At 49.9% G+C, this 121,896-nt stretch overlaps 3 protein-coding genes across 4 annotated transcripts; 2 read left to right on the forward strand and 1 right to left on the reverse strand.

Annotated features, from left to right (window-relative positions):
• Positions 1-1,800: 1,800 nt before the first annotated feature.
• AEN (apoptosis enhancing nuclease) lies at positions 1,801-4,699 on the forward strand. Its single transcript, XM_086757279.1, has 4 exons — positions 1,801-1,868; positions 2,308-2,984; positions 3,260-3,460; positions 3,837-4,699. Exons 2-4 carry the CDS (start codon positions 2,310-2,312, stop codon positions 4,038-4,040), a joined length of 1,080 nt encoding a protein of 359 aa, XP_086613405.1. The 5' UTR covers positions 1,801-1,868; positions 2,308-2,309; the 3' UTR covers positions 4,041-4,699.
• A 59,893-nt stretch (positions 4,700-64,592) lies between these two features.
• Positions 64,593-115,105, forward strand: ACAN (aggrecan). The gene is made up of 19 exons (XM_086757143.1): positions 64,593-64,687; positions 87,013-87,089; positions 87,639-88,010; positions 89,298-89,472; positions 90,033-90,160; positions 90,335-90,628; positions 92,384-92,896; positions 93,399-93,573; positions 93,998-94,125; positions 94,246-94,539; positions 94,702-94,902; positions 95,757-97,650; positions 97,891-99,497; positions 108,376-108,489; positions 111,188-111,346; positions 111,840-111,922; positions 112,262-112,406; positions 113,154-113,336; positions 114,791-115,105. Exons 2-19 carry the CDS (start codon positions 87,020-87,022, stop codon positions 114,877-114,879), a joined length of 6,624 nt encoding a protein of 2,207 aa, XP_086613269.1. The 5' UTR covers positions 64,593-64,687; positions 87,013-87,019; the 3' UTR covers positions 114,880-115,105.
• A 997-nt stretch (positions 115,106-116,102) lies between these two features.
• HAPLN3 (hyaluronan and proteoglycan link protein 3) lies at positions 116,103-120,980 on the reverse strand. Of its 2 annotated transcripts, none has more exons than XM_086757240.1 (5): positions 120,902-120,980; positions 119,036-119,195; positions 118,401-118,772; positions 117,151-117,453; positions 116,103-117,025 (listed from the first exon to the last, which is right to left on the reverse strand). In XM_086757240.1, exons 2-5 carry the CDS (start codon positions 119,160-119,162, stop codon positions 116,745-116,747), a joined length of 1,083 nt encoding a protein of 360 aa, XP_086613366.1. In that variant the 5' UTR covers positions 119,163-119,195; positions 120,902-120,980; the 3' UTR covers positions 116,103-116,744. The 2 variants fall into 2 exon arrangements, with proteins under 2 accessions (XP_086613366.1, XP_086613367.1); XM_086757241.1 differs by lacking the exon at positions 120,902-120,980 and adding an exon at positions 120,737-120,815.
• Positions 120,981-121,896: the final 916 nt, after the last annotated feature.

The raw sequence follows: 121,896 nt of genomic DNA on the forward strand, positions 1-121,896 counted from the left end.
CTGCTTGGCACAGGGCTTCTTCCGGAGGGAGACCCGTCCACTGTGGGAGAACTGATGACCCAGTGGGATCAGAGGAGGAGTACACCAATGGACCCATTCAAAACTGTTTTGACATTTTTTCTACCTCCATCCTCGCATCTAGGGTAGGGGAGAAAAGTGACACCACCTTTCTCTTGCAGCCTGGGCTATTGTGGCCTTGGGAAATCAGAAAAAGCTTTTCCCATCCTCCCCACTTGCCCATAATTTCTCCTGTTGAGGTTTCTTTGTAACCATGAGGGCACAGCTAAAACCTCACACTGATGAAGAGAATCGCCTGCCTCTTGCACAATGCATGGCCTGGGAGGGAAGGAGCCACAGCTGAGGGGAGATGGACGGGTTTGTTGTGGAGTGACCAGACCCACGAGCGCAACAGCAATATCTCCAGGGAGAAGCTATCAACCGAGCAGCAACGAATGGCTGAGGTGCTTGACTCTCCCGTTCCCACCGCAGAGCATCCGGAAAAGGAGCAGCCAGTGACGGCATCTCCTCGCCTGCCCGGAGCTGGTGGATAAATTCCACCAGCAATGCCAGCCCGTTTCCCTCACACCAGGGCTCGAGTTTGGTCATGCTTGTGCAGTGACAGTCAGCTCACGCCTCACTTGGGAGAAAAACAGAGCAAAGAGGCCCAGGAACCCCAAATGAACCATCCGCAGGAGCTGTAATGCACAGCTTCACCAAAACCACCAGAGAAGAGTGCAAATTTGTACACAGAGACCTGCCAGGGCTCCCTAGCGAGTTACTGTGGGACACCTGAACTGCTCTCATTAGGGGGGATTAATTAGCTGAACAGAAGGGACAAAAGCCATAGAGGCAAAACACAGAGAAACTGATCGAAGGAAGAGATTTACTAACCAGAAGGAAAACATGAAAGAAACAAGGAAAAAATAAATTGTAGGGTGCTCTAGATCTTTTCTTTCTAACCAGGCAGAAGGAGCTCACAGGTGGCAAAAAGGAGGAGCGATGGAGCATGAAAACTCTTGTCCTGCATCCTGGTGAGCCCCCTCGGTGGCAGTGAGAGGGGACACTCAGTGCAGGGCCCTGTGGGACAAGGACAGACTTGGTGCCTGGCTCCCTCTGGAAGACTAGTGATTTTGTTGTTGTATGGCTCATCCCACCACAACAAGTCACAGTCTGCCCTAGGGCGCACGGCCTCTCCAGCGATGCTAAATGCACAGGGACAAGCTGGTGGCCGGGGCTGCCTGTGGCCCTTCTCTGCTTCTGACCACCTGGGCCGTTGCTTTTGTGAGCCTTGAGAGGGAAGCAACGAGAGGCTGGTCTGAAACCCCATCTGCACCCCAGCCCCGGCCGGAGCTGACCCCCACGGGAGAGCCTGGAGGATGGAAACCCCACGCTGCGATGCCTCAGCCCAGGAGCAGTGAGTCCCTGGCTGGAAAAGGGTCCACAGGGTCAGCACTCCACAACTGCAGCATATTGGCGCTGGGCTTAGCTCCCAGCGTGCATCCCCACCCCAAACCCACCACCCAGAAGGGTCCCTTCCAACCAGGGCCAGAGGTGGGACAGGCTGGAAGCCCTGTGCAGCACCCAGGTCTGGGATGCAAGGACCAGATGTCCTGCTCCAGCGGCCCCATAACAGCACCACCCAACAGCGCTCCCAGCGCTATAACCGAGCCGCGTTATAGCGGGGCGGTGGCAGCCCCGCCCTGCCCCGCTGCGGCTGCGGACCCCGCCCTCGTATGCAAATGAAGCACCCCCCGGCAGCCAATGGGAAGAAACGGGGGCGTGGTCACGGCGGGACTTGCCCGGGCATGTGAGCGCGGCGGCTTCCGGGCGAGACACGTGGGAGCCGCGCCGGGTCCGGTCGGGCAGCGGTGGGTCCGGGGCGGCGGAAGGGTGTGGGGTGTCAGGAGCCTGGGGGAGGGCAATGGGGGGTGGGGGGGGGCTTGGGGTCGGGTAATGGGGCGGGTAGGGGCCTGGGGCCGGGAGCGAGGCACAGAGAGCCCGGGTAATGGGCAGACAGGGCCCTGGGGAGTGGATAATGGGGGGGGTCAGTGGGGCGGGCAGGGGGCTGCGGATCGGTAAGGGGGTGAGCAGGGTCGTGGGACCGGGAATGGGGCAGGCGGAGGCCAGGCAGTGACGAGGCGAGGGCGTGGGGACAGGGTGTGACAATGTGCCCATGCCCCCCCCCCATAGTTTATGCCTGTGCCTGCCCACACCGCGGGAGGGGTTGCTGTGGGGTACGTGGGTCCTTTTTGGCAGAGGGGCATGGGGGCTGCATGGCACTCATGCCCCTCGTGCCCACTCCAACAGGGATGCCTCCTGGCAAAGGGCAGATGACCCCGCTGCTGCCTGCCCCGAAAGTCTCCATGCCCACCCCACAGGGCACCCATGGCCCTGCTGCAGGGAGCTGCACTCAGCCCCCCGAGGGTCCCGCATCGCCGCAGGGTCGCAGCAAGAAGAAGAGCCGCAAGCACCAGCGGTTCATGGAGCGCCGGGCGCTGCTGGAGCAGAAGGGGCTGCTGAGCCCCCGCCACCACCCCGGCAGCCAGGGCCCCGTGGCAGGGCCGGAGGCACGCAGCACGCTCGCCAAGGCGAATGGCACCATGGCACCGCGCTGCAGGAAGGTCACCAAGCCCAAACAGGTCACCTCCCCATCCCTGTCCCCATCCGCCTCTCCAGACAGCATAGCCAGGCACCACTCCGTGCTGATGTCCCAAGGGAATGGCAGCTCCAAGGGGGTGCAGACGTCCTCCCCGCTCCTACGCCCGGGCAAGTACGTGGCCATCGACTGCGAGATGGTGGGCACTGGTCCTCAGGGCAGGCTGAGTGAGCTGGCGCGGTGCTCCGTGGTGAACTACGAGGGGGATGTCATCTACGACAAGTATGTCCGGCCCGAGCTCCCCATCGTGGACTACCGGACGCGGTGGAGCGGCATCACCAAGCAGCACATGAAGAGCGCAATTCCCTTCAAGGCTGCCCAGGCAGAGGTGAGGAAAAAGAGAGAGAGAAAAAAAAAAGACTATGTGTGATCTGCCAGACTCAAATTGGGATATTTGGTGCCTGTGCTGAGCTGCTCACACACAAGCACGGGACGGGGAGCCTCTGAAGCTGTGCAGTGATTTGCTTTTCTTGCTACTACTCCGTTCTGGGGCCCTAAAAACTAGAACTGAAGGAACTGGATTTAACACAAAATGGTTTAATTTATGCTTAATTGGTGTTTCTTTTGCTGCGCCGCCTGTCTAACCCTTTCTGACGCTTCTAGATCCTGAAGATCTTGAAAGACAAGATTGTGGTAGGACACGCCATTCACAATGACTTCCAAGCCCTGAAGTACTTCCACCCGAAAGACAGGACCCGAGACACCAGCCAGATCCCCATGCTGAAACAGAGGGCAGGGCTGCCCGGCAGGGCCAGCGTCTCACTCAAGAATTTGGCCAGGCACCTGCTGCAGAAAAAGATTCAGGTAAGCACCAGGAACCATGAGATGTGGAGCAGTTCCTGGGTGTGCTACGAGCCTTTGTAGTCAGCCTGGTCCTTCCATCTCCATGGGTGCTCTCTGTGAGATGGAGGTGAACCTTGTTCATCCTGTGCTCCTGACTATGATAGAGCTGGGGGAGGCCAGGACCTCCCAAGCTGACCATTAAGCATCTCGGTAAAGCAGAGACAGGACCCATGCCTGCTAGAAAGTGCTCAGGAGATGCCTGCATCTCCTCAGCTACATCAAACCTTTGCCATCTCAAAAACCCCCAGCACTTGTGTTCTGAGCAAGCAGACAACATGACCTGTGGGACTTTTTGCTGTCCCCTGATATCTAACGAGGCTTTTTCCCCTTTGCTCAGGTTGGCTGCAAAGGGCACTCATCGGTGGAGGATGCTCAGACGGCCATGGAGCTGTACAGACTGGTGGAGGTGCAGTGGGAGATGGAGCTGGCCCGTAGCCTGCCCCCTCGGCCCCCCAGCCCCATCACAGACCCCGCTGCGGACAGCAGCCAGTACATGGATGACCAGTACTGGCCCACAGACCTGATGGCAAGCGGCCTGTGATGGGGGACAGCGTCTCCTCCACGTGTTTCGGGCCATCCTGGTGCCTTCAGCTATTAAAGATGGAGGCGGCTGCTGACCTCCCTCCCTGGGGCTCGTGTCCCATGGGCTCTGCCCGGCACCCACTCCTGCCGCGGGCAGCAGCGCGGGGGAGTTGGACACCCCCGCCCCACTCAGGGATGGAGAAATGGTGACACTTGGATGGAGAGATCGAGCAGTCTCTCAAAAATGCTGTCTGCAGCCTCTTGCTGTCTCACAGAAATAAGTGCTGTGGCTGCATATGTTCATCTGTCACTTGGTGCTCGGGAGTGAGCTGGGGGCCAGTGCCAGCCTGGAGGAGCCCCCGTGGGTGTGCGATGGCTGCAGCGGTGAGCTGGGGCTGCCAGGACACCTCCCATGCCCTCTGGGAAGGGGATATCCCCGTGGTGGGCAAGACTTCCCATGGGAGGACTGAGGTGTCTCACTGATGCCTGAAGGCTGCGGACCATCCAGGGCCAGTTAAACAACCAGTTTCCTCAATTTCTTTGCACAGTGGAGCCTGAAAAGAAAAGTCTGGGTCTAATGGTGTCCAGCCTGGACAGGAGCACAGGACACACTTTGTTTTAGATGGACTAATTCACATAATTGTCCGATTCTGAATTAAAAGTTGTTCTTGCTAAACCGTTGTGCGTGTGCTGTGTGATCAGATCTGGCAGCTCTCCCGGAGGGCGAGGGCAGGGATGAGGTTGGCAAAGGGCTGCTTGGGTACTGTCCCATCCCCCAGGGGTACCACCCACCTGCAACCAGGAAAGGTGCTTTGAGTGGCCTGACGGTGTATGGAGTAAACAGTTCCTTGGGGGTACGGGCTGGTCCCTCCGCTCTGGGGACATCCCTGTGAGGGCAGGAGGAGCAGGGGATGGGCTCAGCCAGAGCCCTGTGGTCCAGCGCTGCCGGCTGCTTTGAGAAGACCCAGTGCAAGAGAGAGCAGCCCGCTTTGTCACCCTCCAGCAGCTGGGCTGTCCCAGCTTGGGGAGCTCCTCGTGTTAAGGAGAGGCGCTGCTGGGATTTGCCCACCCACAAATCAGCATCCCCACGCGCCGGGTCTGGGAGCGAGAGCTGTGCCTGCTCTGCAGGGTGGGAATGAAGCTGAGCTGCGGCGTGGGCTGTGGTGACAGCGTGAGGACAGGCTGATGCTCACCTGCGGTGGCTCTGCCCACAGGCTGCTGCGTCGTGGGTGACGCACCTGGGTATCCCAGCTGGGTGTGCGAGCACCGGAGTGGGGTTTGGGGCTTGACATGGGGAGTCGCACAAGTCCCCAGGGAACCAAACAGCCACGGTTATAGAAAATTGTTTTTTTTTTTTTTTTTTTTTTTTTTGCCGGGTGCCTCAAGGGTGAGGCCATCCCTTTAGCAGAGGGGTCTCCCAGTTTGACTGCCCAGGCTGTGAGATGGGAGGAGGCTGGAGGGCTGCCAGTCAGCACCCCAGGGGCTTTCGGGAGCCCGGCCGCAGCATGGTGCGGGTACGGCAGCCAGCGCTGATGTGGAGTCCATGTCCCCCGCAGCCAGGCGAGACAGGTCCCAGGCTTTTCCTGGCATCCAGGGAGAAGCAGAGCTCAGCCCCAGCCTTGGGAAGCAGCCAAGGGAGCTGGTGACGCAGGCACACCTGACGCATTACAAGACTTCGTCTTGCGCTTCCCATCTTAACTCCTCCCTGCCCGGCAGAGGAAGACTGGGACAGCTCAGAAACAGCTTCGAAACACGTCAGTCGTGTCTAAAAAGCTCTGCCCTCCCAGTGGCCCGAGAGCAACCGTCCTTCAGCAGAAATAGTAACAACCCGGGCTGTGCCGTGAGCTCATGGTCTAGGCACTCTCCACCAGACCTGGCAGGAAATGTGGCCCCACAGTAGGTCTTTAAATCCTGCTCGTGACAGTTTGTCCCAGGCCTGTTCCTGATGCATCCAGCTGTAAAACGCAGCCGGCACCACCCTTAGTGATGCGATGCCATGCGTTATCAGCAGGGCCTGGCGGGGTACGGGAGAGACCTGAACCCCATGGGAGAACCCGGGGGGTGCAGGAGGAGCACAGCTGGCACAGGTTTTTCTCTGTTTCCTCTTCTCTGCCATTTCCACCTCTCCCAGGGTGGCAGGAGGGAAGCAAAGCTGCAGGAAAGGTGAAAGCTCAGCAGGTCAGCAGACCCACTGACAGAAGATGGTGGTGTCCCGAAGCCGACACAGCAGCACTGCCTTCTGCTCCCAGGAAAGCAGACCCAGAGAAAGGGCACAGCGGAGGGAAGCTTCACTCATGGCCTTATGACCTGACCCTTATAACTGCGTCCCCTCAGGGGGTACATGGCTTCGTGGGGAGTTTGAATGGGGCACCTAACAGCCCCAGGCTTGTTGTCGCCCCCCCAGCCCACCCTATCTCACCACCCCACGGCACTGACTTGCCCTAAGGCACGCGGTGGCTCGATGCAAGACATGGGTGTGCTGGGGTGAGGCTGGAGAAAGCTGCAAAAGGAGGTGGAAGGCCATGAGGCTTTATCAGCCCATGACTCAGCCTGCCTTGCTGTCAGCTAGCGGAGAGGGGAAGGCATAATTAACGAAAAAAAAAAATTAATTTCAAAGTCTTTACTATCCAAACAATTTAGTGAGACCCTCTTCCAAAAGCAAGCCTGGGCTGGGCTCCAGACAAGGGACAGGTGTCTCCAAGCACTTATCCCCTGTGATCCAGGGCAGCTTTTTCCTTGCCTGCCCTCCTAGCTGCACAGCTCCGGGCTTGCACGTTGACGTGGCAAAGTCTAGGCTCATCCCCATCATCCCCACGCTGATTTAACTCCCCTGCTGAAATACTCCCCCTGCTTTGGGGGCAAATTTGAAGGCAGCAGCAACACAGCCAAAGGCTGGCTGCCCTTTGGTGCTCACATGTCCTACAAGCTTTGCTTCTATGCCGTGATCTCCAGCTCTTGGGGAAGCTGAGAAACAAATTTGGGGGATCAATTCCTATTTACATGAGGTTTGAAGGGCTGGGAAAAAGCTCAGGTTGTACTCTTGCAGCCCTCAAGCCCCCCAAAGCAAGGTTGCTGAGGAGCAAGCCCCACCATGGATGATGAGGGGTGGTGGCAACCCACTCCCTGCTGACAAAGCGATGTTTGCTCTGAATAATCCAAATGGCGACTTTCATCCCGTTTGGACCCGGTGAACCCTTCAGGAGCTAATCAAGATTTTCACAGGTGTTCGTGAATATTCACTTACATGCCAGGGAGTCGCTACGGCTCGGAGCAGCCGACCGTCGCCCTGGTTCACCGCCCGAGCAGCCTGCCGGTGCTTGTGCTGGGAGGCTGAGCATCTTTAGGCAGGGTGAGCATCTTTAGGTGGGAGAAGGAGAGCGAGGCTGGCTCACCATTTACGCCAAATTTCGTGATGATTGAAGAATCTGCAGAAAACTCAGCCGTTGTCTCAACGACCCTGAATAATGATTAACCCAAACCCACGAATCCAGCAATGGGCTTTTTTATCAGAGGGAAAACATTGTCAAATGAGTTTTTTTCCAGCCAGCTGCGAAAGCAGGTAACTGATAAGCCCGTCATTGGAGTGGGGCTGAGCCAATGGGAGCCGATGGCGACGGCTTTTACTTCTGTCTAGCAACAGCTTCTCCTTGAGCAGCAGACAGCGATTCAATGCTTTCCCTTGCTTTTATTCAGCTCCCCCTTTCCTGCCCTCCTGCTACAAAGAGATTTTCATGGGGGACACTCAGAAACTGAGTTTTGTGTGGGTTAGCCACAGTCTTCTGCGTGTTTTTGGTGTCTATTCCTATCCCGCAGCTGTAGAAGTGGATGCGTGCACCCATCCTGCCCACATCCCGGGCTCTGCTCATGCCCTGCCTTGCCCATGCAGCCGGGGCTCTGCTTTTGCTGCGTGGACATCAGACACCCGCAGGGTGCTTGAAATAGCGCCGAGGCAGAACAGCAGCTGTACCAGGAGACCCTTTGCCAGGGATGCATCCAACCCTCCTGCATCACCAGCACCAGCACCATCCCTGGCTGCCGGGGGCTGTTTACATGGGAACCACGACTGGGAGTGGCATCCCCTCATCAAACACTTGGTTTGCTTTGATGCTGGCTCTGGTTATCACGGTACATGTGGTTGAAGCGCCCCGAATGTCTTGGGGTGGAGCAATGCCGGTACCTAATAACAGCCTGGAGCAAGCCCTTACCCTGGGGCATTCTGTCCCCTTTCCATGGGGACACAGAGGAATGATTCACCCTGTTTGTGGGCAGAGAGCGGAGCCTTCGCTCGGACACCTCGCCAGAGACCTAACTGGTCGCAGCAAAGGGAAGAATCAGCCTCCCTGTGCTCCCCACCCCATCGCTACCCCCACCCACCATCACCCTTCTCCTCTCCACCCCAAGTGTGAATTAGAAGCCAGAAAACGCACAGCTGGCTCTAAATTAAAATCCCTGGAGCCTTAATAACCTGCTTGGCCGGCAGAAGCGCATAGGTGTGATGTGGAAATGAATAGGCACATCTGGCAGCCGCTTAGCACTTCAGCTGCGGGAGGGGTGTGCGTGTGCCTGTGCGCGTGTGCACGCGTGTGCGTGTGTGAACCGCCGGCACAACCTCCCGGATTGGCTGCAAAACCCCTTCCCGACCAATGCTGGGGACCAGGGTGGCCTAGCAACAGCCTTTTCCTGATGAAAAACAAGCCACTTAAGCATCGTGACTGTCTGCGGATGAGAAGAAAAGGCACCTTTCCCTGCACGCCCCATCCTCCCCAGGGAGCCGACCCCAAGGGTGGCTGCAAAGGCTGTACTGGACAGGCTGGGGTGGCCCAACTCCAGTACCCCTTGGTCCCCAAGCCACAGGTGCTTTGGGTGCATGGGAAGGGTGTGTTGCAGGCATGACACAAGGGAGAAAGGCACTCCCACTAAGCCGTGATTCCGTCTCCCTGTGCAGGCAGCCTGGATGCCAGGGTCACCGCTGGCCCGGCAAGGGGACCCCTGCTGCAGGCACCCCACAGCCCTGCACCCATGGGGTGAGCTGGGGGCTGGATGCCAAGTGGCCAGTGGGGGCTGTGAGCTGCTGAAGATGTCACTTTTAGGGCAGAAGGGGCTTGTGGGGTGCAGTGCCAGGGGCATGTGGGGTGCTCCCCAGCATCGCTGGGTACAGGAGGGGCCGAGGGGCTGGTCACCACTGTGGTCCTTCTCCTGCTCAGAGATGTCACCTTCCCATGCCCCTGCCCCGGGGTCTCCCCTCCCTTTCCCAGGGAAAGGGCTCTGAGGACAGTGATGTTCGGCACGTGAGTGATACCCATGCCTTACCAATAGCCTCCCTGCAAGTCAGCTCACAAAATAACTGCTGAGCTTACGGTCAGGGGACCAGGGACTGGACCTGGGGTCGGTGGGCACGGGAACACCTTGCAGGAGGCAAGCTGGGAGCTTGGGATGATGGCAGGGGGTATGGAGGCACAGCATTGCTTTTGGGCTGCAGAAACGCTTCTTCCTTGGGGAACAGCAGGATGCAGGTCAGCTCCCTCCTGGCAATGCGTGTGATTCCCAGTGAGGCAATGTGGGGAGAGCACCCAGCTCAGCCCACCCAGCACTGGGAGCAGCAGCAGTGTGACATGACCTTTCCTCCATCCCCAATCGCTGCATCATCCCAGAGAGCTTTAATCTCTGCACCAAACCCGTGGTCTTTCAGCCTGCTTTTCCCCTACCAGCTCACCCTGGGGCTGCTGGGGAGATGTTAGAGCACCTATGGTGGTTTTTACATTTTCTAATTGAAAAGGGAGGATTTGGCTCAGCTACAAGCACAACCCTTGCCTCCAGCTCAGACCTGCCCCGAGCTGCCTGCTACTCTCCGCTCCCACAAGCCCAGAGCCCCTCGCAAAGCGTTAGGAATAACACTTTTTTTTTCTTTTTTTTCTTTTTCTTTTTTTTTCCCCAGACAAGAAAAGAAAATACCATCATCTTTCCAATGCCACCTGACCAGGGCAGAGCAGCAAGTGTGGTACACCCCGGACCAACATCTCTGCCACAATGGACAAAGTGTGGCAAAGGCTTCTCTGGGGGGATCCTGATGGAGAAAATTTTAAAATAACCAGAGTGGAGGGAAAGCACAAAACGTGACTCTCTACACCTCGGGGCTGACCCCCTGGCGACCCCCTCCCCATTTTCACTCCGTTTCTCCCATTCCAGGTCTGTGGTCCCGCTCTTCACTAGATGGTGCCCTCGGGCTGCTGCTCTCGGAGTTGTCCCCTCGCCGGCTGGGGATGGCCCTGCCCCGGGCTCCCAGGGTGGATTTTAGGGAAGTCACAAGCACAAGAGGAGCATGAAAGCCACTTGTATCGCACAATTAAATCCCTGCGTGTTTAGGGCTTTCAGGATTCAGGTCCAGTAACACGCTGCAAGCACTGACCTTTTTCCCATGTCCCCTGCCTATCCGAATCCCTCAGTATTTTATATTTCTGCCACTGTAAAGGTAGCTTACATCCACAAAACAGGGAGAGAAGATGGGATGGGCAAAGGGGCAATACCATAGGGAATGCCTTTGAGTAAAACAGCAACCGACAATCCAGAGCCGTCACCAAAAAAAAATGCACACGGCCATAGTTCTGCAACGCTGGTGCAGGGGGGAAAGAAGAGGAAGACAAGCTAAGACACGTCAGTGGGGGGTGAATTACCAGGAGGTTATTCATTCATTTAAAAATGCAAATCAATGGGCATAAAGCAGCATTAGTTGCCTCTGTTAGGAAGGAGCCCTAACAGGAGGATGTGATGGGACAGGTACCCAGGGCGCCCGCAGGAGCGCCGGTGGACCCAGGGCAGGAATAGCTGGGGCTGCTGCAGGTCAGAAACCACTCCCGCCTCTACAAAATGGGGATCTCAGCTGTGAGGGGCAACTTCCAGGGGCCAAGTCACACAAGGCCACTCTGTGGTGGCACCGTAGGACAAACCAGTGTCCTTAATTTTCTAGTCTCCTAAAATAGCAGAATGATGGAGAAGATCATAGCCAGAGCTACACAGAGCAGCGTTTGTTGTCATTTTAAGATGGCATTAATATGCAGTTCTGGGTGAAAAAGTTGCTCCAAAAACTGTTTCTTATTGCTGCTCGTTTCTGCCTTGCCCCGGGCAAACCCTGAGTCCTGCTTGTGCATGGGGACTCACGCTGCTGTGGGTCCTGCAGAGCTGTCCAGACGTCGGGGTCTGAGCCACAAAAGCCAGGGACTGCTCCTAATTTTTATTATAATTTGGGCGTTTTGGGTTTTTTTGTTTTGTTTTTTTTTTGTTGTTTTTTAATACTGGGCAGATCATGCTGGAAATAACATGGGATAAATTATATCTGCCTTCAGCATCATCAGCCCAAACGTCCTGGAGGAAGACACATCGCTGATGAGCCTCAAGGAGCCAAGGTCAGCAGGAGGCAGGAATGGGCCTCCTGGCCTCGGGCATCATTGGCTCCAATAAAAAGATGTAAAAGGAGGCAAATGGTACTCAGAGGCCTCCACAGCATCGCCCATTTTGGGGACGAATCTTAGAGAATGAGCACATGAACACAACTGCCTATAGAGCCTTTATTTTTGTGTAAAACTTTTACCTTTGTGAAAAATATATGCCTTTACAAAGGCATCGGTTTTGTAGCACATGCTACACCGAACATGAACTGCTGCTTGTCCTGGGTAGTGGGAAATGCTCGGCACAGGCAGGCTCTGCCTCTTCCCAAAGCTCCTCTGTTGGCGCCAGGCAAGCGCCGAGTCCCCCGGGAGGGGATGGGGGCAGTGGGTGTAGGCAGAGAGAAAAGATGAAGCAGCTGATGGGGAATGGGTTTAAGGGGAGGGAGTTTTCCCTTGGACTTGCCTCCACCATCTCAGGCTGCCTCCTCCAAGAGACCCATCTCACCTCCCGACAGCTCCGGGCATGGGAACAGCAAGAACCTACTGGGCTTTGCTGGGCTCTACCAAGGGGTTTTGGGCACACGCTCCCCCCCTCACCAGGAGCTGGCACCAGGTATGAAGGCAGAGGGACAGACAGCCATCCCCCAGCCCCGCAACAGTCTTCGCAGGCAGGATCAGGATCAACCCCAGCTGTCTGCATCCCTCGAGGCTGGAAAACGCCCGTGCCAGGACAGAGACACTATGCGAGTGTGCGTCTTTCTGGCCTGTCTCTCCATCCCCGGGAGCGGGGCTGACCGGCCCGGCAGATCCCGATAACGGGCCGTTTTCAGCGAGAGCCTTATGAAACCGCCTTTCACGGGCAGCACAGAGGACAGTTGTTCCCAGGGCCAAACCTCCCTCTCCCCTGCTCCCGCTACGGGATGCTCGGCTGCTCAAAACCCACGGAGCCCGTGGTGAAGGAGGAGACGGAGATGTGGGAAGGGGGATTTACGGCTTGCTGCAAGGCAAGCCGGGCGGCGGGAGGAGCCGTGCCGAGGCAGGAGTTTTGAGGGAGAGGGCGGCATCAAGGCAGGGCTGTAGCCGGCTGACGCCAGCCCCGCTTTGCGGCCTGAGACCCTTCCAAGGCGCCGGCCGAGGTACAGATGTTCCCATTGTGCATCTTGGGAGCCTTCTCGGAAAACTCCAGCAGCTTCGTTCCTCAAGCCGCCTTTTTAGCTCCAGCTTTTGGGTTTGTTTCTTTTTTAAATCACATATAGAAGTTTGGAAGAGAGCCTTCTCACTGCTGCATTTCTTCGTCTCACGTCAACCCCCCCAGCGTTTTAACAGCTCCCTTCCCACTTCGTGTGTTGTGTGTCCTCCCCCCTCCCTGAACAATCGTCACCGTCCCAGGGGTTTGGCACTATTCAGCCCCAGTGCAAAGAAACTGCTGCCAACTGCAGCCTGTTTTGTATGGCAGGGGCTGGTTAGCAGCGTACAGCAGACGGGCGGAAGGGCTGGCTGTGCACTGGGGGTTCTGCAAACTGGTTCTGCCACGGTGCTGCCAGGCATCCGATGCTGGAAGCGCACATGACCCCATCGCTGCTCCCTGACTTAGTTTTCCCACCACATGAACAAGCAGCATCACAGTGGGGAGAAGAGAGGTTTGAAAACCACTTTGAGATCCTCAGTTATTCAGGCTTTTTATTTCCCCTCTTGCTTCCTATAAGCGAAAGCAGCCAAGCAGGGACAAGAAGTGAGAGATGCGAGAGGGGTGTCAGATCAGGCCTCATGCGCAGCGGGAGATGAAGCTTTGAAAAACTGAGGTGAGGATAGAACTAAAAAATGAGTAAAGGATTTTGGGAAGAATCAGCCTATCAGAGCAGGATCAGGGCCAGGAACCAGAGCTGCAAGGTGTCTGCCTCTGCCTGTAGCTCCGTTGTTGGCCAGCTTTGTGGTGTGCTTTGTCCCTGCAGGGAGAAGAACTGACCAAAGCCTTGGGCTGAACCTAGGTGTGAGGGACCCTGTTTTGGGACCTGCTCTGCTCCCACGTCTCACCCTGTCCTTCCTTAGAAATCGTTTTGGCCGAGCCACGGAGCACTGCTGGATCCCCATGGCTGAGGTTCCCATTTAGCCTCCAGGCCCAAACACAACCGGAGGGCAAGGAGAAAGCCCTGCAGAGCTCTCAAACCCTCCTCCTGGCCTGAATCCTCCCTCAAGGACAGCATCTTTAAGGTTAGCGGTGGATCCAGGTGTGATCTAGTTAGGAAGCACAGTTTAGGAGAGGGGAAATTACCCCATCTCTCCTGGCCAGCACTACCAGCTTATGGAGAAAAGGGCAATAAATGAGAATCAACTTCCAAAGAAAAACAAAAAAGCAACACCGCTTAGAGCCAGAACGCAACTGAAAGGGCACATTTAACAGGAAAGCTGTTTACAGCCCACTAGCAGCAAGAAAAGCCATGGCTTTTAAAGGCAGAGGGCATCTGCATCTGTCTTTGAAAACAATCAGGAAAGGAAATCTGAGAAGCAAACACAGCTCTCTGAGGAATTAAAGAAAAGGCAGCAGCTGATGGAAGTCGCTCTCCAATGACGAGGGCATCCAGCGTAGGGATCACGTCGGGAGGCAGGGTGACAGGCAGGGCTGGTAGCGGGAGGGCAGACAGGGCTCCCAGGAGCCCTTTGCTGGCGACAGACTGCCTTGGGAAACGCCAGGCCAGGGGGTTTTAATCTCCTCTCGCAGACAGGCTCTTCCTTATCGGCTTCCTCCTCCAGGCACAAGGCCCCCAGGGCTGGTGAGCCAGCACGTCCCCCCACTCCCTTGGTGGCAAGAGGAAGAGGGCAGCTCAGGGCCGGCATCAAGGTGGTGGTGATTTTGCACTGCTTTGCTTCCTATGTTCCCTAAAAAAACATGGAGCAAAACCGTGGCCAGCTCCCAGCCAGCCCCCTGCAGCCAAGCTCCCCATCCCCAATCCCACTGGGACACCAAGCCGTAAGCACAGCCCAGACCAGTGTCCACCGCTCCCCAGCATAGGAACTGGGGTCAAACAGAGGCTCTTCCATAGCCTGCAAGTTCCACTTAAATCACCCAAAGCATAACCTCCGCCCCACCACATCCCTCTTTGAGGTCTCCATGCCCACCAGGAGCAGCAGCCCTCCACCTCCCCCTTCTGATGTGCACCCTGCACGCAGAGCGTGGGCACGGCGAGGTGCCGGGAAAAGGGATTTCAAAGGCTGCCGCGCTAGACAGGGAGTCACTTAGGCAGGAGAGGAGGGCAGGGAGAGCCCCACGCAGCAGCTTTGAGATGTCAGATCTGAGAAAGCGAGAAGCACCTGTAGGATTAAGGAGCTGAGCGGGAGCTTTGAGAGCACCCTTGGCCCCTAAATGATGAAAAGGAGCCGTCTCCCTTCCTCCAACACCGACATCCCTTTTGAAGTCTTGGCTCATATCCTAAAAAGCTAACAGTTTTAAAGAGAAACACAGAGAGAAGGAAGCATGCAAAGAGCAGGTGAGCATGCACACCCTACTGCTGTTCATTAAAAGTAGCTAATAATCTCATTTTTTTTCCAGCTCAGATAAAGCGCTGGGTATAAGGAGATAAGAGGCTTACGTACCCAGGAGGCTCAATTAATGTTCTTAGTGCACACAGCCCCAGGTAGAACGCATTGCTGACCCTAGGCTGCAGCTACCAACTGTTTAAGGAATAGCTTTCTTTTAAGTCCTTATAATCCAAAGGCTTTTATTTTTAGGTGTTCCCAGTACTCACCCCAGCAGCACTTCAACGCAGTTTTCCCTGACTCTCCGGGTACTGCTGGCTGTACAGCAGCAGCCTAACAAAAATTATTTCTCCTCTCCCTCCCCCATCACCTAAACCCTTACACAAAAGGACGAGGCCCCTGATGAACCCAAGGGATGCGCTGGGGTGAAACTCCCAAGGAGTTTCTCTGCCTTTTGGGGGTGGCTCTTAAGCTGCACCCTGAGCAAACACCCTATGCTGGGGTGTCAGCAGGTCCTGCAGATACTCAGTGGTTTTTTTCCTTGCTTACTGCCTGCAGCAGCAGGGTTTGGGTCTGTCCCTTTTCCAGGGCTGATCACAGGAGCAAGGTGTTCTTCACCACTGAAGCCAGAAGGACAGTTGTAGGAAAAAAAAAAAAAAAAGATTGCTCTTGAGCTGCGTGGGAGAGTGCTGTGCCATAGAAGCGCAGGCGATAACATGGGTACAGCAACAGTGCTGAGAGCTATAGATGCCCAGAGGCACATCTGGGGCACAGCTGCTGGGAGCAGGTTAACCGTCGATCAAAGGAATAGCGAGGATCGGCAGAGCTGGGCAGGGCTGTGGTCATGGCTGAGGTTTGCAGTGTGCCAGCCTGTGCCCCTGGGGTCTTTCTCCTGCTCTTACTCTCTGCATCGTTCGGTGCCAGGGCATCCTCAACATTGACAGGGTGAGGCAAAGGGGCTAAGCAGAGGATGCTGTGCCGACGTGGTCAGGAAGCACAGCAGTGGTGAGCGGGCATTTCCCCTGCCTCCGTGGGACAGGGGCACAGCTGAAGACTTGCCAGCAGCTGCAGCCCACCCCTCATCCCTACTGGCATTGCCCCGAGCACTGCCCATGCCCTGGCCACCTAAGGCAAGCATCTGCCTGCCTCTTCCCTTTGCTTGGGTTGGGGCTGTCACCTGGCCCAGCCTTCCAGGCTTCGGTCCCTTCTGGCTCCCAGATTCATCCTGTGTGTTTGATCGCTGTTTCCCAAGGCACCTTCCCCTCCTGCCCCGCTCCTCTCCGCCAGCTCAGCCCTCCTCCGGGACGGCGCGGTGCCTGCGAAGGACAATGTGGGCCGAGCTCTGCTGGCTGTCATGGCAGGGAGGCTTCAACAGCATCCGCACTAAACAGGCTGGAGAAGATTAAGTGCTCTCTCTGCTCCTGAAAGGCCCATTTAATTCACTTTCACCGTCTCTTCCCCCTCCCCCAGACCTCTCTGGCATCCAAGACACAGGGACTTTTATTACGCCACTGAAAACCTTGAAGGGGACTGATCTTTTTTTTTTTTTTTTTTTGCCTTTTCCACCTCTTAGAGAAACGTCTCCTCTGATGGGCCACCAAGCTTACGTGCCTGCTGTCACACACAGGCAGCTCTGGCCCCAGGACAGCCTGCCAGTGGGTTTGCTCAGCCAGCGTACGTTTTCGGGCTGAGATGGCCCCAAGAGCAAGGTTTAAAGCCTGGCAGTGGGGAGGGCTGTGGGAAAGGATCTGTTATCAGCCAGGGGCAAAGATTGTCTCTTGCTACTTGGTCCCCATCAGTGTTTTGGAGGGACCGGGTCGTAGCCCCGAGGTGCTGGCAGGGTGGCAATAAGACAGGCAGGAGGCTGCAGCTGCACGGGGATGGGGCCGGCCTGGCCTTGGCCTCTCCTCCTCTGTTTCTTTCTGCGCTGGGCTATCAGCTTGCTTCTCGCCAGCCCTCGGCACCAGGCGCCTGTGGCAGGACACAGCTGCTTGATGAAATAGCTGAAATTCCAGAAATGTCTGAAATTAATTCAGTTTCCTCGGTTTGTGCTGGGGATGCTGAAACCCACTTCGCTCTGGCTTTGTCCTACTGGAAATGAGTTTTCCTGTGCATCATGCAGGGGCCAGCCATGCAACTGGGCTGGGGTTTGGGGCTTTATTTTTGTTTTTCTTTTTTTCTTAGGGAGGAAAAGCAGGCTGTGGGGAATGAGAGGTATCATGGGCTTTGAGTGCACGTGCCTTCCTCTGGCTCTGCATGGGCCAAGCTCCCCCCGGTGTAAGAGCCCCGGAGGCAGCAGGAGCAGAGGCCGGACCACTTTGGCCAGCAAAGCAGCAGCCACAGCCCAGCACCAGGCAACTGGCCAGCTGCAAGTCTCCGAATTTAACTGGGAAGGAGTTGGATTCCCCACTGGAGCAGACAGCTGCAAATCGTCCTGGCTGTTAGATACTCAACTGAAGCCTCTCTGGACCTGCCTTGTCAAAACAAACTGGGAATCAGAAGCTTTCTCTGAAGAGATGCACAAGCAGGAAAATGTGTATCTGCCTGTTTGGTGAGCTCCCCATCCCAGGGAGGCTTCCTTCTGTTTGCTGCCCTTTACCAGAAGGGCTTTGAATTAATCCTGCACCCCGTGCCTGACTTTTAGATATTGCTTTGTGTCCAGTGCCCCTCCAGCCCTCTCATGAGAGATACAAATGCTCTGCTATGACTGTTACAGTAGCTCTGCACTGCTGTGATGGCAGCTTCTTCCACGCAGGAGAGCATCCGTACGTACACACTGTCGCCATCCCCTCCCAGCCCTTTTCTCAGCCCTTTGGGTTAAGCCACGATTGTGTCCTTGCAGAAGTCCATGGCAAAACTCCAGCTGAGCCGAAAGGTTTCAAGTTTCTTATTAGGAAATCTTGCTGAAGGTATAGTAATAAAAAACCCAGTACTTCTGAAAGAAAATCTAATGCCTAGCAAGAATATATTTTCTCCTAAAGATGCACCAGTAATGAGAAAACTCTCAGTCAATAAACAGCAAGAGAAATGCTAAGCTGCTAGAAATTAGGCGGGGCTGTCTCCAATTAGCTAGTTACCATGTGAATGCAGCACATCTGGATTTTCTTTTGTTGCTCTGACATTTCTTTTCCAATAGACAGAAATGTCCAACATGTCTTTTTTTCTCTGAGGCAGTCCCGCCTTTCCCAGCAGTCAGTCCCCTGGCAGTTGTGCTTCCCTACTGTAAGTGGCTGAGGTGCCAGCCTGTGCCGCCGGGCTCTGGAGAGACAGTCATTTTCCCCAGGGAAGGTCTGGCAGGTGAATTTGAGCTGCATATGAAGAGCAACAGGCTTTGAAAATCTGCACCAGAAAGGGACGTGTGCGCATGCTGCTGCAAACCTTCACCGTGCCAAAATACAGCCGCCTCCCTGTCTCTCGCCAGCTGGAGTGTGCTGCTTTGGGTTGAGAGCAGCCCAGACACGCTGGTGCTGTGGTAGGGCAACGTCAATGCATCACCCTGAAGCAAATCTTGCAGCTTTCTGATGATGGAGGCATATGGGATGTGTTCTGCTCTCCGTTGTACGGGGAAAGCAAAGGTGTGAGTATGGCAGAGTGGAATGAGGTTTTCTGATCAAGACAACTGCAGGCTCTGAAGATCAAGAACTCTTCCATAAGGTCCATGCCTTGATCACTCAAAGGCTCCTGTAGACCCCTGGCTCTGCCATGGAGGTTGCAAAAGGGGCACTTCCCATCCGCCACCCCACAAGCTCTTGGGGGAAGATTCAGGCTATAAATAAGGGCAGAACTTCAGAACAGCCTGGCACACCCATCATGTCGACTATCTTCCCTTCACGCAATAGAAATGGGGAGAAACCTGTTAGCCAGCGTGTTACTAAAGACTTTTGCCTTTTTCCCTTGTCCACTGCTTGAAAAGAAAACACAGCTTTCTGCAAAGTGAGTGTTTATTTGAAAGAAGTTCTTGAACTCCTTCCCTCCCTAGGTGTCGGACTGTGGGACGTCTATGGTGTCAAAGCTGCATTGCTTGCTCTGATGAGAGACAGGTCAAATTTCTTTCTCAGTCTCTTACTCCAAACACCCTCTCCAATATTTGTTTTAAAAAAAATAATCACTCTTTCCACGTCCATTCTGCCAATAATTTCTCTTACTGGAATCTCTTGTAGTTCAAGTGCCGTCAAAAGAAGAAAAATTGCCCAAATAATTTTATTCCCTGGAGTTATCACACACTGGCTGCTCCATCCAGGATGTGCCCACAGTAGGGCAAAGCTAGAGTCGCCAGCAATAATCACTATTATGGTGCTGCTAAAAGCCTTAAAAGGCATGGTGGTTATGGGCAGGAAAACCTGCAGCTAGCAACCAGGTCCAGTTTATGCAAACACAACCTGACTCACAAAAGCCGTAGTCAGACGAAGAGCTGAGAGCTCCTTCTGTCATCCCAGGACTCTTGCTAGCGTTCGCCAGGATGAGCCGTAGCCCAGGCTGTACGCTGTACCAAAGCACGCTGTGTGCGTCCCAGCAATGCGAGCCCCTCTGTTTCCTTCCCTGAGGCCAGCCCGAGCTTGTGCGCACACCACAGACTCCTCTCACCACTTAACCAGCTGCAGGACAACAAGCAGGGCTCAAACCCAAACAGCGTTGACCACCATTAGGAAAGCAGGAGAAGGAGAGCCCTGAAGGATTGCTCCTCAAGGAGCATGCTCATTTTAGAAGCCTCAGGACACACAGAGAGGATGCTTCTGTTTCCAGATCTGTCCCATCACGTCAGGGCTGAGGAAAGCAGGGGTACCTATGGCTTTCCCTGGACACAGTCCTTCAAGCCCACACCCCACAGTTCATGCTGTCTGTGGCAAAACCAACCCTCCCAGTGCTCAGGCCGTTGAGAAACAAGCTATATCAGATCATGCTTTACAAAGAGATAAAACCCAGAGATTGCTGGAGAAGACGAACCTGAGTTTCCTTTAGTAGCATAGTACATGCTGATGTTCTCCTGAGCAGCACCCCTGCCTAGGGACACTGGGCGATATATCCAGCGGTCATTACGTGAAGGAGAGTTAATGCAGGATATGTGCTTGTGTCCTGGCCAGGCTGTTTCTCCTGCTTGAGATCAAGTACAATCTATTTCTGGCCCTGTCTTTTTGGGGAAGCAGAGGGAAAACAGGTCTCCAAGACCAACATTTCAGAAGAGTATGTTCAGTTCACATGGCAGAGATGCAACTGCCTGGTGCCTGCAGCCTGTGTCTGCAGAAGGGACAGTCTTGCTGGGCTCCCTTTCTCCAGGCATCCTTGGCACCTTGCATATTATCCTTGCAGCAAGGCACAATATCCTGGCTGTACCTTTTGTCCCTCCTCTTTTGCACATCTCTTTACCTTCCCCTCATCCGAGGGCAGAGCTCTTGGCTGGGATATCAGGGAAGGCAGCTGCCAGCAGGAGCAGCAAGACTTCTGCACCACCATGTGCAAAGAGCCAGCGGTCTGGGAGTGGGATATTTGGGCAAGTGTTCGGTGGATAAACGTTTCAAAGCCATTAGTTGAGCAGAGGAGGAGTTCAGTTTTGACATCTTAGAGCACTTATCTCTGCTTTTTGTCCTGCTGCTTCACTGCTTGTCTGTCCCACCCCAGGCAGCCAGGAGAGGCATGAAGTGCCAACCTCTGTGCGTGCATCCAGCCATCAGAAGCTGTCAGCCGGTCGCAGAGGTGTGTGGTTTACTCTGTCAGCAGGGGTAGAAGGTGATGCTGAAGGCAGCGTTGCACCCACGGCAGAGCCTCGCACGTACCGGCCTCCCGTGCCCTGGGGGCAGACGGTCTTGGCAGGGTCTGTGGTGTTTCCCCATGTGCTGCGTCATGCCAGAGGCTTCCAGTTCACGTACACGTGGGGACAGCTACTGGGACTCTAAAACATACCGCTGCCATCTTTCTCCCCAGACATCCTGGCTCCGTCCTCCGCAGGTTACCATGGGAGCTACAAAGCTCTGCCAAAATTCGCACCTTATAAGAACCTCTGAGTGGAAATTCCAAATCTGTGCAATTTCCACACTTTCAGCAGCAACCTCTTCATCCTTCCCCTCGTTTTCCCAGGACTTCATTATCCTATAGGTCCAAGGATTGGACAACCCCCCCCCATTTCAACATCCATGCCCTGCAGCCCTGCGCTGCGCCTGCCCTGACACTCAATGGAGCCATTGATGGCAGTCCCGGTTTGCTTTGGCCTCCAGTTCAGCTCCTCAGAAACCCTGAAAAAGAAAAAAACAGCATTTCCCCCTACGTATATTGAGGAACAAAGCATTTCAGGAGGGGTACACAGCCCTGGCCCTGCCTGAGAGATGCAGAACCCAGATGAGGATTTAACTCCATCTCCTACCTGCTTCTCCTTAGCTCTGCCCAGAGACATAGAGCAATGACTTTCCTGAAGCAGACATCGCTTTCTCCATGCTGTGGGTACAAAGACCTCACAGCTACTTATCTCCAGCCCAAGCCCTCCACAACTTGTTGGCCAGCTTAAGGGCTGGTCTGATTCAGGTACTTTCGGTATGCGTAGTGGGACACCCCCGTGCCGCCTCCTTCTTGCCCCCAGTGTGCCCTGGGGTAAAGGCACATCCAGCTGGTTCACAGGCTGATGCTTTTGGCTTTATGCTAACGGAAAGTTTTCCTCCACATGGTAATTTTTTTTTCCTCCAGCCAGTTGCAACTAAAATCCAGTCCTCAACTTAGTAAGGACAGAGCAAAGGTCTCTGTATATGACTTGCGGGTTCTGGCTGGTAAATCGTAACATCATATATGGTTGTTGACTTTTCAGGTTTACAAATCACACATTTTGTAGACCAGCTGGTGGGAGGTATTTTCTTTAAGCTCTTTGAAAGCCCCAGTGAAGAACAGTGAACATTTCTTATCCCCAAGCTGCATACTTATTTTATCCTTAAATGTTCTTAGTAACTATTCACAGATTAAGTCTCTAATTTTCTTTAGGAGTAAACGCTGGGGTAGATTATAGATAGCAAGGGCTATCAGCAGAGGCAGGAGAGCACAGCTGAGATCCTTTTTTAATCAGTACAGGGTGATGCAGAGAATTGAACAAGCCGCGTGTTGTAAGATGAAAATTATACGGACAAACATTTTTATGAATTACGTGAAGATTTATATCTACATATAATACATCTGTAAAAATGCACATACAAACACACACACATGGAGAAAACGAGCTTAGCTAATGGTTGTGCCTGGCACTTACAGTGCCTTCGTCACATAAGGAGCTCACACGGTTTATCAAGCTGTATGAGAGCACTTTTCCCTCACCATTGAAAAATGGGGATAGTTTCAATGATTCATAGCAACAACTTGAAAGAGAAAGCACAGTGTCCCAGCAAAGCTGCTGGCTAATTTGGGAGGCAGGTTTATTGGAGGCTGGCTAGCGCAGTGGAGTTAATGCACTTTTCCTTCGGTACGCTTTGGTGACCACAGGCTGCCAGAGACTCCGTCTTCCCTGTCAGTCCAGAGGCAGCCTTTCGTTGTGTGTTTGGTCTTTCCATAAGATCTGGCTCGTGCTGACAGCTTCTTACTAGCTTGCGAGAGAGATCAGCAGCATCTGTCCATTCCAGTGGATGCTCCTTGGACCAGCCTGCCTGCTGGAGTGATGGGCAGCCTGAAGCAGTGTGACCGGCAGGTAAAAGTGACCTCGACACTCTCTAGGAGACCAAGAAACTTCTTGCCTTGTGGACAAACATCCCACAAATTAGCTTCAACCAGGTCATGCTTGGAATGTCTGTAAATGCCTTATGGATCCACCTGCCAGCTTGAAATTTATTCATCCCATGTACCTACAGTGTGGTGGAATGCAGTCATCCCAGTCCTGCCCAGGGCCTCACTGTGCTTGGTTCTTAAGCAATCATCAAAAAACAGATTTTGTTCCAAATTGTGCCACTCCTCATGAAGCCTGTTGGTTGACAAAGTTTTGGTGCCTGGAGGTTCAATTTAAGCTGCTTTCACCTTGGTGCACCATCAAAGGGACCAGTGCTGGTTTTCCATGACTGCTCATGGCCCAGCAGAATGTCTTCTAGCAAATGAGCAGATGAGAGGCAACATCTAGCAGAGCTAGCTGACAGAAGTGGAGAGAGGCATGGGAAAGAGCAAGCACTACCATGCATGGACCAGGGTTCCCCTAGCCTACTCCGTCCCAGTGAGCACCCATCAATCAGATAGTGAATTGTATGTTACCTACAGAACGAGAAGATACCATTGGTTCTGACTTCATCCTTACTGTAGCCCTCTCTTCAATTCTAACAGTTGTTCTTTTTTTCATGGTTCCCGTTTTCCTTCCCTTCCTGTCTCTTCTCCCTGTGCCTGCTCCAAGCCACCTCTTCTTAATTGCCTGCATGTATTTTTTAAAATGAAAGGGCTATACAAACAGAACCCCATGAGTGCCAGGCTAAATTCCTAAAACAAGCTTTCTCTTCCGGGAGGAGACCCAAACACATTCACTCATTGATTGGGCCGCTAGCTGATACTCAGCTCACCCCCCTCCTCCTGTATTTCATATAGATTTTCTTTTTTTATTAAACATCTCTAAAAAGACCAACAGATTGCCTGTGAATGACCACACAGTAGAATCCTACAAAGCTCCCATTCATGGCCAAGAAACTTGTACAATCCCAGTGGTGCAACAGAAAGACAGCTCTTTATAAACCAACCTGAGTTAAAAGGTCAATGGCCATAAACTCCCCCTGCCTGCTTTCCTGCAGGGTTTGGGTTTTTAATAGTCGTCAGTACTTTCTTACTATCATAAGGAACAGGTCTTTTGAAGGGGGGTAAGGGTTGTTTTTTGAGGACTGCAGGGAAAGAGCTGTATCATGCTGGGAGATGTGCCCCAGGACCCCCTCCACTGAAGTTGCCTTTATCAAGTGGAGCTCTTGGCTGGACAGACTAATCCTGGCTTGGTTTGTTTTATGCTGCTGGACTTGGAAAGCAGGAGGGTGCTTTGGCTTGAACATGGTCTGAAGGTGAAAGAACCTCCTACAGAAGATGACTATGAACGTGATCTCTGAGAGAAGGCAGGCAGTGGAGTTATGTGGTCAAGGGTCCTAAAATCAGGCCCTATTTTATGACCAAGGACAGATATGTTTCCACAACACCAAAAGTCTCAGGACTTTGAGCATCATCCTCTCCACTTGATCGTTTGACCTTCCTGCCATGAAAAAGCTGCTCTGGTTGCCTGAACCTCTTTTAGCCTCCTGTTGCTTAACTGTAATGTTCAGACGACACATAGGCTCTTTAATTTGCACTAACAAGAAGTCACATAAAAATGTCTGCAACAAGGGAAAAAAAAAACAATAAGAAAACGGTTCATCATGGACAGAACATCCAGGTGGTCTGCGCCTGTGTGGTTGGTGAACATCTACACATCTCTCCACAATGGCAGAGCTATGATAGCAATTAGGTGCTTCCTAGAGACCCAAGTGGAAAGGCAAGTAGAGAAATTTAGCTTTGCTACATCTCTGTGAACACAAGCACTGCCTTCTCCAAGCAGGTTCCTCAGCCAGAAGGTTATGAAGAGCCTGTGGACACCATTCATTAAAGCACGTGGTGGATTCCCAGAGGAGAAAGCATATGAGTAGTCTGCGCTCTGCTAAGTCAGGACCAGTGACCCCTGTTAGCAGACATCCTTCAAGGATTTGTCCAAGTAGGAACAACTTTTGCCACCATCTTGGACTTACAGGAATTGACCTGGATGCTTTCATATCTTTGAGCAATAGCTGTAAAATGTAACTGATTCTAAAAATGCTAAGTAATTTTTATAGGAGACAACAAACTCCCTTTCCTAAAAATCCACAAAACCAAAGGAGACAGAGTCCTACCTTGCAATAAATAAGTCATGGGACCGTAAATAAGAGGACTTGCAGCTGCAGTGTTTTTGAGTTGCACAGATATTTACTGTCTCGGAGACACGGTTTTATTCAGGAATTATCACAGAAGGACTGCAGCGCCCTGTGACATTAGGGATGAGCGGGTCTGGATGAAGGCAGGTGTGTGCTCATACAAGTGTATGTTCAAGTGAACTTCAAAGGCACCAGTACACAAACATACACACTCAGCGTAGTGGGAATAAAAGGTTATTTAAGTTCTTTCTTTAAAAAATATCATTCTTCAATTATTTTAGCATGTTTAAGATGTTTAAGCCCTCATTAATATCCTGTAAATCTCCCTTTCACACACACTGGAAAGACTTTCAATGAAGGACTCATATTAATGGATTTAGAGGTAATCTTGTTTTTTAGCAAATAAAACAAAGGTTTCACTAATTAAAAATGTTACAACATTTAGACTGGTCTTTTCTTTCCACTGCTTTAATTAAAAGGCATCTTGGGGGAAGGTTTCAAGAGCTGGATCCAAGTTTTATTTAATAATCCTAATACCGAAGCCAAAAAAGGAACAAGCTGTTCTTGAAATAATTTTGCCTGCGAGACGGAGAGAGTGGGAAAGGCTTGGCTTAGCCATGAGCCACTAGTTCAGGTGGTCAGATCCGAGCAAACCTTTCATGCGAACAACAAGGGGGTACGTGAAGCAGAGACGGCATTGCTCCATCTCTGTTCCCACGGAGAGCAGGGTTAAAGTAGTCACGCTTTTGAGTTCAAAAAGGAGGAATACGCTTCTTAGGTCCCTGAAGTGCAACCACAGCCGTGGCAGCTCTAGCTCCACATTGTTGGCCAGGCACCCTGTCAGCTCTCAGTCACCTCTGCAGAAGGTTATCTCACACAAGAGCTGCATCCTTTCCAGCTGGCCTCGCAGCATGCCGACAGAGGGATGCCAGTGTTTGTTTTGTGTGCTCATTTGTACACACCACCCTTGGGAGGCGGTTGAGGTACAAGCTAGAGGAGCAGAGCTGAGATTGGGTGATCCCTGTGTTTTTGCCTAGAAAAAGCGTGTTACCTGTTATTCAGGTTAGCTGTCTGCAGGAGATGGCGTGAGCGCTCCCTCCAGAGCCCGTGCCAGCTCTCACATGCGCTGGGCTTGAATCAATGTCTTGGTGGAAAATAGGCATGTTTTCTTTGCTGGAACACCAAATAGGAGAGGTTCTGCTTCCTCCTCTTTTCCTTCCCTCACCCAAATTCCTGCTGATGAGCACCTCTTTTGTGCTGAAAATGATTGTGTAGTGAAATGATCGAGGTTTGTAAGAAAGCTTATGTTTATTCTCAATGATTTTTTTCAAACACAGATTCTTGACCCAGTTAGACATGAGCAGGCACAACAGAGTAGGGTGGCAAGCTGCCTCACAGCAGAGAGGAAGAAGTAGCGGGAGGCTGGCAAGATGTGAACTTAAATTGGCTTTGCCATTAGGAAAATTGCAGTGGCACCACACCCTGCACCTCCTCTCCCTTCTCCTCCTAATAACAGTGCTTGAACAAAAGACCAGATCCCAGCCTGCTTTGCAGTGGACACCCTACAGCACAGTGCCACTCTCTGCTAGACCTCAAAGCCCGCTACCTTGCCTTTGAGATGCTGGGAGGCATTGGGTCGATGCTAAATGGTGGGGAGGCAGAGCGGTCCTGGTATCCACACAGCGCACTGATGAAGAGCAGCACCCTAAGGCTCACAGCTATTGTCCCTTTCAGAGAATGGGAAAGGGCCAGGGGCTTGCTTTTCCCCAGGGAAGGAAGGAAGTTGAACTAGATGATTGTAGGTTCTTTCCCACTGAAATATTCTATTCTCTTGTGTTTTGTTCTGTTCTACTCTATTCTAATCTACTCTACTGCACTCTTCTCTATTCTATTCTATTCTATTCTATTCTATTCTATTCTATTCTATTCTAGTCCATTCTATCATCTAAGCCCATTTCCTTTGACTAGTGCAGGGAATAGCTGGAGCTCTGGCTCCCGCCTCGTTCCAGTGAGCAAGAATGGGTGAAGCGAGGTGGTGAAGATGAAGGCTTCTCTGGCACTGACCTGAACAGATACCCATGGACCATGGGACAGAGACTGCTCTTCCACCTCTCAGCACTGTATGCCTCGTCACCCCCCGGGTGGAGGAGGCCTGAAGGGCTATTTTGTCCTTGGGAGCATTTTACAGCCTTCACCTCAGCCATGAAAACATAAAAGATGAGATGGTGGGAGTCTGAACCTTAGATTCAGCAGGGGACCTTGTTGCTAACTAGCATAGAGGGTCTCTAGGTTCACTCACTCGTCCTTCCTAGACTATAAAAGCTATTTTCAAAGCCTGGCCTCATGTGTCTTTATTGGTGTCGAGCAATGACACCACTTCCCAGCTCAGTCACTTGCATCCATCCTACACATCTGTTAAAGGACCAGCAGCAACTGTTAAAGGGTGCATGAGACATCAGCCATTTCTGGAAAATGTTAACATTTTCCTGCTTGATATGCTCAGGACTTTTCCACAAGATTTCTGGGAGGGGTTTGCAAAGAGGAACTTGTTGTCAACCACAGCTCATGACTAATGTAATATGAAAAGCGTCTGTTTGGCAGGATTTTAGGCAAGTGACTGTTTCAGGAATGAGGGTATTATTTTATGTGCAAGGTTATATTTAGAATTTGTAGACTGCAGAGTCGCAAGAAAATAATTGCATCAAGGAAATCTGGTGGAATCATAAACCATGAGAATGCAAAGCCTGAATCATTTGAGCCCACAGGAGCCTGGGATTTATTCCACCAGAGCTCACAGCAGCTTATCCATTTGTTGGTGTTTGGGGTATTTCCTTAGCTTTAATGGAGTTTATGCTTCCGTGTGGATATATTTACTAAGGGAATAAGTGCAGCATGTGAGAATGACTGAAGCTGTAAAATGGTTTCTAGACCCTTAGAAAACAGACTTCAAACTGTCTCATTTTGAACTATACCTCCTCCTCCTGGCATGGGTGCATCCAAAACCTCTGCAGATATGAATCCTCAGGAATTTGACTATTGTTCAAATGTGGCTTTCCACATGATGATTCACACCCTCCTCATTTCGGGCATCCTGGTGTTCAAGAGATGATGTGTCCCTTGCTCCTAAGTATCACTCTAGAATACAAAATGCCCCAAGACAATACGGCAAAGCATTGGGCTGTGACATCCTCATCCCTGCCCCAGCAAGATCCTCTTGCGTCAGCTAAAAGTCTCCTGGAGGGCTGTGGAGGATTTCACGGCTTCTAGATATTGCATTGCTTATACGTATGAGGTTGGAGGTGGGAGGATTGCATTCAGTGACTCTTCCGTTTCCATACGGCAGGACCCTAGAGGTACCAGCTGGATGTTTTGAAAAGAGGGGAGATTTTCCAGCTCAGGTGAGAGAGGAACATGCAACAAACTCTCCGACCCTTACCTCCCTCTCTCAGCTCCAGACCCCTTCTCCTCACCCCTCTCCATACATGTGCACACTGCTTCCCCTCCGCCCTGTGGGGCAGACAGTCCAGGATGCCTTCTCACCCCAACTCAGAAAATTCCACCACATCTCCCTTCAGCCAAGCTGGCATCCCTCTCCTGACTCAGCCCTCCCCGGAAACAACACCCGGCTTTACGACTCTCACAAGTAGGCTGTAGTGACCTTTTTTGGACATGTACAAAATCTGACTGTATCTATGAAGCAGTGCTGACACTAGAGGACACAAGAAAGCTGAGAGATAATTCCTTCCAAACCCTTGTGCTGTGCTATCTCAAAAATGGTCTGTTCTAGTGGTTTCACACGTAGTCTTTAGGACTCTTCAACAGGTTGCAGTTGGCTAAGTCGAAGCCTGTCTGCGTTTTTAAATTAAATATTTTATTGAGTGTTCACTCTGTCTGGCTGCACAGTGCGATGGGGCAGGGATGATCCTGGCAGTCACTGACGTTGCTTTTCCTAACAATAAAGGCATGTGTTTATTGAGGGCAAGTAGGACACGAATGGTGCCAAGGTTTGGCTCAGGTGAATTATTCTGCAATAAAATCATAATGCCTCCTCTTTACTTCTGCATCTGAGCTGAAGAGCATAATGGGTTTCAGTTACTTTTATTTGGGCACTGAAGACAAGACCCTTGTCACAGCATCCCAAGGGACAGTCGAACGCAAACTGTCCATGCCTCCCAACCTCCCTCCAACTGAAGGGCATGTACGATACCTAAGAAAAGTCTCTTTCTTCACAAGTCAATACACTGCCATAGTGTCCTCAGCGAGCAGGAAGGAGAGATGGGGCAAAAGAGGGTTTCAGAGAAAGAGATGAGAGTGGTGGTGACATTTATTTCAAGACCTTCTTGATGAAAGGTTCCCCACGCTGTGAGGACTCATTCATGCCATTTCAGAGCTGGCGTGCAACCAGGGCTTAATCCGGTGCAAAATGAAATCGGGCATTATGAAGAAATGGATGGTTGTAATTGAAATAATAACATAAATATAATTGAAATATAAATATATGTATGCACACACACACGCACACTGTATAAAACCTCCATGGAAACAATAACCTTTTAGCTCTGCGAGCCAACTAACCTATTCCTGTAACCGCCTCTAATCTGTATGTTTGCACCTGGGGTTCTTTAAGGAAACGCAGAGTTGTAATTAACTGGGGGTGTGGAGAAGTCAGATGAGTGGGATATTCACACTGCAAGACCAGAGTGTGAATTTGCACCGGGTCACAAGCATAAAGAGAGCAGACGTGCCAGCTTCGTCCCGAGAGATCATTTTACGTGCTCTCCATCATCAAATAGCCACACATTGCAACTCACAAATTTCCTCCAGTGACCGTAAAACTTCTCAAAAAACTTTACTTCTGAGTTATTCATTCAGAAAGTTACTCTGTGACATTAAAAAAAGACCCTTGGATTTCGCTAGACTTCTGCACAGCTTTAGCAGCCGCGAAGCTGGTACCAAGCTGCCATGAGACGTTACAGTACCTACATTGTTGGTGGGAACCTTAGGGAAAGAGGTTTCTGGACATGCCCTAGCGTCCACTTTCAGGTGATAACTTCTTGGCTAATAAACACATTTAAATCACAAAATATGAATTTCCCTTATTGCTCATGACGGAGTGGCTGCCAAGCATCGGCAATTAGGATTATGTCTGGAGAGGGAAGGGGCTTAGCCAGCGCCTTTGGATGTTCAGCGCAGGAGTCTTGGCTCCCGGCTGAGACCGCTCTCATGTCTGGCTGGAAGGGCTGGCTGGTTGTGACGCTGAGGTGAAGCTTTAAACTGGGCCTAGCTTCATCTGGCTAAGGCCAAGGCCAAGCAGTTCCTTCTTTTTCCACATTGATAGTACTATTTCTTGCTTGTTTTTTTCTTGGGGCTGAAATTTGTCTATGGACTCTGCATCCAAACCGGCAATGTCAAAGGTGCTCAGGAGGCTCCACGGACAAAATTGAGTAATTTATAAATCGAGGTCTCCAATCAGTCTAACACAGCCCATGAATGGGCTCTTGTCTGTCCTCTCTTGGACACTGCAGACCACAAAGTGGCTTTTGAAAGGAGATGACACTTCCATTGTTTGTTAGAAAGATGCTTTGTAAACCATCAAGACACATCATAGCTACTTTGAGCTAACATCATGGTGTGGCTAGTGGGGCAAGCATAGAGAATTTGAGAGGCCGAGTTACAGAGCTGAGAATAATGTGGAGACTTCATTTTGTCAAGGCAGATATTGCCATTGGGTGGAGGTGTCTGGTGTGTGCTCTTGTCAGCGACAACTCTGAAAATGCCAAAAAATTGTCATCAGTGATTAAGCTCCCTCACGCAGGGAGGCTTTGGGAATAGCAGTCAATGGCTTTATAATTAGCAAAAATTACTGAGAAAAGAGTCATTTGGATGCTTCTTTTTTCTCATCAAAGACTTTCTGTCTCTAAGTCCCCTTCTGAGCTGGTCTGCCTCCCAGCCCAGCCTTCTTGTGATGACAAGGGACAACAGACGACCTCAGATCACACAAGGCAGGATGGATTCACACTTGCCAATGCGTGAATCATATCATGACTAAAGAAACCCCGCTGGACCCTGTTCCTCTGAATGCCAGTCAGCATTTGCATCACACCTGATCCTGGCTGGGTGGTCAGTCCTGAGCATGGTGTTCCCTGCTGGGGCTCACCCCTGCCAGCTAAAGCAGTTGATCATTCAATAGACTTGGAGTTGGCTAGCAGACTCATAAGCCTGTGCTCCAGAAACTCTTTGATCCTCCCAGCCTGCAGCCCAAAGATCTAAACATAAAAACCAGGACCACATCAGGACCTTCAGCTCTAAGCTGATCCTGCTGGACTGACCATGGCTTCTGCGCCTGGTGCCATTAAATCCTCTTTTCCAGCTGGTTTGTATGCGTGCAGCCGGAGGAACAGGAGCCTGGCAATGTTTAGAAGCAGGGCTGCTGGCGTTTTAGGCACAAATTACACTCAGGAAATACAGCTAGTGTGGTTTGCATGCTTAGCTCCCCACCATACGGGTAGGAAGGCTTGGCCGGCACATCCTGGCTGATACACAGAGCGTGCAGAAGCCTGAACCTTTCCTTCTGGAGCTGATGAGCCCAGCTGAGCCCCAGGGAACTGTGACAGATTCACATCACAGCTGGACGAGGCCCCAGGAGGACGCGTAACGCCCCTTCCACAGGCAGATTGCATACATTAGTGAAGGAATTTCTCAGGAAAACCCATTCTTAGAGAGAGCTGGCTTCTATTTAACAAACACCACATGAAACAAGCTGTCATGAGACTGCTGTCTCCTATGACGTGGTGAAGACCTTTTCTTTCTTGAAGGAGTTCTCTTGGATGTACAGATTTTATCTGTTCTCCCCTTCCAGAAAAAGATGCACAGTCTTTGTATCTGCAGCTATATTCTTCTTCCCAGAGGGTTGGACCGTGTGATGAGGGTCCTAGGGAATGGGTGTGAGGGCACTGTGCTCGGTGGTCGTGTGCTGACCCTGGACGATATGGTGACAGCCAGCCATGGGACGCTGAAGTCACTGGTCAGTGTATGAAGCACGTGCTCGAGCACCCATGAGTTGCTCTTGGTTGTTTGGATGTGACTCTGTTGACCTCAGTGGGAGCTGTGACACACAGGGGAGCAAAGCAAACCCTTGGGAGAGGGATGCAATGTCCCAGTTGCCATCTGCCGTGGGCAAGCGGCAGATACTGCTTCTGCTGCATTCAACAGTTGTTCTTTTAAAACATGCTACCAAAAACAGCAAAGATCTTGACAGCAGAGGCCCCTCAGTGGAAAGCGCTGCCTGCTCGCTGCTCTGGGGTGACACCTGGGAGATGTCCCCAGGGACATCAGTTGAGCCTAGGGCTCCCACCGGAGCCAGCCCTCAGCTTCCCTGAGCCCCACAGCCTCCGGCGAGCCCTGAGCCACGTCCTGCCGACAGACCGGAGCTTCTTAAGCCTGGAAGACTGGAAGTGTTGTTCCAAGCATAAGGCAGCAGTGTTTTAAGCCGCCGGTCCCCAGGCTCTCTCTCGCGAGCTCTGTGATTACGTCATGTCTCCAGTGAGGTCAGCGTGCAGCTATCGAGATGGAGTTTCAGTCGCTCCCGGGCTCGCAGGCGCACTCTCGCCCGTGCAGGATGTGGCCAGGCCATCACCGGGAGGGTGCAATGGGATCGTCCCTCCTCAGTAGCCCTTTCTTTGGGGACCGGCTTCCCCCCACACGCCCGTGCAAGCCCCGTGGTGGGAAGAAAGAGGTGCTTTGTTTCTTGCCTACCGTTAATAGAAAGGGCTGGAAGTGTAACCAGAAATGACAACTCGAGTGAAATGCGATGCCTCCGGAGAGGCCCAGAAGGCAGCAAAGTGGTGCCTTCCAGCCACGCCAGAGACCCCTTTCTCCCCCTCGCCAAAGAAGCAGTTGGCTTGGGAAATCTTGTTTTCACAAACGTATATTTTTCCCTCTAAAAACAATAAATGGTGTTATTGATGGGCAAAGCTGAGGTCCAATGTGGCCACACACTGTGAGGTTTGGCTGGCTTCCTCTGCCGTCGCCACGCTCTTCATTTCCCAAGGAGACTTTGGATACTTCCCTCTGCTGCGAGGGCCACACATACAGACAGAACAACCCATCAGACGATCCTGTATATGCCGCCTCGTCCCATCCAAAACATGGGAGATGCAGAGGGGCCCAGGACCATGAGACCCTGGCCCCTGTGCCCCCAACTCCTTCTGTCACTGCTGACCTGCAGGAGCAGAGCCTGCTTGAAGCCTCAAGGTCCTGTCCAAGCCAACCAACCCATTTCTCAATGCCAAGTTTCTGTTGTCAAGGCTGGAAATTCATGTGCGCACAAAAATGACCATCCTCAGGTGGAGAAACAGCTCTGAGCAGTGGCCGCTCTTTCAGCCTCACCTACTACATGGGCTGGGCTGATTTAGGGCCAACCTTACCTCTCAGGTACAAGTGATTTGGGAGCTTTGTTGAGCACAGATGCTCAGGCACGGGTTCAGTCTCGTCTGGACAAGGTCTAAACAAGGAAGGAAATATTGCTTAGCATCTGGCTTGGACAACGCTCAATTCTGAAGAGCTGTCCTCACAGTTTTACCCCTACACTGTCTCTAACCAGTAGTTTCCAAAAATAAAAAAGGTCAGACCATAGACAGATGTTAGACAAGAAAAATTAGAGCAAATAAATAGTATCTGGCTTTGTATCAGGAATCTGAACTATGAACAAAACCCCAAAAATGACTGGTCACCATCAAAGCAAACATAGGAGAAGAAAGCGGAAACTGGCCAAGCCCTTGATCTCTCCCGCACATCTGCAACACCAAGCTGTTTTGCTGATTTACATCCCCTCCTGCCTCTCCCAGCTCCCACACATCATGTCCAGCTTCCCATCTCGAGCTCTCTGCGTGCACAGGCACACTCATGCACGTTCATGCTCACACGCACCCATCCTCTCCAGCCTGCACCGCTCGTTTCAGTCAGTGTCCCGGCTGCCGTGGCATGGATGCTGCTGATTCACATGTCGTCACCGACGGCTGCCCTCCCACAGTGTCCCCATCCCTTGGATCTGCCGCGCCGCACGTCGCTGGCACATAGCAGGGCCAGCAGCCTTTACTGGCGTGAAGTAGGGTACTGGGGCAAGTGCCTGCTGCATACCAATGAGTGGAAACCAGCCCGTGAGCAGATGCAGAGCAAAGGTTCCCTATTCTCTTTTCTTGGCTACCGGCACATGTGGGGCAGAGGGGATGTGGGAGAGGAGGGAAGGAGCAACGCGAGGCAGAGACAGCGGTAGGAGCCCTGTCGCACTTTGGGACGAATGCTAAGCAGACCCCACCGGGCGGGAGTGCCCAGATGAATGGGATCCTTTCACATCAGCCTGACAGAGGAGGGATTTCATAGTTCTCGGAGCAGCACAGAGCTGCCTTAATCCAGCAGATACAATGCCCTGCTCATACAGCTCAGGAAACAAAATAAATATGTTCTTGCAAAGACATCACAATGAAGCTTTTAAGGACTCAGCACAAGAAGGCTCTACCTGCTTCTTGTGTCTCCTTGCGTGTGTGGGAGCTAAAAGCCAGGCTTTTAATTTTCTCGCTCTCTTTACTTTTCTTAACATTTCCCTCCATCGCTGAACCTGGCCCTGGGGTGGAGGAGGCAAAGAACATTTCCATATAGGCTCTCCTCTAAAAATAAACTGAAAGCCTCAAGAACAGGTTGGTGACTTCAACCCACTTAAGGCATATATGGTTCATTTTTCACATCTGTGATGGTTTAGGTTCCCAGCAGATTATCCTTGTTGTGCTGGGAGGTGACATATTAATTTGTCTGCTAGGAACTAATGAAGGCTTTTTCAAACTTGGCAGCTGAAATTTCCCCTGGGAAGGGCTCCCAGGAGATGAGCTCATAATACCCAGAGGTTACGACAGAATTATACCATGTATATGGGATCTGTGACCACTGTGTTCAGCCACCTGTACTGTCGTCGTTGTGGAGGACCAGGTATGTGGCGTTACTTGGGCAGCCTTTGACCCCTATCTGGAATGAATTTCAGAGTGTGAGACTCTCTTGTCACACATCAGCTTGGGAAGCTGCTGGCTTGTTCTCCACACGGCAGGTACCAAACAGCAGTATAAAACTACCAAATCCACTCCTGAGATAAAGAGCTTGGGTCAAGCTGATCAAAGCATGCAGACATGAGAAATGCACAGAGGCTACGGTTTTAAGACTTTTCCACCAGACCTCCCTGCATACACCCAGGTCATAAAATGTCACCAGGCAAATCCTGCAGTGGCAGAAATTGTTCTTCCTACCAATGCAGGGGTTCAGGAGAACCTTTTGGAGACAAAGCTTTGCCTTCCAAAAGTCTAGCAGCCAGCTGTCCCACTGCAAGACTTGCGGCTACATTTTGCTTTCCCAAGGCATTGAGCTCTGTCAAAAACCGGTGCCTGTGCCCACCACTGAAACAGAAACATGTTCTTCCAAAAACTAGCTGTGGCCCTTGCTGTTAGATGTGTGTTAGCTCCCATGCTCTACAGCCTGTCTGGCTGCAGAGTAAAATGCCCGTTTTTCTGTCAGCTTCCCTTGCCCCTCTGTGTGCGAGTGCCACCGTTCCCGTGCCAGGGCTGCCAAGATGAGGCGGTGGGTTGGCTGGGATAACGGCAGCTCTCTGATTCCTCAGGCCAGTGACCTACCAGAAGTGCTAGACTGTGTCAAGCGATGTGTGAGTCACCGCTCACAGCTTCTGCTCAGCGGTGAAGCAGAAATCCACAATTCTGGCAAAATTCAGGCCTTTTCATTATTCTCCCTAGCAGCCTTACCAAGCTGGCATTTTTAGCGTCCAAACCAAAGTTTAACAGAGCTGCCAAGGGCTGTCATCCCAAGTTTCTGCTTCTAATTTCCTTGCAGTGGAGATGCTGAGACGGCTGAGAATATTTCATTTTACCACCTGGCTGCCAAAAAGCTGGGTCTGCATTTTGGGTGATGTCACATTTCCTGAGCTTTGGAGAATGGTTGTCTCTCCTTTCTCTTTTGGCGCAAAATGAGCTTGATCATTCAAAAAAAGAAATCCCTCATGAGCTGCCAAGGAAATACCAATGAGAGAGACAGGAACAAAAGGACAACTATAAAATCGGAGGAGACAAAAGTATTCAATAAATCTGGTCTTTTTTTTCCCACCCAGACTGCAGCATCCGTGTCAACTGATGACAATAATAATTTGGTGACGTTCGAAGAAGTCAGAACAAATCTGCTCTTCCTTAACAGCCCTGTGCTTAAGCCACCCACCCCAGTGGGTTTGTGGTTAGTCTGGCTAAGGTCTATGCCCTCTTTGACACAAGCTGTAGCTCCCATACAGCTCTTCCTAGCAGGATTCGTCTCAGAGATGTCAAGAAGATGACTAATAACTGGATGTTCTCTCAAGCTCGGTGATTGAATTCATTTGTGTGGCCAAAGACCCCATTAATAGTCTGTACACTTAGTATACATAGCTACTTTTTAAATATAGAGGCATTGTCCAGAGGTATTTCTATCAATCAGCCCTGTTTAGTCCCAAACCACTTGGGCTCAGACATCTCAATGTCCTGAACCTAAATGTGGATAAAGTGTGAGGCAGCGCTCCAAAGGGTGAGACAGAAGGGAAATCACCACGCCAAGCAGCTTTAATGGAAAAAACATTTGAAGTTGCCACAGTTCAATATTTCTTTTTTAAACCTGGGTAACCCCAAAAGTGCAATGTCTGGGTTAAACCAGAGGTGGGGGTTAGGTGCTCAGGGTTACACCAGAGGTGGGGGTTAGGTGCTCATGCAGAAGGAATAGATGTCAGTCATGGGGCAAACACCAGACTGGGTCATTGGAGCATCTCACTATGAGAAAAGGCTGGAGACTCATTTGCTAGGAATTCCCACAGGAGCAGCTGTCTCTACTTTGAGTCGTTATTTGTCAGGGCATGGCCTTTTCTACACTTTGCTAGCGGAGTGACCCCAACTTCTTTGAGAACTTTTGCTACTCCAAAGCACCTACCAATGAGCCTCTCTTCAATGATTTTTAGGATAAGAAGTATCTGATGGCTATTTCCAGCTTGCTCCTTACACTGTGCCGTTTAGAAGCTGAATTGCACCAAGTTTTGATCTTGGTTTGGGCTTGTTTTTGTTCTTGAGAGTGTTGGTTTTGGGTCTTTTTTTCCTTCCTGAATGGAGAACAGGAAAACAGTTTAAAAGAGGAATGACAAAAAATAGCACCTGTATGGCAAGGACATGTGAGCAGATGATCAGTAAGGCTTAAAGAATATGGAGGTTTGCAAATATTTTCACCCAGAAACAACGTTCCACCAACCATAAATAGCAGCAATTCAAACAGAGGGCTCAAGCGCACAAATAAACGCATGAATCACTGTTTTTATTCTTTAGTCATATTAGTTACTAAATACTTGGGAACTCCAGCTCTTCCACTCTCCTAACTGGGCTGGGAAGAGCAAAAGTGTAGGGCCAAGTGCTGACTCAGAGCAGCGAAGAAAAGCATGTAGGCGACAGAAGAGCTTTTGAGAGCCATTCTCCCTTCAGTCTGGCTTGTTCCTGCTGAAGCTCTTCTGAGGCTTTTGTTGAGGACTCACGTCTTTAGAAATGTGGTTTGGTTTGCTCAAAAGCAAACCAAAACTTTCCAGCTAAAGGAGAGCCTGAGGGTCTACGGCTCTGGGGTGATCCTGCCGGCTGGTGTGAAAAAGGATGCAGCGGGAATCCAATCCCAGCCATGGAACTGAACTCCTAAAGCCTTAGACCTGCAGATCCTGGCACATGCGCGGTGGAGGAGTCAGGGACTATCCTTTCGTCCGATTGCAAAGGCAGCTAGTGAAGTTAGCGCAGGTCCCAGTCCAGCAAGCAGGCTTCTGGAGCATCTCCCGACATGCCAGGGATGGCAGCCACTAGACGAGCTTGTATTCCCACGTTTAGCCCCTGCAGAGAAACACTGTTGGTGGTTTTGGCAACAATGAAAACACATAAAAAAAAAAAAAGAGTTCCTGGGAGAGGAAATGGGGAGAAATGAAAGAGAAGAGCCTGAGATTGCATCTCTGTCTCCTAAGGGACAAAGAGAAATAGGCGTTGCTAATTAATGAGTGGTTTTCAACATTATGTAAACCGTTTTAAAAACTCTCATTTTTAACAAGAGCTGCCCTGATGTGCCAGGGATGTTTGAGCCCTTTCAGGTTTCAGCTGCCTCGCTCGCACCTCGGCCCCGCCGAGCCCGCCCGGCTGCTCCTGCAGAAGCGGGGCATTCATGCCGCTGGAGTGTTAATGATTTCACCCTCCATAAACCGGGGCTGCTCAACCGCGCGCTCGGCAGGACACACACCGAGATGAAATGCTCGCTTTGAAAGCCAGGAGGAGGTGACAGGACTGAAGTTTCTTCCTGGGACAGTTTCACCTCCATCCCGGGAGAGTTCCCTATGGTTGTCTGATTCCCATCGCTGTGGAGGCATCTAGCCCTCCTAGCCTCGCTGATATTGATATATTTTAGCATACACAGCTGGCCGGGGGGCTCACAGAGGCTGTTAATGCCTGCCCTAGAGTATTACTCAAAGCCACCCCTCTTTGGGCTCCTGCTTTGACAAAGGGGCAGGGGAACTCTGTATGTGCTTCAGCTCCACTGGCGCTGAGGTACAGAAGACCTTCTCTTGTTGCAGAGCTCTCCAGCCCAGGCACATGGGGTTAAATTATTCCCCAAGCACTCTGTTGACAAATTTTACAGGAGGCTGGGAAAGTAATGAAAGTAGTCTGCTCTGCAGGTTTATTTGAAAAATGCTATAAAACCCCTTGAATAATTTTCACACTGAGGTGATCTGACCAGCCCGACGTGGAATACTTAAGCGGGTAACAGCCCTGGACCTGCCTGTGTAACCCAGTTGGACATGACGGTCTGCCCTTCGTTGCCTTTGCGTGCTCGAGCCATGCCTGGGAAGGGAGTGAAAGGCTGCTGGATCTGGACTGCTCCCACTTGCATCCAGCTGTGGGATCCAGCTTGCCACTGCTGGTGCATTGAGGTGCTCTGTGATCCACCCCCTGCCCCAGCTGGAAGCATGGGACACACAGAAAGAACCTGAACCAGGGCTGTTCCTGCACTGGGAAGTTCTCAGGTGGTGATGTAGGGTAGCACAGCATCTTCCCAAGGTAAAGGCAAGGGGCAAGGAAAATACAGGATTTTGCTTCTATTTTCAAGGAAAAAAAAAAGAAAAAAGTGATGCAACCATTCAGATGTGGTAAATTAAACGCAATCCTGTCTCTGCACTAAAGCATCATAGGGAGACAGCTCTTTAGATGACACTCCACAGGTTCTTCTCCCTGCAGTTTGGGCATTTGCAGCTCAAAGGAACTACATATCCCAGTATGCAATGGTCCCTCTTCTTCTGAATGGCCTGAGGGAAGTGTGGATATTACTGGATTAAAGTGGTTTTACTAGTAAGACTGCACGCCAGTACAGATGTTTCTATAGCTTTTATCCTCGCTCCATCTGCTTGGCTCTGGGAGTCAGTATTTCCCTCCCTGACACACTAATGCTTTCTGCATAGGTGTTAACAGCAGGAAGATCCAAACCTGCCAGCTCCGCCAGGCGAAGCGGCTTTACACGCTCTCACGCAACAGTAACATACATCGGGAAAAACCAAAGGAAAACAACTGCCTGCTGGCGCTGTCCTGCTGTCCTGGGTGGGGAAACCCCTGTTCACCAGCCCAAGTGATGACACAAGAGGGCAATGGGGCAGGAGAAGATGGAGGTGAATGGTTTTACTTTGAGCACAGATCTCAAAGGTTGCTTCGATGAGGGGCCTTGCTGCACAAGTTCAGCCACCCGTCTCAGGAGCAGGTGGGGTGGTCCTCTGCCAGCAGGTCCATCGTGGATGCACTGGGGCAGCAAGGAGTGGGACTGAGAACTGCGGGAGGGCAAGGGTCTTCTCAAAGTAGGGGATGGAGAGGCACAGCAAGTCTTCATCTTCTGGAAGAGCTGTGGTCCACAGAAGATAGAAAAGCAGGAGAGGAACAACATGGTCTCCATAAAACTACGTGGTGCTTTTGGAGAGATGAAGGGATTTCATTCATGGTGCAGCTAAGGTCAGAGTTTGGACCAGTCTTTGAATGAGACAGCAACTCATGTCGTGCTTCAGGAGGGCCCAGCAATTCTTCTCCCAGTGAGCAGAGCTCTTTCTCCCTCTTCTGTAGCAAGAAAAGCCAGTGCCTCTGCCTTCCCATTTCAGGACCTCTGTCCCCCAGTAAGGTGAGGAGCAGCTTCAGGAGCATGAGTGAAATCCCTTCGCTGCTGGCATCATGAACAGGACGTGTCACTTAAACATGGGAAGACAGGAAGAGGACACACACCACAGACTTTCTGAGCAAACCGAGAACTCCATCCTGTGCCTGACGAAGGCCCTCCAGCCACCTTTGCACAAGCCACCCGCTCCCCTCCACCCGACTGACCATCTGCCAGCCTTCCTGCCCGTCCCTCCCGTCCTGTCCTTCCTGCCTGCCCAGCCAGCAAGGGAAAGCAAACAGCTTCTGTTTATTTGCTTTCCTCCATCTGCTAGTGCTTAGTATGAGCCCATTCCTTCACTTTTCCCCTTTTTTCCACCTTTCACCTTGCTGAAGGAGCTGATCTCCATGGGACAGCCACTCACACTGCCTCACAGCAGGTGTCCACACTGAGGCATAGTCCTTGGTCAAAATGAGAAAATAAAAAATAATTAGGAAAAAAAACCCAAAATCTTTCATTTCCCTTCACTAGCTTTGGATATTTGTCAAAGGAAGACAAGCCCAAAATATTGACTTCATGTGAAAATTGTCTTGTCTATTCCTGTCCTTCCAAGGCTTTATTTTAAATTACACCTGTCATCCTAAATGAATTAAAAATAGACCTTTCCACAGGGGGAAAGTTGAAAAAAAAACCTAATTCTTGTGAATATGCCAGCTCTGCTGGCTTTTCCCATTCCCTCCCTGTCCTACTCTGCTGTGCGGGACAGCCACACAGTTGCATGCAGAGCAGCCCCCCGCCAGACACTGCAAAGCTCTGTGGGATTTTGGGGCTGGGAGGTGGTAGGGAAACATTGCCACTCACTTTCACGGCTCCTCCAACACACAAGGTCACTGTTACAAGGCAGCTGCAGCTGAGCACAGGGCAATCACCATGCTTGCCTTGCTGTATAACTTTCTGTGGACCACTTAGCATAAGCATGAAAATCTCACATAAATCCATAAACCAGAATCTTTTCTAATTAAGCGCTCTGCTCTTAATTTTTCTGGGACGATACGGCTGGAAAACAGCTGGAGGTGCAGTGGGGGTTGAAGGTCCATCCTTTTTTCTTTCTGTCTACCCAAGTCACATTCTCTGTCTGCAACATCAGATTAAGCTGTCCCCCTTGCAAGACTTGAGCAGGTTCCCAAGAGGGACTCACAGCAAAGCCACGCTCAGTACGACAGGTACTTCTGTGACAGATGTCAGCTCCCTGGCTGGATGCTCTTGGTACCCTGCACGTGAGTCCCACATCATGTATTTCATTAATACTCCCTGAAAGCTTCACCCATGGGAAGCTGAGAGCGCATTCGTCACATCTGGAGACGGCAAAACCCACCCCAGCACATGGAGAGCTGGGAGACGCTGGCAGCGTTTCTGAGTTGTACTTCTGCCCTGCACAGGCAGTTCCCAAAGCCCAGCAAATAGCCAAAACCTCCTAAAACTCACTTTTCGGTAGTGGGTGGAGATGGGAGGAGCTCTCCCACCCCCGCAGTGAGTTATCCCAGGTGAGTCTCAGCTATACGGCTCTGCTGCCAAATAAAAAAGATCACTGCTTACACATAGCATTCATATGTTCCTCCGCCCTGCTTTTGGCTCCTTCCCACTCGTCTTCGCAAGCTGCAGGCTGAAAAGGGCCATTCAGGGCGGCGTGCCGATGCAGACGCAGCCCCAGCCCCTCTGCCAGCTCCTTGCTCCAGACTGAGCACAACGGATTGTCAGCAGCAGAAAAATCTTTCTTGGCCTGCATTAACATTTTCACTTCTTACACTTCGGCTATGTTCCCCTGGGCTGTGCTTTATTCTCCTTTCCTGTTCTCATGCTAATTGTCGCAATAGAGACGATAGCAGCAACCAGGCAGCAGAGCCGGTGTAAACTCCGGCTGAATTCTGTAAATCCACCTAACCCTGGGGAAACGGTGCCTTCTTGCCATGACCCCACTTCTGAGAAAACATTAAACTGACATAGACAGCTCTTGGAACAGGTTTCCCAGAGGCATGGTGGATGCCCCATCCCTGGAAACATCCAAGGCCAGGTTGGACGGGGCTCTGAGCAACCCGATCTGTTTGGAGATGTCCCTGCTCCTTGCAGGGGGGATGGACTGGATGGCCTTTAAAGGTCCTTTCCAACCCAAACCATTCTGTGATTCTATGGTTTCTGCTGCTGGAACACAGTTGCACCTGGTTTGCTATCAACAAGTGCAAAAGGAAAAATAAACACTAACATGGGTTTCCCTATAGTGGATCAAACAGGTCTTTGCTTTCTTCAGTGATTAGATGGACAAACATATCCATCGGCAGTCTGAAATGGCAGATGCTGTGGGCATCAGCAAAACACTCCTTTCCTGCTGCCGGCTGGACGCGTAACCACTGAAATCCCTTACCGTGTGACAAATTGCGTGAAAGTTAAGGGGGAAAATATGCCAACAGGAAAATTGTCTTTTCTTTTTCTCTTTTTCCTAAATCGTGAAATTGAAATGCAAATAGCTGTTTGCTGTGCTGCAGATTTGTAAAGGTGTGTTTCCAGTGTGCAGGGTGTTTCCAGAAATACCCGACAGCCCCATGCAGCATCCAGGGCCGGGAGGAAGGGGCAGCTTCCTCGCAGAGCTTGCAGAAAGCTCAGTAAGAATCATTCCTACTGCCGTCCCAGATTTTATTGTTATGCCTGTCAAATCTTAACCAAAAATAACATCCTTTCTGCTTAATCTCATCACTGTCTTTTTCTGATTAGATATATTCCCTCTGTCTGTATAGATAATTGGACAAGCTGAGGCAGGAGTACAGCAAGAGAGGAAAGCACCACAAGTAAAGAAATAGTATTTGCACATTTTACTAAGAATAATAAGGTTGAAAGCTAAAAACAAACAAAAAAATTATTTTACCCTCTTTTGGAGACATAGTCTTTACCTTTAAGGATAAAGATTTCCATCTGCTAAAGAAATTCCCCAGGAAAGTCAGTGAGTTTCCTTTCGAGGAGAGGCTTGAATCCCATGCTGATCTTTTATTACAACAATTTCATTTCTTCTCAAGTGATGCCGGAGTCCACATTATTTTACCTGATGGATATTTACACAGGAGGGTGCGTATTTCTCATTACAGCTCGACAGAGACATCACTTTCTTCCTAAAATAGGCCCCAGCCAACACCAGCTCCATTTTCCTGAATTCAGGGATGCAGAGCAAACTCAGATCCAGGCATACAATTTATTTGGGTTTTTTTTTTTCTTGTTGGAAGCTGAATTTCTTGCTTTCTATAATATAGCAAATGTGTCCTAGTGATCAGATCTGCAGATGGGAGAGACCTGTGTGGCTCCACTTAGTCACTGGAGTGTGATTTGCCTTTCACAACCATTTCACACCGCACTTCTGGTTACTTATAGGCATGTATGGACACGCTTCCAGTGTCTCTATAATCGCTGTGGAGCAGAGGAAATTTGAAATCTCTTCACTGTATACCAAGTTGCTGAAGACACTCTTAGCTCCAGTGGAAGAGCTGGGTTGACAAGGGTGGATTAGATAGCCTCTGCTCATCAGTGCAGGTTCAGACTGGGCAGATGTGGGACAGAAATTTCTCATTGATCAATATTCTCAAAGGTAGTGGAACCTGCTGGCAGAAGCACTGGGAAAACTCTGGAGCACGTAGGGTGATCTTGATCCTTTTACCAAATCACCAAGCCAAGGAACAACAAACTCCACAGCTGCTGAGTTTTTAAGCATGCTATCACTGGGATCAAAACTGGGATTCCCTAACTCACACGACCAAAACCACTACCAAATCGTAATGGCTTTTGGACATAGCCAGTATGAAAGCAGAGAGGGACCACTGCTCTAGAGAAAAGATGTTTTCTTCTCTCAAGCACTTACACTGGCTATGCAGTAGACAACTATTCCCCCCAAAAGGCACTAAGGGCTGTTTGCTGTGATTTAGGGTCATATTTGTTGTACACAAACACTCCTCCAGCCATTGGGAGCTTGCAAAAATATTTGTGAGTCCGATGACGGTACACATGGTAGCACAAAGACCTACCTGTGAAGGAAATGTCCAAGGAGAAGCACGTTATTATTATTGTCCTGTTTTTGAAAACATGCCTCATACAATCAGGAGGCCGGACTCTGGTGGCCAATCACCAAACATAGATGCCAAGTAAACAAAGGACATGGTACACAAATAACCCACGGGCTGGCTGGGATGACTCAAAAGCTCCTTACAAACATGTAGGAGAACACGCTGGGGACCTGCTCCCATGCCAGGGTGATGAACAGAGGCCCCCACCAACTCCACCCCAAGCAGCATCTTCTCTCCAGGTGGGTTGAGACAAGCTAGGGAGAAGCTGAAGGCTGCGCTGGGGATGTGCAAGCTCTTGTTTGGGAGTAATGGCAAGTTGCAGGGAGGCCCTGCAATAAACCAGCCTGCGGGAAGGACATGATGCTCTTTGCTCCCACAGCACCACGCAGAGCTAAGCATTCCCCTGAGGACTGCTCCTCTGATAAATCCACCCCAGTCCAGCTTATCTCTCCAAAACATCTCTGGAGCAAAGATCCCTGCTATCCGCCGTGCTGTAACTAGACCTTGTCCTAGTGAGCTTGGCAGAACAGCCCCCCGGGAGCAAATCCAGTCTACGTTTCTCTCCCTGACATCCGTCACAACGCTCCAAGATCTACCCAATTTAGAGATCTTACAAACCTTTCTTCTCCCTCTGCATTTGCTACGTGTGTTTGCTTTGGCCGCCTCGCCCCAACCTCCTTTTCGTTTCTAATTTTTGTATTCAATCACTTTACACACAGCAATTGGCTCCGCTCAGAGCACACACAGGTCTTTGCTTGTTCCCCGGCTGGAGCCATAGACTACGCAGTGTTCTGAGCTGCAAAGAGAGGGAAAATGGAGATGGAGAAGACTGAGTTACAGACCCAGGCAGACGTAGGATATGGCAATGGAGGGAACCAGTTCACGGGGACACTGGCCCGAAGGGATCATGGAGCTGGGCTGAGCTCTGCTTTTCTCAGACAGCTTTTTGTTGTCCATTCCAAAGAACATCGTGTATTTTAAAAACCCCAACAAATCACAACTGCCAGCCAGAATACAAAGTACCATGTTGTTCATGGTGGGGTTTTTCATTTGAGACTGGTTTTGACTGTTTTTTTTCCTGCAAGGAAAAAAGTCACTGTTGTTTATTGCCACTTGAGGTGCGTGCGTAAGCTGGTGTCGGCGTGCTCTGGTGAAATGAGACATTGGTGGTTGGGTTTGTTTGCTCTTCTTCAGGAAATGTGGCTCACCTGTGGTGGCCTCGTCCTGGCTCTCTCTCCTACCTCGTCATGTAAATGCCAAGGTTGTGATGGTGTCTGTCCTAAAAGCTGTAGCAAAACTTGGCATAAGGAATGTGCCCAAGACAATATGGAGGATCAGGGTGAAGCTGGGCACAGAGTACACTCACCTATAAAGCCACCAAGGTCCGTAGGACTTGGCTAAAAACCTTTCAATCTCATGGCTAAATTGGTTTCTCAAGATCTCTTTTCAATTATGTTTTGACAAGTAATTACAATTTATCTCTATTATTTTTACAGCACTAGAGAGTCCCATTAGGAAATAAAACATCGCCAACCAAAGACACACATTGCTTGAGGATGCTGCCCAAAACCAGACCAAAATCCACCTAGATCACTCAGGAAAGGCTCAGAAATGAGCTTTCTCTGCTCTTAGAGAACTTCCCAATCTTCTCCTTTGCTCATCATCTTTCTAAATCTTGTGTCACAAGCAAAATCATTCATCACGAGCATCAAGAAAGTGGATGTCTTTTGAGAGGGAGAAGACCACAATTACCTGTGACTGTGGTAGCCTGGCACTGGAGGAGTTAAACTCCACTGGAGGGGCTGGAATTCACAAAGGTGTGCAAACGGCAGCCAGCCCCTCAGAAGTGCTGGGTTTGCCCAGGGCCTGCTAAATTCCTGCCTCTCCCCAGGCAGTTGACATCTCCATCCCCACCGGCTAGCTGGCTGCCTTCCCTCACCTGCGGAGCTGGGAGAGAGAAACGAAAATAAAGATGACTGTGAGGCTGGAGAAAACACTGCTGCTGCCGCTGCAATGGTGGTTCCTGGCAAAGGAGGGATGGCCACGTCACGGGACGCTTCTTGGCTTCAACCCTACAAACAGCTCCCACCGCCGGCAGCCTGCGAGGAGAAGGATGGAAAAGTACCAGCGAGTGCTCGCTCCCAGCCCTCCTCCTGCGGGGCGCTTTGCAGACACCCCGCACACACGCTCACTCCCGTGCTGCGGTATTTGACACGGGGCTGTGGGGAGGGTGATGCTTTCGGAGGGCACGGGCCTCGGGGGTCACAGACACTGCAGTGGAAGCAGGGAGAGCACAAGGGAGACAAGATCCAGCGACCTGGTCCTTTCACAGGCAGCATCAGAATTGGGTCTACGGCTCAACCATAGTTGATCTGGTACCCAAGAAGGACAATTAAAGGGTTGCTTGGACAGTCCCAAGATTTCCCAGCCTGTCCAGGGAAGGAGTTAAATCTAATAGGCAACTTTTACCCAACTCCAAGCCCAAGCACCAACAGATGCCCCAGAGATGACAGAACGGCTGCTCTAAGAGCTGTCTATCTATTTTGCAGTCATGATTTAAAAACGAGAGGTGAGCAATTTATAATGAAGCAGTGTCACCAGCTGGCATGTGAAAAGCATTTCCTCTCTGTCAACGAGCAGGAGAGAAACTGGAGGAAATTATGCGAAACCAAATTTCATCTGCCTTGATTCATAAAACATTTCCCCAGCTCAGCAGCTGAGCAGCTTCAGGAGGGTTTTCAGGATAAGGGCTTGGAGCGTGTCGCCTGACCCAGCAGCAGCAAGTGCCTTGAGCCCTGTTTGTGGCACGGCATGGATCGGTACCCAAGTTAAGACCCATCCTGGCATCAGAAAGCATGCCAGGACAGCACACGTGTATGAATATCAGCAGTGGAGGCATACCTGTATTTTCTTAAGCTCATGCTATGTAAGATAAGAAAATTCAGATCTGATGTTTGTGGGCTTCGTGCAGCCATGCAGAGGAAGAGAAACAGCTTTTCTCCACCTCTGAATCTGATTTGCCCATTATCTCCCAGCTCCTGCCCTCCAGCGCAGCGAGTAATTGGAAATACAGATCTCTTTATAATTCTCCTCCATAAGCACATGAGTCAGAGCTGCTGCCTTCATTTTCAGGTAATCACAGCAGTGAATGCAGCCTCACTAGCTCCTTGCCTTTTAGCATCCTTAGAGGGGGTCATTGGAGTTTTAATGCTCTGGATCTGGATCTGGATCTGGATCAGCTCTCTCAGATCATTATTTATGGCCATTTCTCCCAATCTGACATGGGTTTCACAAGTTCTTTGGTAAGTGGGATGAAAGAGCGCCTAATTCCAAAGGAGTTTCTGGAGGTGCCACTGTCCTCCAGTCTTCACAGAAGTCCTCACACCCTCAGCCACCTCTCAAAGCTTTCGGCTTTGCTCACTGGGGAGGACCAGCCGGTGTCTTCATGGGATGCAGTGGGTGGCTGTGGCCCAGTTCTTCTCACGGGCCAAGTGCAAGGCTGAGCTTAGACCACACAGATAAGAGTTTACCTCCAGACAACAGTTTAACTCCTGCTTAATTCCATTAAAAGGTTTAGCGGCAGATATCCGTTGAGTTCTACTGGGAAAAATACAAAAGCAGCAGGCACAGGCTGTTGCCTGTTGGTTTAGGGAGGGGGACAGGGAGAAAACAGCTGTCCAACCAAGCCAGGGAGCGTGCAGCAAAGCGCAGGGCCCTCGCTGAGCCTTGCGAAACAAGGGCGCTCTGTGCGCAGAGAGCTGCAGGACTTCCAGTTCTTCCAGAAGTCCAGGTCCTGAGTCGCTGCTCCCTGCCAGATGCCTGTGGTCATCAGCTCCAGGGCACTGGCGGCCAGGACAAGATGACCAGAGCCGCCTCTTCTCTCCTCAAATCGCAGAGTTATGCAAATTGCTCACTGGCTTAACAAACTGCTTAAAATTAAACACAGGTCTCTTTTACCTGAAGGCTGCAATGCCATCTGTGCTACCACTAAGACCAAGAGTGTATGTTAAATTCCTCCCCTCTTTATCCATGGCCTGAAAGAAAGTCATGGTCAACAGGCAGAGCATCCTCACTAATTCAGCTTGTACCCCAGGCCCACATGGTCCCTGGTATTTATGTTTAGCACCCAGAAATCAGCTCCATGCACCCCTGTGCCATTTAGCAGATGAATCTTAACCTTCTCCCAGAGGACTTCCTCCTGTTGTCATCGGCAAGCATCCTGGTGTATGTCCTCTTTGTACCTTCAAAGCCTAAGCATGAGTGCTGTGCTAGGACCACTTCTTGCATTCCCGTAATGTCTCTGCTGCCTTCCCCTCACAGGCACTGTTTAAGGAATCTGCCCAAGATCCCCCTAGAGTTCTGGTTAAGAGCATCAGAAGCTTTGGCCATTTTCACCCAAAAGCCATGAAGTATACCTTATTGCTTTAATGTCTGTTCCTGACTTTTCTGAAGGTTGGGGCTTACCCTCTCTCCAGTCAGAACAGCTCAAGATGCCTATTATATCAGGCCCACTGCTGTTTTTAGGAAGAATCACCACCAGTTGCTGGAACAATGCCTAGCAGCTGGAGCAGGGCCTGGAGAAAAGACATCCTCCATAAAATCCCTCTCTACACCTGATTAGAGCTCAGCAGGCTTTTCTACTGAGATATTCATGCGATCCTTGGCCTCAAAGAGGAGCATTTCAATAGCCTGAAGTGGCTTGGTTAGTGAACTAAGCACTGAACCGGGAACAAGATTCCTACTTTTCAGCCCAGAGGCTGCGTGCAGCTTTGGTCCCATCTTCTAAAGCTGTTGAGTCAGTTTTTCATGACTTTCTATAAAGGGGCTGCCCTTGGGCACGTCTGTGCTGCCAGCAGCACAGCAAAGCACAGTTATCCCAGGTAGCTTTAAAAGAGTTAGCACCGGTGCTGGAAGGAGCCTAGCGCTAGATGTATGCTTTTCTGCGCTGCGGATTCAGCCCGCTCCTTGGCAATGAGCCAGAAGTCGGGCTCACGCCGATGAGCTGAGTGGTCACACTCCAGAAAGTAATCTCTTAGAATCTCTTTTTTTCTCATATTTTTTCTCACCGATGGAGATTTTCGGTCCCACTGGGTCCTGTTGCTTGCAGAGGTCTCTGACGTCTTAAGTGAAATACGGAGGCAGCCGCAGGCCCTGCAGTTGGGATCCATGAGTCTCCAACGGCAGCAGGTTGGCAGCTCCTCAGAATACATCGCTAGCGCTCCCCCCCAGCACAGAAAATTAAGTCTGAGTGTGTTTGAGGTCAGCCTGCCCTGAGCTGTGTCAAGCGTCTCATTGAGGTCTCAGCTCCTATTAACCAGCTCCTTCGTTCCCCTGCAGCTCATGGTCATGCCTAGAAAGGAAACCTCTTTCTCCATCTTTACATCCTGAAGTTCCCTCAGCAGCAGCTTGCTGCAGCACAGACCGAGGCTTTGTGGAGATGTTGGATACAAGTTGGGGAGGCAGAAATATTGTCGTCCAGGGAGCCAGAAGCTGTTATACCAGACCAGTTCCTTCTTCATCCAACCTCGTAAATCTCTCATGTCATCTCTCTTTTCCTATATTGAAAAGTGACCATTTATTCTCAATCCACCCCATCTCTCTCAGCTGGTTTCTAATCCCAGCTCTCTAACATTGATCTTGGGGCAGACGTTTGACATCAACTCTCTCCAGGCTTGCTGCTTCAAGAGAACTTAAAATAATTGTTTTGTTGTTTCAGATTGTATGCTTATATTCCCTTGCTAAGTGTTTTTCAAATGAGCTTCCTGCTCACGGCTGGGTTTCTGAAGGGGTCCTCGAGTAACTCCTTGTCATGTAGCAAGGGGCTAGCTTTCCTCCTGTGCTCAAGCTGTTTTTCTGGTTCAAGTTATGCAAGCAAGATAAAATGAAGGTGCCTTTGTTTGTTTTGAGGCTGTCAGAGAGGGCAAGACTGGGAGTGGTTGGCAGGGCCAGCAGCAGGGAGGTGATGCTCTCAGCATTTGCTTGAATAAATGGGAAGGAGTGTGATGGACTCTTACTCTGAGTGTGCCTGTGGCTAGGGACTACCAGCCTTTTGCTGGTCCAGTGACCGTGTACCTGGCTCAGGTACCTGTGGAGGCAGGGATGCCACCTGAGACCAGTACCGTGGTTTGTGGGGTATGTGGGGAGGACCCCCAGCATGTGGAGCAACACCGAGCCCAGGCAGTGGGAAGGGAGCATGCTTTGGGTCACTTTGCTTCTAAATGTCGCTTTCCCATAGCTTTCACTGCCCTGTTTCGCTCTGGTGCACAGTCTCCTCTGCTTGTGGTGTGCCACACACTACATGGCTGTGGCGAAGGCGCCAGACCATTGGTTTTCTTAAACCAAAGACATGCCAGTAGCTTATTCACCCACCTCAGCAGAGAAAGAATTAATGTCACAAACCAACCTCAGCCCTAACAGACATGGAAAATTGGCAGGGAAGACAGCAGCGTAATTACAGTTGCCGAGGGAGCATGGAAGGGAGCTGCCCAGAGGCGCACATCAAAGGAAAATCCCTGCTGACCCGGCGGGCTCTGCCATCAGCCCTGCTTTCCTCCTCCATCTTTTGTCTCCTACCCTGAGGGTACCAGGAGCCAGAGCTTGCCTGCCAGCCCTCCACCTCCGCACCCAGACTGGAAGGTAAACAGTGTGGCTTTAAATGAAGGAAGAGTGGCAACGAAGAGACCAATGCCGCCTGAGTGTCTCACGGGCTGCCGGGGATGTGTGCTGTCCTTCCTCGCACCCCAGCCTCCTCCCCGCAAGCTGAGCAGTGTTGAATAGAGAAGCCTGTTTGGGGACAACCAGGGCAGTGGCTTTTCCAGGGTTGGCATGTGTCAGGGGACAAAGATGAGAGCCACACACAGGGCAAATGGAAAAATCCAACCAGCTCACTTTGCTAACAGCTAACAGAGGGTTATTCTTGGCCACCCTCCGCCTGTACCAAGGAGAGATGCTGTAAACACTGTCCCAGAGCATTCCCTGCCTCCCAGTACTGCTTCCCAATTAATCCAGATCCTGAGTTTCCGGCAATAAGCTTAGTAATGGGCAGAAATACTCACCTACTTAATCTAACTCCCAAGAGCCAGGTGCTCCTTGGCCAGCAGAGGTTAGAGGTGCGCTGTGCTCCTCGGGTCCGTTCTCAGACCCAGAAGTACTAGTGACAGACGGGGTCCACCGGGCAGATCCTGCCACCCTAAGCCCAAGTATCTTTCCACTCACTTTTCTCCTTGCCACAATCTGGATTTTATCTGGGTTTTGGTCCTCTGCCTTCTTCCCTCCCCCTCGACTTCCTTTGTCTCCAGCAGCTGATTCAGACACAGCCTGGAAACTCAACCTCCTCGGCTCCTCCATACAAGCAGCACCCAGCACCGAGGGAGGACGTTTGGCTGCCTCTTTCCACATGGCACATGTAAAGACAGAAAGGACGTGTGCTGGAAGGCAGGAATATGCACAGAGAGATGGCCTTCTGGATTGGAGATAGGACAGAAACTTCAGGAGAGCCGGAGGGATATTCCAGCAGAGAATGTTGGGTAGGGAAAGGTGCAGAGTCCAAGAGGAGAAGACATCCAAGGAGATGAGCTCCCAAGAAAAAGGGGTGGGCACAACTTCAATGTAGTGCTGAGTGACTTGCTTGCTTTGCTTCACCTCCATAGTCCTCCATGCTCAACACCGCTAACATTGTGTCCTCTGGCCAAGCACCGCTGTAAGGCCAGGGCAACACGGTACGGCAGATGAGGTGACACATAAAGAATTGAGGATCTGTTCAATTGCTGAATTATCTGGGTGCTACCAGCCCACTTGCAGAGCAGTTAAATATACTGATGCCCCCGTCGAGAATGAGGAGACCAGGTCATGTCACTTTGCCTTCAAAGTCAGGGGCATTGCTGTGGATATAACCCAGGAGTCCTGACTGCCGGTCCCTAAGCTAACCACCAGGCAATGCTCCTCCCTAACGTCTAATAGCAACTGCCACAAATATGCTTCACTCATCTCCTAAGCACAGGAGGAAATAAATGGCCACAGTATATTCGTGCCTTCTGTAGAGCTGCTGTTCAGTTCTGGCGTTGCCCTCAGGTAACCTGGGAGAGAGCCGCTCTTGTAAGACACCCTAGACACTGCTGGCCACAGGGTGATGTAAGCTTTAGAAACGAAGCAAGCAGCAACAATAAGGAAGACAAACCAGCCAGCAGTAGGCACTTTGTTTTCATAGAGGAGAGCAGGATTTGCAAGCAGGAGAATCTGAATGTTGCTACCCCTGCCTGGGAACAAGCGTACAGGGCCACTGTCGGGCTAGGTGTAGGTGGCTAAATACATGTAAAGCAGAGGTTTTTAACATGGCCCTGGGAAAGGCTGAGAACTTAACTTCTCTACTTTTAAAGTGGGAATATTGGTACTTCTGTGTGTGACAAGTTAAAGTAACACCTCAATGTGGGTGGAGAGCTCAGACAGCTCAAGTTCAGGCGCTGTGAAGTAAGGTAGCAACACGGGTCTCATGGACACGTCAATCCTCTACTCCCTGTATCAGTTTCCCTCAAACTAGAGTAGAATAGAAACTCAAGATCTTCATTTTCAAGGATCTCGCTGAGCCCAAGAAATCAAAAAATCACAACAAATGTGAAAAACCTCAGCTAAACAAGGTCGTACCTCACTCACGTAACTCTCTTTGGAGGGAAACACACACACACATACAGCAAGGGAAACTCCAGACTCTAGGGAATGCAGAGCCCACAGTGATGCCTTTCATGGAAACATCCAGAGACAAAGGGGTCTATGGTGGGCTTGTCACTAGAGCATGGACAAGGCTGAGCAACTTTAATCTGTCCTGGGGATTTTTGCATTAAAAGAACTGCTGTTCTCTGTGGAGTGGGATCAGTAGATGCAAGAAGGAGGCAAAAGCTCTTGTAGCATGTTGGAGAGGTCTTCAAGACAGAGGGACTGGCTGTTTTAACTCACTGACACAGGGCAGAAATTGGGTGGACATAGCTGAAGAAGACACCAAGAAGCTTGATGCCAGAGGATTAAGCAAGTCAGGCTCTTGGTCCTTGCCCTCCTCCCTGGCAGGAACAGTGTCTTACCCCCGCGCTCCACACCTGACCACCCAGGCTGGCAGCCTGCAGCACTCGCGGGGTCTGGGGGAGGGAGGCAGGGAGCATTGTGGCCCACAGCAGCTTAGTTTAATCCCAGACCCTGATGCACATGCTGCCCTCCTGAACAGTTTCTTTCTTGCAGCTTGAACACTCAACATTGTCGTTCCCTGCCATTTTGCAGGCAAGGTCCTTCTCCTGGTTCCTAGTGTTAACACAGGTTTCCCTTGTTCTGTCCCTTGAAATTTCCAGTAAAGAGCCTTTAATACAATCTCTCTGTGGCTGCCCTAATTATGTGTGAAATATTTTTTTCCCCCATAAACCAAAGAAAACAAATCAACACAGTAAGATCCTTTCTCTCAGGCTGCTTGGCAGGTCTCACGGTCTTCAGAAAAGTTACCCAAGGTCCACACAGTCTCTGCTGTCTTTTCACAACAGCTACTTTTGGGTTCCTGTAAAAGGATCCAACAAAGGAAAGGGTAAAACAAATCACAAAGCCCCGAAAGCCTATTTTCCCACCTGAACAGTTCCAAGCAAAAGGACACGCTGGCTGCTGAACAGCAGAATGTGTGTGCCAGGGCTTTCTGAAGGATGGAGAGATTTGGGGTAGGGTGGATCCTTTAAAGGATCCTAAATCGAGGATCCTTTAAAGGCAGGGATGGGTCAGTCAGTCCTTTATTCTCACAAAGGCCAAGATGCATTTACAGCATCCGGGAAGAGAAAGGGGATTTATTTTGTTTTCTGAAAGTGAGGGGCTGTTTAACCTCCTCCCTGCACCAGTGCATCTCAACACCTTGCTGCACCATCCCTGGGAAGCACCCAGGTGTGCGCACACAGCCCTGAGAAAGCACCTCAGCCGTAACCTACAGACCCCGTGCCCTTCCCAGTGCTCCTCTGCCCGCAGTCCAAGGCTCTCTGCTCCTAACTCTGTCCTGCCCCACAGCAGCCCTGCTCCAGCCTGGCTCTCCCCAGGGCTGCATCGCCAGCACTCCAGAGCCCCCACAGCCCTCAGCACCCAGTGCGAAGTTTTCCTTGTTCTGCTTAATTCTGCTGGGGTTCAGGGCTTGCCCCTTTTGCAGCCCTCAGCTGCTGCTCAGTTCCAGTTTCCCTTGCAGTGGCTCTTGCTTTTTCTTGCCACCCAGGCCGTGTAACCAGCCTTTTCTAATAGTGCTTGAGAAAAAGGGTCCAGAAAGTGAATGACCTTCAAAATGAAGCATGGCTGTCACTCCTTCCACACAGGGAAGTAGTCTTACATCTTTTTTCCAAAACCAATACCAAGCACTTACCACTGAAGTGAACGTTATCCCCATATTTAGGAGTTATTTGAAACACCACAAAGAAAGAAGGAAGAAGAGAAGGCGGTCAAGCTTATATGCTATGGGAACAGCTAGTCTTGAGCTTGTAACTACACCAGGTCTGTTACTCGCTCGTCTGAAGGGTTGTTATGTCAGGTTCAGGCTCCTAGCCCATTCTTTCTGAGGCAGCGGGTCCCCTCCTGGGGACAGTGACATTACTCTTGCAGCCTGCAATCAGCACCCTTACGTCAAGGCTCAGCTTCTTGCCCGCTCTCACCCGTTTCAGGGCTGTGCGATTCATGTCACCGTTAACTCACTCCTCTGAGGAAGCGGTGTTTTGACATGGTGACTGCGCCAGAGTAGCATTATCCCTTTGCAGACACCAGAACTCTTCCCCCAATGCCCTCGGGCAACGGTGTGACCCTATGAAAGCCAATTCACTCACGCACTTTGCTGAAGCAGAAACACCACAGCATCAAAGCAATGCTTGCTGTCTGCTTCTCTGAAGAACAGTACAAATCTCACCCAGATCTCAAAGGGGCAGGTTAGGGCTGTGAGTGGAGCCATCCCACCTTCGCCTTCCCCAGCCTCGCAGGGCAGCTCCGGACGGGGGCTCCTGCAGCAGCCCCAGCCCCGGGTGTCCCAGGCTGAGCCCCCAGCAGCTGCCCCAGCCCTGAACACAGAAGTTTTGTTTCTAAAAATGCCGCAGCTGGCAGGGACCTTCCTACTTGACAAATATTGACACTGAGATCTCTGCATCCCAGCCGAGGAATAATATTTTCAGGGAGCCCTTGATCTGCAGAGCTTCTCCGTTGAACATGGGGGATTTGAATTTTAATCCTTTGCTTTTCTCTCTGCCTCACCAATGCCTCAGGTGGACCTGTCCAGCCCTGACCCAGTGTCAAGCACCAGCAACCTCTTGGGAGCCCACAGAAACACCTCCTGGAGGTGCAGCTGCCACTGTGCAGGCCAACACGGGATGTTTCACAAAAAAGTACAGATGCCAGGAAGCAGCAGTTGTCAAAGAGAGACTTGTTAAGAGCTCTGAGCCCAGTCCCAGATGGATTTTTAAGAAAGCAACAGCAATCGGTAAAGTCGAAGCATACAAACTTCTGGGAAGGTGTCCTGAGGACTTCTCCCTTGCATCCTTACTTGGTCCAGTATTTGGCAGTGAGTACGGATTTAATCCCAGCACGGATGCAAAAACCTAGGGCAGTTAAGATGTTCTCTCCTAACACAAGCACAAGCCAAAGCAAGTTTTTCTTACCAGCCACTCCACCTATGTCTCAACCCAGCCTCAAACACCTATTGTTTATCTCATCAGCCTAGGACCTCAGCAGAGGGCACAGAGAGATGTCAACGTGCAGCGAAGGGCTCAGCTGCGAGGAGCTAAGGAAAAGGAGGAGGTTGTCTGGAGGTGAGTTTGGTGGTGGAGAACCATACGAGGATCTCTCTAACTCTGGATGCTCCTCAGAGACCGTCTCCAGTGCTGGGCGAAAGATGGGAGGGTCACAACCTGCTCTCCAACCACAGGTTTTTAATGGAAGGTTTGATCTGCCCCCCTGAGTACTCAGAGCTAAAAGATGAGGCAAGTTATATCTTCCACTGACAGAAAAAGATGAGGTGTGCTATTAGGAGTGACCCTGAGGATATTTCTGAGCTTTCTGAATTAAAACTCCAGCTCCGCCTACACACCCTACGATCCAGACAGAGAAATGTCCTCTCTTCCATGGCAAACAAAAAGATGCATTTGCTGAAGACTGAAAAACAAGGAGTGAAACACTGAAACCAGAGGATGAGGTTTCATAGATAAACAAACCAAGAAAGAGAAAGACTAATAATAAACGTAGGAGAAGTGGAAGGAACAAGCTGCCAACTCACTGTCAGCCTGGGGCTGGATAATTTATGAAGATCTCCATGTGTCGTGCCTGGAGAAGGCCCTTACACTCTTCTCCTTCTGCACAAGTCTGCTACTGAGCTCTGACCCCTTGAGCAGGAAAAGAGAAGGGGGCAGATAGCAACAGCCAGCAGTGATCCCAAATCCACACCTGATATATGTGGGTCTGTATAAATATTACTGTCAAATTGTGGAGCTTTTAGTAGGATTTTGGTTTTGAGATTGACTTTTTTTACATTTTCTTGTTCACCAGCATGAAACCTGTTTCACTTGGAAGTTAGGAACTGAGGTATGAATGGGAAAGGGAAAATGGATACTCTGGGGCAGGACTGAGAGGGTTAAAAGACTCAGGGGGATTCTTGCGTTAATAGGATGTCAGAAAACGCTGACCCACAAAAGATGATTGTACATCTCTTGCTGAAGGACTGAAAACCCATTTAACTACAGTAAGAAAACCCCACTGCCTGTTGTGAATGTTCTTGGACTTTTTGCTTAAAAAATGACCTCTGGGCTGTTGCACGCCAGCGAAGCCGAGTCAGTCTGAAATCCCCTTATTTATCAGCTGAAACTTCTCAGCCTGGAGGATTCCTGGAAAGCAGAAAGCTCTTTGCAACAGAGTGCCTTGGCCTGGTCCTTGACAGGGACTTTGAAGCTGTCATCACAATGGCCATGACCTTCTCAGTGGGGGATACAGAAGATGCTCCTAGGAGAAAGCCTTTCCCCCTCCAGAAGTAAGTGACTCTGGGTGAGGAGCACCTCATTCACCTCTCGTCACTGGGGTGCAGAGGTTCATTCCTCCTGTTTCTCAGCAATACTGGCCACAGGACAAGCCGTACCCAGAGCTGCCAAGCAGCCTCTTCCACAGTAGCAGGCTATTGTTTCTGCTAAGATTCCTTTTCACTGCCAACAAATCCACTGAAATATTTCTTTGTGGATGGGCGTTGGTGTGCTCATGTCAAAAGGCTGTCCAGTCACCTCTCCCACCTTCAAAGCAGCCGAAGAGTCTCACACGGCCCACCAAGGTGAGAAAAGCTTTTTGAAGAAGGCAGATGGAGCTACATCTGCTGCCAGACCCTATTTGCTGCCTGTTTTTTGCACTCCTGCATCCCCTCTCCATCTCTTCCTCACCAAGCTCAGGTGAGCAAACACCTTTCAGCAGAACAAACCAAATGCCACAAAAACCCCATTCAACAAAAAAAAAAGCAAATTAAGTAAAAGAAGAAACTCTCTGTGGAATTTCCCCCAAGCAGCCAGTTTCCCTGGGAGTCAGGGAGACCTCCGGGCTTCCCCGCTGCCACATCGGCATGCGGGGAGAGGCGGCCGACCCCACTTTGGAGCCCGGCAAGCGGTTGAGTGTGCACCGCGTACGTCACCTCTGCAGCCAAAGCAAAAGGGTGCGAGACCGTAAATATTCAGCCCAGCAAACCTGCCAGGCTTGACGTAATCTCTCCGCCAGCTTCCAAGGTCAACAGCGACCTGTTTATACTGCACGGGGCGAGAAGAGGCATTCTGGGAGCAGAGCAAACAGAGGAGGTGTCCTATGCCTGTACAAAAGGTGCTGTATTCCCGTGTTGCTCCATCCCAGGCTGAGAGGAACGTAAAATTAGCACTGTTTTCATTCATTCATTGTATAAATAATCTGCCAGGTGCCCACTCCCACGTTTCCTCGCAGAGCCTGCAGGTCTCCATCAGGGAGGCTGGGAGGGGGGTGAAGTTAGGTTCAGTCCAAGCAGCTGACTAACAAGGTGAGGTGAGGGCATACATGTGTGCAAAAAGGGGAAAAAAAAAGGAGAAAGGCAGAGCCAGAGGTTGTGTTCGAGGGCAAGCAGTGTCCAAGGGGAGCATGCATGGGCAGGGAGGAGCACGCAGCATCGTCCTGGCCAAGGGAGCAGTCCACAGCGTGCCTCCTGGACAAAAGCTATTTCACCATCACCCGGGGATGGTCAGGAAGGCCGGACACGTACTGCACACTCTGAGCACGGAGCTGCACTGCGGCAGGGACAGCAGGTCCCTTGTGCGGCATGGATGGAACCGGACAGGCCGTGCAGTCACGTCTCGGCTGATTAACAGCCCCATGCAGCCCTGTCACCCCAGGCTGCAGCCTGCCCTGTGCCCACTCCCCTCGCCAAGATGATGCCAGTCCTTCCCTACACCCCAAAAGCCCTGCTAAAGGCAGAAGGGATTTTCCCGGGGGTGCCCTCTGCGACCTCAGAAGGATGAGCAGGCCCAGGGTGCCAGCCATCCCCTCCACGTGCCAAGCCCCAGCCCAAATGGCAGCGTAAGCCCTAACATCGTATGTTCTTGAGCTAGTGGAACTCTTCACACCCCACTGACAGTCATCTGAGGATGGGGATGAGATGATGGGCAGCCAAGACAAGCATGAGAGGCCCCATCTAGGCAGCCTGCACTGCCCAGCACCAAATCTATGACCGGAGGTGTCCATCCCCACTCCCTCTGTACAGCCCTGTTGAGCAATCGGAAAGACACCGAGAGCACAGGAGAGAAGCTAAAAGGAGAAAATATTTTGTAAAAATCCACTGCCAAACAAATGCTGATCTATGCGCACCATCCCACCCACCAGCCTGGGCTTCTATTTTTATCAAGTGATGAACAAGTCACAATATCGGGGTGGGGGCGAGCCCCACTGTTTATGTCTGCCGGCATGGGGACGGCCGCTGCGAGCAGAAGGCAGCTCATTCAGCGGGAGCCAGAGCGTCCGGGTCGCTGCAGGTTGAATAGGTACATTGTCCGGCACAGGAGGTTCAGGAAGGGCACCGTTTCCAATCTGGGATGCAAGCAGGGCTGGGAGAAGTTGTGTGTGTATATGGGGTTTGCTTTTTAAATATGGGGTGAGTTTTCCACCCACACCAACAAGGCTGATATTCACTGTGCAATAAAGCAGCACAGGTGCTGTCTTTTTGGGGAGGCTCCTCCATGCCCTTTTTACCCCCAGATGTTGACTCATTTCTTTTCAGTCCCCTCCCATGCTCTCAGGGCAATGTCTCAGTGGGCATAGCCTCTCCTGGGAGCTTTTAGAGCCTTCCTAATTTTTTACTGGAGAGGTTTTGGCAGTGTCTCCTCCCATCCCTCCAGTGCGACCCCAAAGTAAGACCATACAGTCTCCCCCAGGACCCAGCGACATGGGCTATTCAGGGACGTGGACACTTCTACATCAAACCATGCTTTCCCCATCCTGGGATCTTGGCTTGGAGAAATACAGGACCCATACATGAGGGTCAAAGCTGATGTTGAGGCATCCTGACAGCGGCATTTGGGCAACAGCTACTCAGGTTTTGCCCATGACATACTGGAGGCAATTCTTGCTGGTGCACACAGTGGTGCCTCAGCACCAGCTCTGGAGGGTTTTCCTCCCGGTGCAGGAGGTTCACCTCCAGGACACCGAAGGCCATCCCTTGGGGAAACCAGAGGAATCTGCTCTTGAGCTTTCTGCTCAACCTGAAAGCTAGAAAAGACACAGCGTCAAGCACCTGAGCAGAAACACAGAAAATGGGGCCATTCCAGCCCTTTCCCCACCCTCTCAATTAGAGATTCGTTTCTCTCATCAGTCAGGGCATGAAGCGTGCTCGCTTTGACAGTGCTCGTCTGGCTGCGGGAGGCATGGAGGCTGACAGCCTGCTGCCTCTGCTCCCTATTTCCCAGCCACCACTGCTCGGGGGCGAGTTCTGGACTGGCAGGTAGGTGGGAGCTGGCTTTTTTGCTTTTTTGCTTTTTCCCACCTGGATCAAAGCACAGCAGAGCTTTCTAAGTGGCAGCCTCAGCCTCACAGAGCATCACTGCCCATCACTGCTTCAGAAAAAAGAACTGAGTGCAGGCAAACCTGCCCCCTCCTGCGCTGCTGCAGCAGATCAAGGTCTTTGTCAGCTTTGGAAGAGAGAATAGAGCTGGGAACGGAGCTGTTCTGGCTCTGACACCGGCTTCACTCATAACCTTGAGCAAGTCATTTCACCTCTGTGTGCCGCAGTTCTGCGCGGGGCTAGGGCTTCGGCAGCACCACGTGGCAGCGAGATCTCAGATATTGTTATCTAAAGGGACCTGTGACACCTGGTCAAGAAACATCTTCTGTAAAGTGTTTTGAACTCCTCAGACACTGACTGTAAAAGCATGAACAGTACTTTTTGGGTACAAGCTCCTGGGTTGCCCCAAGATCTTCAGTGCCTTCTGTGCCTGAAGACACACCCCACCCAGCCACCTCAGCACAGAGTAGCTGGGATCCCATACTTCCTTCTCATGCCCCTGCAGTTTGGGGATTTTTTAATATCTGATTAGCTTTTAATAGAACACAATAATTCTAGAAATGATAAGTGTTCTAGGGACAGAAAACCTTCCTTTTCATCCCAAGAGTAAGAGAAGGGTTTGAGCTGAGAGCCATGAGATGGCTGACCTGACAGCTGCAGGGAAGGAGCAGTAGTTCCCAACAGTGAGTAGTTTGGTTTACGCAATTTTTGAAGGCAGTTTGAGGGTTTTTATCTTTATTTTACTGTTTGCTCTATTCCTTATTTTTTTTTTTTCCCTCTCTGTCTTTCGGCTGGAAAGACACCCAAGCCTGTCTTTCATTGCTTTTGGAAAACTGCAAGCAACTATCACCTCAACTGATACAACCTTTTTCTGTCTGGTATTTTTATTCCTTTTCTGCCTATTTTCATTCAGTGACTGCTTCCACCATGCAAATTCTGGATATTCAGTAGTTTTCAAGGCAAAGCTATTATTCGCTCTTCCTTGGCCACAGGGTTTGCTCTCTGTTCAAATATTTGCACTCCCTGAAGGCTGAACTTCATGGGGAACAGACACAAGCCTCCTTTGAACATTATAATGACGTGTAAAAATCTTACCTAACTGTAAGCACTTTTGCAATGTATTACCTGTATTTCAAGAGCTCTGAATTGTTGCTTCCCTGCTTTAAACAAAAAAAAACAAAAGCTACCTATGTGACTTTTTTTGACCTGGCTTCTCCTCAGCTTAAAAAACAAACAAACACAAGAGCAGTTCATGAATCACAATTTCTCTCAACATATTTAGCTGTTTTTCCAATCATTCCTGATGCAGACAAAAAACTGGGACAGCCAGCAGGTACTGAGCAGTCTCTACCCCTTTACTGAAGTTGCTAAGAAACCACTTTGTGCAGAGCATCACATTTTCCTAGCTGGTCAACTCCGAAGTGGAATTTTCTCTGTTCCCTGGCTTAAGCTCACCAAAAGTTTAGATGGGATTTTCTTCGCCAAACCACAGTGGCAGCAGAGGGTACACAGGGCTCACAGTTATTCCACAGCAAAACAACTGAACATATACATTTCCCAAAAGGTCTTTATGTTACGGAGGAGAAAGGGCTGAGGTCAGGCATGAGATGTTTCAGAGTCTCTCACGTACATGAGTTGGAACAAAATCAGTCAGGTCATATTTTACAGCTCCTGTCTACGTGCTTTTTATCCCCAGCTGGAAATATCGAGTCCTGCCTATGGCATGAGCCATCATGTCCCATCTGAAGCGTGTTTTGCCTGTTTCCTCTCACAGATGCATCTACACTGAGCTGCCCACTGCAGAGTGGAGACGCCCCAGCCAGCGAGGAGGGGAGGCAGGCGATGCTCTGGCTCAGCCCGCGCCATTCTGTCTGCCCTGAGCTGCCCAGCAGCGGGAGGTGGTGGCAACCCCTGGGATGGATCTGGTGCCCTTTGAGTTGGCGGGTAGGTCTGCACTTGACCTCCACAGATGGAGGATTGATTTTGATGTGGACAGGAAGCATTCATACACTGAGGTGGGGGAAATAAAGTTCAAGAATTTCAGATGGGGCTGTAAATGGACTGGTTTTTCTAATGTTTGTGGAGTTTTCCCTCACTGCCCTTTTGACGTTTAGCATAAGGGCGCCTGGAAAATTTTCACATTAACATCCGGCACTTCACTGCTGAAAAAAAAGGGGAGATGATCCAAGGGGGAGATTCACAACCTAAATCTGGTCGTGAATCTCTAAGATGGAATAAGGTACCCATGGGAAGAAGTGTGTCTCCATGCTTTGTGATCTGGGAGCATTACCCGTCAGGATGATGGATGCACAGCTCTCACGAGAGGGCACGAACGCTGCGAAGGGGTTATAAGCCTCCGGTTTAAAAGTGAAAGTCAAGGAAGCAAGCCTTGAAATGAGGCATGGGATCAAAAAAATTCATGGAGGGAGGAAAAACTATTATATCATAAAACATAAAGCAGTGTGGATATTAAAGATCATATTAAAAGAGAGAGAGGCTGAGGGCAGGCAGGTGGCTTGGGTGCAAGGAGGGCACAGAGCAGACCTGACATCCCCCAGCTGCCCCAGGCAGAATCAGGGCACCAAAACCATCACAGATCTTTAAACTCCCAAGCACACCAGATGAAAGGTGTGCATACTGTATGACAGAGGAAAAATCCTCTTTGTGGGCCTCCCAGTTTTGAATTTTACCTTTACTTTAGACTGGTGATGTTCTCCTTCACATTAGGGGAAACAGCTTTCTCCTTAAACCCAGAGGGTTTCCCACCTTTTAAAAACTCTTTAAAAAACTAAGGGCTTCAAAAACTTTTCCAGAGTAACAGTAATGCAGAAAGAAGGCTGTTGAGACTTGATACAATTTGACCTGTAAAATCATTCACCTCAGTGTCTCCTGCTCTTCTCTCTCTGGCGACCCAAGCCACAGCCTGCATGAAGGCTTTCCTTCAGGCTGGAGATTGAGCCTCCTGCGGTGGAGATGTGCTGGCAGAGGGACTTTCATGGAGGAGCTGTGAGTAGTTGCTACCCGGTGAGCACCGCACAGCTGCATTTCTTCACTCAGGGTCACCCCACCTCGATCTCTTGAGATCTCTGAGCAGCTGAAGTGGTGATGAACAGAAAGGTGAAAAGACTGAGCCAAGGTATGGACAGTCTTAGCTTGAGGTGGGGCCTTCTTGCAAGCCTGAGGAACCTCAAACCCAAGACCTCTCCTCACCCTCAAGTCTCACCACTGAATTTTCGACCAGAAGAGGTTTTCCTCAACTATGAAAGTCTCAGCAGTTTCCCTTCTCCCCAGTGCCATTTAGCCCCTTCACAATCCATGGTGTGAGCCTGCAGCAACAGACCAATTCCCTCTTCCCTGAGCACAGCCTTTTCTCCCACTCAAAGGTACCATAATTCCCCACTGAAAAAAAAAAAAATTAAAAGTACCAAAACACCTTTTACAGCCTTTTCAGCACTTTCTCACAGCACCAGGCCTGCCAAGGATTTAGTTATGGGATCCTCCCCAAAGTTTTGGAGAGGTTGCTTCAGTCTCCACCATCCCTAGGTGCTTACAGACTCTGTACTTCTCCCCAGCTCACTGCAGACAGCTTTTAGACAAGTTCACTCCCAACAGCCTCCTCTCTCCACCTTTATATCACTTATCAGTTATTAACAGTCCAGGTGCCTTCCATTTCCTAATGCTGAGCATCCCTCCCCTCCCTCTGCACCAGGCTCCACTGCCATCACTGCCTCCCCCTCTGCAGATGGTGGGGCCATGCAAGAGAATTCCCTAAACTGTCCTGTTTGGGCTTCCCAGTAAATCTCCTCATTCCTCCTCAGACTGCAGTGATATTGACTGCATTGCAGACACACATACTTTGCTCAGGTTCCTTAATTAGCTTCATCTTATTTTAGTTTGCATAAACCACATTCTCTTTTTATTGCATAAACTATTTCTTTCCTCTCAACCACTTGTGGTGCTCCAGCCAGTTTGCTTCCAAACCAGAGGGCTAAATTTAATCCCCCACTCCCCATTCAGCTTTCTCCATTTACAGTATTTTTTTTTTTTGGTCATGTTTTTTTTTCCCCTTTCTTTTCTTTTCTTTTCTTTTTTTTTTTTTCCTTCTTTCCAAGAGGCTGGGCTTCCTTTTCTGTCCATAAGCCCTCCTATTTCCCCCTGCCCCCTGGATGCCTGCCTACCTTTACTCTAAAATCCAGAGGAGGATCCAATACACTTAGTTTGCCAGCTCTTCAAGAGGTATCTAAGGAGGCTGACAGGAGTTTGATGGTCTCTCTTGCAGCCAGTGGCAGCTAACGTGGTCTGAAACCCTCTCTCTCCTTTTTGCCATTCACACACAGTACTTACTCTTCAAGCCTGCTGCTGCTGCCACTGCCTGAAAGGACCTGAAATACCACACAGGGAATTTTGATTTCTTCTGGGGAACCGAAGAAGAAAATTTAAAAAAAAAAAAAAAAAGACAGCAAAACTCATCTGGAGATTGTGAAGAAGACGTACAGTAATAGGAAGAAGTGGCAAGCTCTTTCCTCCTTGAACGCCAAAAAGCACCTCATTTCTCTGCCAGGTGTATGGGACTTAGATTCTGGAAGCACTGCACTGAATTGTTAGAGGTAAGGTGTTGCACTTTCCTCCCTCCTCTCTCTTTGGTATCTTTTCCTTAACTTTCCTACTTCTTTCCTCAATGCTCTCCTAAAGATGCAGGCTCTCCATCAGTGGATTGGCTGTTTCCCTGGTGAGCAGCCAGCAGAGAAATGTGAGAAAAGTTGTAAACTGCTTGAGCCCGTTTCTCTACAGAGTTTCCCTTCCGCAAGCAACGCTTGCTGTCGAGGGGAGCCTGTGCCTGGCGTGCCTCTCGGCACAATGGTCCTCACCCACAATCCATCCCTTACGGGGATCAAACCTACGGCCAGAGGCAACAACTATGTGTTAAGTTTGTTAGTCAGCTTGGGGAAGGGAGGGAATGCAAACCGTCCATCTTAAGAAATATATAGCCAAAACCGTGAGGCAGAGAGAGGGTTATTCCCGTTCTCCTTCCCCAAAAGACCCTCCAACCCACTGGTGATTTTTTTGTGATGGATTTCAGCTACTGCTCGAGCCCTAGTGATGTTTCTGATCCTGCTTCTGAGTGTTGGGGAAGGAGGCTGCCGTCGTGCCGATTTGTTGCCGGTGTCCTAAACAGCCGCGGGTTTTCTAGTGATTATTGCTTCCATCGGCATCATTGCTTTGCTGTACAGAATGCAGAGGCTGATCTCTGAGCTAGAGGGGTATCAGGCTCCGTAGGGGCTGACAAGTGCAGGAAGAGAATGAAAAGAGCCTGGATGCCAGAGGGTTTGACAGCGCGCTCCCCTTGCCTGAGGATGGCAGGGACTGGTGCTTGGCAGAGTCTGCTGGGTTATTTCCAGTTAGCTGCTCTGGGCGTTACTCCGTACCTGCCTTTTTCCAAATCCATTTGCGGATGGAGCATATTTTTAGCAATAGTTTGCAAAGAGCTGAGCTCTTCTGCAGCAGCAGACAGAGAAAAAAAAAAAGGTTTTCTTTTTCAGAATCGCTATCAGAAATTTCTTTTTCATTCATTTACTACTTTTTAAGACTTTTCACTTAAATCGTGTGCTAAGTAGCAGTCTACCCTCTGCATGTAGCAGAAAGTATGCTTTTTAACCTCTCCCTTTTGAGCTGTTTAGCCAAAAAAAAACCCCTTCAGTTTGAAAAGCTTTCCTAACTTTCTAAAATAACTTTGCCAGGTGTGGAAAGAGGGGAACATACCACAACGAAATAGTTGGGAGAGAGGAATTTTTTAGCATTCCTCACTATTTTGGTTTTCATCTAAAGGACACCGGCCGGGCAGAGGGGCAGGTGGTTTGGGGACTGAGTCTGGTGGTTCTGCAGATCCTGCAAAGGAGGGCAATCCTGCGCACCGTTGGAAGCAGAACTATTTCTTTCTTTGCTTTGGTTGTTTGACGTTATATTTTCCTGCTGGCTTCAGAGACTGTATCTGCTTGATAGGTCAAAGGGGAGATGTTGCCCCTTTCTGAGATGTTTCAAATTGCTGCCAGGGTGCAGAAAAATGAGGCATCACCTCTCACCACAGCCGGATGGGGCAGAGGGTGAGGGCTGGAGATGTACCTGTGCTGGCTGAGCGCTCTCAGCTGCCTGAACGGTCTTTGAGGGAAAACTCCATCTGTTCCACCTGAACTGCTGTTTAATGTTTCCTGTAATCACCTCCATGTACAGTAGCAGAGTTTGACAGCAGCACGAGGGCTGGAGGATGGATGAGTGAAGAGAGATGAGATAGGAAATTGAGGGGGTGAAAGAGAGGGAGGGAAAAACTTACTAAAGAAAATAAGATATTAAATAAAGTTCAGGAGACTTAGCACTGTCAGAGCAAACAGCAGCTCATCACCATAAAATACTACTTAATTAGTGAGGAACAGTAAGGGGTTTAGAGGAGAAGAGGATGGATGGTATCACTTAAAAGATAGAAACAAACGAATGGATGTGTAAATTAAAAGAGAGACTAGATTGTTGTTCAGTGCTCTGGTGTCACCCAGGGATGTGCATAATGATCAGAAACCCTGGCAACTCCAAAACGTACTCCATTATTCGTCTTTTCTACCCTCTTCTCTCTCTGGGGCAGATCCTCTGCAAACGTTCTGTTGCACAGATCCAGTGACTTCATTGCCTTCCCATGTGGGAACGTGGGCTGGTGGAGGGCCAACTGGTCCCATTTAAAAAAATCAACGGGACCTTTCTTAGCTGCCTGAGACATCTTTTCCACTGCCACCCTCCTCCGTCTCCTTGCTTCCCCCTTTCCCTGGCCAGTAGTGGGACGGCTGCTCTACCACAAGACAACCTTCCCGGAGCCACTTTTTTCCTCCTCCTCCTCCTCCTCCTCCTCCTCCTCCTCCTTCTCCTCCTCCTCTTCTTGCCCCCCCAAACCCATGGCAGGCTCCACGTGTGAAACAAGCTGGGCTGTGTGTGCTGCTCTCAGGCAGCTTCCCAGCAGCAGCAACAAAAGCCGTGTTCATAGCGGGTCTGGACCACATACGGAGCCAGCGCGCGACGGCTGCCGAGCGGCCCAGAGCAGCCAGGGCTGTTTAAAGAGTGAAAGAGAGAGAGAGAGCGACGGCAAAGAGAGGGAGCTGTTATATATTTAAAAAAAAAAAAAAATAACTTGAGCCCAGCGCAACAACGGAAACCTTACAGTTTACTTTTCAAAACTCAGTGCTTCCTTGTGAGAGGGCAGAACAGCTGGGCCTGTGTGCAGGGCGCGGGGCTGCGGGCTCTGCCTGCGCGCACAAGGGCGAGTGTGTGCGCGCCGCCTCCCCTTCCCTCCCCGCTCAATGGACTCACAGTATAAATCTCAAGAAGCTTTTTGTTGGCCTGATGAATAGGTGGGGGGTTTTGTCGTGCTACCCGCACAGCCTTTTTTGAGATGCTTTGCACCGACATTTTTTTTTCCCTCCGTGTGCTTTTTGTTGGGCTTTCCCTTTTTTAATAAAAATTTCCATTTCTCCCTTGCATGATATTGCCCCTCCCCAGTGATTGCTCCATACAGAGCAGAGAGCAGAAGGTTGGGGGGAATGATGAGAAATACCAGAATCATTCCACCTGGGTGGAACGAGCCTCCATGTGCTTTAGCTGTTGAAATGCCGTGAGGTGTTAAGTAGCGGCCCTGTGGACCACCTCGCTCCGATTTCCTTCCCCTGACTTTACAAGCCCAACCTCTGTGCCGTCAGCTTTAGTGACCTAACGCTCCCCATGGCTTCAGCCTGTTGACCGAGGCGGCTGGAGCCATGATGAAAGGCTAAGGGAGATGATGTGACTTGGGCATGTCGGCCACGCACCCAAGTCCAGAAGCCACCAGGTCTCCATTCCCACTGCATAAGCGGCACAGGAGCAGCCTGGGAGCCGGCTTTGCCTGTGGGTTTCCATGGCTCTGCCATTCCCTGAGGCTGGCTGAGAAGGAAACCTTGCTGTGCTTGTGAGCTGGAGGGGAGGACAGAAAGGGCTCTGATGAGAAAAGGGAGCGAGAGATGAATGCAGGGGAATGGGAAACCTCTGACAAGCATAATGGTCTGGGTTTTCACCTTTGTAGTTGCTCTTTATGTCAACCAAGGCATGGCAAGTCATGGCTTTTCTCCAAACCCCAGTGCAAGCCAGAAGACACCTGGGGCACTTGAAGTGGAGGGAACTTTGGGGGAGACCCAAAATTAACTCAGATGAGGAGTTCTGCCTTGCTGCTCCGTTCCCCCCAGGTTGTCACCATGTCCTGAGAGTGTGGAGGCTTGTGATAGAAAGGAGCAGTGATTGCTGCGAAGAACTTGGGCGATGGAATATTCCGGGAAGGACAAGCCGGTGCTGTTTGACCTGGCAGCCGTACTCGCTACTACAGTTAGTGAGGCACCACATGAACCTTGAACAGGGGCATAGTCCTGGTTCCCACCATGTTAGGGAGCCAGAGATCTGCTGAAGCACCTTGATGCTGCACAAGGTGGAAGGAGCTGAACCCAGCCTTGCTCCAGGCCCAGCTGTGGGTAAGGCACATCCCGGAAGAAAGGCACTCGCTTCAACAGAGGCCACATCAACATGAGACAAAAGAGTTTCTGCTAGAGCAACCACATTGTGTAGTAGGGATGAAGCGATCAGGACAGGAAATTTCTTCTGGCAGCGTGGTGCTCATGAGTTAGGCCTGAGAGGAGTAAAGCCATGCCCAATAAACCTAGCTTACATTAGCGGGAGAATATGGAATGTAAATACTCATGCTTGAAGGCATAAGGTAACCACTAAATGCCTAGTGTTAAAAAGAAACTTCCTCCTCAGCAATTTATTCCCTATTTTTCGATGATGAGAACTTCGCTCTGAAGCTGGTGATATAGGTCTTGTCCAAGACAGGATACTGGCCTGGACACACCATCGGTTTCATCTGGTCTGGCAATTTCTATCTGCCTTTGGCTTCTCAAATGCCCTTGGTTAGCACTGGGCAGAGGGCTCAGACCCTTTATTAGCAGTAGTGTAGAAAACCACCAAAGGACAGAAGGAATTGTGATGGTTGCACGAGATACAGATTTGTCCTAATAGGCGAGAAATTTAAATAGGAATAATTTGACAGGAAAAAAAGATCCATAGGGAAAACTAACAAGAAATAACAAAGGAACATCTCCTAACTGAGTTTAGATCACAGACTGGAGGAAAAAGATGTGTAAAAAAAAATGCAGAGGCAAAAAAATGCAGCAACTGATAAACAGGTGAAAGTTATGGTGCTGATCACTTCCAGCTGGAGCCCCCATCCATCAGTCACACCTCCAGCGGGAATGCAGACGCTGTGCAGGCAATCAAATAACCTGTAATCCACAGTAAAATCTGCTGGTCCTGCTGGGATCCCACGCAGGGTCAGGGATAAATCGCCACCACAACCCTGGAAATCCCCGGACACCACAGGATTTGCCCAGGGCGGGGGCAGATTCAGTAGTTTTGCTGGCACAAATCTCTTGATTTCAGAAGATTACTCCAGCTTACTGTGGTACAGCACTGTAGATCTGAGTGTAATTAACATTACATCATTTGTACCAGAGTTTCAAGACTGAAATAATCATGTAGGTCACATATTGGAAATTACGGGATGGCTTTCATATAAATGATTAACAGTCACTATTACTTACCCCAGAAAAATGGTTTCTATGGTCTTTGGTGTATAAATAATACCCTGTACCTCCATAGCGCTTGACTTCAAAGCAATACTTTAGTGCTGTACCATAACGAATACCCTCCCATTCTGTAATAACCGGTCTGCAAATGATGTCTTTTCCTCTGCTGTAAATTATACTGTGCAGTTACTGCCACTGCTGCTATTGCATTCAGTCTGGTTGGTAAATAATACTCTTTCCCTACCATTGTATCTGGGGTTTAAATAATACCCTGTCTGCATACGGCAGTTGGCGTGTAAGCGTCACCCTAATGCTGCTCGGTGCTTTGGAGTGCACAGAACATCCTGCTGCTGCAGAACAAATTGCAGCCTTCCTCTCCGTAGTATTTGCCCTCTAAATATTACCCTGCTGGTTTATATAGCACTTATTGTATAAATAATACCCTGCTGTCTCGCAGTAATTGGTATGTAAGTGATACAATCAGACTGCGGGGTACTTAATCCGCTAATACCGCCTGCTACACTGGCATTAGGTGACACGGCCAGGCTGTGCAGTGGAGGATGCTGGGCTCCCACCTCAGCCCTTTATTGATGTTACTTGCGCCTTCTCTCAAATACCAGGGTGCTCAGCAGCCACAGAGCTGGAGCTGTCCTGCAGCCATCACCACATGTCAGCAGGGAAAGGGGGTCACCCCTTTGCTCGGTCAGATATCTCACAGGATCTTGACCCTTCCTGGTGTCCTCCAAGATCACAAGCCATTTTGCCAAAGACAGAGCAAAAAGTCCCTTCAAGATTCCCAGATTCCCTGCAGTTTGCCTCCTAAAACAACCCCTTGATGCTAGCTAACAGCAGAGATCACCTTCCAGTCTCAATGTACGGTTTCCTGACCATTACAGGACAGCACAAAATTATTTAGCACTACTGGTAATGTTGAGTCATGTTTAGCAGAGAACAGAAGAGTCTTCATTGCTCTTATTGCTCAGCTCTGAATCTGTCCAGCATTTTTTAAATGCTCCAGACCAACCCCAGCATGCCCCTGAGACTGCAGCACTCTGTGGTGTTGTACCCATTTCATCTGTGCAATTATTCCTGTGTCGGTACACCGATAGGCGTGTGCATCCTCCTTTACACCTTTCTGAAGTATGTAAATGCTGGTTTGGGCCATTCTGTTGCTGTAGCCAGACAGGGTTACAGGCGTGAAGATCTGAGAGCCAATCAAGATTGTCATTTCAGTTCATGTTCAATGCTGTGCTTCCAGCTCTCACTAATATTCCCAAAGGAACTCTGAGTTAGCTAGCCCAGGCACCATCGCCACTCCAACCAAGACTGCACTGAGTTCAGTGTGGGCTGCAAAATCTTCCTGAGAAGCAAGATGAGTTCTTGGGTTAGTTGTCTTTTGCTGGACATCACCCTGCCACGGCATGGTGCTTAGCCGGGTGGTGGCCAGCTCCATTTTGTCTACAGTATGTAGTGGCGTTCCTCTTGAAGAAATTAGGGAAAGTGCCCCTCAGTTTTCATCTACATTTGCCATTAGGGAAACTACGTATTCTACCCTAGAGACCCTGTTTCAAAGAGTCAACAGTTTTCTGTCCTTTCTCCTGCTAGCCCCACCAGACATTCTCTTTTAGTCAAGGTAAGGTTTGTAGGCAGAGGTGATATCTCCAAGAGCAGCTGGAAAATAAGTATTCTTCAGCTAACACAAGCCTCTTTTCCAGCTTCTCAATCCACACAGGCCACTTCACTTCTGTTCTGGTTTTGTCCAGTTTCATACAGTCGCTACTGGCTTCCTAGTTTGAATAAGCACATTGGACCAACATAAACCCACAAATATTATGCTCATCCCTTTCTTTCCGGGGTGCTAAGGCCCCCTGCTCCTCCCATGTCATCCATGGCAGCTCAGCTGCTCATGTGTTGTTGGACAGAGAGTATTTTGGCAGCTTCAGAATCAGTCCAGTGTCAAAGGCAAGAAGACTGGGTTTGCTTATGCTTGAAATGCAAACACCTCTCTCACGCTGCAGTCTCAGATTAATGCTGAAGCTTTACTCGTGCCTCCATTGGTGAAAGTGAAGACACTCAAATGCGCTGGTTGGCACCTTCTCTTCAGTCCTGGCACAATTTATTTCCAATTTCTTCTATTCTTCAACTGGATTGCTCTGTTCTGCATCTGCAAATACAGCTGACTGTTTTTCTGTAGATCTGCAGTGCTTCATGCATCAGAGATCTCTCTCTCATCTGCACTGTTGGTGTAATTAAACAATAATATTTTGAAACTAATTGGGTGTCAGGGTCATCAGACACTCAGATAGCTGATTGGATTTATCTCCCTTATAAAATTATGTCATTTTCCAGAAGTTGCTTTAGGGACCAAAGACCACTTCTTGCAGAAGCAGCAGAGTGCCTGAAGACACAGGGAAGCACATCTGCAAATTCCATTAGGTGCCTCCCTCATCTATTTGCATCTTGAAATTCTGAAATGCCATGGACAATTTGGCAGGCTATCAGAGTTCTACTAAACAATTTTGACATTCCCAGAAATCTCACAGCATCCACGTGAAAGTGTGCTGTATCTATTGCTGTTGTGTCAAAACTTGTAATAGAGATCTTTTAAAACTCACTTTAGAAGCCATCCGTTAATTTTGTTAAGAACCAAGCCCTTGTTTCTCTTGCTCTCCAAAATACTTGCTTATACGTTTCATTCTCCTCTGTGACATCTTTACAGTAAGAAGGAGATTGCATTGAGTTTTTCAAAGAGCAAGCACAGAGCACACAGCCCAAGGGAAGAGGATGTCCAACATGGCTTTTGAACACCCTCAATGCTGCACAGCAGGCTTGAGAGGATGGACAAGCCTGGGGTCTTCATGGACCAATCTTTGAGGGCCAGAATGCACATCACCCATAGCCCCTCACCTTTCCAGTGTACTTCCATTAAAAATCATTAACTTAAACCATGACTCATTCAACCATCTTTGCAGGAATGCTCATCCTAAATGTTAGAGAATATTTTTGTTTTGAACATCTAGTCAACTAGTTTTACTGAATATTTCACCCATTGTGTGGTTTATTTAAATTATGTGGATCAATGTGCACTGGTGGCTTTTCAGTTGGAGCTATGGAATTACTCTGATCTGCAGACTGCTCCACGACAGTACCCAGACATTAGGTATGATTAGATCCAGTTCTCATACTGTGTGTAAAAGCCAAACAGGATTTTCCTTGCTGTGTTGTCTTATGGAATTAATTCTTCTAAAAGCAGAGTGCTCTGTACAAACTTCTGGGACTTTGGACTTCCTTTTGAGAGCTCTCGCTGCTGTCTGTTTGGGACTTGCAAGCAGTTACTTGTCTAGACTGAGTTTTAATTCCAGAACTCGGGCTTAATGTTCCTAACCTCAGAGGTAAATGGCATCTTTTCTACTGATTCCAGTGGTAACTGGATCTGGCCACCAGATAATTTACCTGCCCATCTTATTGGAAGAATTACAAGATATTTTGGTTTAAATGGATCATAATTATTACTTGCCTTTGAATTCGTCTTTTATGCCAATAGTATAAAAAATTTTTTTACTTTTATACAAATTCTCTTTGTGAGTTGCTCTTGATTTTGAGTTAAAATACCAGTGTAGCGTGCTCCAGAATCCATTTTAAAGCCCACATCTCCTCCATCAATGCTGGAGCGTATTTGCTAGTTTGAAACACTTTGCTAGGCAGTTATTTTGCCTATAAGGGGAATCTGTGTTGGTGCCTTTCTGATCAGTGGGGGCACTGGTTTTAAGGTATTCCACATACCTCTGGAAAAAAAAAAGTTTTTCTATTGGCCTTACAGAATGCTTCATCAAACAGTGGGCAACGTTTTGGCTTTCTGCCCTCAACCACATATCATGTATAGGAATTTATGTGCCTCTCAGAAAAAAAAATTGTATTCCCTTGTAATTGCTGTTTTGGTTTCTTCCATACCTCACTTTCTCTTTTTGAAGGTGTGACATACGGACTTTGCTTAGCAAACTGTAGATTTGGGCTTAACAGCAGTGGCTCTCCAAAAGTCTGTGGCTTATGCAAAGGTTAAATTTCTTTCCCTTCGCAGTCTACACCTTGCAGAATGCTTTTATATTTCATGTAAGAATTTTGCTTTTGTTCAGGATTCCCGTGGTCTCCCCAAATTCACATTTGTGCTCTCTAGGCTTGGTCAGCAGCGTACTTTCTAGATGGCAAGATGTTTAAGGCAGGGAGTATTGTCTGCCTGTGCTGGGATAATTCAGTGGAGCCCTGAGATCTGAGCCATTATGAAAAGATTATTGATATGCATTCGTTGACCTTAGACTGAATCTAATTTTAGAGAGGCTAATTGCCTCCATCTTGCTCTCTCTTTCAATGTCACACCATCACAGCTGTTTCCTAAGTAACACCATACCTATGCCCATTTGTAAATTCATGTATATGTAGAGAGAAAGTTCTATATACACATACACATTTAGGTCAAGGAGTTTGGTTTTTTTTTTTTTTTTTAAAAAAAGTGTATTGTTTCTATTCTTCAGACTGATTTCACCATGTGTTTGAAGGGAACAGACTTTTCAGTGTGGGCAGAGATTTGTGAAGACACTGAGATCTCCTCTGGAAAAAAGCAAAAGGCTATGATTCAGTTTTGGATTGAACAATAGGTCTCATATGATTAAGAATTTATCCTTTTTCATTTGTTGCTAGTCTCAGAAAGTGTTTGTTTGAAGGGTTTTCTTGGGAAGTTTTGGACTGATCCAAAATGGAAATATCAGCCAGAACTAAGGGAACAGAAACCCTTCTGCCAATTCTTCCCTTTCGCAATGTGAGGGGTCCCGTTATCTTTCCTGCTGGGTGGGAGAATATAGCACTCAGAGACCAACATCCACCTTCATGGAGGAGCCAGTGGTAGAAGAGAACAATTTCTTAGGTGTTTTTTTTATCACCTTGCCTCTTCCCTTCCAACTCCTTACCATTCTCATAAAGTAGGGCTTAAAGCTGTTGAGATCTCTGATGGATGGTCTTCCCTGTGGCAAACCCAAAACAAGCTTTTTTGGCTGTGAACTGTTTTGTCGTTATCTTCTTTCTTGTCTTGTTTTGTTTTGTGCTGGACAATTTGGCTTGGTCCAAAAGCATCACTATAGTAGAAAAAAACAAGAGGAAGATTTATTTTCTGCCTGGAGTCCCTGTTGGTTTCTTCCCAAGAAGAAAAGAACAGGCTGAACCAAAGGCAGGAATTACTGTTTGGATCAAGTGACTTGACAAGTGAATAGGAGCAGTGGATGAGTGTCCGTGCCCAACAGGACAGCCCCTAGCAAGGAGAGCTTAGCATCCCTTGGTGTTCCCAACATGGTGAAATCCCCTCGGAACTGGTGCAGGACAGGGCAGATGACTGCGCTTTGAGGTACCTCCATCCCCCACAAGGAATGGAGCAATATTAAAATAAACAGGGACCTTATTGACTGAGCCAGTTAAATTGAATTAAATACACACTGTGTGTCTTGGCTGAGAGGGAAGAGGGCACTGAATGCCAGAACGGTCTCCTGGTATATGAACAGTTTCAGCACACAGAAAAGGAAGGAATTGTACAAGGATGCAGGGCTACTAGGTGCCATGAGATGGCACCAACTTGGGGAGCGGCTGAGGATGAATATAAAGGAAAAACCTGGAAGAAGAGATAGCTTGATGAGATTTTAAAAGAGCCTTAAACTGCCCCTGCTCAGCACCCACCTGCTGCGTGACTTGGTCCCCAGAAGGGAGGCTGATGGGAAGCGCATTTGCCATGGTCCACATAATCTTCCATCACTGCTAAAGCTGTCAGGAGGGGGACAAAGTGGGCTGGGGAAGCTAGACTAGGAGGAAATGAGAGGAGACAGCAATCCATTCTCCTGCTGTCATGCATGAGGCAGTTTCAGGGGGTGCAATGCCCAGCCATTGATTAAATTTCCCTAGAACCAGAGATGGGAGTGAAAAGCTGCTTCTCTTTCTTAATCCTTCCTGTACCATTCAATCTCCTAGATTAGCACAAGCTGCCATGACTGTTTTGTGCTCAGTCTAGTTGTTAGGGGTTTGCTGGCAGAGGAAACTGAGAAGTAGGAGAGTCTTCCTCAACATAGCCAAGGCAGCAAAACCCTCATCATGGTCTGAATGTGAAGTCTGTGGTCTCTGTTTATACTGTGTTCCCTCTCCATAAACTGCTAGGCAAAACCAGTACGGTGCCTCCAGAACTGAGGTTCATCATATGAGTCCCAGACAGCGGACAACTTTGATGAAAACCTGCTCCAATGTTTTGGTAACGAGCTGCCTTCAGACACCGAGATGCGTGAGATCCTTCATCAGCAGTAGCAAAACCCACACTTGCATTATGGCTGGGGGTTCACATTGCTGCCAGAAAAAAAAAATGTGTGAAGTCCTAGTGACTACAGGCTTGGGAGGAAAAGCTCTTTTGCTCTTAGGAGACACTGTCTACTTGCCTGCACAAGGAGTGCAGGTGAACATTGATATGCATGTGCCTTTCTAAGGCACTCCAAATAGTTTGAGCATCTGGAAACAAGAGAAAATAGAAATCCCTTGCTTCTCCACTGAAAGTGCCACTGATCTGCTCAGTAGGAAAAGATGGTTCTCCATCTTCTGGGGTTATGAAGAAAAAGAATGCCAAGAGATTGGTAGATTTCAAATCTTGCAGATTATTTATGGCAAGTAGTAACATTCACTTGGACAACTGGCACTATCTTCTGAACAGCACAGGGCAGGATGTCTCCCCCGTTTCCAGCCAGTAATCAGAAAGGCTCAGGCCATCTCCCATGCCATTTGCCCTTTTGTCTTCCAGGTCATCCCAAAGGGAGGATCTAGTCAAGATTACACCTTCCTAGCAAAACTAAACTGTGCATGTCTTGAATTTATGAGACAGGAAATCTACTTGGGAGGAAAGCTAGGGCTGAAACAGCCTCATTTAAGTAAATCTAAGCACAGTGTTTACATAATGTCTGGAATTAATGCAGAGAAAACTTTCAGGTGCCAACTTTGGAAAGAGAAAACGGGGAGCAAAAAGAGGCAGATACTGAGACTGTGATGAAGCTGGAAGCTCTTCCTCCAGGTTGAATGGAAGGTTGCTTTTTACTGCTGTTAACCACCAGCAGCATGTTATACTGTGTAATCCAAAGACCAGATAGGATGTGATTGCTCACCTGTCTCTTCTGTGTTCGAGCTGTGACAGTGTGAGGATGTTTAGTATTACCAGCTCTGTGTATTCCCAGCATGGATGGTCTCACCAAAGATCATGGTGCCGCGTGATGCATGTAGCACTTCAGTAGAAGGTGTCCTTAGCAAGAGGTTGCTGCAGCCTTTGTATCTTGTAAAAGGCACCTGTTCACCTGAAGAGATGTGAATACAAGCCAAGGCTGTGCACAATATTGCACATGATTGATACAAACATGTCATTAGCATGACGCAAACGTGTGGTTATTACAGAGACCCTACAGCCATGCACATGGTCTCGTGGCTCCCACCGTGAATCTCCTAACTTTGTTCACTTTCCAAGCCCACCTCACCTGGAGCACAGCAAGAGGAAAAATCTTTACCATTGTGAAGCTGACAGAGACCAGCTTGATGTCTTTTCCAGTCCTGCTCAGTGCCTTGTTAGATGAACTTTCATATCACATTTCTTAGGAGCACATACGCTGCATCCAAGGCAACTTTGGGTAGCAGAGTATTAGTGGATATCAGATTTGGGCAGTAGCTAGCGAAGTCAGTGAAGACTTAGGTCTCCGTGCCTATGGATTGTGTATTAAAACATGGTTTCAAAGGCATTACGGATTTCTGAAAAACAGCCTTCTGAAGGGCTGAGCTGGGTAAGAGCAGAAGGGAAGCAAGGCAGAAGAAGTCTACACATCTCTCGCCAGCGTAGAAGCACTGCAGAGATTTGCTTCTCTGCAGTCACGTTTGCATCTTGTTCTGTGGCCAGAGAGGGATGTTTTCTCATTTTTAAGGCAGCTGCTTTGCACAAATGAGGTTTCAACCTCCTCATGAAACAAGTGAGAAGTCAAATTCTGCACTGGTAAAAATCCCCAGTGCAGCCTGTGCATCATTCTCACACTCCAGCAGATTAACGGGCCATCTCCCAGCTGGGGCAAGTAGCTCCTGTCTGTGAGCTTTACCCGTCCCACACCAGTGCTCTCAGCATCAGCAGAGGACCTGCCTGCGTGTTTAGCTGATGTCTGCCGGGAGAAGGTAGTTATGTGGTGATCTAGAGAGGCCTTACCAAGTTAATGGAAGGAGGGTTTTCCAGTCTTCTCTTTCTCCTGCTCTGTACTGGGCTTAAATAGCTCCAATCCTAAGTGCACAGAAACAACAGCTTTTGCATTTCGCAGTGGGCTTTACAGTCAGACAGTGCATTTGAATTGAAAAAGTTGTTACTTGAAGAGCTTGTTCTTGATGTCCATCTTCACACTCAACATCCAGGGAGGATCTCGTTTCTCTTCTTTGGTGTTTTGATGGGTTTCCTTCCTACATCTAGGGGAGCTTTGCTCAAGGCTGACAGCAGCTCCAAGTGTAGACTGTAACTTTCTTTCCCTGGGAAATAATTGTTTACCTGCCTTTTGCTACCAAAGAAGGGTGATGGGTGATTGTCATTTCTAGTGACAGCGTATCTTGGAGGAAAGTGATTTCCAAGTTCCATTGCTTGTAGATTGAATTCTTCCATCCTATCCCAAGTGAAGGGATAGATCCTAATTACATCTGACTGCTGTGCATAAAAAAAACAAGGTATAAGGAGGCTTTATGAAGGCCATAGTCACCATCCCATCTCTAAAAGTTAGATGTCTAACAGTGCTCCAGGTTCCCTTACTAGCCAGAGAGAAATGGCTGAACCAGTCTTTAAATGTTCTCAACCAAGACATCTATTTCAGAAGGAGATGAATAGCCCTTTAGAAGTTTCTTTTTCTCCCCTTGGAGTAGAGAGGATTCTGAGTGCGAGCTTCAGCTCGTCTCAAAGGCTCATTGTTCCCTTGAATTTAGAGGCTCTAGGGGTTGTTTGAATATGGCTCTTGCTTTCCATATTGAGCAGACTCTCAGGGCCATGGCAGCTCAGGACTTGGTGCTGATCCCACACCTTGCATGAAAGGCTCCAGCTGTCATCTGCTCGCACTAACGGACATTTTGCAACTTTACTGTCCCTGAAGGGTAGGAAAATTGATGGTGTGTGTGTTGCCAGTGACAGACAGTTCTGGTTTTCCTGTAACAGAGCTAGTTTTGGGGTGGCCAGTGGTATGGGTTTCTGCTGTTCTGGAGCCTGTCTGTTTAGCTTGCTTCTGATCTCTTCGGGGAAAAAAAAAAAGAGAAAAAAAGAAAGAAAAGGAGAAATGCTGCCGAACCTAATGGAGATGTAATATAAAAACAATCTAAATCAGGGGAGAATGAGAATGATCCTGTGGTAGATGCCAGAAAAGAGATAAATGCTTATAAAGCTTTTTGTGTTCAGTAGGACTTTTATTCCAGACCACACATACGAGCTTGGATCTCTAGCTGAACCTAGCATCTGACTCTTTAGATTTTGCTAAGATTTCCTGTGGCATCTTGCTTACTGAAAGCATGTCCATACATCCTTGGGTATTTTGGCTTTTCCTGCACTGTATGTGCAATATAATTATATAAATAGTCACATTGTAACAGACTGCAACTTATTTATTGAAAGAAAAGTGATAAAGACAGTGAAAATGGAATAACACAGAACCAAAAATCACAGGTCGAGGTAATTTTGGTTCTTTATGGAGGAGGACAGAGGGGAGATCTGTACCACAGGTTATTGACAAGGGGACACTGATGCCATCACCAGGGTGTGTTAGCAGAGCTGGGTCTGACTGTGTTCACGTCTGCAGTAGCAAGGGGTGCTTGAGGACAGGAACCAGCTGAGGCTCGAGGTGAAACCTGACATTATTCCTAGTCTTCAACAAATGTTCTCTGCTCTGTGCTTTATGCTCTAAGTATGCACCAGTGCTGACAGTTTGCCATCTCCTGTAGCAATCCAGGCAGCCAACACGGCAGAACTGTCAGCATGTGGAGGACTACTTCCTTCGATGACAAAATATCTGAGCAGTTACTGCCGTGTGTCTTTCTGATTGGGGAAAAAAAAAGGACTTTATTGTTCCAGGGATGGTTTCGAAACAGAGCAGGCGGGAGCAGCATCCAAGCTGCTCTGTACATAAAGACCTTACTCTCAGAATGGTTTGGAAGCCAGACAGAATGGAATATTTCTCCTATTTTCTTTACAGCTGAAAAAACATGAAAAATCACAGGAGTGCATTTATTGCCATATTTCAGTTCCAAAGTTTGCCTTATTTAAAAAAAAAAGAAGTAGAAGAAATAAAACTAGTTTTGCCCACCTTCTTCACTCCCCCCTCCATTTCCCTCCCATTTCCTGGACCAGGCTGAGGTTTTCAACAGAAAAGCTCTCAGTCCTGCACAGAGGCTGGGAACATGCAGAGGGACAATAAAGTGTTTGTTCGTACAGATCACAGAGGAACAGTCTGTAGTTTTACATGGTGGAGAAACCACTGCTGGACACTTAAGCCTCCAAGAACATTGGACATGCTGTCTAAACGTAGATGAGAGCCCTCCTGATGTGTCTGTTGGGTGGTGGTGTCTTCTCAGACCTCACCAAACTCTTGGTCCACAGCGCTGGTGCCTGAAAATAATAGTGCTGAAATAAGGCTAGATGGAGACAACCATCTGTCCTAGAGAAACTAAGGACTGTTACCTGATGGGGAGTAAACAGGGGATGGAAAACCCGTTGAAGAGAAAGAATCCAAAGCCAAATGAGTAGTGCTGGTTTTGACTCTTGCTCAGGAGCCTCTTTATATCCACAATTTTAAAGGAAATATTGTCTTTGGAAATACCTTTATGGCCAGGCATATCTTCTAGGTAATGAGTGGTATTTTATTAGCTGCCAGAAACAATATGTAATCGTATTAAAGGTCTTCCAAAACTGAGAAACAAGGAAGCTTAAAATGACCCATCCGCCCCCATCCAAAACAAAGAAAAGGACAACAGCAGGATTAAGGGTGATGAAAATAAATTTAATTGCAACAAGGGTGATTAACATGGTCTGGAACAAGCAAAGGCCGCAAGAGAAACTGCAGATGGGACTCAATTAAAACAGACTAGAACAGAAAATGCTTTCCAGCAAGCAAACAAGTGAGACTGTGCTGCGAATGGGCCATCTGGCTATTTTCCACTGCACAGCCTTACTGTGTAGGCACTTTGTTGGACCTTCACTGTAGTGACTTTTCCTTTTTCTTGCTCCGTCCAGATTCTTCAGTCCTTTGAAAACCTGGGGACAGGGTTGGAAGAGTAAGGGATTAAACTTGTCTGCACATGTGTACACACTTCCCTCCACACACACTTAGATTCTCAAATAAACACATTTATATGCAGCCAATTTAGGACAGTCTGCACACAAGTTGATACAGAAGCACGGCCTTAAGCATGAAATAAAGTGGCAATAAACTTCAGTGAAAGGGACAGTTGTTCTCTGGGGTGGAGAGCTCCTGAGCCTACCAGCATTTCCCAACTCTGTCTTTTTTGGAAGGGGAAGAGCTTTTCCTGAATTCTTCCTGGCCCAGACTGAATTGGAGAGAGCCTTGTTTCTGTCTTCGTCACTGGTTAGAGAAGGTAGGATGGTTGGGATTTTTGTGGCAGTTTGGTTGGATTCTTGTTTCTCCAGTCTGCTTGGTTATTCTGATGCAGAGGCATAGCCATGAGCCGGCGTAACTTGTCCTACCTCCTCCTCTCTTCTCACCACAAACGCTGCCTGCTCCAGCTGTTCTCCCAGCAAGCACAAATGGAGTTTTGCAAGAAAGTAATCAGCAGCGTTGGAAGGTTTTTGTAGCATTGACCTTGCAGAAAGCGTAGCGTGATCATCACTGCTTCTGTGTAGAGCTCTGTGCTGCAAGAATTAGTCCCTCTCAGTGCTCGCCATTGGAGCTTGGACAGTGTTCTCTTAGTTGTCACCCTAGGAGGAGCTCCGCCAAAGTGTCTGCAGACTTTTTCTACTAGAAGTTAAGGACCTTGCAACTGAACTGGAGTTGTCAGCAGGCACCTGGTAGCTCCTATGGGTTCAGTAGCTCCCATTTTTCTAGTAGCCAGGCTACCTCAATTATTTTCAAAAAAGTAGTCAAATTAAATTATTTCCGTAAGTCTGTCTTGTTTATGACATATGTGGTAGGGACATTGACTGTATCCCCAACGTGTTTCTCAGATCCACCTCTCTACTTAGCCGTTCAGCCATAGCTGGGGGCCATCACTAAGATGCTGAGCAGGGGACATTCCTGCCACTTCTCAGCCTGCTCCAGGCTTTACTCTACCTTTACTCAGTCATGCAGCTCAGGCACTTCCTTATCCATGGGCATGTACCAGATCCCGTCTTGGCAAGCACACACCACCCCAGGTTGGTTCTGCCATGTGCTGGATGGTACCTTTGTGCTCCTTTGATGCAGCTCATCTGGTCTGACCTCACACCTCTCTAGAGACAACATCCACACTCAAGCTAATCACTTTCCTCTGCCCTGACTGTCAGTGGAGAGCGGTTATCAGTTTTGAAGTATGTGCTACATAATCTGTTTTGGATGTTGCTCTTGAATGAGAGGAATGACCTCCCTGGTTGCCTTGGCTGGACAGACCAGATCTCCATCATTCTGTGCTATCCATCTCCGCTCAGGCAGACTCCTGCCTTTGCTTACTTCCAGAACTGCTCCTTGAAGCAGCTGTTTGCTCAGTACCTTGTGCTTGGACATGCCACTGGAGACAACGTGGAGTGGAAATATTACAGCATGGAACCAGTGCTGTAAAAAATGGACATTATTCAAAGGCATTGCCAGCATAGTGAATCCCAACAAGAGCTGTGTGCAGGCTCAGGGTTGGATCTCTTTGGCGCTCTTAAGGGGAGTGAAAAATGGAGATCAACATTGCAAACAGCACCCTGAGGAGTAGGTTGGGTTTCTTACTGGCAGGGTGTCAACACTTTCGCAGAATACACCCAAAACAGTGTTATTGCGATTTGTTTAACCACTGCTCACAAGGAAAAGCCATTGCCTCTGGGCTTCTGTGGGAAAACAGGAGGTTGGGTTTTTTCCTCCATAGTTGCAAAGATACTGCTAGTCCCAGCTGTTATTGTATGAGGCTATTTTCCCTTGTGAAAGATCAGCATAAAGCTTGAAAAAAACTAGGAGTACATGAGCCTGTCTTAGCTTTGGGGACACACTGAATTTCCTCTATTTAGGGCGTTTTGTTTTGTGATGTCTAACTGATGCACAGATGAACCTGCTCTCCTCCTACCCGTTGCCAATGTACACAGAAATAACAACTATGTGGGACTCAGAACAATACCAGTTTGCTGTAAACATGGCCCCTAAAAGTCTTTTCAGCCAACCAGCTCCTGTTTTATTTAAACATCTCTGTTTCCATATTCTAGGATGTTTCTGTTCTTTAGTAGGTAATCCTGGTCTAAAGCTGCCTGCTTCTCTTGGTTTATCGCATGACACTCAGGGCTGTCCAGCTTTGATTCTGGCAAAACACAGAGCTGACTGAAAAGTACCCAATTTAAGGAGCCTGGAGGAGTAAGAGATTTTATTTAACGCTCAAGCAGATATCATGAGTAAAGACTTCATTACTGATGGCTAGGAGAGTGTCCTCTACCTGAATCCCCTCCAAGTGCCTTCTACCCTGAAGGGTCCACCCGTGCTCCCAGGACTTGCGTGATCTTTGCTTTCTGATTTCTCCTTTTATCCAGAGGATGGGAATGGAGGATATCCACTGGAATGGCAGCTTTGGGATGGTGCAAGCAGAAATAACCTGAGCCCACCCCACAACCTTATTCCAGGGAGACAGCACCCAGGCGATGTCGGGCTGGTCCATGGTGAAAGCAGTGACCGACTCTAGGAGGGCTCTGGATGCACAGTCCCACACTTATTTGTTCTTGTAGGAAGCACTCCTCTAGCTAAACAAGAATATGCCTCAGCTAGTGAACTTCAGTTTCCCTGCAAAGTTTAAAGATATGCCAAAATGCTGAAGCTGCGTCTGCTTCAAGCTTCCTGCAGTGCCTCTTGTGTTAGCCGTGACACGGAGCTGGGGGATGCCTTGCCTGTGCGGACTTCAGGCATGGCTGGCTTGAGCAGGGAAGGGGGTTAATTTTACAGGATGCCTTTTTTGCCTTAGATCCTACAAGGCAGGTAAAAAAATTGTGTGATATTCATAAACAAGGTTCCTGGTACTGCCTAGAGCCAGGCAAGATGAATAGTACAAGAGCAGAGATCGAAACAGTGATACATTTGTATTCATGAATTTTAGTGTCAGAAGGGACCATTCTGGGCTTATCTCTTGGGAATGTAGGCCCCTTAAACTTCACCCTGTTACCTCTGCATTGAGCCCACTAACTTGCATATGCCTAACCTATGTCTTCCAAAGAAGACTTCAAGTCTGGATTCAAAGCTACAGAAGAATAGAAACTCTCTTTCTTCCCTTGGTATCTGACCCATTACCCCTGTTTAGAATGTGGGCTTTGTTTCCCACTTGAGTTTGCTTGGCATATGGTTCCCAGCTATTAGTTCTGGTGATGACTTTATATTTGATCAAAGATCCCTTTAGCATCAGCAGCTTCTGCTTGAAACAATATTTGTGTGCTGTTGTCAACTTCTAGGTCTTTTTTTGTGTGATGTTGTGACAATAATTAGATTCAGACTTCCTAGTCTCCCTCGATAAGGCATTTCCTCCAGCCCTCAGATCCTTGCTAATGGGTATGTTCTGCACCATCTTTTCCTGATATCCTTATGCCAACCCAGAGGTGCATACGGTATTCCCATTGCTTACCACTGATGCACTGGTGCATCCTGTTTGGTTTTATATCAGATGATGGCAGTAGCTCTCCTGAGTGACTCTTTCCAGAATAAAACATCCCATTGTCAGGCATGTTCTGCATCCCTTGTATAATTTTATATTTGATTCTATTAAAATAGAGTCTGTTTGGAAACACACTGGATCTAATACCAAGCTCTGTAGACACCCATTAGAAATACTTTCTTCAACAACAGTGCGCCTCAGACAGCTCCTTTCAGAGACCTGCCAGCTAGGCTTCTGCTGAGCCATCTTAATGTATGTACCACTGACAGTACATATCTTCATCTCATGGCACCCTGTGAAAGTCAAACCTTATCAAAATCTAATTACATTGTGTTACAACCATGCAGGCAGCTTTATCAGACAAACTTAGAATCATGCCAACTAATAAAATCAAGTTTGGAAGCACCTGTTTTATATACAAGTGCCTCAACTAAGATTAATATTATGCCTATTCTTCGGTGCATAATGAGTTGAAGTCTGTATCAGATTTTCCATTATAATGCCTGGAATTTATGTCAATCAAACTAACGTGTATTTATGAGGCTCATCCTTGTGTATCTTGCCTGACTATTGGCACAGTGTTCAATATTCAGGACCTGCCCCAGTGCTCCAGCACATATTATAAATGAACATCAGTGGGCCAGCAATTTACTCAGCCGGCTCTTTAAGGACTCTTGGGTACGGCTGTTTAGCCAAGCTGATTTCAGACTGTTTATACATAGCAGATGGTGTTTCCAATTCTCCTTGCTTACTGATGAGCAGAAGATACTTCATTGCCCGCCACGGCCCATCCTATGGCCCCCCGCAACCCATCCTATGGGCACATTGCTCTGCCATCGTCCAGCTACTGACTGCCAAACGCTTCTGCCTCTTTTGCAGCATGGTGGTTGACTTGGTACTGGCCATCAGGAGAGGGAAAGGGTGAAGTCAACCATCACTCTGCAGTAGAGGTTCATAATATATTGCTTATGCAGATATCATTCCTAATGAGAGAGACACCCAAACAAACACACTGCTCCATGATTTCCCCCTTGAGGTTGTCACTTGCCTGAAATTTTATTCCCAGGCCCAACAGAAATTCAGATACATCCATTTGATCATGTTCACCCCTACAGATGCAAACTCAAGCCTCTATGCTTCTCTGTCGATGTGTTCCAGCCCTGTCCTGTCCTATTTTCTGCCAGTATAGGTGTCTGTATTCCCTGAAGATTTCACAAAGATAAGATTTTGTGGAGTGTCAGGTTGAAATGAATGAATTCTAGGAGGTCAATTTTTTTGTAAGTGAAAGGCTAATGCTGACTGAGGTTTATTTTTGGCCTTTTCTTCTGCCAGTGAGGATATTTAATGGACTTTTCTGCAAGGTGGATAGGCAGATACTCAGAATGTTCCCTGTCAGCTGAAGTTAGCTGGGATCTTTCTAGATCACAGGAGTTAAACAGACAATATTTGGACAGGTGACCTCAAAGGAAACAGCAGTGATTCAGCAGGTGTGGTCCTTCCTTCTGAGTCAGTGCTGAAATGTGACACCAAATGATGCTGTGTTGACAGAGGACATGTTTTTTATTTGAAATATTAAAACTAACTTGAGCATTTACAGCTATTCAAAATCCTATGACATTATACTGGATGATAATCCAGTTAGGATTAACTCAGTTGGCCTCCTTATATTGCTTCTGCCATTCAATGTCAGGAAGATGATCCTTTCCTTTCCCAAAGCTTTCAGAAGTAGCAGGTTGCTCTGACTAATTGAGCAATCCCAAGAGGATATTTTTAGAGTTAAGATGCCCAGAATTTTATCCTGTGGATTTCTTGTATCAGCTCAGGATCTATTTGCAGTTAAGGCTGTGTATGCTGTCAACGCAAGAGTATCAGACCAAAGCATTATAACCTTTGGCTTTTCCACCGTGTAGAGGGCAGACTTCCCCTCAGAGCACTTCAAGGTGTACAAAATGCATCCCGTCATCTCACCTGAGAGTCAGTGCTGGCTTGAATTGAGGATGCTGGTGAGGGGCAGCTCCTATTCTGAGGCAAAGGCTTAGTGGATGGTCCCTCTTGAGTAAATACATCATAAGTGTGAAGATCTGTTGGAAAATCATCTTTCTGCTCCACAGGGAAGATTGAATCACAAGAGAGAGAATGGGAGAGCAGTATAATGACTGATTTACGATAACACTTCAGTCTGTTGTACACAGCAGAACATCATATTTATTTTTCTCACGGACTCATTTCCTGAAGCAAGAGGCATTTTGAGACAGCGTCCTTCCCCAAGGACTGGCTTTCACTGCCAGCCACATGTAGGAGGCTTAAGGGGCGGCTGAAAGCATCACGCTGCCTGGCACCAGCATCCACAGCACTCTGCTCCCTGTGAACATACAGTTGTCATAAATCCTTTCTCCCTGTGTTGTCTCTTGCAGGTAAACTATGACCACTTTACTATTAGTGTTTGTGTGTTTGCGAGTCATCACCGCAACCGTCTCTGTGGAGCTCTCAGGTACGTGCCCCGGGTGCGGGAAAGCGTGACTGAGCGATGCGCTGCGCTCTGGTCCCATCCCCAAGCACGGGCTGCTGCCAGAAATAAGTGTACCCAAGATCTGCTCTGTGTACACGCAGGGCTTCTCTATTTGGCCAGCTGCTATGCCATAGCCTCTCACTACTCCCGTGCTTGGGGACCCAGGGAGATAGCTTCAGGCAAAGGCAGATTATGGCGAAACCAATGGAATTTCAGCATTCCCTTTTCTTAAGCCCTATCAGGCGTGATCTTGTATCACGGGCAGCAGCTACACTGCAGTAGAGCCCTTCATTCTCTTCATTCCCACATCCAGCACTGGTCCAAATTCCGAAATCAACCATGGTGCAAGGGTCACAGTTGCAACTTCCCTTTTGCAAGTTATTTTCAGCAGACTATACCAAAAAGTGTATGTCTGAATATGTGGGTACAGATGTACACAGCAGATATAGGCATTGGAGCATACAGAAACACTGGATATTTTAGGTTAAATGCATTATTAATGTAACCATTTCTTTGTTTGGGAACTGACAGACAGTAGTGATGGTCTAGAAGTGAAGATACCTGAGCAGTCTCCCCTGCGTGTTGTCCTGGGAAGCTCCCTGAACATCCCCTGTTACTTCAACATCCCAGAGGAACAGGACACCAGTGCTCTGCTGACCCCACGAATCAAATGGAGCAAACTCTCAAACGGGACCGAAGTCGTCTTGCTAGTGGCCACCGGTGGGAAAATCCGTCTCAACACCGAGTACAGGGAGGCAATCTCTTTGCCCAATTACCCCGCCATCCCCACCGATGCCACCTTGGAAATCAAGGCGCTGAGATCCAACCACACTGGGATTTATCGCTGTGAAGTGATGTACGGGATTGAGGACAGACAAGACACGATAGAGGTCTTAGTGAAAGGTGAGACCCTGCCCTTGCTCTTTCCTATCTAGATCTTGCTGCCTGGCCTGGGCAGAAGGGAGGAAGAAATACATGGGCAGAGGAGGTACCGCTCTCCCCGTAGGCATAAACCCTTTTGGTCACATCACAGATAACGCAATGGGTGACTGAGTAAAAGCCATGGACCAGGCATTTATTTCAGCAGGCTAGGACCAGACTAAACAACCCAGTAAAATGACTCATGGTAGAATATATGGCAATAAAATTACTCTTCTGGCAGAACGTGAGTTACAGACACGGCAAGACGACATCCTTGGCAGGAGGTGGTACTGGGCTATTGCTCAGAGGGGTGAAGCTGGAACAAACAGGGCCATTCTAAGACCTTTTAGTTCTTCCAAACATTTTAGGAGATGTGATGCCCTCAGCTGGAGAGTCGGTCTGCTCTGGAAAAACTTTCCCCATCATCTCACAAAGACCATTGTAGTAATACGTGGGTAAAATAACGAAAGTTTCCTACAATCCTTATCTTTATCATGGTTTTCGCTTTCAGTGTAGGATAGGGAGGCAGCTTCCACTACACCAGTTAATCGTCAGGTCTCTGGTGCTCACATGCACTAGAGTACGCATCTGAGAGTGGAAGCTGGGAGCCTCTTCATTGCCTGCTGGTGAATTTTCCACTTAACTTAAAGCCCGCTTTTGGCAGACCAGAGCCATCCTTTATAAGGATCCCCATTCACCAAAAAAATACAGCTTAGATATGTTTGCAGCAGATCTGGAGATTTAAGTGTATTTGTCTCTTGTTATTGTTTCCTGGATGTTTGTACAGTGACTGACGCTCTGCGCCCTTGGTGCTGAGCAGGACCTTGGGAGGTGGGAGCTTTCAAACCCGCACAGCAGCACGGTCCCTGCTCTGCCCCACTGGCTGATTTCTGAACCGTGCATTTAAAAAGCTGCACAGAGCTGTGTCAGGAAAGTATTGAGTCCTCCTGATGGTGATATAGCTCTGGGCAATGGGTGTCTTCCCACTGTTCATGCTATGTTCAGGTACCAACTTTTAACACACCATTGCTTTGTTACAGCACCTTGGGAGAGCAGTCACTGTCCTATGTCACCAGTGTGCTCCACAAGGTCCCGTGGAAGGAGCCCATCAAGTGACCTTTGGCTTGAAATGCTCAAATACAGACAATCAGCATAAATCCTGCATTGTTTCCATGTAGCATCTGTTCTTTGAATCCCTAACTTGTTTGGAAGGGAAGGAGCTGGTTCCTCTCTAGCAGATGTGTGAGTGATGGCCATTGTGTTTTCCAGGCGTCGTATTCCACTACAGAGCAATCTCCACAAGGTATACCTTGAACTTCGAGAAAGCAAAGCAGGCCTGTATCCAGAACAGCGCTGTCATTGCCACCCCCGAGCAGCTGCAGGCTGCCTACGAGGATGGGTACGAGCAGTGTGACGCTGGCTGGCTGGCTGATCAGACTGTCAGGTAAGGAACGGTGGCAGGGAACAGAAAGCCACAGCAGGGTCATTAGGGAAGTGCTTCTGGAATGAAGCCCCCGATTGAAAATAGTTGAGAAACGGTTGCTAAATAGCAGCTGTTGTCATTGCTGGGGTGCAGAGAGATGTGGGGGATTGCAAGCTGTTTGCTGCCGGGGGAGAATCTACAGTAGGAAAGCAGAGTGACCACTGTCCTCCTCAGCTGGTGGTGATAGCTGAGTGGACAATGGCTTCGTCCTGATCCTTCATCCTCCCTGAACAAAGCAGGTGCTACGCCAAGAGGCACAAGTGTGGCTCACCCCCACTGAGCTCTGCATCCCTGGCTGGGGAGACACCTTGGCCTGATGTTTTCAGCTGGTGCTTGCAGGGACCTGCTGTGCTCAGGACCATCAGAGGGAGGGCAGGACTGTAGATCATCCTTCCCCTTCCCCACAACCCAGGAAAACCCACAAAGCATCCAACTGTGCCGTGCTCAGCTACTCCCTCCCAGCCTCCCTGCAGCTGCCAGGGTCCCACCCGCCCTCTCCTCACGCACCCTCTCTCCCCCAGGTACCCCATCCACTGGCCCCGGGAGCGCTGCTATGGCGACAAGGATGAATTTCCAGGAGTGAGGACCTACGGTGTCCGCGAGCCAGATGAAACCTATGATGTTTACTGCTATGCAGAGCAAATGCAAGGTGATTTGGGGCTTTTATTGTCATTTGGGGCAGAAGCAGCTGGGATTGCTGTTCAGCTGTAATACACAGGATTTTTCATCTTATCCAGATTCTCAGGAGTGCAAATGGGAAAGAAAGGTAATTGGGATTAAATTCTGCAGCTAATTCCTGTGCTAATGGCTGGTGTGATTGCAGGTAAAGTCTTCTATGCCACCGCCCCCGAGAAGTTCACCTTCCAAGAAGCTTTTGACAAATGCCGCAGTTTGGGAGCCCGTTTGGCCACCACAGGAGAGCTATACTTGGCCTGGAAGGATGGCATGGACGTGTGCAGCGCAGGCTGGCTGGCCGATCGCAGCGTCCGCTACCCCATTTCCAGAGCACGTCCCAACTGCGGAGGAAACCTGGTGGGCGTGCGGACAGTGTACCTGTACGTCAACCAAACTGGGTACCCTCACCCCGACTCTCGCTACGACGCCATCTGCTATAGCGGTGAGTGCACCAGGGCTGTGGGACTAAGCAATGTGTCTCTATACATCAGCAAGCAGGAGCTCCCTGGCCAGAGCTAATGTCTTCTTTATTTAAAAAAAAAAAAAAAACTGGGAAAAGAAGATTTGGCAAAGGACTTAGTCCCTCTTTCATGTTCAGGTAGGAAGCAGAGTCCAGAAAGTGCCAAGATGTCTACCCTGTACAGGAGGACTCTGAGGAGGTGGGCTTATACAGCCACTTTTTCTCCAGTCCTCCCACACCTTCCAGCTTTGGTAGCTCTCCGGGAGACTTGGAGCTGAGCTCAGGTGCTTTATGTAGAAGACTGAATGCTAGAGACGAAAGAGAAGAAAAAAGAGAACAGATCTGACCATGAAGGTGTGTGTAGGGCTGTGATGTGGTACAGACACATGCCTGAGTTTCCACACTGGGAGAGATCAGAGATGGCAGCAGCCTCTGGCAAGCAGAAATGGGGCAAAATCGCACCTAGGAAGTTGAGCCCATCCCAGCTACTTCCCCTTTCTTCTAACTGCATGCTTCTCCCTGCAGCAAGAAGGAGGCAAAGCACAGTGCTATATGGTCTATTCAGGGCAACCAGAGGCTAACACGCAAATAGGATTGCCAACTTTAAAAAAAATAACAACGATATTTTAAAATATGTTTTGAAACCCCTTTGATACAGATCTGTGGTGCCCAGATGCGTGCACAGTCAGTGTGTCAGGAGGCCCTGTAAAACCTCCCAGAGCCCTCAGAGGTATCCAGCTACATGGCCAAGCTAAAGACCGGTCCACCAAGCCACAGCCTTCAGGTTATCTCAGGGCAAACATCTGAAACTGCTGAGTACAGCGAACCCTTGTCTGAGCATCTCTATTTAATTCTCTGAGTCTCTTGAGGTCTGAGAGGCACCGGCTAAAATGAACTAGCAGGAAAACGGAATTGGAAATAAATAGAGCAGGGAAAGAAGTACTAGGGGAAAAGTCTGACAGTATCTCATTATCTCTCCCTCCCCAGCTGAAACCTGCCTTGCTGCATATCCAAGATCTCCCATGCCTCCCTCAGCTGCCCAGTTCTGTTTTATGCTGCTCTTTAAACTGCCATCCTTGCTGTAGGCTGACCTGCTCAGTGGCATGTCACACACCTTCTCCTGCACCCAAGGGATGTGACTCCAGCAGAAAAGTGATTTGGGAGGGGAAAGATGGCAGTTGTTTGAATATATTGGTATAAGTGACCTCCTTGGCTGTCCTGGTGATGGGGTTAGTGTAATTATATGTGATGAGCTCTCAAGTTCTCGCCTGGCCAGAGCAGAAAGAGGCAGTGATCCTAGTGAGACTTCATGCACTGAGTGTAAAATCCAGTTGCCTTTCTCCCACGGTTCAGACTTGCTGTGGAGGTTACTCAAACTCCCCTACTTCCCTCCGGCCACCTTAAATTCCTTGCAGCAGGCACTAGAGGTCAGTGCAGTCTTGGATATGGGCAAGGTGTTCCCGGGAAGGAGGGCAGGGAAAGTCCCCTCTGGTTTATTGGCTGTGGAGCATGCGGTGGCCCGTTGCCTGTAGCTCATGGACACGCTGTCCTTGCTGAGGTGCTGCAAAGAGTCATAGTGGAGGAAAGAAAACCATTTATTTTCCCAGACTGTCATGGTTTCCCTGCTCCTTTCCAAGCCAGCAAATACCCAGCTTCTTCTCTGAGGCAGCACCCGTGCAGTGCACCTTGCTAGACTGAGCATCTCCTCTCTGACCGCTGCTTTGTCTCCTGATGTAGGGGACGACATGGAGGCTCTGGTCCCAGGGGAGTTCATCGATGAGAAGGAAAGTGAGCTGGGCAGTGCTTTCACCATCCAGACCGTCACCCAGACCGAAGTGGAGCTGCCTCTGCCACGCAACGCCACGGAGGAGGAGGCCCGCGGCAGCATCGCCACGCTGGAGCCCATTGAGATCACACCCGTTGCCACTGAGCTGTACGAGGGCTTCACTGTCCTGCCCGATCTCTTTGCCACCGGTGTCACAGTAGAGACAACAGCCCCAGAGGAGGAGAACGTGACCAGGGGGGAAGTCACAGGGGTGTGGTCTGTACCTGAAGAGGTCACCACCATAGCCTTAGGCACTGGCATCACCACTGTAATGGCAGAGGTGAGCTCTGTCGAAGAGGTCGTGGGGGTGACTGCCACACCAGGACCAGAGTCTGCCTCAGTGTTCACAGTGGAAGATCAGCTTGTGCGAGTGACAGCAGCCCCCGGTGTCGGTCTCCTCCCTGAGCAGCCCATCTCCCCCACAGGTAAGTCACCAGGACTCTGAGAAGCCTGAAGGTCAATTTCTCGTAGAGGTAACCATTCAGCTGAAAACAGCCTGAGCTTCTGCCCCTACCAAGGGTTCCCTGGAGGTGGGCAGGCCTGGTTGGGGTCAGGGACAGGCTGAGTGCTTCCACTGCGGTAGGATAGGAGCGGTGAGGAGGAGGCTGTGGGCCACCCCATCACATGCTGAAAAGGGCTCAGCTGGCTGATGCTTGAAGCTGCAGTGGTCATACTCTGCATTCCCATGTGCATCTGGCTCCAGGGGAGGGGAAAGTCAAGGTAGGAAGATTCTAGAGGAGGGCTAAAGAGACCCCCAGAACATCACCCTCAATGGCAGTGGAGCTCAATGAATGAGGCTTCTCCATCAAAGCGGGTTTGACAGGCACTGGTCCTTGCACTGCTGTTGGGAAGACCACTTCTGGTTACTCATCTCGGTGGAGGGAAGGCCCCATATCTGCTGTCTCACCACAGCTTCTCTTCCCTCAGGTGTGGTGTTTCACTACCGCGCTGCCACCAGCAGATATGCCTTCTCCTTCGTCCAAGCCCAGCAGGCGTGCCTGGAGAACAACGCAGTTATTGCCACCCCTGAACAGCTCCAGGCTGCCTACGAGGCTGGCTTTGAACAGTGTGATGCCGGCTGGCTGCGGGACCAAACAGTCAGGTAAATTATATTGACTTGGGGAAGATACATCTGAAAATGATGATTCAGCCCTGAAACTGATGCTTTACTCTGATCTGTCCCGCTGTTCTGCTATTTGGCATCTAAACCTTTCCTGACCCAAGGCTGTCTCCAGGCCATGGTATCTAGTGGCCAATAAACCTGTTCTTCTCAACCTGTCCTACCCATTTCCTAACCTGTGTAAACATCCTACAGCGGTGAGCTGCCCTGACATGTAGGAAAAGTGGAGGGAAGTTTGTATCCATTGCCCCAGGCTGTAAACGGACTTGTTTCCCAGTCACACTCCGGGCTCTGAGCACCTCTAACAGTGAAGTGTTCGTGTCCTGCACCCAAGTACACTGAGGTTCTTCAGTCCAGGGTACCTAAGGCTGACCTTGGGTAACCTCCTCTCTTCTTCTTTCGGTAGGTATCCCATTGTGAATCCCCGAAGTAACTGCGTAGGAGACAAAGAGAGCTCTCCGGGAGTGCGGTCATACGGCATGCGCCCAGCCTCAGAGACCTACGATGTGTACTGCTACATCGACAGGCTCAAGGGTAGGTTCTTCCCTTGCCTCTGGGCACGGCTGTGGAGCAAAAACATGCTTCACACCTCCACATCTGCGTGTGCGTGGGTGGGATGCAGGACTTACACCTGTATTCTCTCCCATCCCTCAGGTGAGGTGTTCTTCGCAACCCAGCCAGAGCAGTTCACCTTCCCAGAAGCTCAGCAGTACTGTGAGAGCCAAAACGCCACTCTGGCCTCTGTTGGCCAACTCCACGCTGCCTGGAAGCAGGGCCTGGACAGATGCTACGCTGGCTGGTTAGCTGATGGAAGCCTCCGCTATCCTATCGTGAGCCCCCGTCCCGCCTGCGGTGGGGATGCCCCTGGTGTGAGAACCGTCTACCAGCACCACAACCAGACAGGCTTTCCTGACCCACTGTCCCGGCATCACGCCTTCTGCTTCAGAGGTACCCTCACTCCCCTTGCAGGGCGTGTAGACTTGTCTCCTTGGGGAAAGGGATTTCACAAGGGAGGTTAGGCACATTGGGTTGCCGGTTTGGGCAAGGCACTTCACCGGCATCTTGGACTGTGAACTTTTGGAAACTCCTTCTGATACCTTTTTGTTCCAGCTCTGCCACCTGTGGAGGAGGAGGGGGTCACCTCATTCTTTGAAGAAGATGTACTTGCAACCCAAGTGATCCCTGGAGTGGAGGGGGTACCCTCCGGGGAGGAGGTGACCGTGGAGACAGAGTTCGCTACTCAACCTGAGAATCAGACAGCCTGGGGCTGGGGGACAGAGGTCTTTCCAACCGACGTGTCGCTGCTCTCAGGTGGGTCTGAGCTTCCCCATCTCCTGGGTCGCGATGGCTGGTGTTGTAGGGTTGGAACACTCCCAGAATATATGGGCTGTGTCCTTGCTGAAGGGGACTACCTCTAAGTCTAGATTACTATCGCTGTATTAGCAAAGTCTGAAGCTAAGCACACAGGAGGAGCTACACATGTACATTATTGAACTTTTGTCTAGGACTGAACTAAATTACAAGCACGCACAGCATTGCCAAAGCACCTTAAAAGTCACAGAATCATAGAATTATAGAATGGTTTGGGTTGGAAGGGACCTTAAAGATCACCTAGTTCCAACCCCCCTGCCCTGGGCAGGGACATCTTCCACCAGACCAGGTCACTCAAAGCTGCATCCAGCCTGGCCTTGAACACTTCCAGGGATGGGGCATCCATGACTTCTCTGGGCAAAAATATGTTGTTGCATATCTGGGATAGGGAAAGCAGGCTAGAAACAGGTCTCAGGCCATGCCTCTTAAGGAGGACGGAGCTGCAGTGTGGTCAAAGCAGCATCCAAATTTCTCTTCCATGGGTTATCTCCAAGGGAGCTGTAGCTTGGTTTTGGCACCTGGGAATTGGTGTCGCTGTTGCCGTCGTCCCATGTCAGGAGATTACACGTTCTGTCAGTTTCCCAGAGATATTTAATTTATAGTTGTTTAAGATGTAATGTTCATTAATTCAAAGGAACCAAATTATTTCTGCAAGCACACAGGACTTTGTGCATTTATCCCAAAGGTATCCATTTGGAAGTGAAGTCAATCAGGAAACTGTTAATAGCTTATTTAAAACAATTTAGTAAGCAATTTTTCTATATCACTCTCTTTGTTTGCTCTTTCTTTTCCAGTGAGTCCATCTGCTTTTCCTCCAGCTACCGTAATACCAGAGGAAACCAGTACCGATGTCTCCATCAGCGAAGTGTCAGGGGAGGTGACTGAATCTGGAGAGCATCTAGTCAGTGGTGAATCTTCGGCATCTGGATGGGTATCTGGAGTCCCAGATACAAGCGGAGAACCAACTTCTGGAGTTTTGGAACTTAGTGGAGAACACTCAGGGATTGGAGAAAGTGGATTACCATCAGTAGACCTGCATTCCAGTGGCTTTCTACCTGGAGAAAGTGGGCTACCTTCAGGGGACCTAAGTGGAGTGCCTTCTGGCATTGTTGACATCAGTGGCTTACCTTCTGCAGAGGAAGACGTATCGGTGTCTACTTCAAGGATACCAGAAATTAGTGGGATGCCATCTGGGGTGGAAAGCAGTGGGCTGCCTTCTGGATTTAGTGGAGAAATCTCTGGCACTGAGCTTGTCAGCGCCGTGTCATCTGGAGAGGAAAGTGGACTCACTTCTGGTTTTCCTACCGTCTCTCTTGTGGATACCACATTGGTGGAAGTTGTAACAACAGCACCAGAACGGCGAGAGGAGGGAAAAGGATCCATTGGAGTCAGCGGTGAAGGAGATCTGTCAGGCTTCCCGTCTGCTGAGTGGGACACCAGTGGAGGACCCCGAGGGTTACCCTCAGGAGCTGAGCTCAGCGGGGAGCCCTCTGGAGAGCCTGAGCTCAGCGGGGAGCCTTCTGGGGTGCCCGAGCTCAGCGGGGAGCCCTCCGGAGGGCCTGAGCTCAGCGGGGAGCCTTCTGGGGTGCCCGAGCTCAGTGGGGAGCCTTCTGGGGTGCCCGAGCTCAGTGGGGAGCCCTCCGGAGGGCCTGAGCTCAGCGGGGAGCCTTCTGGGGTGCCCGAGCTCAGCGGGGAGCTCTCCGGAGGGCCTGAGCTCAGTGAGTTGCCCTCAGGACTAGACGTCAGTGGAGAACCATCTGGAACACATGAGGTCAGTGGCTTGGTGGATCTAAGTGGCCTTACTTCTGGTATTGATGGAAGCGGTGAGGCCTCAGGCATTACCTTTGTAGATGTCAGTTTAGAGGAAGTGACAACAACCTCCTCAACTACAGGAGCAGAAGCAAAAGAGATTTTGGAAATCAGTGGATTGCCTTCAGGAGGAGAAGATGCATCAAGCATGGTATCTGGGAGTTTAGACATCAGTGGTGAGCCTTCTGGGCATGTAGACTTTGGTGGGAGTGCTTCTGGAGTGCTTGAGATGAGCGGACATCCAAGTGGAGTGATTGACAGCAGCGGAGAAGTCTCTGGAGTTGATGTCACCAGTGGCCTACTGTCTGGAGAGGAAAGTGGACTCGCCTCTGGTTTTCCCACAGTCTCTCTTGTGGATACCACTTTGGTGGAAGTTGTAACACAGACACCAGTTGCACAAGAGGTGGGAGAAGGGCCATCTGGGATGATAGAAATCAGTGGATTTCCTTCTGGAGACAGAGGACTATCTGGAGAAGGGTCTGGAGCCGTGGAGACTAGTGGGTTTCCTTCAGGGATAGGAGACTTCAGTGGAGAGCCATCTGGAATCCCATACATCAGTGGAGATATTTCTGGAGCCACAGATCTAAGTGGACAATCTTCAGCAGTGACTGATATTAGTGGGGAGGCCTCAGGGCTTCCAGAAGTCACTTTAGTCACTTCTGACTTAGTAGAAGTTGTGACCAGACCAACAGTATCACAGGAACTGGGTGGGGAAACAGCCGTCACATTTCCCTACAGTTTTGGGCCAAGTGGTGAGGCCTCTGCATCTGGTGAACTAAGCGGAGAAACATCTGCATTGCCAGAAATTGATACAGGAACATCAACAGCTTACGAAATCAGTGGGGAAACATCTACTTTTCCTGAAACTGGTATAGAAACATCCACAATTCAAGAAATCAGCGGGGAAACATCTGCATTTCCTGAAACTAGTGCAGAAACATCCACGATGCATGAAATCAGTGGGGAAACATCTGCATTTTCTGAAACTAGTGCAGAAACATCCACAATGCATGAAATCAGTGGGGAAACATCAGCATTTCCTGAATTTAGCATAGAAACATCAACAATTCAAGAAATCAGTGGGGAAACATCTGCATTTTCTGAAACTAGTGCAGAAACATCCACAATTCATGAAATCAGTGGGGACACATCTGCATTTCCTGAATTTAGCATAGAAACATCAACAATTCAAGAAATCAGTGGGGAAACATCTGCATTTCCTGAAATTATCACAGAAACATCCACAAGTCAAGAAGCCAGGGGTGAAACATCTGGCTATCCTGAAATTATCATAGAAACATCCACAGTTCAAGAAGTAAGTGGGGAAACCTCTGTGTTTCCTGAAAGTAGCACAGACACATCCACAATACAAGAAGTAAGTGGGGAAACCTCTGCATTTCCTGAAATTAGAATAGAAACCTCCACCATTCAAGACATCAGTGGGGAAACGTCTGCATTTCCTGAAATTAGAATAGAAACATTCACAAGTCAGGAGGCCAGGGGTGAAACATCTGGCTATCCTGAAATTACCATAGAAGCTTCAACAGTCCATGAAAACAGTGGAGAAACATCTGCATTTCCTGAAATTAGCATAGAAACATCCACAGTCCATGAAATTAGTGGGGAAAGTTCTGCATTTCCTGAAATTAGAATAGAAACATCCACAAATCAAGAAGCCAGAGGTGAAACATCTGGCTATCCTGAAATTACCATAGAAACATCCACAGTTCAAGAAGTAAGTGGGGAAACATCTGCATTTCCTGAAATCAGCATAGAAACTTCCACAGTCCATGAAATTAGTGGGGAAAGTTCTGCATTTCCTGAAATCAGAATAGAAACATCCACAAATCAAGAAGCCAGGGGTGAAACATCTGGTTATCCCGAAATTAGCATAGAAACATCCACAGTCCATGAAACCAGTGGAGAAACATCTGCATTTCCTGAAATTAGCATAGAAACTTCAACGGTCCACGAAATCAGTGGAGAAGCATCTGCATTTCCTGAAATTAGAATAGAAACATCCACAAGTCAAGAAGCCAGGGGTGAAACATCTGCCTATCCTGAAATCAGCATAGAAACTTCTACAGTCCATGAAATCAGTGGGGAAACATCTGCATTACCTGAGATTAGCATAGAAACACCAACAAGTCAAGAAGCCCGAGGTGAAACGTCTGCCTATCCCGAAATCAGCACAGAAACATCCACAGTTCAAGAAGTAAGTGGGGAAACCTCTGCGTTTCCTGAAATTAGAATAGAAACATCCACAAGTCAAGAAGCCCGGGGTGAAATATCTGCATTTCCTGAGATTAGTATAGACACATCCACAGTCCATGAAACCAGTGGAGAAACATCCGCATTGCCTGCTGCTAACATCGAAACAGCTGCCACGTCTTTGGCCAGTGGTGAGCCCTCTGGAGCTCCTGAGGAGAAGGAAACTCCTGGTGCCACATCTGGAGTTGTGACACACTTGATCACAGGTGTTTCTGGGGAAATCTCTGCCCCAGACGTTGTAATTAGTACCAGTACTCCAGATGTTGGACCAACGCAGGGATACAGGCACCCTGAAGAGGCTCAGCTGGAAATAGCGCCCTCCCCTCCCGTGGTGTCAGGACAAGAGGCGGAGACAGCTGCTGTTCTAGACAATCCCCATCTGCTGGCCACTGCTACTGCTGCCCTGCCTCAAGTCTCGCAAGAAGCAATAGATGCATTAGGACCCACCGCAGAAGGTACCACATCTTCTTCCTGTACAGGAGGGAATGCGCTATGGGAGGGAAGGTTAATGTTCTCTGCTTCTTCTACAGCAGATAATATTAACACAGAAGCAGACTTGAACAGAATGTTATTGTGGTGGGAAGCCATAAACAAGTGGGGTTTTTCACAGGTCGTGTTCAATAGCTTCTCTCTTAACAAAAGATAGTCTGTATTTGGGCAGGTAATGCAATTATCCATCCACTGTAACTGCATCCCAGAAGCCTCTAGGACCTCCCTCCTGTCTGCCCATGGCAATTACATGCCCCTGGGAAGAGCAGGAGAGGACCAGTTCAAAGGAAGCACCAGGAGATGCATATCTGGCCTTCCCCCACCGCACCACAGCAGTAGGCATCAGTTGCTCCTCTGAATTGCTGGTCCTGGAGGATGCGGCTGCACCCCAGCTGTGATGAGCAGCCCAGTGGAGCTGGCATCTGCCAGGAACATGATGGAGGCATCGTCTGCCCATGCCCCCCGGGGTACATGAGTGATCGCTGGAACATAGGCGAGCTCTCCCCTCTGCGCTGCCAGAGGAGGGGGCTTGAAAAAGAGTGTTCTGTGCATGGTCATTGAGAGCTGCTGTGACCAGGTGCCTGGGTCTGACAGAGCTGGGACAGGCACTAGGGTATTCATGTCCCCTCTGAAATTGCTCTTAGCCACTGCTATAATCTAGAGAAAACAACTTTTTTTTCTTCTCATGTGGAAACAAGAGCAAAGACGCTCCACCCACCAGAGACTTCCACGCTGGCTACTGGCTGCAGCTGAGGGGTTGGATAAGATGGGCTGCAAGTCTCCGTCCTGTTTTGTTTCTCTTTCCATCATGCGTTGACTTGCTGCCTGTATCCCCGAGTGTTTCACAGCACTTGCTCCAGAACAGGAGGCTGGCAATCAGCAGCTTCGCAGTGCCGAGGGGTAAGAGGCAAAGCAAGCCAGGCAGGGACAAAAATCTCTGCTCTCAGCATCCTCTGTACTGAGTGCAGTGTTTGCATCAGACAAACAGCTCCAGTCCCTTTGGCACAGAGCGTGATCGCCCTCTGGTCTGCATCTTCTGCTGCTCTCTGCAGCTAGAGCAGGCTAAACGCGTGAGACGATGCTCAGAGCATCGTTACCTTTTGTCAGCTCCACTGATAAATGCCCTTCCTTCCACCCTGCCCCTTCTTGGCATTTTAGTGCTCTGTCTTTGGTAGGACCTCTTGCTTCCAAGTATAAACAGACCCAATATTTAAATCTGAGTAACCATTTATGGTGAAAACACTCTGCTAGCTTTCTGACAAGCATCCCCCAAGCAGTGTTCACATTGCAGTGAGAAGAAAATGAGATGGGGGCATCGTTGTTCTTGCTGGTGGCTGCTTCTTGGCCAAGGTTGGAGCCCAGTCCCGGTAACACAGAATGTCCCACGACATCCCTGGCCACGACTTGGTTTCACTTTGCTGCAATTAGAAGCCATCTCCCTGGGACAGGCCCCATTTCAAAGCCACCAATGCTTGTGCTGCCATATGAAGGTCTTGCATATGCTCTGTTCTCAACAGGCTGCTTGTTCATGTAGGATATGTTACTTAACTACGGTGTAAAATGTATGTGCAAAGAGATTTGCTCAGTTCCTTCTAGCTAAAGTAATATTAATTCCACTCTCTCCCCATTTTACCTCCTGAACTGCTTCTTTTTGGTTAATTTACACCATTCAGCACAGGTAGCTCTGGACTCAGTAAGGGTCTGTAAGTGCAGGGCTTTGTGAAGCTCAGCCTGGTTTCTAACATCATTTCCATCCCCAAAGTGTTTCGAATGAGTCACTGCACTTCCCTCCGCGTCACTTCTCTCCCTCGGAGAAAGCAGGTAATCACAAACCTTTGTTCAGCCCAGCTCATAACACATTTGAGGTCCCATCTGCCTCTGCTGAGCAGCTGCACAGCAGATGCTGGAGGAGCGGGTGAGGGCAGGTCAGCGGGGTTGTTCCCAGAACACTGGTCCAGCCTGGCACTGAGTCAGGGGCTTGGCAGGGTGCTGCAGGAGTTACGCACCCAACGCCCTCCTTGCACACCGAATGGGCTCTGCTTTTGGGCCATGTCCGCTGCCACGTCCAAGACTGGAGACAAAAACAAGCCAGCGAAGGCATGGTTGAGGGGAAGGAAGGAAACTAGCCAGTGAGGATCAGCAAAAAAAAAAGAAAAGTTAAAAAAAAAAAATTTGGCCCCAAAGTATGGCTTTATTTCACTGCTTTTTCTTTTTATAAATTACCCACAAGGCGATTGCCAGATTCTTCAGAGCGTTTGTTAGCCAACATTCTTGAGAAGTATTTTGAAAGAAAACCATGTGTTCAGCAGCTCATGTGTGAAGAAGCTTGAAAAATCATCTGAAATCCGAACGTGTTGTGTATTTACAAGTCACAGAGATTAGGATGTAGCAGCTGGGGATTCTTAGCAGGTGACAGGGAGAGGTAAGTGAGGACTGCATGAAGCTTAATTGCAGACTCTTTATAGACTAGAGATGAGCTTCAGTATATGTGTGTGGCTGGTGCTCCCACCAGGGAAAATATTCCAGGGCAAAACTTCTCTTTTACTTGTAAGCTTCTTTAGTATAGTGTCCCTATAGGGTTAAATGCAGTTCTGGTCAGGGTCTGAAGGAAGCTCATCCAGGTGGCAAGAAAATGTATGGACCATGAATATGCAATACCCCTGCAACAAGGCAAACTTCGTCTAGAGAATTAGAGAAAAATGATGACAAAAGAATCAAAAAAAAAAAAAAAAAAAAGGAAAAAAATCAGAGATTTCCTTTTTTGGGTCGTTACTCTTTACAGTGCTCTGGGGATTGCGAAAGTGGAAAGAAGAGCTGTAGGCTGGAACCCAAAATGATCTTTCCCATGCTGCAGCTGCCTTTTTACCTGAAGCTTCCCAGTCTTGAAATTTAGCTCTTGCAAAAAGATGCATTCCAGTATCTGTTCCTTGTGCTATGCTCAGAGTTTGTGGGATGTAATGGATGCCCATCAAGTGCAATTACTTTTTACAAACATCAAAGCACAGGTGAAGCCAGTTCAATTTACAAAAGGAGCTTGGAGGGAGGAGCAGGGAGACATATGGTTGTTGCCCTCTTGTCCTGTCCTTGAAGAGTTCCAGTTAGATCCAGCAGCCTTTTTGGTGGGATGATTCAAGAAGAACAGTATTTTTCTGCTCTGCTGTAGCCTCTACTTCTCCCTAAAAGCCAGAGCCAGAAGCACAAGAAGACCAAAGATTAACACTTGAAGTGCCAGTATTTTTTAGTATTTAACCAAATTGAAGGCTACGCATGCCCATGTCTTTAGTCAGCAGTTTGATTCCTCTGCGAGGACAGGAACCCCACAAGCTTGAAGAATTATCCGTAATCTTGGCTTCTTCATCCACAGTTTTGCCAGCTCAGCGGGTCTTTTCGCTTCTGGTAACATTTGAAGACAAATAATTATTAGCTGAAAAAAGCATGCTGGCAATTCAGTGAAAGGCTGTGGTTTGGAGCACTCTGACCAGTTGATGACTTGAAAACTTCACTCAGGTCAGGAGGGAAAAAGGAGAAATGTGCTGAAATGGCAGCTATTTATGGTAAGTTTTGCTTCTCTCTGGTGAAATTAGTTCATGGACTCTGCTGCCTAGGGTGCCAGCACAGCTGAAGGTTAGAATTCAAATGAGGAAAGGTCTTGATGGGGTTTCCTTCTTCATGCCCTGGAAGCCCAAGGGATAGAATTTTGCTGGTCCAGAGAAGATCAACCCAGAAGAAAAAAGTGTAGAAAACATTCAGCTGATTCATAATGTTTCACCTAACATGGAATGGAGAGTACATCCTCAAGAAAGAGATGGAGGTACCACATGATTGGATGTCTCCTGAATATAGTGTCCATTTTGCACCAGAAGTTCATTAGCTTAATTAAAACCTTTATCTGAAGAGGCAACCTACAGTCCTGGACCAGTGTTTTATACACATTTGTTTATTTCTACATACAGTATTTTGGGTGCAGAGATGTCCAGATTGCCTGAGCTCTCCTTCCATGTAAGCGTTGGACAAATCAAAGGTCCCAGCACATCAGCAGGTTCTCCTGGAAACTTTCTGGTTTCTAGGTGAATACAACTTTTTAAGGCTGTGACAATGTCTGCCCTTCTGCTGCATGGAGGCTTTGGATTAATTATTGTAGTTAATTATTATAATTACTTAATTGCTCATCGTAAGTAACTAGCTGGCTATGTGATGTTTGATGCTAGAACTTTACTTAAAATGTGAGAGAACTGTTTTCCCCATCTCCTGTTGCACTTTTCTTGCAGGAGTCACCCTACAATTGCTCCAATGTTTTTCTTTGCTGTTTGAGCTATTAGATCGACAGTTCAAAAATCCCAGGACTCTCAGAAAAGCAAATTTAATTTGTAACTCAATATTTTTTTTTTCCTCCGTCTCTAGAAGATAATTATCTAGCAGGTCTCTGAGTCCCTGTTTGGATAATTGCGTTTACGAGGAGAACTATAAAGAAAGAGCGAGACACACAACAGGGACTGCTGGACATCCTGAAAATGCCTTACCTTTCAGTCTTACCTTTTCCTCTCTGCAGAACAAAAATTAGAGTTTAAATCCTAAGGTATACTTCTAAACCGGTTACTCACAGCTTCAGTAAAACTATGCCATTTGTTCAGGGTTTGGGTGATAGCATCCTCTCTGTTCACAAACTGCTTCTCCTTAGTACGTGGAGCTGACCTTGTTTAGCGGGTCGATTCTTGCTCAGTTCAAGGGGTTGATTCTTGCTCATCTTCCACACAGGCTGCCATCAGGAGAAACGCACAGACTGTATTGTTTTAAAAAGTCTTAGCGCTGTTTCTAGTATTGTCTTCATAGCTTGGGATGACGGCTTTTAAAAGCATTTTCTCCTCACCACTGACACTATGTGCCCACTTCTGCATGCCATTTGGCTTCTGAGCAAAACCAGGACCAATCTATTTCTCTTTCATTTCTAAAGGATCTCCCTTTCCAGTTTCCATGATCTAGTACACCAAGTTGTTTTCAAAAGCATTGGGAGAATAATTATGTTGTGTTTAGCTGCACTAAAAGAAAATAGTTCTGACTAAATACAGAATGCATCTGGCAACGTAAGAGAAAGCTTAGGAAGAAAATGGTGAAATAAATTCGGAGTTTGCATTGTAGCTATGTAACTCCCCTTGCTTTCTCCAGCCAACAGTTTACTTCTTCCAGATGCCCTGTTTACATTGGATATTTTGTTTTAATTGTTTTATTTTTAAAAAAATCTAGAAGTTAGACCTTGGGTCCTGTTAGTAGCAAAAAATAGAAACCGTTGTGACAATAGATTTGAATAATCTTTGCAACTTCTGGCTGATATTAACTGCAGTACAAATCATCTTCTAAAGAGCTGCTAATTTTGCATTATCTTCAAGAAGTGAGTTAATAATATGTTCTAAATGGGCTTCCTGTTCCTGGCACAGCAAGGCATTTTCTACCCTGTCTTCATCTTAGAGCCAAAGCTCTTGAAAACCACGGCTGCCTCTGTTCTGCATCCCATGCCGCACCGCTTGTCCTTTGTTAGCGCTGGGTAATAATAGCAGTAGTCTTGTCTTCTTGTCGGTTGATAAGCACTTGAGCTGCACCTCAAAGCAAAGCTGACTTTTGAATGACGGCTCACCGAAGCAAATAAATAGCTCGCGTCTGCGTAAGATCCTTGGGTGTCAAGGTAGCTGGCAGCCGGTGCTGTGGAAGTGGGGGCTCGCTCCATGCCGAGCGGAGCTGGCACACCTCGCGCGCCGCGGGCTTTTCAGCTGGCTGAAGAGGTGTACAGTGATTTACTGACCTCATCTAGCTCTGAACTCTGTGGAAGTGGGTACATTTATGGTATATAAAATGTTACGAAGGAAATAGCCAAGCGTTGCATGATAGATGGGATTTTTTTTTTACTGGAGTTCTCACCTGCTGTAAATCCTGTGGTTTTGATGCAATATCCTAGAAACACAGACAAAGCGACTCACCAGGGTTTCCACAGATAATGTTGCTGCCAATTTTACCATTTAGAACTTACTTTTCTAAAAAACCTCCAAGACCCAGATTTTCTGGGAGGACCAGATTCAGCAACGCTTCCTCCAGCCCAGCTGATACATTTGAGTTTCCTGATATCAGCTTGGTGACATGATTCTACATCCAGATGGAGACAGGCTCGCTGCCCCAACAGCCCAATGGCCTGAAGGGGGAATTTGGTATTTACGATCATCATGTGTTTAAAACATCTTCTCTCCAGCCATTTGCAGCATGCTTTTGGGGGGGAGGAAACAAAACCAACCACCTGTCCGTGTCTCACTTGTATTTGTTGTCTGTTTTTCCAACACTACCCACACCCTTTCTCTATATGTCATATATAAAAATATATATGTATATGTATGGAGAGATATGTAACATATATATTACATGCAGAGATTTGTTTTTACAGCATATATAATATGTGCAATCATATTATATGCAATATCTGTAAAAGGAAATTCTGTTCCAGTGTTATTTCCCAGCTGGAAATTTGTGGCAATGACTTCGCACATGCATGCCCACTCCCTTCTCTCAAGACCAGGGACGGCAACTCACAGCAGGTCTCCTGCATCTCAGAAGAGACCTTGAACGTGCCAAATATTAGTCCATGAGGCCGAAGACTGCTGAAGACTCATTATTCCCTGCTAAATGTTCTGCTTTAGCTCTCATATGTGCTTTGTTCCCACTTCTGCAGCGTGCTTTCCAATTCGCAGAGCCTAATGGACAAAGGAGAGCCTTTCCTTACTTGTTCAGCTGAAACCCGCTGCAATCAACACGAACTTCTGCTGTCACTGCTGTTGGGAAGCCCAAGGGTCTTCTAGAATTGTAATGATTCCTCAGGATACCTCATTTTCGTTTATGCTCTTTGTCTTCTAGGAACTCCAAGTGTGACTAATAGGCAATAGCCAGCCAAGTTCAACTCTTCACTTCTGTTAGGCCCATGACCCCGATTTTGTTCTGGAAAGTATTTATTAGTGTCATGGAAACAGGATCTCCAATTCTTTTCATGCTGCAGTGAACAAAGAAACCCAGAAAACAACCATGAGTATTTAGAAGGCCAATCCAGAGAAATAAATTCTTTCTCTCAGAGAACTGCAAAACTGGAATAAGAGGTTCATCAGCCTTCTGAGGAATAATTGCGTTGCTCGCAGTGATACAGCCTAGAACAAAGATGACGACCTTCCTGTTCCAGAGCACGAACCGATTTACCATCCAAGGTCAGAGAGAATTTTCTCCGTCACTCAGGCACGTTACAGAACATGTCAACTTTCAGTTGACATATCAGACATTGGCCACTGAGTGACCAGCAGCCATATGGAGTATTACACACATCTGTTCTCATGTGTCTGGAGACACCGAACAGCTGGGCCATGGTTCTGCAGGGAGACAATATCCGACCAAATATATCCCAATCAGAAGATGAGCACAGATCCTGGGGAGTCGCTGCTCTGCTCTGGTATTTCCATAGCCAGAACGTTTGTCATCTTTGAATGTTTCCTCACTAACCCCTCTCATCCACAAGAAGAGCATGGAGTGTTAATCAGCACTTTCAAAGCCTTGTATTTCTTCTGAGAGTGAAAAAAAGAAACATTGTCTCGCATGAGGATCTAACCAGTCATCACTTAACCTAACCTGCATGGATGTGCTCCCATTTTCTTCCTTAGTCTTCCTCCTTGTTTCTGAGTTGAACGTCTCTGAAATCTTTCAGTTCTCAATGATTCTTCTTCTAAAGCTCAATAAGTAGGATTAAGGCTCAATCAGGAGAGATACTGGGAGAAGAGCTTTTACTTTCAGCACAGGCTAGATTTTACAATATCGAGACAAATTGGTTACCTGTGGCCTTCTTCACAACATCTATGCTTCCTTTCTTCTGCCCCAAGATGACAGAGGATGGAAGTGCTACCAAACAGTAGCATTGTGCTAATTAGCAAGTTGAGAAACACTGGAGAGTTGGAAGCCAAACCCTTCCCGTATCAACTTCTCTGTTCACATCCAGAAAAGCAGAAAGAATCTTAAGGGCTGTTCTAGGTGGGAAACTAAGAGTAGTTTGTTGTTTCCTCCACCAAGAGGGAATCTACAGCTGGAAAACATCTATAGCTTCTACCAGCCCCATCACAAGCAAGAAAGAGCATACTGGGGACAGGTCTGGAGAAAAAGGCACTGCACTCCAGTGTTCTTCACCAAGCAAGAAGCACCCATAGCCAGGCCTGAGATCCTCAAAGGGAAGAGGTTGAGGTTCTCTGAACCACCTTTGAACCCAATTCTTTTCTTCCCTGCATTTTCTTCATCTTCACTGAGAAGATTCCTTGCCCCAGAACTTCACCTAAATTATGGTTAGGAAGAAACTAGTAATGAGCACTGGAAGGAAGGCCAGTTAGGAGACAGAGAGATAGAGATCTATTTCAGGATGTTTCCATCACTTATGGGAATTCCAGGCTCTTCCTTGTAGGCCTATAGCTGATAGACACAGACCCAAGTTTGCATGTTCGAGCCATCAGGCAGAGGCAGCAGACAAAGAAGAGTTACCACAACTATCAAAGACACTGAATGCTATGTATTGGATACGTCTTGCTGAGCTTGCTTATCTTCAGAGTGGTGTTCAACCACCAAGTGACAGAGAACAAATGTCTTCTTTGTAGGGTGGGTTGGGTCTCTTGCCTTCATTCTTCCAGCAGCAGCAGTGGTAGTATGTTTTAAAGTAAGACCCTAGCAACTCCCATGTTCTGCCAAAACAACCGATGTTCCCTCCTAAACAAGCAAGGAAACAAGTTCTCCTGTTGGTGGAGTTGTCTGCCCAGACCCCTAATGGAAGCCCTTGCTTTCTTGCAGACATTGATGAATGCCACTCAAGCCCCTGTCTGAACGGAGCTACCTGCGTTGATGGCATCGACTCTTTCAAATGCTTATGCCTTCCCAGCTACGGAGGGGACCTATGTGAGATCGGTACGGCCTACCTGGCTTCAGCTAATCTTACTAACTGCTGCACTACCTAGTTCCTACCTTACCCCCCAAAAACGCTGATCCCAAATGCTTCCATCAGTCCTGCCCTCATCTCAGTGAGCTAACCTCTAACAGCAGTGTAAAATATAGTAGGGAAAAGATTTGAGACTTTTGCATATGTATTTTGATAACTTTGCTCATCACAGCACTGTGTCCTCTAAGATCCTTAAGCAGGAGCTTCTTGTGTCTTCTTCAGCTTTCTCTTTTTCAAGTTTCTCTCATGAAGCTCCACGCAGATTGTAACAGAAGTCACTGTCTCTTTGGGTCAAGGGTCTTTCTGTTCATCTGTAACAGTAGTGAAAATCTGAGTACATCTTCACCCCAGGCAAACTTTCTCTGCTAGACTGGAATTTCATGGAAGGATGCTTCAACTGAGCCATGTAAAATGATTGTGTTTCTCTCTGTGAAGATGCAGCCAACAGAAGCCTCATTCACTCCAGGAATCTCCACCAATTTGACACAGCATGACATTTTTGTCATCTCTTCAACTCAGCTTCCTGTGGCAAAATCAGCAGGGAATGTATATCTTCAAGAGAACATGACATGACCTATTTTTCAATCAAAATTAGGTACTCTGACCTGCACTAATACTTCTTTTTGTTTCTACAAGGAAAGAAAAAAAAAAGAGTTGTTTTTTTTTCTTAAAGCTGATGGAAGTCCAAACTTTTGTCAGCTTAGCTGAGGGGAAGCTCTCCTGCCTTGCTCAAACAAAAGAAGAAAAAGGTTGCAGTGTCTTCTTCACCTTGGCGTGAGAAATGATGATATGTATTGGCTTTTCTCCTACAATTTCTATGCATCTCTCTTTCTGCTTCTGATAAGAACATATGGAGTAGACCATAAGAAGGCACCTCAGGATCATTGGACCATCTGTCTTAACATCACTTTCCTAACGCAGCCTAGTCAGCCTTTGATTTCCCCATCCCTGATACCTGTTGTTGAAGATCCCTGTAACAGAACAAGAGACTTTCTACCCTGCAGCCACTTATGACCTTGTTTGTTCCAAGCCAGACTTCATTTCCTTTCTTGTATGATTTATGGGCTGTGATTCCCGGGGCCTGTAGCCTGGGAGATGCAAGAGGAAACCAGTGCCCTGAATTCAGTAGTGAACGTAAACCTTCATTATTCCCATGAGGAAACCTTCCATTCTATAACATCTATTGGTCTCCAAGAACAGCAGGATGCTGTAGGTGAGCTCTGCTGTCTGCGCACACAACCAGTCTTTCTTGTCACAACCACAGTGTCCCTACCAGGGAACAAGCTTTTCCAAGATGATTGCTGACATATTTTCCCATAAGTAACAGCTGTGTAGGAAAGAGTGGCCTTTCTCCTAGGAAATGTCCTGCTGAAGCTCTGTGCCATGTGCTGTCCCATCCCCAGGCTGTGACGACAAGGGGTGACATTCAAGCTGCTGGAAAAAGCTCTTAAATCTCAAAAGACAGAGCATGTTCTCTGCCCACCTTGAGCAAGCAATCTGCCTGCAAACATCAAGAATCCTTAGAGCTTCAGCTACTTCCAGATAATCTATTTGAGCTGTTGAAGACGCAGAAAACATTTTAGATGCCTCAACGAACTACCAACCCTTCCTAAATCTATGAAGTGTCTGCAATCTCCTGGAAGAGATGGAAGAACACCAGAAGGGTGGATCAGGAGGAATTAGTGTGACTGAAGGTGACAAATGCTTTGACTTACCAAGTTTAACAACAGAACAAAGAAACTGAGTATGGAAAAATATTACTGGAAAGGGAGAGAGGCATGAGGACTCATGAAATCCCACTACTCCAAGAGCAGCAAGTGTCTGAGAGAGGATGGTAGATCAAGCATCTGAACGATTGAGTTAAACACATTTCTTTTTCTGTTTCCTTCGGTCACATGGAGCAGATCTGTGGTGTTGCATTGCACAGGAGCTGCTGAAAGTCTTTTCTAGTGGTTTTTCCATTTGTTTCTGCTCTCCTTCATCTGCGGTTTTATTTTTTTAATTAATGGGTTCAGCTCTTCAGTAAAAGATATTCTGAGAAGTTGAAAAAAATTTGTACTTCTCTAGCAGCTTCCAAGCTTTTTCCTTGAGATTTCATTTTCTCTCTCTGCCATGGTAAGTTCCTGCCTCCATGTTTTCTCTCCCACCTTGGTAGGCTCTCTTCTCCTCCAGAGCCCCACAGCCACACCAAGCGATGCGACCTGGGCTATCCCCTCTCTTTCCTTTTCAACACGTACCTGTTGATTCTGGGCATCTGAATTCAGGTTTTGGAGCTCCCTTCCAAAGCAGGAAAGCTCTACAGGCCAGCACAAGTAGGAAGAGAGGAGTTCTTGCTTGGTCAGCTCCTCAAAAACAGAGTCCAGGAACATGACATGGACATTGAATTGCTCAGGAATAAGTTTGTATCATTCAAGTTTTCTACTACCACTGGTCACACTACTGCAAACACAGGGCAGTCAACACAGGCTCCCCTCTCTGTGTGTGTCTTGGATGCCTTCGGATCATTTTTCCTGGGATTTCACAGAGACAACAGTGTCAGGATTTCCTTTTTATGGAAGCGATCATGTGTTGTCCTATGCCATGACAGCATGAGCTGCTAAGAGCTGAGTTGGAAGGCTTCGAGACCCATGCGCCAATTCCTTTTCATTCCTCCTTTGTGTATTTCAGATCTGGAAAACTGTGAGGAAGGCTGGACCAAGTTCCAGGGCCACTGCTACAGGCACTTTGAAGAGAGGGAGACTTGGATGGATGCAGAGACCAGATGCCGACAACATCAAGCCCACCTGAGCAGCATCATCACCCCAGAGGAGCAAGAATTTGTGAACAGTGAGTGCTGAGGGCAGCCTGAGACTGGGCAGGGATCCATCCTTTGTACTCTGAGTCTATGGGCAGATTTATCCAAAATGATGTAAAAATCACAATTTCCTCCACTAGTGTTTAGATATTTCCTAATGAGGTCTCACCCTTGCATGGGAGAGGAAGGATCGTCCAGCTGTAACACAGAAGGCCAGGCTTGGCTAGGACAGATCTTTGCTCTCACCACATTGCTGATGTGGCTTGTTCTCAAGATGTTCACTTGCTGCAACAAGTGCAGTGACCCATGCCAGCGTGGGTGGCTCCACATCGAGTCAGGAGGGAGACAGACAAGCATGATGTGGAGGGGAAAAAGGACATCATGGGACAGTGATTGAGAAGGAACCAAAGGTCCGAATGACCCAAAGGCTCCAGGGCCAGAGACAGCTGAAATAGCAAAGATACGCTCCTGATAAGGTGTAAGGGAAACATGACACAATCTTCTCTCCCTTTCTGGCTCTTCTAGGCCATGCGCAGGACTACCAGTGGATCGGCCTCAGCGACAGAGCTGTGGAGAACGACTTCCGCTGGTCTGATGGGCACTCCCTGGTGAGCCGGCAGCCCACAGCATGGACAGGCATTAGCCTTCGGTGGGAGGGAAGAGGTTCCCACTGGGTGGGAAGAGCCCCATGAGCTACGTGATGAGTGCTTGGGTTGGGCATTGAGTGGAGGCAGCCCTAAACTTTGAAGGGCTTTCCAAGCCCCTAGTAAAGCTGGTCAGCTAAGTTCCTGGGCACCATGGTGATAGAAATAACTTCTGTAGTAGCAGTGCTGGCAACTCATGGTCTCTGCTGGTGAGATGCATGGGAGAGGCAGCAACAGGGATGAAGGAGGGAGTAGGAGCAGGGAGGGCTCAGCCTTAGGCAAAGGGCTTTCCTCTCTCGGCAGCAATTTGAGAACTGGCGGCCCAACCAACCCGATAACTTCTTCGCGGCCGGTGAGGACTGCGTTGTGATGATCTGGCATGAGCAAGGCGAATGGAACGACGTCCCCTGCAACTATCACCTCCCTTTCACCTGCAAGAAAGGAACAGGTCAGCACCCCACGCCAAGCTGGAAAGGATGGGGGAGCTCAGGCGGTGGCTGTGGGGCTACCAGGGCCAGGGTTTCGTGTCCCCAGGCAGAGCCATCACTCCCACTCACCAGCTCCATGCCCTCTCATGGACACAAGTGGCTGTTGCAATGTGGCTCTCACTGCCTCTCTAGGAGGCAGGAATGGAGCCCTGAGGCAGACCAGTGCTTAATTTTAAGGCCCATCACAGAATTTCCATATTGCCCTGCTCCCAAATTTTGTGGACAGAGGCAATCTCAAAGGAATCTCCAAAAGTTCAATTGTCCTTTTTTTGTATTGCCTCTGTCTGTCCTACCCCCCCAAAAAAGGAATGATCCCTCTGTGGACTTAGCAAAAAAAAGTCCAACAGGCTCAGGTGACGGCACCTGCCCAGATGGGACCCAGACACCTCCTAGATCCAGAGATGTTATTCCAAGGGGGGAATAATGAGGGAGAGCATTGCTCCCACTGCATCTCAGGGCTGGGCAGGGATGGTTGTGGACACACCTGCTTCTTTCCAACCCAGAAGTAGCCACCTTTCAAGCAGCCACTGCACACTCCCTCCCTCCAGCACTTAGAGACCTCACGGGACAGGGTGCAGGAGAAGCAGAGTGAGGAGGCTGTGCGTGCCCAGCCTGCGCCAGGCAGGCAGGAGCTGCCCGGATGTGAGCTGCCCACCCAGCCAGGCAGGACTCCTCGAGCTCTCTGTGTCTCTGCCCATCTCCTGCAGTGGTCTGCGGGGACCCTCCCGTGGTGGAGAACGCCAGGACCTTCGGTCGGAAGAAGGACCGCTACGAAATAAACTCCATGGTGCGGTACCAGTGCAACCAAGGCTACATCCAGCGCCATGTGCCCACAATTCGGTGCCAGCCCAACGGGCAGTGGGAGGAGCCACGGATATCCTGCATAAACCGTACGTCTCAGCCCCTTCGCCTTCAGGATAGGGAGAAGGAGCTGGGAATGAGGGGTGGCATCACCTTAGGGTGCAGGTTGGCTCCGAAGTAGGCAGAAGGGGACATCATGGTCCCCTTGACTTGTTGTCGAAAGCTCTCTCATGATAGGAGCCATGAGAGCTTGCATCTCCTGGGCAGGTGTGGACCACAGGGGTGGCTGGAGGGGCAGCCCAGGCAATTCCTGCCCTAGAGGCTCCTCTACCTGCAGGCTGCAGGGTAGAAGCATCTCCAGAGCCAAGAAAGGGTGACAAGGAGCTTACCAAGGGCCCAGGCTACTTAAAGAAAGGAAAGAAAAAGAACTGGCTTCTGAAAGCATGAGTTTTGGCACCACTTGCATCAACAGAGAGAATAGGAGGTGGGAGCTGCGGTCCCCCCAAGCCCTTCCCCAGCATCCTCCTGCCCTGGGAGCGGAGGGGAGCCCTGCGGCAGAGCTAAGCCAAGGGGCAGGGCTGGGCTCCTGACTCTTCTGTCAGGCCTCCAGCTGACGGCGGCCAGCCCTCTCCCACTGGCGTCCCAGCCCACTCCCAGGCCTGCCTACACCCCTGTCCCATCCCTGCTTGCCTGCAGCTTCCCAATAATTTCATCGATCTCAGCCAAATCACATCTGTCCAGTGGCTTTCTTGCCAGGTTCTGGTCCAGCTGGGCAACTCCAGCTAAAGGCACAGCCAGGGAAAGTCAATACGGGCTTAAGGGACAAACCTCCGCCCCAGGGAGGAGATAGAAGGAGGAGGGACGGAGGGGGTGTTCGAGGACGGCTTCGCGGAGCAGACCAAGCTGTGATTCCCTTGGCTGTGCTGCAGACCTGGAGAGCTGCAGGCTGCTCCCGGCATGGACCGGCAGTGATCAGGGGACCTAGGCTGTTCCCGACCAGCTTTTGCTGCTTCCATCAAAACCCTCCTGCGATCATCACACCGAAGCGGTGCCAGCTTCGAGGGAGATTGGCAGCAAAGATCAGGCAGAAACCTTGTCCCTGCCAGCCAGACCGGGCCGTTTCCCCTCCTGTGCCCTCAGCACATCCCACCTCTGATGGATATTTCCCTTCCTATCCCAAGGGATCGGGGAGGGACTGGTAGGGCAGCAGGCAAGATGGGGAAGCAGTCCCCATGCCCACCCCTGGCCAGGTACAGGGAAGGGATGGGCCAAGTGTCCCTGGAGAGGATGCTCCTGCCCAGGCTGCCGGTAAGCACCGGGAACCTTCACCCCTGGATGAAGCAAACCCCAGCCGCAGGGCAAGAGAAGGGCCGATTGTGCGTGGGCAGGCAAGCTGGCGCCGGGGCACACACAGCTGCCCGCCTGCGGCTGCCCATGTTTTTCCAGGGAGCCAGGGGCTGGGGCAGCCAGCACGGGACAAGCAGCGTCTCTGTCCCAGCTCCTGCTAACAAGGTGTCTTTTCTTCTCCTGCCTTTTTCCGCAGCCTCCAACTACCAGCGCAGGCTATACAAGAGGAGCCCCAGGAGCCGGTCAAGACCGAGCGGCAGAGCCGTGCACAGACCCACCCATTAGAGCCAGGCGCGAGAGACCGAGGGGGAAAGCCAGAGAGAAAGAGAGATTTTTAACAGAACAGTTATATTAACAGAGTCAATTTCTTCTTCTTCTTGTTGCTTCTTTGTCATATAAGGGGAAAAAAAAATTATATTAAAGACAAACCCACCTTTGTGTATATATATAAAAAAAAAATTAATGTTTTTTTTTTTTCCGAGCACCAAAGCAAAGCAAATTAGATCTCAGCATTTTTACTAACCGTCCGGTTCCAATTATCTTCGTGCCTTCGGGGACAGGGAGGGGGGTGGGTTTGCAGAGGGGAGGGGGTTAAGTTAAATAATAAAGATGATTATTTTTTCCTGATTTTATCCACGAACAATGTAATTATTTCTGTTATTTAATCTCCGGGGTGAACAGCACCTCTTGGGGTTTTATTTTTTGTTTTCCAAAATCCTCCTACTGCTGCAGCACGTCAGGGCGGGTGGGGAGGGCCGGGGGGCTGCGGTGGAAGGAGCTGCGGGAGGAGGGAGGTGAGGGGATGCTGAGACCCGGGACCCCGGGCGCTGGGGGCTGCGGCCCCTCTCTGCTTCCCTGCCACCCCCACTCCAGCGCAGCGCCCGTCCCGGGACGACGTGCTCTTTCCAGGGGACCGTGCGGGGCACCAGCGTTCCCTGCACCTATTTATATTTTTGAACATATCCTATTTTGAAAGAATGATAAATAATAAAGAGAGTGAAATCGGAACAGACGCTTTGTCAGTGTTGGTTTTTTGGGGAAGGAGGGGGCGTCTCTCTGGGCCAGGGTAGGGGGGTCTCCCATGGCAAGGTAGCAGGGAAGGAAGGGGAGCCCAAACAGGGCCCTCCAGGCTACACTGGACCGGCTCGGCCCCAGCCAGCACCCATGGGTGCAGTTCTGGGGGCAATGGAGGTGGGATGGGGGGGTCCCAAGCCCCAACCAAAGAAGGACCATCACCACTCCTGTTCAGCTCTCGCCCCAGGAGGGGGTTCACCCACATGCCTAAAACCCATCGCGAGCAGGAAATGCTTCACCCTCCAGCTTCAGGGAGTTAATTAATGCTCATTAATGAGGGCGCTCGAGTGGGCTCAGGGCTGAGCTGGCAGCGATGAGACAATGCTCAGCCAAGGATGAGACAGACCTGAGGGTCCAGCCAGAAATCCCTAAATCCTTTCTCTTTGGAAGACCCCTCTCTTGTGCTGGGACAGAGATGGGGACACAGCCACATCCAGGGCTTTCTCCACCAATTTATTAGAAGAGGTCCAGGAAAAATACATCTTTTCATAACCAAATGCTCAAAGAACAAGGCACCAGAGTTCAAGTGGTGTCCAGGCAAGGGGCGCGTGGAGATAAGGCACTGGCGCTTCCTGTGGGGACAGGCACAATGGCATCCTTCAGTGGGAAGAGGACAGAGCTGGAAGAGGAGCCGGGATGCAACAGAGGTCCTCGCTCTCTGCCGCTGGCCGAATCCAGCCTCACCTCGCTCCCACCCCGCGAGCTCAGGGACAGGACCAGCCTGGAAGGGCAGGCGGGTGTCGACGACATGCTGTCATCGCGGCAAGGGGCCACCACCGATGGGGTGGCAGGGGTCAAGCGGGGTGGCAGCAGCTCATGGGGACCGTCCTCGCGCACAGCCCATGCCAGGGACGGTCCCGCACCGCCCCAGCTGGCAGCCAGCAGTGCAGCTGCATGCGTTGGCTGCTCAGCAAGATGCGGAAAATATAAAGGAAGGAAACAAAATAAAACAAAAAGAAGCCTCCCCCCCACCCCACTTCCCCCCAGTCACCCCAGAACAGCCCTGGGAAACACCCGATGCCGGGCACTGTCAGGCTGGAAACATCCTCTGGCTAAGACGGAGCCCTCCCGGCTCCTTATCTCTCCTTGTAGCAGAAGACACCAAACCTGCCCTTGCTGGGGAAGCCGAAGCTGCGGACGCCGGGCTCTGGGGGGCCACAGTTGGCCCGGGGTTTGGCGATGGGGTAGCGGACGCTGCCGTCTGCCAGCCAGCCGGCATCGCAGCGGTCCAGCCCCTGGAACTTCCAGGCAGAGTAGAGATGCCCCACTCGGGCGATCTCGGCTCCCGCGTCCTGGCAGCTCTGCTTGGCCTCCTCCAGCGTCATCCCGGCCGGGTGGTCCAGGAAGAAAACTTCTCCTAGGAGGGAGAGGGGAGCATGAGAAGGGAGCATCAGTGCTGAGCACCATCCAGAGCATTCGCATCTGTAGCACCTCTGGGGATGCCCCAGAATGCCAAACTCCAGCCCTTGGCCCAGCACTCACCTCTGAGCGCAGAGGAGAAGCAGAAGGCATCAAAGCGGTGCAGGTGCCGGTGGCGCAGGCCGTAGCTGCGGATGCCGGGGGCGAGGTGCACCCCACCGCAGGGTTTGCGGGGCAGGCGGATGGGGTACTGCACAGTGCCGTCGGCCAGCCAGCCCGCGTTGCACCAGTCCAGCCCCTCGCTCCAGGCCTGGAAGAGCTGGTGGAAGGTGGCGAGGATGGCACCTTGCTCCTGGCACACTTGCTCGGCTTCATGGAAGTTGAGACTGTACTGCCCGCGGGGAGGCTGGTAGGGGAACACGATGCCTGGGGGCAGACAAGGCGCTCAGCTGGCTCTGCAGGCAGCACACCCACCCATCCCGAGCTGCAGGGGTCCCCTACACAGCCCAAATTCAGGCTCTGGTACAGGGACCAGCCCAGGGTAGCATAGCGTGCAGAGATGGGGCTGCTCCAGGCATGCAGCTGCCAGCGGCGAGTTGCCAGCGACATCTGGTGGCACAGGGACACAGGGGCTCGGTCCTGGGGACACATGGACCCCTCCCATAACGGGGATGCAGGGATGCATGGACCACGGTCCTGGGGACACAGAGGCTACAGGAACACGGATACAAGGACTGGCGTCATGGCGACCACCAACATGAGGGTGGCGAGACCACTGTCATGGGGCTGGATGGACCACAGGAACATGTGAACCACCACTAGCATGTACCCCAGTCACGGGGACTGGTGGGGACAAGCCACCACAGGAGGCAGAGCCTGAGGGCCAAGGGACACAGCCAGGGGGACATTTCCCCAGCTCTGAGCTTGGCAGTGGAGCTGGAGCTGAGTCAGGTCCCTTACGGCAAATGAGCAAGAGGGGTTGGACCTGACACCAAGGTTCATCACAAGACAGATGAGGACACCCAGAGCTGGGAGGTGAGGGGGCGGCTGCACATGATGCAGCATAGCGGGAAGATGGGTGGCCAGAGGCAGGAAATGCTGCAGACACGGGGTCATTCCCAACTCTGACTCCACTGTAGCACCCCCAGCATCATGGTGGGGCACACCACTCTGGGCTCACTTGCTGCTGAGACCCCACAGTCAGACAGCCCCAAGCCACCACCCCATCATAGCGAGCATCCCAGATCCTTTCTGCCCACAATTGGGCTCCCCAACCCTCCGCCTTGCTACGTCCCCCAAGGAGTGGGTCCCACGGGAAGGCCAGGCTCACTGGCTTGGCATAGGGGGTCACACAGTCCCCACCATGCCCCCACCTTGCAGCCGGAGGTCCACCACATTGCTCTCATCCTCCAGCCCGTCGATGACCTCGCAGCGGTATTTGCCATCATCCTGCAAGCGTACGTCGCTGACGATCAGCGAGGCCTCGCGCCGGCCGGCCTGGTGGATGTGAGCGCGGCCCCGGAAGTCCCCAAAGGCCACGTAGGTCTTGCCGATGGCCACCAGCACGTCCTGCTCCTTGGTGTAGTCGTCCCGCAGCTTGGACCACTTGATGCGGATCTTGCGCTTGCCCTCCAGGTCAGGCTCGTAATGGTAGCGGCAGGGCAGGGTGACATTGGCGCCGTTGGAGCTGTAGACGGGGTCTTTGGGGGTTTCCACCACCAGCTTGGCCCCGTTGAAGTAAACCACTGGGGACAAGGAGGGAAGGTGTGATGAGCAGGTCAGGATCCAGGGCTGGGCAGCATCCCCAAATCCCCTGCTCCACTCCTATCCTCCAGCCACCTCCTCTTCTGCCTGAGCATCCCTGGAGCAGTGCCTGCTCCTCTGGGCCCCACATCCTCCTCACAAGAAATGGGTCCCAACCCCATCCCAGAGTCAGGGAAGGGGACTTAGCCCCTTGCACCAATCTGCCGGCCCCCCTTTCCGCCAGCCCTGCCAATCCCTGACATACCTTTCTCCTGCCCACCGTGCTTGTCATTCATGATGCGGTTGTAGTAGAAGCCGTTGTAGAAGGGGTGGTGGGAGCCGCTGGCCAGCCGTAGCAGGGTGGCCTCCAGAAGCAGCGGAAGCAGCAGCATGGCTGGGGAGCGAGGTCAAATCCTGAGCCTGGGCTGTTGAGGAGGAAAGGGCTGCGGTAACACTCCAAAATAACCAGGAGGGCCCCTGCGCTGCCGGGCACATGGCAGCAGGCAAACCCCATCGTTCCTGGAAACATTCAAGGCCAGGTTGGACAGGGCTCTGGGCAACCTGACCTGGTTGGAGATGTCCCTGCTCTTTGCAGGGGGGTTGGACTGGATGGCCTTTAAGGGTCCCTTCCAACCCAAACCATTCTGTGATTCTATGCAAGGAAAGGGGTGGGAATAGCCAGTGGAGTGGCTCACCTGCCCGCAGGGGAGGGCACAGGGAACCCGAGCCGTGCCCCCAGACCTGTCCCACAACTGGGGCTCCCAGTCCCCTCCATCCTCATCCTCCCGCCTGGGTCACACTCTGCACCACCGCATTCACCACTGCTGTCCATTGGGGCGTGCATGCCCGGAGGGGGAGCTGAGACCAAGCCGGGGGGAAACAGGATCCCAGGGCATCCTTTGAACAGGGAGCACTGGGAAAACATCACGTAGGGAATGGGAAGGGAGAGAAGTGGCCAAGCCCCGCTGTAAGCCGCAAGCTCGGTTTACAGAGGCAGCCGAGCGTGCAACCCAGCCAGGGTGAGGAGAAGAGAGCACGGGGCTGCCTCTGCCACCCCAGAATGGGACAAAGTCCAGCAGCACCCACCCAGCCTGGCCAAGGACCCCCAGCTCCGACCCCAGGGCTGCCGCTTTGCACCACGGACACGGCTGGTGCTGACCCTGCGCAACACGTGTGGCTCCCAGACCACAGCCCCTGGCCAGGGGGAAGCGTGGCAGCTCCACAGCACCGCGGACCTGAGCTCTGGGTGCACCTGGCACCCAAGGGTGCCCTGCACAGGGATCACCCAGGGTGGCTCGCAGCAGCATTTTCTGGCTTGCGAGCTTTGCCAGAGCCGGCAGAGGGGGCCCAGGACCCAGCACATCCCAGCAGCCCCCCTCCATGCCTGGGAGCGACCTGACGTCTGTGTCCCCTGCTCAGACAAGGTTTAGGAGTGCCTACAAAGGTGCCCCAGGCTGGGGGACTACAGGACAGCGGGTGCTCATCCCCGCAGGGTCTGGCACAGGGGACAGCAGTGATCTTCGGGGACCGGGGCGTGCGACCGGCTGCTCTCGCCGTGGGTGGCTCGCTGCTGGGCGCTCCTCCATGCCATCCATGCCATCGGTACCGCCGCTCACCGTCCCGCTGGGCGCAGCCCACGTTCACCACCCCGCCGAGGCGTGCAGAGCCGGAGGGCGCGGGGTGCACCCGCTCGACGGCCAGCACAGCCCCAGGAGCGCGGCGGGCGCAGCGTGCGGTGCGCTGCATGCAGCGGAGCCCAGCAGGCATGACACCACGTGCTGCCCACGCGCGGCAGGGCGGCCTCGAAGCACCGGCAACATCACACCTTGGTTTTGGGGGGCACCAGTCCTGCCCCCTGTGTGCCCCCAGTGCCTCGCCACCACCCCACAGCCCAGTGCTGGTGACACACCAGTGGGCCTGGCATCCTCAACCGCGACGCCAGCGAGCATCGTGCTGCAGCACCCACCAGAGCGATGCCCGGTACCTTCCGCAGAGACGCCCGGCACCCTCCGCAGCGATGCCGTCCCTCCCTGCCCTCCATGGCCAGCAGGGTGCCCGCCACCCTGGGGTGCCCACCACCCTGGGGTGCCAGCCCTCCCCAGCCCCGGCTGCGGGGCCAAGCCCTACTCACGCTGGTTGCGGGCAGGCTGCAGGCAGGCGTGCGGGCAGGCTGCAGGCAGATGCACTGTGTTTCGGGCTCTCGCACGGCTCAGAGGAAGCAGCTCCAGGGCCTGCCTCTTAAAGGGAAACACACTCCTTTCCCAACCCCCCTGCTCGCAGCCCGGTGCTGGGGTGGGTGCCCTCGGCCCCCCGCCTGCCCCACCGTGCACGGGCGATGGCCTTGTGCTGCCTGCACGCGATGCGCCGGCTGCCGGCATTGCCCTCGGCTTGGAGGGGAGAGCAGCAGGGAGTGGGGTGCCCCCTCGGGGCTGGTGGGACCCCGGGGTGCCCCCTGTAAAGCCCCAGAGAAGCTGAGGAGAAGAGCCCTCCGTTGTCCCATGTCCCATTGGGGGGGACCCGCCGTGGTCCCCAGGCAATGGTGACGCAGAGCACGCGTGTGGTAGGAGCACTGCGGGCACGGGCGGCTTGGAGTGGGCTGTGGTGAGGGGTGGTCTGTACCATGCCTGCTCAGGGGTCCGGGGAAGGCATCTGAGCCACAGGGTTCAGCCTCTTCGGGGTCTGCTTGAGGCCGTGGGGGCAAAGTGGAGGCACAAAAACCAGGACAAAAGCTTTGGGGTGCTTGGTTGCACCCATCCGCTGGGGCATCATCCCCAGCCTCAGGTGATGCCCTCCATGCCAGCTCCTGCTGACACACAGACGTGCAACCCCGGCTCTGAGAGCCCCAAATCCGACCCTCAGGAAGGGCAGCATGGCGGTGGCACAGCCAGGGCTGTCGGTCTGGGAGTGGCTGATGTGGCAAAGCACACGGTGCCCTGACCTGGCGACCCACCGCCCCGGAGCGGCACATCGCTTCGCCCCCCACTTTGTTGTTTTATGGCAAGGAAATGAGGCGCAGGGGCCCTGGTCTGGCTCTCGACGCCGCGCAGGACGGCGTCAAGCCGGAAAGAAAACAACTCGTGCAAAAATAAACCGCCCCGGGGCTGGATGCAGAGTGAAGGAGGCCAG

Source organism: Chlamydotis macqueenii, chromosome 12 (genome assembly GCF_036417535.1).
Source record: "Chlamydotis macqueenii isolate bChlMac1 chromosome 12, bChlMac1.mat, whole genome shotgun sequence".
In the NCBI taxonomy this organism is placed as follows: domain Eukaryota; kingdom Metazoa; phylum Chordata; class Aves; order Otidiformes; family Otididae; genus Chlamydotis; species Chlamydotis macqueenii.

Bases quoted from the DNA above. Each gene is read 5' to 3' on its own strand.
- AEN (XM_086757279.1), top strand. From the start codon at position 2,310: ATGCCTCCTGGCAAAGGGCAGATGACCCCGCTGCTGCCTGCCCCGAAA. The intron at 2,985-3,259 runs GTGAGGAAAAAG...TGACGCTTCTAG, and splicing joins TCAAGGCTGCCCAGGCAGAG to ATCCTGAAGATCTTGAAAGA. The intron at 3,461-3,836 runs GTAAGCACCAGG...CCCTTTGCTCAG, and splicing joins TGCTGCAGAAAAAGATTCAG to GTTGGCTGCAAAGGGCACTC.
- ACAN (XM_086757143.1), top strand. From the start codon at position 87,020: ATGACCACTTTACTATTAGTGTTTGTGTGTTTGCGAGTCATCACCGCA. The intron at 94,126-94,245 runs GTAGGTTCTTCC...CCCATCCCTCAG, and splicing joins CTACATCGACAGGCTCAAGG to GTGAGGTGTTCTTCGCAACC. The intron at 94,540-94,701 runs GTACCCTCACTC...TTTTTGTTCCAG, and splicing joins TCACGCCTTCTGCTTCAGAG to CTCTGCCACCTGTGGAGGAG.
- HAPLN3 (XM_086757240.1), bottom strand. From the start codon at position 119,162: ATGCTGCTGCTTCCGCTGCTTCTGGAGGCCACCCTGCTACGGCTGGCC. The intron at 118,773-119,035 runs GTATGTCAGGGA...CCTTGTCCCCAG, and splicing joins GCACGGTGGGCAGGAGAAAG to TGGTTTACTTCAACGGGGCC. The intron at 117,454-118,400 runs GTGGGGGCATGG...GTCTGCCCCCAG, and splicing joins GGTGGACCTCCGGCTGCAAG to GCATCGTGTTCCCCTACCAG.